Raw genomic sequence first — 144,179 nt, 5'->3', positions numbered from 1 at the left:
GGTGAGGACAGAATCAAATATTAAGTCTCTTGCCTAAAACACTTACGTAGAAAGTGGAGGAGCTGGGACTCAAACTGGGGACCTTTGGATCCAGAGGCCCAGGGTTTGCGACCACTATGCCCATACAGCCTCCCAGGGAGGATGCAGTGAAACTGGGGGTTCTGGGAATCCTCCCCAGGGTTTAGATTCTGTCTTTCAGATTTGGCCTCTGGCTTCTTGACTCTGATTTTTTTGTCTCTACTTTCCAAGTAGAGACCGTGCCAGTGAGCAGCCAGGCAGACTCAGGTCAGGGTAGTAAGCCCCTGGGTACGATGAGGGCAGCCACCTCCATCCCACCAAAACCAAATGTTACTGAACAAAGAGGTGGAACTATAGCCAGCCTGGATGGCCAGAGACTCCCTCAGGCCTGGCTTCACACTTCACGGCCAAAAAGATAAGCCCTCAGGCTCAGGAGGACAAATGTAAGCAGCTTACTGAGTTGCCCTGCTAAATAATAAGCACAGTGTGGGAGAAGAAACCAGAAGCATCTTATACATTCTCCATTGTCAGTAGGTGTGACCTGGTAAATATTTCCTGTTGATCAAAACAATGAAAATTAAACCTCAGATCATCCCTGCTAGGCTTGGAAACATGGTTATGTATGCATAAGAAATACTAAAAAAAACCCTTACAGGTTTAAAGAAGTTTCTCTCAACTCTCAGCTGAGTTCCTAAATAAAGAGGCAGATCGTTGGAAAGACCAAGGCGTGTCCTCTCCAGGTTGTGGTCTCACACTTTAATCTCCTCCTGCGCGGTAAATAATACCCCAGGTTTTTAGTATATTGTTTACATAGTTATAAAGGACATATTTTCCAGCACGTTAGATGCATCTTTAAATATATATTTATCATAATCTCAGAGCTGAGGAGTTAACTCCAGTTTGTGGAAAATGTCCCCCACATGACCTGTCTGGAAAATAAAGTTCGGAAAAGCCAAACCTTACTATCAAACCAACTACCTGCTCAAACTCACTTGAAGTCAAAAGTCTCATTTTGCCTTGTTAACTTGAACAAATGTGTCACTGCAAGCATTCGTGACAACTTTATTTGTTCTGTATTCTAATTCTAAAATGGATGGACAGATGGATATGTTGTTGTGACTATGTCACTTAGATGAATTAAGGTGCTATCTCCTTTATTACCTTTTTATTATGACAAAAAATACATTACATAAACTTTACCATTTTAACCACTTTTATATGTACAGTTCAGTAGTATTAACTACATTTTCATTGTTATTCAACAGATCTCCAGAAATTTTTATCTTTCACAATTGAAACTCTGTCCATTGAATATTTCCCCTCCCCACAGCCCCTGGCAACTGTAATTTTACTTTCTGTATCTATAAGTTTGGCGACTTCGGATGCTTCATGTAAGTGTATCATATAGTGTTTGACTCTTTGTGGCTGGCCTATTTCATTTAGTATCGTGCCTTCAAGTTTCATCTATGTAGTAGCCAAGGCTTTCTTCTTTGTTTAAGGCTGAATAATGTTCCATTGTATGTATTTTTCACATTTGCTTTATCTATCCATCCACTGATGAACATTTAAGTTGCTTCCCTCTCTTGGAAATTGTGACTAATGTCACAGTGAACATAGGTGTGCAAATATTTCTTCAGTATTTCTTCAGGATACTCTTTTTTGCATTGGTCTTGTGGGAATCCCACTCCCATCACCAATGCATTATTAAATTGTCTCTTTTAAGAGTACCCTGGAGTATTCTCTCCCCCAGGAAATACATCATAGTAAAATCCCAGATTGGTGAGAAAAACTCTTTTCTTTTGTAATGTGGAAAATGGGTGATTAGGAAATGCCAGCCACAAATAACCTGGCAAACCACAGGCAGACCCTGGACAGTCTGCACGGATTTCATATGGAAGCTGCATTTCAGGAAAGCTATTTCTTAGTGCTCTCCATGCCCCCGCACGGTTTCCACACCGCCCCCCCCCCAGACACATGCATCCCCTGGCTGAACGATATGTCAAAGATCTCATCACTTCACACAGCCCCTGGTGCCTAGCACAAACTCCACAGATGTTAGGTTTAATATTATCTGTTCTCTGAGAAGGCACTACCACACATACATTCTCATTCCACTCCCCCACCAAAAGAAAAAAAAAAGTAAGAAGACTAGCACATGATCAGGTAACAGGTGCAATGAAAAGTTAAGATAGACTGAACCAAGGGAAAGTCATGTGTTTTAACCCCCCAGCAGGGAAGGTGCCCATTCCCTGCTCCTTGCATGCCTTATTAATGATGATGACCATTTAATCACGTCCCCTGGTGGTGGGGGAAACATCTTGTTCCCATTCATTAGGTCACAATAACTTTTTTGTTCACCCAAAGTGCTTGGGATAAGGTTCAGCACATAATGTCACTAACAACACTGCTAATTGAAATCCCATCTGAAGCACTGCACCTACATAATGGGGACCAGCCCAGCAAGCCCATGCATTTCCTAAGGTCTTCTTCCCACTCCTGCCCTGAGCTCTGGTACCTAATTCACCACCAAGCCCATTTTCTAGGCTTACAAAGAGTACCAGCATCGGGTACTCTTAAACTACTCAGCAACTGACTGGCACAGTGACCCAAGATTTGTAGTGGAAAATCAAATGTTTGCTGAATGAATGCATAGAGGCATGCGTGAATGCATAAATGAGGGAGCAAATGAGTAAAGAATGTAAGGCCACAAAGGGTTTGATTCCTGGTGCCAAGCAAAGTCAGAATGTGAACAGTGTTCAAGTGCTTTAATCCTTCTTGTTAAGCGCAGCCACGACTTGGTCAACACTAATTAAGTCCTCAACAATAGCTAATGAACTGTTCGATAAAACTAACCAACCTTACACCCTGACCTCAGAAAAGGTCAAATGGTTCAATGACCCCACTCCACAGCAAAGTCCTTCCGGGGAGCTTCCCCTTACACGTCCTTGGTTTTGGCCCTGCCGCACAGCGCCCTCTGGACTTCAGGCGTGGCAACCGCTCGGGTCCACTGCTGTCTGGCCCTGGGGATAGACCTGCACACCCGTTTTCCCTAGTGAGTCTGACCTGCAGAACCTTCCCCGAGGGTCCCGTCGTTCTCCCAGCTTCCTCCTCTCTGCTCAAAGAAACACCCCATAATCCCACACTCCAACCCCCCGACACTGTGATCCACTCATTTTGACAATTAATCACATTCTTCAAAATAAAGAGGCACAGGGCTGACTGATGAGCAATAAACATGGCAATATTTTTATAAAGTGTATGGAACCACCATTTTCTTAGAGAGAAGGTTTTGTCTCTGCCACCTTTGTCACTGGGTGTAAAAGTGCATCATTTATTGCCTTTATCTTGGGCTACAACCTAAGTAAGCAAGTCGTTTTGCAGTCAACCAAATTTCGGCAGACTTTGAAACGTTGATTGTGTCTGGAGATTGCACCGGTTCAGTTATTTTTTAGCACTTTGGCCTGTCATGAAAACATTTTCTCAAATCCCAGTATTTCACCTCCACTCGCATAATAACTTCGAAATGTATTATTGCTGAGAAACTCCATTCTCTCTGCCAACAAGTCCCTGGAGGGAAGCTCTAGCAGAAGAAAAGAAGTTTTTACAGTCACTTCGTTAGAGAAAGTCACTTATCCACTGGACCTAATCAACTTTTCCAAGGCATGGCCCATAACTGACACCCAGAGTTACTCTCTTTGTACTTGCGCTTTTCTCTCCCTTCCCTTTAAAAAGGCAGGCAGAAGCCTGCGCTTTTTCTTCCAGCGCAAAACATAGCAGGCAAAAACGAGCGACTCCTATTGTAGGAGTGCTAATAGAGATTCTAGCCTGTAAGTAAAAAGACTTACCGGGGCCAGAGGACTAATTAGCAGGTCGGCCAGATAATGCACTAACGCAGGAGGAAATGTCTGTTTAAAAAACAGGCTGACTGTGTATTGTTGGCTACTGCTGACTTTATAGCCGCCCTCACCGCCCCGTGGAAGAGCACCAGCATCGGGGGGGAAATGGAGTTGGCCTCAGCTCCAGCCCCAATTAATGCCTCCTTTCCTCCTCCATGGATCAAGAGATATGTATTAAAGCGAAGACCTTTCAGAGGGCTGTATGGGGACACAGTGACCTCGTCCTTGACAGTTGGATGAACAGTTCCATAAGCATATCTGCCCCCTGGCCGCGTAGTCTAAGAGACACAGAAGGGGGTGGTCTCACCTTCTCAGAGGAAAGGGGCCTGGTGTCCACTTTCCCTCTGCGTTTACATCGCTTGTGTGCAAGGCTGAGCCCGTGGCAGGCATGCCAGCTCCCTGACATCCCTACGAACAGGAACTCACGTGAGCTGACGGGCTCACCCTCGGACTTTCAGTATCCTTAATGGGAATTCAGGGACATCCAGGATCTGCCAATCCTAAATTGGCAGAGAACTATTACCTATGACACAGATGGCAAACCCAAAAAAAAAGCCCGAGGGCCGAATCCGGCCCTCCACCTTGTTTATCCGGCCCAGCAGCTACTTTCTTCCCAGCGGCAGTGCCAAGCTCTTACTTACCTGTTAAGGAGTAGTTACATTTATACAGTCCTAAAATTACAGTCAGCCCATTGAAGACAACCCCGAGGCTGAGGTGGCCCCCAGTAAAAATGAGTCTGACACCCCTGATATGGAGTTGCTTTAGTGTTAGGCATTTCATCAAAACTTAAAACATCTGAGTACCCACACCACTGTTCCATGACAGCAGTTAGGAATTTACCTTGAGCCAGTAGATGATTGACATCAACAAACGGCGAATTAAGATGTCAGCAGGGCTGCTCGACTTCCTGAAGGCCCTCGGGGACAATCATTCCTTAGCTTTCCCAGTTTCTGGAGGCTGCCTGAATTCCTTGGCTTCTGGACACTTCCTCCATCTTCAAAGCCGGCAGCATAGCATCTTCCAACCCCTCTCTTACCTTGAACTTCAGCCTCCCTCTTCCACACTCAAAGAACCTTTGTGATTACCATGGGCCCATCGGGGTAATTGAGGATAATCTCCCTGTGGTAAGGTCAGCTGATGAGCAACCTTAATTCGCCATTGCCAGGTCACCGATAGCACTCACGGGTTCTTGGAATTAGGACACGGACATCTTTGAGGGGCCACTGGTCTGCCAACCCTGGTGTGTGTGCAACGGCCCCTTTCTTCGCTCTATTCCCTCCCGGTTGTGTTTCTTCCCGCGCTCGGCGACACTGATTGCGCTCACTTGGTGAGGGCAGTCGTCTACCCACCTGGCGGCCACATCGGCAGGTGCTGCTGACTTGTCCTTTCCTCCTCTTCGTCTTTAACAGAGATGCAGTTTATCATAGTTGTTTGCCTCTTTATTCTGCCATCCATTCCATAAATTTTATCCACTCAGCTGTTTCCTAGTCCCTTCCCGACTCCTAACCCTATGACTTCATTTATGGAACCCACGGAACACTGAACTAACTGAACCATGTACTTAGAAAGGGCCCTCAAAGCAGCGGTCCCCTTGCGCCTGCAACTGTGTTCCTCAGCTCAGTGGAGAAGGGCACCGTGCTCGGAAACGGCAGTGCCTTGGGACCTGCTACTGATTCTCCTCATCCGCAGAGTGAGTCTTTGCCCTCCCAGCACTAAGCCACTTCTTTTTCCAATGTGCCTCTCTCTACTCAACTGACTTTCCCCCAAAAGCCTGTCTTGGATGCATCAAATAGTAATACTTACCATTGCCAGCATTTTGTTGGCGCTTTAATCATCAAATGAATAGTATGGCTGCAAGGCCAGCTCTTGGGATTGCTGGTGGTTTTAGAGTTGTTTAATGGGCTGAAGTAATACAACCTTCATTGCATAGTATCTGAGGTTCACGTATCAGGGAGTCGTTCCTATAACTTGAGGCTTCCTTCAGATATTAAAATGAAAATTCCTATGAAGGGTTTATGCATTAAACATCATCTGTTGTTGGCATCTCTATGTGAATGAGTCCTGGTCTTTCCTCAGCCAAGTTTGAGTGGTATCGGATATAAAGAGCATGAATATGAAATAGAGACTCAGCAGCCTGACAGAGTCCACTTTCTCAAATGGCCATGTTTCCTTTCTGGTCAGTTAGAAGCACCAGCTGACTTAAGCCTGGCACCTTCCATAGAAAAAGGTGGTAGCTTCTCAAGACTTCCCTTCTCCACATGTCTTCAAAGTGCTTCAACCTCCCAAAGCTTTTCTGCAGAAATCCAGTAACTGGGATGTCTCAGGGACGTGATACATGGTGGAGCTGTCCACAGGGGTGCCACTGCGCACCAGCCGAGGGTGTCTTCCTGTCCAGGAAACTGGAAATGGCCGCCACCCCGAAGGATGGACGCTGGTGGGGACCAAGCACGGTATTGTGTGAAGAGCGGTGCTGCCACTCCTCTGTCTGGAAGAGAAAGAGGGAGTGGAGGGAGGTGAGAGGAGGAACAAGCAGTGAGTGTCACAGCTCTTCCTTCGTCTGTGACATGGACCATCCTCTAAGTACCAAACCCACAATGACCTGTTCCTTCAGACACACCTCCCTCAGTCCTCACAGCCACCATGTTTCAGGGGAGGGACTGAGGCTGAGGGAAGTGACGTAACTTGCCCAGACAGCGAGAGAGTAAGGGGCAGAGCTGGGAATCCTGACTCTTATGTCTGAGTCTCTCTCCCCTTGTGTAACATCAGCCCAGTCCCAGAACAGAAAGGAGACACTTCTGTGGGCCTGCCTATTGTCACCACTTCGTAACAAGCAAACATGAAGGAGGGGTGTCTTTGCAGCATGCCAAGCTCTCCGCTAAGCATGTTACCTGCGATATCATATTTAATATAATCACTCAATGAAATAGTATCACCCCCACATTGCCAATGAAGAACTTGACTCCCAGGGAAGTTAAACAAGAGTCTCAAGGTCACACTGCCATTTAAAAAGAGTTCTCAAATTCCAACCCAGGTCAGTCTAATTGCAAGTAGCTATACATTTAGATTGACTGGGATAAAGATAAAAGGAACACGCCCCATAGGTTTGATCTGGCCAGATTCACAGTAATGTAGCATGTAAAAGAAAAAGGAAAGCATTTTTAGAAAGGGACTTATAGCTGAAGACCCTGAGTCTAGAAGAAAATGCAGGCAAGAGACTCAAAAGGTCTGTGAGGTTAGGGATGAGCCAGTTGTTCAGAGCAATTCAATCTATTTAATTTTTAAAAAGAAAGAAAAAATAAAGGGCGGGGGTGCAGGGAGTTGGGATCTGGGTTTTTTTTTTTTTCCAAGAGCAAAATATCCATCCAGGGACTGCCCTCACCCCACACGACATCCATCATATGATGCTGCAGATTTTCTAAAACCATCAACTGTGCATGAGTGTGGAATTGTTCCCTCAAGGAAAATGGCCAGGACTCTGTTGCATGAGGCTCGTATAACTGTGCTGGACAGAGATGAGGAAAGACACTCTGGGGAAGGCTCTGCCTGGTGGGAGGCGAGACCAGATGACCTAAGAGTGCTGAGCCCTCCAGGCCTCCTGTCTCTACTCCAGCACACAGCAGCATGGAGGACAAGCCTCTCACACCCGCGGGTGCACGAGAAGGAGCCTGCGCAGCCAGGAGCCCTGGGGGCCGGGCATCTTTATAAGCGTCCCGGCATCTCACCAGCCCGGCAGGCCCGGCTGACGGAGGCCTGGCGAGGCAGCGCAGCCAAGCCCACCTGGCCACCATGACGCTCAGAGCCCCCCCTCGGCAGGCTGCCCAAGCTGATGGATTACATCCTGTCAGAATATCGATCCTGGTGAACTACGGGACCCTGGGCTGTGATTAAAAGAACCTGAGCATAAAGAAAAGTCCTGAACTATAGATGATACCATGCCCTTGAGAGACATTGCCAGAAAATCAACTCCAAACAGTTCTAATGGAATGCGACTGAGACTTCGAGCATCCAAGGGGCGGAGCAAGAGGAGGTGCTCCTACCAGAGCATGCCATCCTCAGCCAGGAGGTCCCAGCCCATGGTTCCACAAACACCGAGTCCTTGCGCCTCCGTGTGGCGAGCAGACAGTCTGCCAACCTCTCTGCACGGTGACCTTGGGCCGCCCCCTTTAGCAAGAACAGAACAGCCCCCCTGTAGCCAAGCATCAGAGACGGGCCAGTGGTCCCCAAGCACCTCTCTGCTCCTGGGTTCATGGCTCAGAAGAAAAGGCACCTGTGGTCCAGGTCTCCCCACATCCTTCCCCTGCTCCCAGGTCAAAGTCTCCAAGGAGTTACTGACCCCTTCCCCTTTCTGTGCTCTCTTTTCCTACCAAAGTCGTCTGCTAACCATGTTGGGTGACCTTGAGCCAGGCTGTCTGGGCTGTCTGAAGCGGGTGAAGGTGCTCCTGTCACCCAAGGTGCGCCTGAGGCCTGAGGCTGATCCGAGAGAAACGGGAGGGCCCCTCAATGACTTCCAGACAGAAAACAGGTAAACAGGAAAGCAGGTAACAGGGCGTGGCTCTTCACCAGGATCTGAAAATCTGAATAAGAGCCGAGTCAATAGTTCGTTGCACTCCGTGATGGTTTTCAAGGCGTGCTTCCACCGCGGGCAGACCCCTGTGTCGTTCACCTTTCTGTCCCCCACGTCAGGTGTTCCGCCCAACAACGGTCTGCTTCCACTGGCCGTGTGTTTCACCGTGGGCAAGTCCTTCCCCCTGACTCATTAATTTGTCCCATCAGCCAACACCCCCTGAGCACCCAGTGAGTGCCGGGCACTGTGCTGGGCCACGGGGATGCCTGGCATTAGAGCCCCTGCCCTGCAGAGCTCCCCTGCTGGGAGGAAGAACACAGCGTGATGGACACAATGACAAAAGAGCACCCCCCTCCCCAGACAAGGAGAGAGGTCAGTGGAGGAAGCTGCCTGGCGGTGGTGACTCAGAGCCCAGTCACGAGAGCCAGCTGTGATTCTCAACATCGGGGAGAGCCGAGAGCACAGAAATCCCAGCAGGGTTTGCAGCAGAGGAACCACAAAACGGCACCCACACTCGAGAGAGTCTTTCAGGCTGCAGCTGGGAAGGGGTGGAACCATGGCAGGGAGTGAGGGGGCCAGAGGCAGGGAAAGCAGGTAGGGGCAGGGGTGGGGCTGCACCCAGGTGGCTGTAGGAAGGTAGGGAAGGGATACAGATGGAGAGACAGAAAAATCAACAGCTCTCAGTGACCTACGGCCATGAGGGGTGAAGGGGAAGGAGGCGAGGACGACTTCCAGGGTCTGCCTTAGAAGCCTGGTAGAAGAAAATGGCGTTATTTGTGAGGTAGGAAATGAGGGAGCTGGGGGAGGGGGTCAAAGAAGGAAGAGTCTGCTTGGGGCACACACAGCACCCTCAGGAGGTCTGCATGGAAACCCGCAGCTGACCCCTGGCAGCCTCTGGCCCCAGAGCCCTGGGCAGGGGCTGGGAGCAGAGTGGGGGGTTTGGGAACCAACAGGGCAAGCTGAACTCTGGCCCGCAATGTTGGCCAGGGAAAGCACCAGGATTGTGTAAAACAACCACAACAATAGAATAAACAGGTATGGATACACCAACAGGTATGGATACACCAGCAGACACCAAAATTCAAGAAACTATAGAAAGAAAGAGAAGTCCACAAAGGAAACTTTTTAAAAGCCTGAGAAAGAGGAATCAGGAGAATTGAATGTCAGTTATATCTCGGTTTTTAAAATTTTAAGAAAATTTAAAAAACCAGGAGGAGACATGCCATGAAAACACAGGAGGGAGTGGAGGGTGGCTCAGGGACTAGTCTGATTTGCTCTTCACAGCAGCCTCATCGCTCCGATTTCACAGAGAGGAAAGCTGAGGTATAGAGAGTCAGGGAGGCTAAGCGAACTGTCCAAGATTCTTAATTTTGATCCAAGTCTCCAAGTGTCGGTGCAACTCATGCCCCCATACACCACCGCTGCGTCCCACAGAGCGGGCTCGTAGGTTCGTTCCTTCATTGACTCATTCACTGACTCATCCATAAAAACTGTAACTACTGCTGTGGTCAGATGAAGTCGCTGGAGGCGGAGGACGTGTCCCACACGAATATGTCTATTATGATGAAGGTTCTTCAGGGGTGGAGGCAAGACCAGCATTTCTTCAAATGCTTCAGGCCAGCTCCAGGCCCTGCCCTCCACAGCCCTGGAGGCTCCCTGGCAGGTCCACGCCGGCGGGAATCTGAGAAAAAGGAGTGGAAACCAGGTAGCATCTGAGACACGCAGACACGGAGTGCAGGCCTTGTTGTGTGGGCGGAGGGTTTCGGGCTGGGTGCTTTCCACAGTCCCAGGAACTGGAGCGGCTTCCCGGAGCTGCGGGGCAGACGGCGGCCAAGCCTGCGTCCTCCCTCCCGTGTGCGAGCCTGCAGCGCCACCTCGTGCACAGCACCGGCATTAACACATTCCAACAAGCGCAGGCGGCGGCCAGGGAGTCGCACTCCCTTGGTTGGTGGATGGCGTTTCTGCGGGAGAGACCCTGGAGCATTCTCAAGGCCTTATTCCCCTCAACTCTTCAGTCCCGTGTGGCCAGTTCAGATGATCTGAAAGGTTTTTCAGAGACGTCTTCAGTGGCCTGAGCACGCCCACCGGGAATGAGGTTGACAATGAGCAAAATAACGATTGCAAGAGCTATCAAAACCCGTGGAAGGATGAGACAGGTTGGCAGCCCTTGGAGAGAAACCTGCTGTTTCAGGAAGAGATAGGCAAAGAAGATACAGGGAGGAAAACATAAAGCTTGAAACTCAGCTGCTCTGAGCACACCATTAATTCTAGCCACACTGAGTAATAAATCCACTGAACAAAATTATTCTCCCATGGGAAGAGAGAGAGAAAGGAAAGGAAAGGAAAGGAAAAAAGATACATAATGTGCCCATAAGGGATTTTTTAAAAGGTAATAACAATATGAGAAAGGAAAGTGCAGGCACCTTTGTAGAAATGGGCAGGAGACCCCCTGGTTCAGGATTCACTCGATGTGGGAAATGATGGGATTTCCCTCTGCACCCCACTTAAGACTAAATCAGTCTTGAAATGTACCAGAGAAACCAACAAACAAAACATTCTCTCCATATTCTCTCTCGTGCAAAGTGTCCCAAAGAGGCGCCGCAGGATGGAATTGAGCCGAGTTCTGCGACGAGAAAGCGTATACGCTCTAAAGGAACACTCTCCATAGAAGCAATCAGTCCAAGGTGATTCATGCAGGCAGTCAGTCAGAGGTGTAAATCCCTCGGGGCGCAGGAGGTATGCGGCCGGCCTGGATGCCTATTTTCTGGGGCTATGAATGAATGGATTTCTCCCTCCTTCCCAGGCTCCAATGCTTTTAGCAATTGGCACTGTGGCAGGATTTATACCACGGTTCTTGTAAATTGTACCTTCTCTCTCTCCCTTTCAAAGGTTCCTTTCAATAAAATGCAGATGGAATTGTTCGAGAGCTGCTTTTCATTTGTTTATAGGTTACTTCTGCTGGGCTGCTTGTGCAGGTGCATGTCTCTAGGCCTCTTTGTTTTTTTTTTATTTTCTCTGCCTATTTGAGAAATGGAAACATATGGATTCCTTGTTTGGGCCCAGCAGGCCTTAGAGAATGGTCTCCCTGTTGCTTTCCTCACACATCTTCCTGCAGTCACGTGGCTCTGAATTAGCCTCTTAATCCCCGGTGGAAAAGCCATAATACGAGGAAATTCAATAAAATGCATATGCAGTCCAAATGCCAAAGCATTTACCAAAATAGACGGGCATGTGGTCATTTGTACAACTGTGAAGGGAGAGCCTCGGCTGGCCCTGGGGGTGAGAGACGGCATGGGCCAAGAAGCAGGCATTCAAAATGGCAGGCGTGAGCCTGGTGTTGGGCAAGCAAAGGTTCTTAAGTCGAGCTGGGGGGAAAAAATAACATTCAAGTACAAAGAAATTGGAGGCTTGAACTTGGATCTGAACCTCCAACATAAACGTTTCAAGGTTATAGAGCAGTTTGGTGCACATTCCGTGACTATTCTGTGCTTGGAAGATGAAGAGTCTGGAAACATATGAGGAATGTTCGCAGAAACTAATGGCAAAGCTGTGCTATAGGTAATACTCTACGTTGTCGTTTTCACAGTAAATAAATAATTCACTTACTGAAGGCTGTGTATGCTTTATTAAAATCCCTCCCTACAGTCTTTTAGGAGGAGGAAGTAAGTAAGTGTTTGCTCGGGAGACGGTCCACCATTCCCAGCGGAGTGCTTGTTCAGGCTCAGAGGAACACAGAGTGCCTGCAGCGCTCAAGATTTCAGAAAAAGCTGGTCCCTCGGGTGAAGATGATCGTTTTGCCGTCCTTCCACGCCAGTGTAAGGACAGCTAAGAAAGGAGGCACAGCGCCCAGACATCTGTCCCTGCTCACATGTGGACAAAAAGGCAAACGCATCCGGCCAGGTATCAGGCTTGTAATGTTGTGCGGTGGGGCGCCCTGACACCCTCTGCCCAGAGACAGACCAGAGTGGGGCCGGACTCCGCGTGCTTCCCTGGGCCTTTGGGGAGCCCGGCCCAAGGTGCAGTCTGGAGGAAGCCACACTATTGAGGCCTGACAACCAGAGCCCCTGACCATCTTCCCCACACGGTGGATGGGAAACCTGCTCTTCTGGATCAATAGATTCCCCTGGGGCAGCGCGGAGACTTTCAGAAGCCCTTCCCCTGGCGGGCCGCAGGATATGGAGACACGGCAGCTGGAGGAAGAGAGTGGCGATATGCTCCCCCTGCTGGAGAATCACTGTATGTAATGAATGATGTTAGCAGTGGAGCCTTTTGCTGGTGAACAGAGTGAAAGCAGAAAAGAGAACCGCTGGTAAGCGTCTGTCTGGAAAACTCTTACAATAACCCTTGTGACTGGAACTTGTTTTCCCCTTGCGGATTCCTGAGTCCAATCCTGTTCTAGCTTCTTTTCCAAAGAGAGTGAGACCAGGACTAGCAGAAGGATCCCTGACCCGGGGGTTCACGTGCCCCCCATGTAGTCCTAGCTCTGCCTGAAATACTAATCCACAGGCAGATTGTGGGACATATTAAGCCTCAGTTTCGAAACCTGCAAAACGAGAAATGTGGACAAGATGATTTCTAGCCATTTCTCTAGCTTTACCATTCTAAGACTCTACATTAACACACATTAGGTGTTAAACACTTAAGTAAAAACGTAACTCACCTTAAGTGTTAAACATTAACTAGGAAGATGTGCTGTCCACACCGCGTAAATACGATGCTCGTGGCTCAGGGGTTTCCCGACAGGGCGCGATCGGTCCCTCCAGCCTTGCATGGGCTCCTCTTTCGACCATCAGCCCTCCTTCAAGAGATGGCTGGCCAGAAAAAAAGGGCTGCCCCCTGGGTTTTCCTACGGAAGCACTTCCTCCCTTGGTTTCTTATCGCCAGTAGGAAGACACAATAAATACTAATTAAAATAACCTGATGCAGCATCTTGCCTTCTGACAAATAGCTGGTCCCCGATCTTTACATAAACAAATTAGAAAAACCATATGAGGATAAATGGACCTAGAGAGAGTAAAAGAGCAGGAGTTACATCATGCACTGAGTATATGCCACAAGTTATTCTGTGAGCCTGTGATTGCAGCTATTTCAAATGTAATTGCCTCAGTCACACACACCCCCTCCCTCACCCCCCCACCACCCATCCCCACCCCCCTACCCCCCACACTGGGCAGGGACTCTTAAGTTCTGCTTAGCTTCTAGTGCATGGCCAGTGCTCCATAAATGACAAATGCAATTATAATAATTCATAATTCATATATTAATAATAATGAAATCCCTTTCCCTCTGCTCAGTAATTGCCCACCAACACACCATGCATGCACACCACATGTGCACAGAAACAGGGGTGCCAGGCGCTGTGGAATTTCTCCACACTCCTGTAGACCTTGAAGAAGCGATCACAGCCACCTTAGTCTAACAAAAGGACTGGCTTAAGTGCCTCATTTTCTGTCTCCTTCCCATTTCAAATGTTGGGATTCGCCTTTGAGGGTCAGCCCTGAAAAAATGGATGCCACACTGACACCATCCACAGCTACACGGGGTCCTCAGGGCGCTTCCCAGAGGCCCAGCAGTCACAACGCCTGGCCTTACACCCCAAACCTGCAGAGAGCTCAGGCAGCTGGCTGTCCAGCCAGACCTGCTCAGGCCTCCTGGAGGAGCGCATGGCTGCTGAGGTGCACTCGGTTAGGCAAACCCTTCACCCACAGCGAACAGACTGTTCATTTAGGAGGCACTCATGAAAATCAAAAGCTCAAGCAGGTTGTTAGTATCCTGGCAAGTCTTCCCAGACGAGGGCCAATGCTGATCTCTTTATCTCATCTGTGTTTTCTCCTGTCCTGGCACGCTTTGATTTTCACAACGCAGGTAATGCTACGTTGGATCAGAACTCACGCAAGTTGTCTAATGAATGAATGTCCATTGCCAGTTTACTTAGTTTTTCAACGGGCCTTGCCTCCCCAGACATTCCAAGCGATTTCCAAAGCAAGATTAAAACGGAGTGTTTCCAACTCCCACCTACCCCACCCCCACCTCACCCCCACCTCACCCTACTTCCCCACCCCATCTGCCTGGGGGAGGGGTACGCGGAGGCCCAGACCTTCCTGGTCGGCAGGAAGCGCAGCGGCTGACGTCAGCAGACAGCCCTCTAATCCTTCTGGAGCCCAGAAATGACTGACCTTTTGTCATGCGTAAGATCCACTCCTACACCCGAACTCTGAGCAACCAGAGGAATCCTTTAAACTAATCCTCTTGCATCGTACACATTTCTTTCTCACATTGTTTTTTAGCTTTACTTTTTTTTTCAGGCTCCAAGTAAAACCGAGTAAAATATACATTCTAGTTTCACCTTCAGAGAATAAAGTATATATGAAACTAACCTCGGATTTAATTTTCTGGGCATCGATTGGATCAGATTCATCAAAATAAGGTTTAATTGGAGAGCTCTGTTAAGCCACTGGCACAGACCCACCCTGAATAGCTGCTGGTGATGAGACCACACTCCCGGTTTCCACCTTTGCTCGACTCCGCCTCACTTCTGTCCCCAGGACTCCTGGCGAAGTGCTGTGTGTGTGTTATTGTACACTTTATGCCTCCTGGGGGCTGAGAATCAAACCCTTTGAATATCAGAGGTTTTTCTCTTGTGCTTCTAGTTCAGAACCAGTGTCCAAAGTATCTGTCTCTGTGTTAACAGTCCCCTTCCAGATCACGAAAAATATTTTTGCCCTCAATTCAGGTCTTTGTTTTACTGAATTCAAGATTTCTCATTAAAGAAAACCATTGCTCACTTACCTGTAAATCCATCCATAAGAGAAGCCCAATATAGCAAACCCATCATCTTTCTCTATAAATCTATAGATCTATAAATCTATTCTTCCTCTCATTTTCTTTACTAATTCCAGGCTACAGCTATTCCCTCATCCAAGGATTGGCAAACTCTGTACAGGGCCAGGTAATAAATGTTTTAGGTCTTTGTGCCATACGGTCTTTGTCTCAACTACTCAGTTCTGCTCTTGTGATGTGAAAGCAGCCACAGACAATAAATAAACAAATTGGTATGTCAGTGTTCCAATAAAGCTTTATTTACAAAAACAGGTGGCTGCTCAGATTTGTCCTGAGGGTCATAATTTGTCAAACCTTTCAATCAGAAGCCTGGAAATTGTTATGTTTCCTTCTCTCTTTACCCCATAAATCCATATAGATAAGTCTGCCAACCTTACCTCCTAAGTATTGGTGAAATCTGTTCTTCTTCACCATCTTTCAGTTCTTACCCACTTTTTAAAAATTGAAACTGCAAATTATAGGACATGCAAAAAAGACAAGGGGCACACCAACTGATGATCAAAGAAAATGGCTCTTGCATCAAAAGACTGGAGAATAAATTTACGCTAACTGTATTTCATCAATCTAAGATACCACTGACTTTCAGATGTACATTATTTTAAGCATACCTCTAAGAAAGAAAAAACTACAGCCAAATCTATGATCAAAGCCTTTTTATCATATGGAATTTTTATTTTATACTTCCTGAAAAAATTACGTTAGACATAGAAGGCATTGATTGTTGTAGATCAGCCTTGTGTATACATTAAATATATATGTATATGCAAAAATACATTAATGTATTTCTATAAGCTCTTGCCATTCAGAAGCCAACTCACATCATGTTCCTTCCAGAGCCATGGAAGTCTGCGTTTTTCAGCTCAGCATCTCCTCCAGTGCTGCCAGGGTGATGGCAAGACGGCGCTTCTTACAAGAATGCTGCGAGATTGTTTCCCAAACTTCTGCTAGCTCCTGACATCCACTCAGCTGTCAGGTTTTGTTTTTTTGTTTTTTGTTTTTTTGCTGGATGCTGTTGCTTTCCGATCTTATTAGATGATGTCAAGGGAATGCTTGTCAACAACAGCCAGGACTTACATTTCTTCCTCAAAGAGTCCTTAAATGTTCTGTGGCTTCAAACACTGGGAGTCGGCGCTCGTCCAGTCACACTACCAGGAATGGCAAGCGAATGTGCTCACGCCAGCAATGATGGCTGCACCTTGAATTTTGCCTGGCAGACGATGGTTATAAAAACAATCCCGATGTCAGAGGCGTTGATGTAAAACACCGTGCATTTTAGCATCCGTGAAATATAGTGTATCTTTTAAGTTTCAACAAACGTTTGTGGAATGTCTATAACATTTTTTATGATCCCCCACTCCAACCAGTCTTTGATTAACTACCAGGCATTGTCAGCCTTACCATAATAAAAGCGCCTCTTCCGTGCGCACCCAACAGTGATTGGCAAGGGCGCCCTCTGTCGGAGGCCGGGTTTGGGCTTTAAATGCCTCTCTGCAGCTGACTGTGGCACCGGCAGTTAGACAGTTTTGCTGGCACTACCTTTGGCAATTAAAAAAAATAAACTAATCCCCCTCAAACTCCTCTCAACAGGCTTCATTTCTTACTCCCCTTCTGACTTAGCTTGGAAAGACTCAGCCACGATGGCAGGATGAACACGAAGATCCTTAGGCCAAAGTCTCCTAGTCCAAGGACTACACCTCAAATTAGTGAAGTCTTGTAGGACCTGCACAATACAAAAGGAAAGAGCTAAGTTTCACAGGAAAAGCCCTCTGACCCTGGGAGGTTGGAACATTCAAGATTCACCCGAGGAGGCAAAGCATTCAGGCTAACTCAGGACAGCTCCCCATCCAAAACCTGGGCTGGCTCCCACTGCCTCCTAGAATGAGTTGCTCGTTGATTACAGAAACAACACCATGTGCATTAGAGCCAGAAGGGACCTCAGAGAGCCAGCCCCCAACAGCTGCATCTGGGGGACTGGAAGGCAGTGAGGAAAGTGGATTTGCCTGTGGGACCAGCTTGGTCCGGGGCAGAGCACCGGATCCGGAATCCTCCATCCTACCCCCACACCTTGGGACCCTTGGTAGCAAAACCCTAAATCCTTCAGGCAGACACTACCCCACAATAATTTTTTTAATTATTAAAATAAAAATGCCACCCACCTCAAACTTTAGAATGGAAAATAATCTTTAATTCCTTTTGAAATGTGTATGAGCTTGGTGTTGTCAGAGATCTCATAAGACCTCTTCTTTCAAGGTGGATGGAATTCATTAAAGCCCTCGAAAAATACTATTGACTAATTTTCTTTGTTTCTAAACCACAGGAGCCAGCAGAAGTAAGGCCTACTTGAGCGTGGTTGGTAGGATAATACTATGGGTGTAATAATGTACAGTTTTCATTTGCACATTTCACCTAAAATGGCATGTGGTGTGTTTGAACGTGAGGTTGTCATGTTACAGAATCACATGCTTACGATCTTGTAATAAAAAGGGGCGTTGTTTGTGCCGGACCCAGCACATCGCTGAGGTTTTCAAAGGACAGGTGGCACAGCTCAGAGAATGAGCCTCGGACGGACGGAACCACAGAGCTTCCAATCCCGCCGCCCCCCCCCCACCAGCTCCTGCTGACACAGAGGAGTTAGGGGTGAACCGGGCTTCCTCTGTCGGCTGCACCTGCATAGTCCTGAGCCCCACGACTGGAGTGTGCCCAGGAGCTTGCAGGTAGGTGTGAGGTGACGGGGAGGGGAGAGGCAGGGAGCCAGAGGGAAGAGGTGGGGTCACCTTCCTCTGTCTTACTTTGGCTGTAAATTTTCTGGCCTATACAACCGTGAGAATTGATTTATTTTTCATTTAATACAGATTTATTCTGTGAAGCTCTGAACACTCAGTGACTCAGAATGGTGAATTTTCAGTGTAGCCAAGCAAGCGCTCAATAAATATTATTGGATATGAAATTTGTTAATCCGCACTTCCCCCCGTTTGGAGATAACCACGTTTTCTGCTGCCCCATTGGACAGATCTGCAACCTCTAGCATTTTAATGTTAATCCGAATTGATAAGTGATCGGGGCTCATAACCTATTTTCTTTCCAGACAAGACTGTCATTTTTTTAAAAAAATCACATTCTTAATATCGCCCAAAGAACAAGTCAGGAATCCCTGGGGAATCTAATCAGATCTATTATGCTAACTATGAAGACACTCCTGCCCCCAAGCGCTCAAGAAAAGATCTTAAGGAAGTAGAAATTAAATTGCCAAGTCTAATGGATTCCCTGTGTGACTAAACCAGTGCATTATTTCTCATGTTTGAGGAGATACACAGATTTCACGGACAGGCCCACTCCCAGCTTGGATACCCCTGCTTTAACAGCTGCTGCCTTGCCCCCGTGTCTAAGGTCAGGTTCATCAACAGTGGAGCCCAGCAGTTCTTACTCAAGGGGGCCGAAAGCATGAAAGGCTTTTCTGTAGACACTATTCTGAAGCTTCCAGGAGACTGCGCCCCCCTCCCACCCTGTCCCAGGGAAGATCCTGCCTCCTTTTCATGGTGGGAGGCGAGACGATCGCTGGGGCAGATGAAAGGACTTTCATCCGAGAGTCTGAATAGCACAGGACGTTCGGGTGACCCAGCTGTACCAAGTAGACCCTGCCCCCTCACGGCGTCCAGCCTTCACCTTTATTTTCAACAATTAGCTTCTTCTTAGTTCCCATTTCTTACACAAACTCCACAGAGAAAATTAAATTAACCATCCTAGATCCTTTTGGGGAAAGGGTGGCATAAACACATTCAACAAAGAATAACAACACACTTCTGACCATTCCTTTTTCTTTCTGCTCACGCTCTGACTGCAGCCTCAGCAGCAAACTCTAAATTAGCCCTCAAGGCTGTGGGCATGACGTATAGATTTTTACCCTCAATTCCACTTATTACACTTTATACAGTTTAAATTACATGTGTGTAAAAGTTACATTACACATAATCATGTTACATGTATTTTATGTGTTTAAAATTCTATGTATTATGTGTAATGTTATGTGTATTATATGTATTTAAAATTATATGTCATAATTCAATGTATGATTATATATGGTATATTTTAATGTATTATATATTATACTACTTATATACTGATATATAATATATAATTCCACATGCTATATTATATGGCACATATAAAATATATAATTCTAAATAATATGCACACATTCTTGTTTAGAAACCACCATCTAAAGTATAATAATAATGAAACAACTGCGGTCCTTCTACAGTCCCGCAGCGGCGTGCTTGTTCCCATATACATGTAATCTGAACACTGCAGTGTGGAGCTTCGTATTCTAATCTGGGCTACAAACATGACTTATCTATTTTCTGGCTCTATAGTGGATCTCCTTAACTGAGCTCAGACAGGGGCCATATCTTCTCTTTCCTTTTTATGAATCCCACACCTAGTGAACACTAAAAATAACATGAAGCCTGAAGTTTAAAGTTAGCTCCTCAGGAAGTCCTTTGCTCTGATCACTTTTACTGGGTTCTGACTATCTCCAGCTCCAACCTCAGTTTTAGTCCTGTTTGAATAAGAGCTCCACCGCCCACCCAAACAAAGTATATCTACCTAATAGACAGGCTTTGAAAGCACTGTGACTGCATCTCACGCTCCCGTTTCCCATCAAGTTGTCCTTTGAAATGGGTGAAGGAAAGAAAAAAGATGGTTCTGAGTTGAAAATGGGGTGTGCAGCCTCTTAGGAGGGCTCATTCCCCTTGTCCATGCGAGGGGTCCCCAGAAGGCAGGGGTCCTCGGAGGGCAGGAGGGAGCACTGGCCACACACACCTGGCAGGTGGTGGTGAACACGCCCTGACCTCAGCCCAGCGGCCTGAACAAGGAGAGGGCACCGGATGAAGAAGAGGAAGAGCAAGGAGAAGGGGAGCGAGAACTTCCACACTGTCACACATGCCTCCAAAGAGAGGGCGAGAGGGTAGCAGGAAGTGCGGGAAGAGCTCCAGACTTGGTGAAGCGGCCGGGCCCTAGTCTTCACACCACCCCGTGCGGGTGTTCTGTGTCTGCCTGTGCTCGTCCGCTCGGGCTGCCCTCACACAAGACCACAGGGTGACGTAAACCAGAGACATTTATTTTCTCACAGTTCTGGAGGCTGGAAGTCCAGGGTCAGGGAGCCAGCATGGCTGGTGGCTGGTGAGAACTCTCTTCCTGGACTGCAGATGGCTGCCTTCTCCTTGCGTCCTCCTGGGGCCTTTCCTTGGTGTGCGTGGGGGGGGGGGGGAAGAAAAGGCAAAGGAGGGAGGAACAGAGTGGGAAGCACTCCCTGGTGTTTATTCTTATAATGGCATGAATCCCATCTGACCAGGGCCCCACCTGATGGGCTCCTCTAACCTTGATTACCTCCCAAAGGCTCCATCTCCAAATACCATCACATTGAGGATTAGAGTCTCCACCTATGAATTTGGGAGAGGGGCACAGACATTCAGTCCATTACACAACTATACATCATAAAGCAACCAACCGCAAAGACTCAGCACCATTCAATGGCAAATGCTTGTTTCTCACACTCCTGTGAGGCTCACCTATTTCATCTGGACTTGCTTATGTATTTGGGGTCCACCTGGGGGTGGGCTGGTCTAGACTGGAACACCCAGGCGGCCCCGTGGCCCTGCCTCTCTCCTCTGGCAGGCTGGGCTGGGCTAGCCACGTGCTCACGGTGGTGGCAGAGGAGTGAGAAAGAAGGCCTTTTCCACCGTGTGGTTGTGTCACATTTGTTACCGCCACATTGGCCAAAGCCAGATGACATGTCTGAGCCCAGAGGCAGCTTGGAGAGCACCATGGAGTTCCACTCCTTGGTGGGGTGCGGCGAGGCGTGAGGACCTCGGGCCACCTTTTAATCCCCCACCACCCCTCCATAGTCGCTCAGATTACCTTACTTCTCTGTATGGGATTCCATTCCTTCTTTTCTTTATTTTTTTCTAATCTTCACCCAAAGATATGTTTATTGATTTTAGAGGAAGAGAGAGAAAGAGAAACATCAATGTGAGAGAAACATCAATCAGTTACTTTCAATATGAGCCCTGACTGGGGATCGAACCCACAACCTAGGTATGTGCTCTGACCAGGAATGGAACCCACAACCTTTTGGTGCATGGGACGACGCTCCAACCACCTGAGCCACCGGGCCAGGACTCCATTTCCTCGTCTGAGGCGCACAGGAAAATGTACGTACGGCCCTTTCCCACTTTGTTATTCTGTGAAGACTGTCTCAGCATAACACGCCAAGTATAATTCCATTCTGCTAAAGATGAAATAGTTAAATAGTATTTTAAGCAACATTTTGACATATTGGGGTGGGGTATGATTTTAGGGCTAGAGTACTCCAATCAAAACTTTCTGAAAGAGTGAGACAGAAAGCAGTACTGCTTGGGGTTCGCCCCTCTCCTCTGCAGCCCCGGGTGGAGCCTGCTCTCCAGAACGGGGGGCTGGTTTGGGCAAAGTGAAGTATCCGCTAGGGCCTGTTTTGGGGCAAACTCCAATTTGTGTGAGAAAGATAACACCACATCCCGAAAAGTGACAAGGTGCAGGGAAAGACAAAGACAAAAGAGCTATTGTACAGACACCCTGACAAATTAAAAAAAAAAAAAACAAACTAGATGGAGATTTAAACAGAAAATCTAGGACTAGGAGCTTGTGAGTTGTCAGGATAATTGAGAACAGGCAATTTCCTAAGTGATAATGAACTAATGTAGAAGAAATGTATTTTTTCAGCACTGGAAACAGGTTGTGCCAAAATATCAAATTTAGGGAGACCCCAGAGAGACAGTGTGACGTGTGTGTTCTGGGAGTAGGAACCGCACCAACCCTGCAAAGCCACGAGCTGAGGGCATCCATGCCTCCTGTTTCTGTGGTCCCCTCCCCCAGGGCAGCGAGAGACCGCAGCACTGTCCAGTGGTCATAACCAGCCTGCCCTAGCTGCCCAGAAGGGACCATGTGGCATGAAGCAGGCAAACCCTTGTCCACAAGCAGCTAAAGGTGTGGAGTTCTGTCGCTGGGGAAGTTGCACCTCACTGCTCCTCCCGGAGTCTCACGAGGCGTGACTCCCACCCAGGCAGCCAGGAGCCAACTCTATGACCTCAAGGAAAACCTGCCACTATTTCTCCATCTGTAGCCCAGAGCCATTCAAACTGTCCCGCTGAAGGCAGGCTGTTTGGGCCAGCAATCCCTGCCTAGACACATCTACCTTGAGTGCCCCCAGGGTCAGGTGCTATGCTAGCCACCAACTCACATCCCGTGAGCACCACTGGGTCCCCCGGACTCAACAAACCGGCCTGGGAGCACCCACAGGGCAGGAGCCAGGCCAAAAGGGAAAGGGGAACAAAGAAAGAATGTGATCAGGGTAGAGTACTGGGCTGTTCCGGAAGGATCTGGCACCCTGCTGAGTCCTGGTCCCCAAGGCCAGGGAGGGAGATCCTCACCCAGCCCCCCGCAGCCCCCTACACGCTCCATCAGGATGAGGCACATGGCCCTGGTCGGATGTGGAACTCCACACTCAGCCCACAGAGTGTCTTCGAGATGCCCGTGAGCAGGAGCTGTCACACTTGTCACCAACACTAAGGGATCCGGGGAAGCTCCTCCGGACCTGTGGAAACCGTGGCTACGTCAGCAAAGCGCTTGAAAGGAGGACAAGAGAGAGACTCGAGCGAGTCTAGGGCTGGGAGATAAAGCAACTGTTCGCCATAGAACCTTTCCCGCTGAATTAGGACACGGAGTTAAGCTTTCAGTACGTTATCAGCTGATACCCACTTTGATTGCACACCTATATTTCTGAGCAAGACAATGAGGAAGTGAAGGTTTTGTCAAAAAAAAGGCAAATAAAGCTGTATGATGCAATGTTCATTCTGTGCCATTTTTTGTCATCTAATTGATTAATAAACAGATTTTTTTTTCAAGATGGAATTTAGCCCTGGCTGGTGTGGCTCATTGAGTTGAGCACTGGCCTGAGAACTGAAGGGCCCCTGGTTCGATCCCAGGTCAGGGCACATGTCCTGGGTTGCGGGCCAGGTTCCCAGTTTGGGGTGTGTGAGAGGTAACCGATTGATCGATGTTTCTCTCACACAGTTTCTCTCCCTCTGATTCTCCCTCCCTTTCCCTCTCTCTAAAAAATAAAATGTTTAAAAAAAAAAGATGGAATTTAGAGAGCACCCTTCAGCCATATCAGTCACTCACCCTAACCTCTAGAAAACCACCCTAACCTATAGAAAAACACAAACACAGAAAGGAAACAAAACCGGACCAGGGAGATGCCCAGTGGCCCTGGCTCAGACTGTACTAGTGTCTGCCCCTCCTCCGCTCGCGCCCTCTCCCCTTATCGCCTCTGCCTCTCAGCTCTCGCTCCGTGTGTTCTGGCTGTAGATGGACATTGAATTGAACGTTACAAAATAGGCGACTTTTATACTAAAAGGAATTCAATAAAAGTGAAATACATAAAAGCTGGAGCTTATAGATTTTTATTATGATTCTTTTCAGCCAGCCTTTAAGAAATTCTCTGATGTTGGGAGAAGCACAGCCAATGCATCTGGCAGGAGGAGAGATGTCAGAAAGCAAAGCTGGTGTGTCTGTTTACACAAAGGCACACCAAAACCCTGCCTGCCCCGGGGAACCAGGTTCAAGTTCAACCCTCCTCATCCCCACCTGCTTTGGGACAACTTGCTTTCCCACTGTCTTCTTGATGATTTTAGGTCCCAAGGAGGTGGTCCACATAAACAGCATCTTCTATGAATCTTTCATGAAAGCACTTTTTTTCATAAACAGCGGTGATCTGATGTTCATAGAGATGGATGAGGGGCCCTGAGTATCAGACAGATGGCAATTGTGACAATAAATAATTGCAATGCATTTCACTCCCTGACCTCAACAGTCCCAGGGCCTCAAAGCACAGCAGACCCTCAGAGTTATTGAGAAGGAGGAGACCTTGGAAAAGGATGTCTCATTCATCCTCCCAACTTCTCACTCAGAGCTCAGACTAACCTAAACCCTCTCACCAGCAACAGGCCCCTGACGGCAGTGGGGCTGCTGTGTTCCCGCAAGAACTCGGGTGCAGCCCATGAGTTACTGGACATGCCTTCCCCGGAGGGAATTGAAGCTTACAGACGCCAAGGCAGTAAACACAATGCGCTCCTCCGGCACCCTCTACACCGGACGGAGGAGTGGAAGAGAAGCTGGTGGCCCAGGGCTGGCTGGGTGGTGCACAAGGCAGCAAGCAGTGCACACCACCCCAGAGGGAAAGGGCCAACCCGGGCACTCGGAGGAGCAGATGCCACAATGACACAGGCCCATCATACCATGCACAGCCCCAGCTGCCCTGTTCTTTCTTCAGATACACATTCTAAGTGACATGCTTCTTGGAACCCAAGCTTCTTAGGTGTTGGTTCCTCTGTCTGGGCTGTCACTACAATGTGCAGAAGAGACGCGGCGCGAGACAACAAAAGCCACTCCCCTCCGCTCCCCTCCGCGGCGCTGTGGCAGAGCAGGCCCGCGCAGCAGGGCGCAGTACTCACAGCGGTGGATGCACGCCGCCCACAGCGGGCTGCAGGTGCCAAGTCTGGCTGCTGGGGGAAAGGACGGAGTCAGGGAAGAGAGGACACAAGGCTTCGCTGTCAGTTTCCCTCGTCTCTCGGTTTTCCTCCCCCAAGAATCAGTCTGAGGTGAATGGCTGGCAAGCCAGTTGTAAAAACGCTATTTCATTTTTTCCTTATTTCGCAGGGTTCTGGGCTCCCTCCCTCTTCATGGGCTGCATAACCCTAAGTACTCCAGCCGAACCACTCAGGGGTCTCCCTGTGAGTGGTTTTCAGTCCTGGGATCTTTCCTGTCCCTCAGGGGACCTTCTCTCTTGAATCTTAATTCTCATTCCCTTTGAGAAAGACAACGTTGACTTTGGCTTCAAAAGCAGAAACTGCTCTGCACCCATAATATCCATAACAATTCCTGTTCCTAAGATCCAAATTAAAAAGAGAGACGTGTTTCCATTCCTTCGGGCCTTCTTTACAATGTCCAGAATGAGCAACCTGAATTAAAGGCGTTTTAAAATTTGACAAATCTATTAATGTACGTTTTCCAATTTTAAGAAATGTCCTTTTTGTGCTATCAGAAAATTGTCCTCGATTCAAGTGTCAGCAAGTAATAAAAATGAAGTACTTTTTATAAAGATCCTGTTTATGGCTCAATTATCTTGTCCTGAGTATCGATACGGTCAGAGATAAATGCAAGCAACACCGAGACAAGATAGAATCTATGGTGCAAAGTGGTCCGAACATACAGCTGTTCTCAAAGGCACACAGGCCTGCAGCTACTCTTCTCGCATCAGCTGCAGGAACCTTCTGCAGAGAAAACCGAGGATCCTAACACGGCGGCGCTCTGCCATCTGGTGGCCAAAAGTGAAATGACCCTGAACGCTCTGCTGAGAATGAAAATAGATGTCCTACAAAATCCCAGTAACCATGAGCAAAATGATTGTCTCACGCCCACTACCAATGGAGCAGTGAAAGTTAGGATCCTAAAATAATTTAATCATCATCATCATCCTCATCATCAAATTTAAAGACTCCTTCCGTGAGCCTCACAAGTATGAATAAACTAAAGGCTCTTAAATTGCTTGCATAGATGAGGCTGGTCAGCAAACAGATGCACAGGAAAGCAGCGATCAGTAAGTGAGCAAACCCCTGTGGTCGTATGTGTACACCGACCATCCACTCGTGCCATGCACATCTCTGTTGGTGGTCAACTGGATAAACTCATAGCTCCTTTTGGTGATGCAATTACAAGGTAGGAACGGGTCCCAGGATACTCTGAGAGCTTCTGTCAATGTATTTAAATGGTTTGGGTCGGCGCGATTATTCCCCAGTGGCTGGTCCATGAAATGCCAGTCCCAGGGACCACAGACAGCACCAGGCACGGAACTTGAAAGGCTGACACCACCTGCCCACACCCACCATTCCCTAGCTCACTTTTCACTCCTCCCTCCATCCGTGGGGATTCATGACGTCCTCTAGCGCAGGACGGCCTCAGAGCCGTGCAGCAGTAAAGTCCGCTCTGCTTAACTCCGGATCTCCTCAGTTCCTTGGACTTCTAAGTAGGGGTTTGTTTGGTTTTTAGTTAGTTTTGTTCTTGGGTCTTTTTTAAAAAAAAATGTTGTTATTTTCAACATAACCCAGAGAATTTGAGAAACACAAGTCACATGCGGTCTCAGCTCTGCTGCTCACTGAGCAATATTTTGGAAAATCCCCTAAGCTCTGTGTGCCTTATTTTCCTCAGATGTTAACCAAGAGCCAAAAAAGGGGGAGAGGAAAATATATTACTTCAGCCATCTCTCAGCTCTGCCACGGTCTTCCCAGGTGCCAGCAACTTTCAACAGTCCACGCTTCCCACAATCCAAGGCCCTGCATCTGCCATACCCCCTCAGAATAGCCGGCTGACAACATGCACTTGCTCCCTCCCCCTCCCTACACCCAACTAGGCTGTGAGGGAATCATAAAGGGTATTAATGTATAAAGAAAAAACAGAAGAGGAAACAGCCTGAGATATGCAAATTGAATTTTTTTAAAAATGCAAAATAGTTAGTGCAATAGCAACTGGCTTCACAGAATGGGTGATGTCATAACACGCAGTGGATTGTACTTCCCAAAGACGGCCACAGTACTGCCTCCCACCCTGCCCTCTTCTTCTTAATTTTATTAAATTTATTGAGGTGACGTAGGTTAATAAAATTATATAGGTTTCAAGTATACAATTTTATAACACACCATCTGTACATTGCATTGTATGTTCACCACCCAGAGTCAAGCCTCCTTCTGTCATCACATATCAGACCCCCTTTACCTGTTTACACCTCTCCTCCACCCCCCTTTCCCTCTGGCAACTATTATACCATTGTCCGTGTCTATGAGTTTTTGTTTGTCGCTTTCAGCTTACTTTCAGTGAAATTGTATGGTTCTTACCACTCTTCCATCAAGAAGTGTAGTCTAGCTCCCCTCCCTTTTAATCGGGATTGGTCTTAATGACTTTCTTACGACCAATGCATGTCATGAAGCTCTGTCGTGGTCCCTTGGAGAGCTCCCACTCAGGACGTTCCTTCTTGGATCCGAGCCGCCACGCTGTGGGGGAGCCTAAGCCATGTACAGTGTCTCTGTAGGCATTCTGCCCCGCATGCCCAGATGAGCCCAGCCTTTGAGTCATCGCCCCTAGGCAGCAGACAGGAGAGGAAAGAAACCTTAGACAGAGAAGGTTTTTATGGCCAGTCTGTCTAAAACAGCACTCTCGTTCTGCTTTGTTTTATTCATAGCCATAATGCAATTTATTCGTTTATTCTTCTGCCTTTCTAGAATATAATCTGCATAAGGTCAGGGGACTTTACCTTATTAACCATATATCCCCCTAAAGCCAAGACTTCTCTACCCAGAAAAGCTATCATTTAGAACTGAAGGGCAGATAAAGAGCTTCCCAGACAAGAAGAAACTAAAGGAGGTCATCATCACCAAGCCATTATTATATGAAATGTTAAAGGGACTTACTTAGGAAAAAGAAGATGAAAACTATGAACAATAAAATGGCAATACATACAAATCTATCAACAACTGAATCTAAAAACAGACTAAGCAAACAAGAAGAACAAAGACAGAATCATGGATATGGAGAGTGTTTTGATGGTTGCCAGATGGTAGGAAAGTGTGGGAGAATGGGTGTAGAGGTGAAGGAATTAAGAAGTACAAATAGGTAGTTACGGAATAGCCATGGGGATGTAAAGTACAGTACAGGGAATGGAGTAACCAAAGAACTTACGCGCATGACCCATGGACATGAACAATGGTGGGGGGATGGCTCAAGGAAGTGGGGGTGCTGGATGGAGAAGAGCAAAGGGAGAAAAATTGGGACAACTGTAATAGCATAATCAATAAAAAATATTTTTAAAAAAACTTATATCTCAAGATCTAGAACAATACCTGGCATGTAAAAGGCATTCAATAAATACTTGATGAGTAAGTAAATGAAAAGAGCAATAGGGCGGGGCGGGGCGGGGGGAGAAAACAGAAAAAATGCAATCAAGGCAACACCAGAATAAAACTTCAGTGAGGTATTAATTAGTACCCTCAGAGAACTTTCTAGTATCCACACAGAACTGGAGGCTGTTGGGGAGCAGGGCAGAAAAGACTAGGCAGAAAGTAGGAAAAGGGCTTTTGCAAAGTACCAACACGGTCAGTGAGATGAAATAATTCAATACAAGACTTATTTGATAAAGCTAACAAAATCTTCCAGAAAACTGAACCAAAAGAAAATGAGATGAAAAATGAAGACGGGGGGAAAGAGGCGCAATCCGGGAAGGCTCACATCCATTACAAGTCCCAGAAAATGAGAAAAGGGAAAATGGAACCTGGCTGGACCGCAAATGGAGACCCCGGGAAGCCGCGGGTTCGTGCAGCAGAAGGCCGCCCACCGACCGAGCGGACCGGGGGCGGGGGGGGTTGACACAGGACGGATGGGCTGTGTGATTTGTTTGAGCGTTTAGGAAAACTATCACAAAGGTTTTTTGAAAACTTTGTTGGGAAGGTCTGCTGTATTTAGAAAAAAATTTACTTGTGTGTAGTGGTAAATACATAGAAAACTACAAAAATAAAAAAAAATTAAGATAATTATTAGCTCCGGGAAAAACAAAACGTAGGATTTAACCAGGCAGCGAAGAGCCCCGACTGCCGAGCGAAGGCCCCGTGGTGACGTCAGCGTGCGGACACCAAGGGGAAGAGAGAGGCGGGCGGGAGCCCGGGCGAGCCGGAGCGAAGAGCTCTACCACCAGGACGCCGAGAGATCGTGTCCAGGAAGGATACCGAAGGCATACTCATGCGAGCCTACTGTTTAGAAATGTGGAGTCGATGAAGGAGGAAGCAATCATAAAATCCTAAATGGGGCCTCCGGGAAGTAGAATGGACAGTCGAGAGAAATGGAGCAGAAAAGTAATGTTTTCCTTTACGAGAGTTTTGGCACTCGTTAATTCTTCAACTAGGCACATGTATGACTTCGATTTTAAGAAATAATAATGCATTCAAAAGGAAATAGCCTGGAATGAGAAGGTGTGGCGGCGGTCTTCGACAGTGCGATCCTGGGCATCGTTTTGCCTGCCTTCTTTTTCACAGTTTTCCACATTTTCTGGAGTAAGAATGTGATAGGTTTGTAATGGAAGAGTTTCAATAAGCATTTTTAAAGAACATTCTTACAAACAGTTATGTCAAAGGGATGGTCCCAAAATGCTGAAAGCAATAAAAATTACCTGGGGAGTTACTTAAAAATGCAGAAGCCCAGGTCTCACCCTCGGATCCCGGGCCTTTCTAGAAGCTGTAACTGTCCACTCCAGAAATGCCCGGAGCTCCACCCCTTCTATAATTCCAACAATACCAAGCTGGGAATTTTTTTTAATTTCCTAAGTTATCCAATTCACAGCACATATAAAACAGCTGTGAAGTTTAAATAGTTACACCCTGCTAGGCTGAACTATTTTCTAACGTGTGCGTGAGTGTGTCCTGCACGGGCCTCCGCGTTGCCAGCGCCCTCAGCAGCCCCGTCGGAGCTGGGTGCCGAGATCTGCATCTAGGCGATGTGGGGATCCCCTGCTCCAGGATCCTCGTCCAGCACGGGGCTCTCCCAGGCCAATCCCGGGACCTCTCAGCTTGTGCTGAGTCCAGTCCCTCCTTCTACTTTGCCATCTTCCGGGCGAGAGAGACACGGGAGCTTTCCTAGAGAGCACGATTTGGTTGAAAGCAGCAGCAGCTAGTAAATTTACCTGAAGAAAGGTTCACAAGTGAACCCAGTTCCCCTCCGAGTGGGAGACCAGCTCCCGGGAATGTTCAAGCATCGCTCCTCACCCTCCCCCAGGGAACGGCAGAGAGGGCTTCCCACCGCCAGAAGGTGGCTGGACTTGAAGGTTCTTCATAGCCCTGCAGAGGCGGGTGCCTGGAGCAATTTTGTCCTCCTCCACCCTACCCTCACCCTAGCACCCCACCCCACCTCCAGGGACATTTTACAATATTCAGAGACATTTTTGTTTGTTATAACTGGGGACTAGGAGTGTTATGTCTTTGGCATTGAGTGGGGAGAAACCAGGAATGCTACTAAAAATCCTGCAATGCACAGCACAGCTTCCCCCCACTTGCACACACTCCAATAAAATATTATCTGACTCAAAATGTTCATGGTGCCCACACCATGAACTGCGTGCCAGAACCTGTGATCCAATCATTTGAATGGGATAAAAAGATTAGCTGTCCTCTTCTTTTACCATAATGAAGCTCTGTTATCTATAAATACTCAGCTTGCCAGAATGTGTTCCCGGCCTCGTGCAGAAGTCGGGACCATTTATAGACAGGTGCATTTGCAAGAACACCAGTCAACCCTTCCCAAACAAGATCAAAATACACAGTATCGCCACCTCTCCTTAGCAGGCACAGATGTAATGTTACAGAAGATGCGTTGCACAATATGCTTTTTTTGAAGACTTATTTCCCAGTGGAAGCTGGAAAAAAATGAAATCTATACACAAAGCTAGAAAAATAATTTGACGAGTGATGTCCAATGCTAAAAATAAAGTAAGAGGAGTTAGTTTCCTAGTACTAAAGAAAATATAAGATGCTGTGAAGGAAGTTCAAGGTATCAGCATGACATTTTTGGAATAAGGGATGTTCTGTACGAGTGTGACATCACATTAGAAATAAAAGACCTGGCGATGTGTTAGGATGAGGTGTTTTGTTAGGTTTTATTCCTGGGCAGATATGGTAAGACCGACAGCTCAGAAGATGGCTACCATTGAAAAGACAGTTCGTTATTCATAGTTCTCTGGGGGAAGGAGCATGCCATGCCACACCGGGCCACACGGGGAAGCAACAGGGTCACTTAGGTGTCGGAAGGGGGCATGGGCAAGAGTCATTATTTCCATTTGTGTGGTAAGGAATGGGCGAGGCAGGGTAAGCAGGCTAAGCAGGTTTGGGATTGGCTAGCTTGAATAGTTTCGGCAGACTCTGGGGATAGGGGGTGTCCCTAGTTGCCTTGTACTTGGTCGCAGGGTGATCCGGGAAAGTGGATAGTGGTCCAGGGTGTGAGAGCCCAATCGAGGAGAGGGTATGGTGTGGGGCTCTGGATGGGTTGGTTTGCATTTGAAAAACACACTAGACAATGAGCCATTTACTATTTCCAGGAATTGACTAACCATGGAAGGGACAATCCCTTCAGCAAGGCCCCCGATGAGAAAACATCAGAATCCTGAAAATAAAAGGTGTGATGAATACACAAAGTGAGTGTCAGATGAGTGACAAAACATGTGAAATAGTAAACTCATTCCCGCTGAGTGTGCAGGGGCCCATGAAAAAATGAGACCGGTACACGTCCAAGAAAAGCAAATGGAGCCTGGCAGAGTGGTGCTGCGTTCACGTGGCTGGGTCTGATTGTGGACAGACAAAACCAGACAGACACCCGAGCCCGTCAGTGGATGAGCGGATGAACAGAATGCGGCGCATCCACACAATGGAACACCATTCATCAATGGAAAGGAATGGAGACCCAATGCACGCCACGCTGCACATGAACCTCGAAAACAGCACATTGCATGAAAAGGGCCAGACAAAATGGTCACATATGTGTGTGATTCCATTTGTAGATCATGTCTAGACTCGAGGATCTATAGAAACAGAAGGGAAATTGATGGCTACCAGGGGCTGAGGGGAAGGGGAAATGGGGAGTGATGGCTGATGGGTACAAAGTTTCTTTTGGGGGCGATGAAAATGTCCTAAAAGTAGAGAGTGGTGTTGGGTGGACAAGTCTATGAATGCACTAGAAAAATTGAACTGTGCATTATAAAGGGTAAACTTTGTGGTATTAAAATATATCTCAATGAATCTGTTATAAAAATAATAATAATTATTATTATTATATAATACATAATATATTATTATTATTATTACAACACCCAGGCCGTGCAAGGGTCCCAAAGACAGAGAGTGATGAGTTCATAGAGAGATTGGACAAGAAGGCAGGGCTCAGGGCTGGCAGTCAGCCAAGGGGAAGGGAAGGGAAGGGAAGGGTGAGGCCTGCCCCCAGAGTACCTTCCACACTGTCTGGCTTGGGTAGTTGTATTCCACCCTAAGCTACATATTACTTTGAGAGTCAAAGGCTTTGATAGTCAAGAGCCTCCTATCAACATACAAATACTCCTGGGAGAGTTATAAAGAACAGCAGTCTCCTGAAGGCAGAAGAAAGTTGCAGAAGCTGCTGACCACCTGTGTCCAAATGTGTTAGCTCAGGTACGTGCAAAAACTGTTGTGAGCCTCAGCTCAGCCCTACGTGTGGGCACACTCGTGTGTGTGTGTGTGTGTGTGTGTGTGTGTGTGTGCATAGGGGGAAGGGTGTGGGCTGTGCCTGACTGCAAACAGGCTGACCACAGGTGAGAGCAGGTGAAGGGAGAAGGATGTCCTAACCTGGGGCTGAGGGAGGAGAGCTTTTCAGCGAGACCCGGGAGGTGGAGGTAGACAGTGCCAGAGACAAGCTTGCACAGCCCATGCTGACATCCCAAGCCTCTCTTCATCCCACAGCACTGCCTGAGGCAGACACCCACGCCAGGATGGAACTCAGGTACAGAGTATAAAAGGCGTCAAGCAGGCTCACTGTAGAGCAGGACAAGTTGTGAAAGAACTCAGCAGGCACAGCATCACAAGCCAGGAGGTGTTCCAGGGCCCAGGCAGCCTCATACCTGGGAAGAGGAGGGCTCTGAGGACCAAGCAGGGGCGGTGAGCAGCAAGGTGAGTACAGCGGGCTTCAGTCTCCCCCGTCTTGGGCAGCTGCCTGTGGTACTTCCATTACCTGCACAAACTGAACGCAGGTAATGGAAGTACCGTGGCCAGCCCTCGCCTGCCTCAGTAGGAGGATTTGCACTAAGCAATCTGTTATGAGCAGTGATTGCCAGTCCTGCCCCATGTCAACAAACATTCCTGAGGGTTGTAGGGGAGGAAAAACAATTTAACCTCTACCTTTCTAGGTTCTTAGTTGACACCCACCCCTTCCCTATAATAAAAAGCAGATTCCAAGAGAAAAACCAACAGAAGTTTAATAACCTGTAGACCTCCTAGATACATTGTTGAGACCCAAGAAAACTGAGTAACTCCCCAGAGGGCCCAAGCCATCCCCTTAAATATCACCTCCAGCTAAAGATAAAAGAAGATGTTGGAGTATGGGTGGGGGCGGTTGTGGGGGATCAGCAAGAAAAGCACTGTAAACAAGGGTGGTGCTTGTTACATAGATTTAGGTCTGTGCCTTCTCCGTTGTTAAGAGTTTCTAGACATCTGGTCACCCTCCTCTTCCTGGTAGAAAGGGTTAGACACCCTGCCCTGTAAGTGCAGTTTTCCCTTATAAGTGTAAATTTTTCTTACAAGAGAATAACTTCCAATCAGTTTTCAGAGCTTTTCCTATGTCTGCTGTTTCTTAAAATAATAAGCCTAAAATAATCCTTACGCCAAAGAGACATATTTTAGGGTAGCAAATTCTGTTCTTCTTCAGGGTCTACCTGCCACAGGCACTGAGCACATGGAGAGATTGAGATGTGGTCCTTGAACGGAGCAGGGAGATGGTTCCGTCCTCATTTGGAAAGAAAGCAGAGGGATCTCCTCCTCTGATCCCTGCCACAGAGCGACATTCTCCTTTTAGACTTAGTGAGGCAGCGTTAATTCAGAGACCCAGGTGAGGGACTGAGCATAGTGTCACCACCACCTATTTTGTGAGCAGATGTTATCCTACAGGCCTGGAGAAATGGCACACAAGAAGGGAAAGGAAGGCACATCTGGAGAAACAGCTGTTTGTAAAAACAGGAAAGTCACTCTGTATCTGTGGCTCTCAACCTCAAGCAAGCCCACGAGGAATGCTTGCCGGCCCCATCCCCAGCGCCTCTCCTTCTGTGAGTCTGGGGTGAAGCCGAAGTGTCTGCATTTCTAACAAGTCCCCCGTGACACTGATGCAGAGGCTGCCAATCCCGCAGCTGGATTTTAAGAGCCACCGTACTATTTATTGTACGCTGATCTTATATCCTGCAACCTTGCTGAACTTACTAATTTTAACAGCTTTTTTATAGGTTTCGCTGGTTTTCTAGATAATCACGTTGTGAAAACAGTTTTACTTCTGAAAATAAAAAGAGCTGTCGTCCTAGATAAACTATCTCACCTGTTTTCGCAGCTCACCTGAGTGGATGGGTGACAGAAGGCACACACAGAGGGCTGAGAGGAAGGGCCCAGGATCAAAGAGGCTGGCTGGGGGGAAACACAGGGAGAGATTCCATTGACAAACACAAACGGTCGAGTTATAATAGCAGCTAATAGCAGGTACCATTGATTTATTATGCACTTCCTATGTGCTAAGCACACTCTAAATGCTTTATGATTATCTCACTTAAACCATGCATCAACCCATTTGAAGGGGTGCTTTTTGTATCCCTTACTTTTATATATAGGGAGGATAAGTAACGAGGTGGTGCCAAGATTCAAGTTCAGTTCAAGTTCCCACACCCTTAACCACTGTGCCCCACTGCTGGCAAAGGAAACCAAAGCAACTCCAGGAACATAGAAGCTATAACCTTCTTTCCCTCGTGAATCTTCCTGCCGGGTCCTCAGGTAAGCATCTCAACTTTGCAAGCCAGTCTTCTGTGGAGAAGCAGATAAAAAGGAAATCATTTTGCTAGGGCTACCAAAATGAAGTGCCACGAACCCAGATGCTTAAACAACCGAGAAGTGTGTTGTTTCCTAGTTCTGGAGAATAGAAGTCCAAGGTCAGCGTGTTGTCAGGGTTTGTTTCTTTTGTCAGCCATTAGAAAAAGTCTGTTCCAAGCCCCTTGCCTAGTGTCTGGTTGTTTACTGGAAATCTTTGGCATTCCTTTGGCAAATAGACACATCATTTGATCTCTGTCTTCATGTTCATGTGACATTCTCACAATGTGCCTATCCGTCTCCAAATTTCCCCTTTTTACAGAGAAGTAGTCATATTGGATAGGAGCCTGCCTACTCCAGTCATACTGACTTAGGAGCTTTGTCTTAACTAATTCCACCTGCACTGACTTTAATTTCAAATAAAGCCACATTCCAACATACTCAGGGTTAGGGCTTCAACATTTGAATTTGATAGGGGGGGCCCAATTCAAGCCATAAGAGGAAGCACAAATCTTTCTGGAAACAAATCCAAATCTCTAGGTCCTAAAGACATCAAACATACTTCCTTGGGCAGGGCCAACCTGCCATACTGCATACACTAAATAAGAAGCTCCCCTTTATCCAGGACTTTAGAAACTATCACCTATGATATATTGGGTTGCTGAAAAAGTCTGTATAGTTTTTTTCTGTGAAATAAAGACACATTTTTCATTTTCATCGATAATTATTGATATGGATATTTTGAGTATGTTGGCTATACTCATACCATGTGACATAATGTTGATTGTTTGCAATTAATGTCTCAATTTGAGCACTACCAACTTCAACTGGTCTACACGACCATGGAGCATCGTCCAGCAAGAAATCTCCAGCACAAAACTTCACAAACCATTTTTGACATGTTTGATCAGTCACAGCAGCTTCTCCATACACTGCACAAATTGGGGTTTATTTTTACATTTCATTTGCAGTTTTACCTTTCTTGAAATAATAAGCCACAATATGCCAAAATTGTTCTGTATTTACTTCTATCTTCAATATTAAAATAACTACACAAAAACTCACCAATTTTGATAAGCTTTTTTTTAATGCACTCTGATGTGACAGCTGTAACAATACAATCTAACAAAATTGTTTCAAATGAAGTTAAAGACAACTAAGCGCTACTGGAATTATCTTATGGAAAAAAAACAAATGAACTTTTTGGCCAAACCAATAGAACAACAAGAAAAAAAAGTAAGAGTATGTTAAGTGAATTTTATAATGAGAAGTCTTTTTTTCCTAACACTTCCAACTTTAATGTTTCTTTTTCAGATATATGTACCATCCAACTATAAGGTAGGAATACAGCAATTCAGGTGAAAATGATCTTTTGATACCTGCCACTTGCCAGGATGTAAATCTCTTCTCTTTGAACAGCATTCAAATAAAAGCTGCTTTCATTATTGGAGAGCAAGGAATTAGAGACGATGGATGTGAAGATTTCTCAGAACAAAGGTTGAAGAAGTAAAACAAAGAGAGCTGATGTTCTGTATCAAACTGCCTGAGAAAGACATAGCAACCTACGGATTCAATTATTTGAGATTTTCTCCCTTCCTTCCACCACTCTGTGCAGGATGCGCCCAATGGAGAAAAACACAATATCTGAAATCCATGAGACGTTCCTGTGACCAGGGATGGAGGGACCACCTTCCTTTGGGCACAGAATGCAGTACCTTAATTAATTGCGGAGACAACAGTGAGGACGTTCTTGAGAACACCAATTCACATCCAAGGCAAAATTCAATTTGGTGTAATGTATATCATCCTTGTTTAGAGAGGGGAAGGCAAAGAGACTTGGACCCCCGCCTTTGCTGTGAATACCTCATTCATCCTTTTCTTTATGCACTGTTTATTGGACTCTTAGGATGTGCCAGGCATTGTGAAAGCAGTGAATGAGAAAGTCAGATTTAACCAGCTCCTCTTCTTCTGGAGCTCTGCGACCTTCAACAAGTACTTTTCTTCATGCATTAGTTTCTCAGCCGGGATAAAAATAGAAAATTGAATTTCCCTAAGGGATTCAATTCAATTCCAACAAACATCTACCCGGCCCTTCGTTCAGTGCCAGACAGTGTGCTCAGGGACAGCCATCTAGTGAACAAGACAGGGGGGTGGGAGCTGTGATGAGTTAGACGAGCGCCCAGCCTCAGAGAACTGGAAGTAGGGCAGGGAGGTCGCACTTTTAGGTGACTGAGAGATCCATGCGCAACAGAGAGGCACAGGCACAGAGCAAAGAAGGGGCTTCGTCCAGTCCAAGCGCTGAGGGAAAGCAGGACAAGTACCCAGGAAAGTGATCGCACCCTTTGTGCTGGGCCTTGGAGGAAGGGACGCCTCCTCGGGTAAAGAACCAAGGAGGGGCAGTCCCGTGCCAAGTGGGAGAGAAAGGCCCACAGCAAACACTGCGCTCCTCAGCAGCGCAGCGTCTGTACCCCAGGCCTTTCGTCTGTGCTCAGGAACTCGGGCCTGCAGCGCAGAGGCAGTCGGAAACAGCTGGGCTCCAGGGGCCCCAGAGCAGTCCAGATGAGGCAGTACTTGGAAATTAAAGTAGTGACATGGGGCAGGGGTGGTGAGAAAGAGCATGTCACCTCAAGGGGACAGCTACTGCTCAGCTCGGCCCAGTTGTGGCCTCGCAGGAAAGCTGGAGCAGCCAGATTCGGGGATTTTTTCAGCGAGGCTACAATATACACACATTAATGGGAAGCTGAATTGGCTGCACGGAAATGTGTCGCTGTGGTACGTGAATCATTGAGCTGAAGGCAATCTAGACTCAGCAGACTCAAGAAAAACTTTTCTCTCTCCCTTAGTTGCCTAAAAGAATTTAGAAGGGCTGGGCAGAAAGAGATCTACCACCAAGGAAAGCTGATTATCTGAAAAACTTACCTGCACGGCCGGGCAAACCTCTAGTTACCGAACCTCTGCTGTCACTGTCCTGTGGCTCCCTCTCCGCTTTGCAGGCCCAGACCCCATGTCCTTCCTCAGCTCGGGACGGCATTTAAGTCTCCACTGCCCGACTGCCCTTGAGTGCTGTATCTTTGGGGCTCCTGTTCATATGAAATTAAGTTCATTTTTCCTCTGTTAATCTAGCCTATATCAATTTAATTGAGACCTGTCCCCCTACCAAAAAAAAAAAAAAATCCTAGAAGGGGAGAAGAGAACATTTTTCCACCCCTATAACCTATACACGCTTACATTTTATACTTTTTTTCTCAGTGTTAAATGTCATTAACACATTGTGCCGGGCAAACAAAACACATCTGTGCCCGTGGACCAACGTCAGACAGACCCACAGGCCACCCCCGTGTGCGTCAAAAGGAAACTGAGGCTGCAAGAGGAAGGTAACTCAAAGGGGCCACAACTAGCACGTGTGGGTACTGGGGTTCCACTCTTGGGCTGTTTGCCCCCAAAGTCAGGCTTGTGGAAGGGCAGGGTGAAGAAAGGGAAATCACTCCAGTTGTGGAGCCGGGAGTCGTGGAGGAAAGAGGCAAGAAGCTGTGAGGGCACAAGCAGGGCAAAGAGTTGGCAATCTTGGGATCAGAAAATCTAGCAGAAGAATAGTTTGAGATGATTAAGAAATACACGCATGCACTCACATGTGAACGGGGGCCAGAGGAAGTGGCAAGGGTAAAAATACTACATCTTTGCTATTGAAAGAGACCAAGGACCCAAAAAGGAATCCTTGGAATCATCACAACAGAGGACACTAAATTCTAGCAGGTCACTACTCAATAGCGGCTACAAATACTAAAATGAAAATTGACTACCAGTTAAAGAAAAACACCAACCTGACTGAAATAAACCTAAAAAAAACAAAAAAGAACTGAATTCTGGACTTTCCACACCCAGCCTGTCCTTCAAATCATAATTTGTTCCCATTAATAATTAAAACAACCTCCAGGCATATTAAAGAGCCTGGGAGTGTAGCTCGGCCCTGTGGGGTCCCGCAGGTGAACGTTTGCACAGGTCAGAGTAAAGGGCATCCCCAGCAGCCTCCCCTGTTCTCCAGAGAGAACCCAGGGCCCTGCAAAGGTGAACAACAAGCCCACGCCCACTTTCACCATCTCTGTGTGTGCACGTATGAACACGTACATGCGTGTGTGATCTGTTAGGTGTACAATGCAAGGTGGGGGGAAAGTGGGGAGGACAGAAACTTACTGAGAGAAAGTAAAATAGATATTTCGATCTAATGTAATCTTTCAATTACTTTCCTTTTTGCTAAAGCCATTCCCATTGGACGACTGAATGACACAGCTATTCTTGGATTACACCATAAAATAATTTTTTGAATGAAAATGTGTATTCTTTTCAAGAATAGGGGGGGAAAGCCACCTATTTAGATGCTGGGCATAAAGCCATTAAGGCTGAAGACACAGCAGGATGTGCCACACTGGGCAGGAATGGAAGCCTGTCTTTGTCAAGCCTTCCCCACGGTTCTTCACTGGGCACCCTCCCCTCAGCGATTCGGTGCAAATGAGGCTCTGAAAGGTTCTCAGGGGAAGGTTCACAAAAGCCACAGAGCTCATCTCTTCACTCAGCCTGATACACACCGGGTAGTAAGGAGCTTCCTCGGATGGATTCATGGGAAATAAAAGGGAAAATAACTTCGTCTTCAGTATTTGTGAAAGGCGAGGGCTAAAAATCTTCCAGGGCGCCCCAGGCGACAACCCAGCTTCCCTCTACAGGTGTCCTCCTCTTCCATAAATGGTCGCTTCAGAGCCTGCTCTGTATGAAGTTAAAAAGCAGCAACCCTTCGTTTGAGGCAGTTCTCTGGAGGGAAGAAGGAGGAGGGGTGAGAAGGAATGGAGCTTTGGACCCAGGGGACAAAATGAAGCAAGGCTGGCTGGTGACCCACCGCTCTGAGCTTTCCCCACCTGGGGCAGGCTCACCGTGTCCAGGGGGTGTTCTTCCCTCCCACCTTCAAGAAGACTATTTTTCTACTTGACACCTACTTTTAAAGCTCCGCCCCCACAACATGCTCCATGCTCAAGTCCAAAAGTTCATTCAGTTCACTTTCCGAATGCCTCTGTGGCACATCTGCTTGAGCACCTGTGTCAGGTGCGGGCACCCAGGCTGTGAACCCGCCCAAACTTACTAAGTATTGGGTTGGCCAAAAAGTTCATTTAGTTTTATCCTTATGATGGCTGTAGTAGCACTTAGTTGTCTTTAACTTCATTCGAAACAATTTTGTTAGATTGTGTATGACAGCTATCAGTGTGCATTTTTAAAAAACTTATCAGCCCCGGCTGGTGTGGCTTAGTGGATTGAGCACCAGCCTGTGAATCAAAGGGTTGCCAGCTCGATTCCCAGTCAAGGCACATGCCTGGGTTGCAGGCCAGGTCCCCAGCATGGGGTGAGTGAGAGGTAACCACACACTAATGCTTCTCTCTCTCCCTTTCTCCTTCCCTTCCTCTCTCTAAAAATAAAGAAATTTTTTTAAAAACTTATCAAAATTGGTGAATTTTTGTGTAGCCATTTTAATATTGAAGATGGAAGAAAATATGCAATATTTTCAGCATATTATGGTTTATTATTTCAAGAAAGGTAAAAATGCAACTGAAATTTAAAAAAAAGATTTGTGCAGTATATAGAGACGGTGCCATGACTGATCAAATGTGTCAAAAGTGATTTGCGAAGTTTCTTGGTACTGTAGATATTTTGGCCAAATAATTCTTTGCTGTGGGGCTCTTATGCATTCAAAGTTGTTTAGCAGTGCCCCTGGCCTCTATCCACTAGAAGTCAATAGCAGGAGATAGCTGGCATACTGAAAATACCCAAATCAATAAAGTTATTGGTAAAAATGAAAAATGTGTCTTTCATTTTGCAGAAAAAAACATAACAGACATTTTGGCCAATCCAATACTAGGGGTAAGAAAGGCTTGTGCAGTGGGTGGGGCAGGGGAAGGACAAACACCGACTTCCGGACAGAGAGGGATGGGATGTCCAGGGGTGGGGAACTGGGTCCTCCCAGCACTGCCGGCCCCACAGGCCATGAAGGAGCCGGGGCGTGTGCACAGACTCGATCTGCCTGCACTCATGAGGGGCTCAATCTTCCTCACTTTGCTTTTCCTCTTTCCTTTCTGCCCAGTGGCTTGTATGTGTGTGTATGTGTGTGTGAGAGAGAGAGACCCCAAAAAAGTCCTGTCGGGAAGCAAGGGAAGGGCAGAACAAGGCGTTTCTTTGTAACCAAGAAGAGAGCATACATGGATAAGCATAAATGAAATGGGAATTTGTATCCTTCAAACATGCATTTCTAAATTACATTATAAAGAAATGAGTAGGAGATGCAGTGCAAACGTTCACATTTCATTTTCAGCCTCGAGCTCCCTGGGCATGAACAAGCCTGGGTCAGCTCTCTCCTTGGTGCTTGTTCCTCACGCCTGCACTCCCTCTCTGCTTTTTTATTACATGTCTATTTATTTTCTTCAGGAAAATCGTCTTTCTTTTCACAGCAAACTATCCATGTTTCCTTCTCCCTCAGGTCTGCTAATTCTTTTTTCAAATATTAGAAAAGATCTTTATCAGAAAAGTTGATTAGATTTGTTTATCAAATGAAAAAATATCTATTTTCCAAGTGTAAAACAAAGCATCATATGAGAACTGTTATTTGGGAAAAAATAGAAGTCTCCAATCTGGATCTGTGTAGCATATCTTCTACTGCTGTTTACTTCGAAGAGAGATACAAACTCGGCCGTGACTAACTGAAAATTGTTCTGGGAAAATATTTTCCGGTTCTGAAAGGATTTTGACACACAGCATTTTAAAGGTAAAGTTGAACCACATTGTAGGTCTAACCCAGTTACACATCCACAATTTGATAAGACTAAATTTAATACTAGAGGACTGAGGAAAGTGCCATTACTTTCCTGCTTAGTTACAATGAAAAGTCTACTCAAACTGCACACTTCAAATGGTGAATCTCAGGCCGTGTAAATTATGTCTCAGTGTAACAAACTGAGTATTTGTATTCCCCCAAAGTTCTCATGTTGAAATCCTACCCCTCAATGTGGTCTCTTTTTTTTAAAGACTTTATTTATTTTTTTAGAGAGAGAGGAAGGGAGGGAGGAAAATAAACATCAATGTGTGAGAGAAGCATCCATGAGTTGCCTTTCACACACCCCCAAACAGGGACCTGGCCTGCAACTCAGGCATGTGCCCTAACTGGGAATTGAACCAGCAACCTTTCTGTTTGTGGGATGACGCCCAACCCACTGAGCCTCACCAGTCAGGCCTCAATGTGGTCTTTTGGAGGTAATATGATTACATGAGGCCACGAGGGTGGTGTCCTCATGAATGGGATTAGTGCCCTAATGGAGTAAAGAGAGAACTTGCTCCCCATCTCAGCTCTCTGCCATGTGAGGATACAGGGAGAAGGAGCTGGTCTGCAAGAAGGCCTTCGCCAGAACTCAGAACTTGACCTTGCTAGTAGTGCCCTGATCTCTGACTTCCCGCCTCCAGGGCTGTGAGAAAATTTCACGTTTATAAGCCATCCAGTGTATAGTGCTTTGCTGAATGACTAAAACATTCAATAAAGCTGTTACAAATTCTACTTGCATCATTTATTCATGACTATTTTCAAAACACTAATCCATAATTTATAGGTGGCAGAGCTTACTGAGGTTCCATGAAGCTAAATGACAGAGCTGGCTCATCCAGAGGAGGGGCAAAAACCAGCCACGGCGAAAAGCTCAGACTTGCTCTTCTTGGCTCTGTCCCCTAGTCCACAAGACTTGGGGTATCAAAGGGCCCCATCCTTTCCCGGGGTTTGCAGCTCTCCTAGATGGGAGGATAATTAAACCAAGGCCACAGAAGTTTATAGAAAAAGAGCCAGAAACTAAAGTCCATGGTCTCAACTGATTCTTTCTCCATGGTAAGTTAACCATTAACCTGCGGCCAAACAAGGACTTTGTCTTTTTATCCGATGCTTCCCTCTTCTGCTGGGACACAACTGCTTCTCCCACCGGCCCCCTCCCAATCTGCCCTGTTAACTCTATCAGACGGCAGCCTCCCTGGGGCAATCCAATCAACCCCAGCGGCCCGTGCTGGGAGAGAAAAAGCGACGCGGCCTGGGCAGGTACAGCACAGAAGCCTCCGGTGCACCGTCCACCGCACTGCCACCGCCGTGTGGGCCGTGCCCAGTGAGTGCAGCCCCGGCAGCACAGGATCCGCTAAAGCCACAGGAAACTGTCTAAGAGGCTTCTCAAACTTGAACTCTCACCAGATCTGCTGATTAAAGGGCAGATTCTGATCTTTCGGTCTGGGATGGGCTCTCAGGAAATCATGATGCTGCTGGTGCAGGGAACACACTTTAAGGAGCAAGGCTCTAGAACAGCGCTGTTCAATAGAAATGTTGAGATTCGCACATACCTACTTTTACGTTTGCTGGCAGCTACATTTAAACTGATGGGCACAGATACTACACTTGATCTTCACCAAAAGGCCGAGAAGCGATACCAGTAACTGCATTTAAAAAGTCAAAAGACACTGATAAAATGAATGTTGAGAATACATTTGTATTTAACCCAGTCATGCAAAATATCATCATTTCAATAGGTAACTAATATAGGGATTTACTTATGAGGTGTTTTACATTCCTTCTTTCATACTAGGTACTCGAAATCTGGTGTGTCCTTTACGCTCACGCGCATCCCAATCCCGACCAGCCACATTTCAGCGCTCAGCAGCCCCATGTGACCGGCGGCTGGCGTCCGGGACAGCACAGGCCTCATAAGTAAGTGGCTTTCTAACGCCTGGCCGGACTCATCGCCAGCAGCCAACACCACGGAGAGTTACTCTCCTCATCCCACTGTGCTTTCTTAGTGAGAGGTCTACTGGAGGTCATGGGCACATGAAATGGGGACAAGAAACGTCTTGAATTTGAAGGTCTACTTATCTGAAACAGGGAGGGCCATGATTCCAAGAGGCGAAGAAGGGCCTTTGCGATCGGGAGCCTTCTAACAGAGAATCCGGCAGGCACGCAGGGAAGAGAGGGGATCACGCCAGGTCCCGTGGGGAAGGGCAGGGCAACGAAGAGGACTTGGAACTTCCCCACTGCTCGCTGTCCCTCACGCCTTGTCCCGCACCTCCGTCCCCCAGCTGGTGCTGCTTGGGTCTGTGCCCCACACCCTTAGGCCACAGCCAAACCCACCAATCCTGTGGCTTGAATTTAGAATAAAAAGTGAAGTCAAAGATGAAAAGAAGGAAATTAAAGAAAAAATAAAATAAAGAAAAAAAATGAAAGTGAGGCATGTGGGAAATAAAAGAGTCCCCGCCTCACCCCGCAAAGAAAACCTCTTCTAAACACTTAACCTCTATTTTCTTTCTCACTTCCTCACTCTTGGTTCCACACCAGGCGACACACAGGATGAACACAGGAGATTTACGTTTCCTGCCTCATCCGAGAGACAGGAGGGGGCTCGGAGCCGCAGCAGGAGCCCCGCCAAACCGGCAGGATTGGGCGGCTCCTGACTCTTCTACAGGACTCAGCAGGACCGGGCTTCAAACTGTCTTCAAGGCAGAAATTCTTTCAGAAACCAGCACAACCAACCCGCCCTTGAAATCTTCCAGACAGAGTTCTCTACTTCAAGAAGACATCCTTTTCCACTTTTAAGAAATATTACAAAGTTGAAATTATTTCTATGAAGTTGAAATTTACCTCCATTTAATGGTCATCTACCAATCCAAGTCCTATCTTTCAGAACGACATGAAACCCATGTCATCCCCAATCTTTAAATAACTGAAAAGGGCTGTTCTGGCCTGACTCATCCTGTTTAAATCTGCCAACTCCTTTACATCAATTTGAGACCAATATAGATACTGTTAGAATTGTCCAGAAAGAAGATTACTTAAACAAACTGTAGTACCTTCATGCAATGAGTTATTATGTAGCCATTAAAAAAAATGATGTAGAGCTCCAGTTGGTGTGGCTCAGTGGATTGAGTGCCAGCCTACAAACTAAAAGGTTGTAGGTTCAATCCCCAGTCAGGGCAACTACCCGGGTTGCAGGCCAGGTCCCTAGTTGTGTGGTGTGTGTGAGGCAACCACTGGGTGTATCTCTCACACAACAATATTTCCTCCCCCTCTTCTTCCCTCCCTTCTCCTCTCTCTAAAAATAAATAAATAAAATCTTCTAAAAATCATTTCAAAAATATATCTTCTAAAAAATGATGTAGATGTAGATTTTTTGACATTAAAAGATTTTCACCATGTGTTAAATGAATAAATGGCAGGCTAGAAAAAACCTGTATAGTACAGTCCCATTTTTAAAAAATATAGAAGTATAGATATACAATGAAAAAAGTTTTGAATGCACATTAAAATGTCACAGAGGCTATTTATGGATGAAAGCATTACAAATATGTTAGTCTTTTGGCTTAACTGCATTTTCTAATTCTTATTTTATAAGGACATGTTGTGCCTGTATAATACAGTTAAATAATGATTTACATAAATAAATTATAACCAATCTTCATAGCAGATAAAGTCTAATGACAAATCATTAGTTCTTCATTTATTCATTCATTTGATGAATGAGTACTTACTATATGCCAGGCACTGGTCTAGGTGCTGGGGTACAGTAGTGAGTAGGCAATGGCCCTATAGCATCTCCTCAGAAGCTCATGTTCTGAGACAATCACAGGGCCTATGTGGAGACAAACCCAGCTTGCCAGAATGCCACGGTGGAGTCATTCCCCTACACCATGGTGGACTTAAAGAGTCTATTGGGAAAGATTACAAAGGAGAGAGAGGAATAGCATGCAGAAGTCAGTAAAAAATAGCCAAACAGGCTCTCTGATTAGGAAGCTGAACCACTGATTTAGCAAGGGTAGAAAGTCACGCAGGCAGTATCGGTTCACTGAGGTGGGATCTATCATAGACAAGTAGCTAGTGAAAAGCCCATTGAAGCCCTGGCTGGCGTAGCTCAGTGGATAGAGCGCGGGCTGGGAACCAAAGTGTCCCAGGTTCGATTCCCAGCCAGGGTACATGCCTGGGTTACAGGCCATAACCCCCAGCAACCGCACATTGATGTTTCTTTCTCTCTCTCTCTCTCTCTCCCTCCCTTCCCTCTCTAAAAATAAATAAATAAAATCTTTAAAAAAAAAAAAGATCCTCCTTATTTAAAAAAAAAAAAAGCCCATTGGACACAACCTACAGGAGAGCCCAGAGCATCCCCAGAGCACAAATATGGAAATACCACTTTATTTTTTATTTTAATCATTGTTCAAGTACAGTTTTCTCCCTTTTACTCCCATTCCAGCCCACCCACCCAACCCTCCCCACTTCCCTCCCATTACCACCCTCCCCCTAGTTTTTGTCCATGTGTCCTTTAAATTTGTTCCTGTAAACCCTTCCCATTCTCCCCTGAAATTCCCTCTTCTCTCCCCTCTGGGCACTGTCAGTCTGTCCTCTATTTCAGTGTCTTTGGTTATATTTTGCTTGTTTCTTTGTTTTGTTGTTTAGGTTCCTGTTAAAGGTGAGATCATATGGTATCTGTCTTTCACTGCCTGGCTTACTTCACTTAGCATAATGCTTTCCAGCTCCATCTATGCTGTTGCAAAGAGTAGGAGCTCCTTTCTTTCTGCTGCATAGAATTCCATTGTGTAAATGTACCATAGTTTTTTGATCCATTCATTTACTGATGGGCACCTAGGTTGCTTCCAGCACCTAGCTATTGTAAATTGTGCTGTTATGAACACTGGGGTGCAAAGGCTCTTTTGTATTGGTGTTTCAGTGTTCTTAGGATATAGTCCCAGCAGTGGAATTGCAAGGTCACAAGGTAGATCCATTTTTAGTTTTCTGAGGAAATTCCATACTGCTTTCCATAGTGGTTGTGCCAGTCTGCAGTCCCACCAACAGTGCACTAGGGTCCCCTTTTCTCCACAACCTCTCCAACACTTGTTGTTTGTTGTTTTGTTTATGATGGCCATTCTGACTGGTGTAAAGTGGTATCTCACTGTGGTTTTAATTTGCATCTCTCTGATAGCTAGCAATATTGAACATTGTTTCATGTGTCTTTGGATCTTCTGTATGTCCTCCTTGGAGAAGTGTCTGTTCAAGTCCTTTGCCCATTTTTTAATTGGGTTGCTTGTCTTCTTAGAGTGGAGTCATGTAAGTTCTTTATATATTTTGGAGATTAAACCCTTGTCTGAGGGACAAATACTACTTTAGATCAGTAAAAACAAAAGCAGAAGAACTTCAGTGTTTCAGAACAAAGAATGTTCAAAAGCCAACAAACAAAATAACCAAATACTCTGAAAAAACTATTATTTTGTGTGAATATGCATTTGAATATTTGCTAGAAGATGGAGGTGTAGGTAAATGCAGTACATGAATCCTCCCATAACCTACTCAAAATTACAGCTAAACTACATAACAACCAACATTCAGAACTGCCTGAATTCTAACTCAACACAATTCTTACAACTAAGGATACAAAGAAGCCACATCCAGACTGTTAGGAGGGGCAAAGATGTGGAAGGGGCTGGTCCCTCCCCCACATATGGTAGTTGAAAATCAAGAGGCATATCTAGCTGAAGAGATCCCCCACAGAGGAGTGAGGGGTCCCAGCCCCTCACCAGCCCCATCCCCCAGTCAGGATTCCAGTGCCAGGAAGAGAAGTCCCCTTGACTTCTGGCTATAAAAACCAGCAGGGATTGAAGCTAAGGGACATGGAGGGCTTCTGGAGTCCCAGGCATTTTTCTTATAGGGCCTAGGCACGGACTTACTTGGACTTACTCCCTCTGAGCCCCAGGATTGGGGCAGAAGCTCAAATGGCACCAGGGACATACAGGGGAGAACTAAAGTGTCTGGTGTCAGGGTGAGAGCAGGAGGGGCAGCTTTCTCCCACACAGAAGTGCTGGCAGAGGCTATTGTCCCTTTTCTGAGCGCTCCCTCAACAGAGCCAGCAGGTAGGCACCGTATCTGAGTGTCCATCATCCCTGCTAACACCATTGGCCCCACTCTGGTAATTCCCTGAGACCCTGTTCCACCCAACGTGTGGGCTTACTCAAGCTTTTTTGCATACAAGTGGCCTGTCTTAGCCCATTCTTCAGACTTTCCTATAGTCTCTCAAACAAGCAGCATCTGGCCTTGGCATACCCCATACCTCTCACCAAGTGGCCCCAGGTGTGGTACTAGCAGCAGCTGGCCTTGGTTTGCAGTTTGGCCTCTCCTGAGCACATCCAAGCCCAGCACAAATAGCAACCATTTGCAAATCGCTTTGTAGCTCATGCTGGGTGACCCCAGACAGAACACAGGCAGCAGCTGACCTTGACCTGAACTTCATAGGAGGCCCCAGAACCAGCTCACAAGGTGGGCAACTTCAGACCACATCAGAGTATTGCACAGCCACCTCCACAAACAACACACTCAAGGGGTGAACTCAGTGGGCACCAGAATCCCACTGAAGTAAGTCCTGCTCCATAGGGTGGGCTCCTGCACAGCTGATCCTCCACAGTGGTCAAAGCCAATCTGTGCAGCCAACTGGCTTAGGGTAAATCCCTCCTTTTGATGTGCCAATAGGAATCAAGCCTCAGCTAACAACAGGTGGGTGTACACAGCCCACATAGTTAGGGGGTGCGCCTGGAGAGCCCAGATTGAGTGATTGGGGAGGCTGTGCCACTGGCCCCTAGAGAACAGCTTCTACATATGCCACTCTACCAAACTCAGGAAACATAGCTCTACCTAATGCATAGGAACAAACACAGGGAGGCTGCCAAAGTGAGGAGACAAAGAAACATGGCCCAAAGGAAAGATCAGAACAACACTCCAGAAAAAGAACTCAACAAAATGGAGACAAGCAATCAACTAGATGCAGAGTTCAAAACACTAGTTATAAGGATGCTCAATGAACTTAGGGGGAGAGTAGGGGGACTTAGTGAGAACTTCAACAAAGAGATAGAAAACATAAAAACAGAACTAGAAAATATAAAAAAGAACCAGTCAGAAATGAAACATACATTACAGAGAATCAACAGTGGAGTAGATAAAGCAGAGGACCAAATCATAGATTTGAAAGTTAAGGAAGCAAAAAACACCCTATCAGAACAGTAGAAAAAAAATACAGCAAAGTGAGGATAGAATTAGGAGCCACTAGGACAACTTCAAGCATACCAACATTTGCATCATAAGGCTGCCAGAAGAAAAGAGAGAGCAAGGAACTGAAAACCTATGTGAAAAAAATAATGATGGAAAATTTTCCTAACATGGTGAAGGAACTAAACATACAAGTCCAGGAAGCACAAAGATTCCCAAACAAGATGAACCTAAGGAGGCCCATACCAAAAACACATCATAATTAAAACACCAAAGTTAGAGACAATGAAAGAATCTTAAAAGCAACAAGAAAAAAGCAGTTAGTTACCTACAAAGGAGTTCCCATAAGACTGTCGGCTGATTTCTCAACAGAAACTTTGTAGACCAGAAGGGCGTGGCAGAAAATATTCAAGTGATGAAAAGCAAGGACCTACAACCAATATTACCCAGCAAAGCTATCATTTAGAATAGGACATATGAAGAGCTTCCCATTTAAGAAAAAAACCACCACCAAACCAGTTTTGCATAAAATGTTAGAGTCTTCTTTAAAAAGAAAAAAAAGATTAAAAAATGAATAATAAAATGGCAATTAATACGTATCTATCAACAACTAAATCTAAAAATCAAGAACAATGACCTAGCAGAACAGAAAAGACTCATGGATACAGAGAACATTTTGACAGTTGCCAGATGGGAGGGGCTTCGGGGATGGGTGAAAAAGGTGAAGAGATTTAAAAGTACAAATTGATAGTTACAGAATACTCATGGCAATGTATAGTACAGCATAGGGAATATGGTCAGTAATATTGTAATATCTACACATGGTGTCAGATGGTATTAGATTCATCAGGATGATCACTTAGTAATTTATATAATGTCTAATCACTGTTTAGTACACCTGAAACATATAATATTGTAGGTCAACTGTAATTGAAAAAAATTTTTTTAAGTTAAAAGAGTTTCTGTCATAGTATGATGCTCTTTAATTACTGTGCTCAAAAGATTTGGGTAGAGTTTGGATCTTCCTAATCCTTCAGACCCTACAAAGCTAGAATTTGGTGGAATGAGGAACAAAAAGTAAGATTTAAAAAATAGGGTGAGAAGATCCAAAACAGTTTTTTGCTTATAGTCTATACTTCATAGTAAAGACACTATTTTCAAAACAAAAATAAAAGTTATGATTTTATATCTGGAAGAAATCTTGGAGGTTACATAGCATGAATATTTTTGAAACATGTTTAATTTGTAGCTCCAGAACTTACTGTTCAAACAAAAGCCGAAAGGGAAGGGGAAATCTGGACCCCGACAGTCTACCCCACTCCCTCTTAGCATCCCACCCCACTGGTCGGAGGGACCTGGAGAACGCTCACATGAAGGTTAGAAACCACTCATCCAGCCTAATTCTCTCAGTTTACAGATAAGGAAACTAAGGTCCAGAAGGGTGAGGTTATTTTGTCAAGGTTAAACTTCTCTTTCAGTTTAAAGAAACAGTTTGCTCTCCTAAGCATTTCTTCACAGTATGGTAAGTGCTCCTAGTCAATTACCCATTTCTAAATTGCTACACACGTTTTGGTTTGCAAAAAAAATATTGCACAAGGAAGAAATTGTTCCAAAACAAAACTGAGGCTTTTAGAATTCCACTGATCTGAGGCTAAATTTATGCTTTTAAAAACCATATTTCTTTTCTTATTAGATTAGTTCTTAGGCATCAAAGAATAGCTTCCATTCTTAGTAACTTAAGCATTATTTTATCAGAAATTTAGGAATATGTGACTTTAATGTTTCACTGTATTTTCTAGCAAGGTTTTTATTTAGTCTTAGACCCAAAATACTTCCCAAAGGACAGCATATCCAATTTAGCAATTTATGTCAACAAGAAAATATAACTAATTAATATGAATCAGATTTATGGCCAACTATTCAGGAATAAATTTATTTTGTCAAGTAGCCTGTTAATTAAACAGGAGTATGATAAGAGAAACAAATGATGATAACACAAATAAATTAGATCCCGAAGTTCATTATTTCAGAGAGAAATGTAGCCACAAACGGAAGAACATGATGCACTTTTAATGCCAAAATTCAAATGCAATTTTGGCACTGCTATTCCATCAGTACATAAAAAGTAAGTAAAACAAAAAAAGGCACTGCACGGGATACACATTCTTGGTGATTAATATTCTGCACGTATTTGGAGGGAGACAGGACATGGATAAGTGAAATGCTGGCAATCCAGCATATGTTGTGACAAATGAGTATTAGAGGCAAGATCACCAGTTGTGAATATTAAGACATATGTGAAGGTTGCTTGTCTTCTCCCTACCCCAAGAAATCAGATGTAATGTTTGGCTTCTCCTAGCATCACAAGGGACAACAATTTTTGGAGGTCCTGCTACATGTATTGGGTCATCATCTTAAGAAGGATTTTCAAAAGGCAAGTGCTTCCCCTAACGTGGCTTGGCCTTCCTGAGGAGGCACAGGACATAGATAAATAAAAGCCAGGGAAGAACATGCTGCATCAAATTAGTGCCATAGGCGATGAGAGCTGCTGAGGACAAGTGGCGGAGGATTTCTCTGGAGAGGGAAGTTTTCTTGAAGGTAGGCTGGCTTCCAAGTAGGCTTGAAAGAAGGTAGTCCTCTCAGCACACGCTGTCTCAGGTCCAGACTGGACCACGGGGGTACACACAGAAATGTGTGCAGTGCAGGCAAGTTCGGCTGGAAGAGAGGGGCTGCGAAGGAAGATCATGATCTCACAATGACATTCACTTCAAACTGGTTATAGGAGACATTATAAGGAGCCTTGAAAACCAAACTATGTTGGGACCTTCCAGTGGAGGAATGGAAGGAGACTGAATGAAGGCAATTCAGATCCAAAACCATAAATTGCTCTTGGCCAGTGTTGGGGTGCCGCGGGGAGATTTGTCCCGCAACAGAAAAGGCAAAGGGTTGATCTGAGGGAGGGGAGGTTAGAAGCCGGGACACTAGTTAGGAAACCCCTACGCTAGTTCAGTCTCCCAGTCATGAAAGGCTGGGAGACTGGGAGAAGGGGAGATAACTGAAGATTCCAGTGTGGCTGGAGCCTTTATCTTTGCAGAGTGAATGAGGGAGCAAATAAACAAGGGCCAAAACTCCGAGTGGGAACTGTTAGACGTGTCGGCTTAGATGAGTTAAATGCACAGCCCTGGTGGAGGATGGAGGTGGAGGTACCCGGGAAGCAGCGGCAGGCGGGGGACCAGAGTCTGAGAGCAATCAGAACCGCAGACGCAGGTATGATGTTGATCTCCAGGGCGGCGCACGTTTAAGTCTTGGCAGGCAGCTCAACGACCCTCTCTCCCGAGCCCAGGTAGAGAAAGAAGAGCAGAGGGGCCTGAAGAATGTGTTGGAGACATGTTCAAATTTAGGGAGAGGAGGAGTTGCAACAAAGAACCGAGAAAAGACGTTATCTGAGAAATAAGTGGAGAAACAGAATGATGGAATGCCCTCCCTGCTGACTGATTCAAAGGTTAAAGAGAATGACAGCCAAGTTCACTGCTGGCCCTGGGGGGAACAGCTTCAGGAAAGCAAGGTGAAAGCTACACTGCAATGGGTTAAAGAGTAATAGTGGGAAGAATCAAGTATAATGTTTGGCAGTAAAAAGAAACGACAGCAAATTAAAGGGGGAAAACATAGAGGAAAGATTTTATTCTTAAAGAATTATCCATGGGCCCTGAGTGGCGTGGCTCAGTGGGTTGGGCATTGTCAGGCAAACCAAAAGGTCACTGGTTCGATTTTCGTTCAGGTCACACGCGTGGGTTGCAGGTTTGGTTCCCAGTTGGGGCGGTACAAGAGGCGAAAGTTTGATGCTTCTCTCACTCTCTTCCCCTATCTTTAAAAATAAATAGGTAAAAATCTTCCAAAAAAAAAAGAATTATGGTACGGAGGGTAAGTACTGTGGGGTTCCATATTTAGCCTCTATGGATTGTGGAGGTAATACATGGTCTGGCTCTTTTATCTTTTATTTTTATTTTTGACAATATTTTGAAAACATGTATTCAATAGAGGTCTCATCGTCCAAGTATATAAAGAACTCTTGCAAATGAAAAAGAGGAGACAATCTGAACTTTTAAAAATGGGGGAAAAATCTTAAAAGAAACTTTCTCAATGAAGATATATGAATAGCCACAAGTAAGCACATTTAAAGATGTCCAAACACATGTGTCATTAAATGCAAATAAAAGTCCCAAGAAGCTACTACACACCAGCTAAATTGGCTAAAATAAAAAACAGATGGGCAGGTACATGTGCCGTGGGGTGTAGAGCCATCCCTCATCTCACACACTGCCAGTGCGACGGTCTGGCTCTTCGAGTTTGACTACTTTTTAGTTTAGCAGCTGACATGCACACCTTTTAACAACAGGCCCTCCCCTAATACTTTATACTTATAATTTATTGTCTTAAATACTTTTTAACCCAAAGTATATTCTCCAGGATACAAGAATATATTTTGTTCCATGAAGTGTACTTTCCAGCTATCAAAGATGAAATGTAGAATTTTAGAATGTTATAAAGCAAAAGGCAAACATTTCAGTTAATGGGATTTCGGTAACTGAACACAACCTAGAATATTTTGGAACTTGATTGGGTAAAAGGAACCCTGTCGATTGGTTACCTATGTCCTCTTGTATAATATGACAAAAATCAGCGCTCCCTAACCTAATCAGACTCCCTGTATCACCAGAAACTTCTTGCCCAAGCTCCTTGCCTGTCTCCATCCTTCTCCACTGCTGACCTCTGTTCATTTTTTCCTCCACTTTCCCCTGGACGTTTATTTTGGGAACTGGCCTATGTTGTTCGTATCTTCAGTCTTTCCCTCTACTCATCAGATGAGCAGAACTACGATTGATCAAGTGGTTAGTACGTGCTAGGGACCACTCCAAGTGCTTTACACGGCCGTGTCACGGAAACCTCCCAGGGCGCTTTATGACTGAGGTGAGCAACATGAAGCAGGGAGAGCTTGACTGGCTTACCCCACCCTGCTCAGAGCTCGTGAGTAACTGAGTCATGATGAGGACCAAGGGAATCTTGCTCCCAAGTCCACAGCCTTCGCCAGTTGCTACACTGCCTTTCACCAGTTCCTCTAAGTTTCTTCAAATCTACATTCCTTCTTTAAAATAAAAAAAGATTTTATTTATTTCTTTTCAGAGGGAGGGAAAGAGGGAAACATCAATGAGTGGTTGCCTCTTGCGTGCCCCCTACTGGGTCCACAACCCAGGCAACGTGGCCTGACTGGGAATCAAACCGGTGACCCTTTGGTTTGCAGGCCAGCACTCAGTCCACTGAGCCACAACAGCCAGGGCTGCATTCCTTCTACTTAAGAACTTCTTCAGAGTACTAACTTCATTCAGTAATATTTACAGTGTGATTATGGCCAAGCACGCTGTGCTAGGGGCTGAGGTTTCAGGGTCTAACCATAGGGACACCGGAATGTGTCCAAGTGAGGCGAACAAGCCGTTAGAATGGAGTGTGAGGGACAAGAGCACAGCCACAGGTCCTCACTGGGTCAGGGTCAGCGTCAAGGGGAGTTGACTTTCCTCAGTACCATCCATCCTGTTTACCAGCTGGGGACTCTGGGGAAATTACGTGAGCTTTTTCTAGGCCTGTAAATAAAACAGGTGACCTACAGCAGTTCTCCAAACCCGTGCTTGTCTTTCTTCCTTGACCACTTACAGGGGCCTTCAACAGCCCACAAACTCTCTGCCCCTGACTTCCATGTCCTTCTGTGCAGCCAGGCCCTCTCTTCTGAGCCCTCACAACCACAGCCGGTTGGCCATCTCACCTGGACACCCCTATTTCCAGCTCAAACTTTGTGTATTTAAAACACAGTAGCTCTCAAACTTTGAGAACTGAGCGGTGCTGCTGATGTCTGCCACTGGCATCAGCATTCTTCCAGAAATCCAGGGCGGACACTCTTGATTCGAGCCCCTGCCGCCTGCCACGCTCAGTCTGTTTCCAAGTCTTTGCGAACTCCTCCTTCCTTTACGTTTTTTACTGCCGCTAGTTTTTACTTCCTAACTAGCCTATCGTATAGCCTACTCCTAGCTCACCTCACTGGGTACGTCTCAGAATGTTAATTCTTTTAGAGAAGCAAAGTACAATTTTAGAATGTATCTTAAACATCACTTGATTAATGACCAAGGAAAACAAGTCCAAATGCCCTACAAAAAAAATATATACATACATATATATGTGTGTGTATATATATAAAGAACCTCTACAAATGGATTGTGTGATTAGATTACTAATTTTTCTCTGCGAATTGTGTCCTAGCTTCTGTGTGTAACACAAAACCCCTCAGCAACAAAAGACAGCACAGGAAATGAAAAGTTTGATCTACATATTTAAAAAAAGTAAAATTCAATTCCAAGGAGACACAAGGCAGGCACTTGGCAATGTCTTAAGCAGGGGTGTCCAACCTGCAGCCTGCGTGCGGTCCAGAACAGCTATGAATGCGGCCCGGTACAAAATTGTAAATTTACTTAAAACCTTTTTTTTGCTCATCAGTTTTTGTTAGTTTGTGTATTTCATGTGTGGCCCAAGACAACTCTTCTTCCAGTGCGGCCCAGAGACGCCGAAGGTTGGACGCCCTTGCAAGGTAGAATGTTCAAGGGTTTTATTTTTGTTTTTTAATTTTGGTTATACAGCACAAAACGGTTCTTGTACTTGTGAAGCTATGGAGAGAAGGGGTTTTTTGATTAAATGAATAGAAATTAGCTTGTAAAATCTCCATTATAGCATATAACAATTTCAAATCCAACTTCTGGTTTGATTTCAAGGTTGGCTACCACATCAAAGTCACCTTGGATGAAATTTAATTGATACACAGGTATTGTAAGTATTAATCATTGTCAGTCTAACCATAAAGAACCATAAATATGCATATATTTCCCTAGAGTTCTTGATAAAATATAAGATATAAAGAAAAATTACTCTAAATACCTACCCTCGATTAGAAGCTTCCATCAATATCCAGGCAAAGGAAATTATACCAAACACAAGGATACTTCACAGCAAGATTTATTAATACATCCAAAAGAAAGAAAGAAAAATCATTTTGTCACACTATATACAGATAATACATACAGTGTTTTATACACATATTACATCAGTTTTTACACAAGAAAAATATACATAAAAATGTAAACTTTTGTATACAAAAACCCTTAAACAAATTAAACAAGGACCAGATAACAAAAGGAGACCAATCCATTATTATTTCATCAAATTTTTAAAACAGTAATACAGTACATTCATTGAGATATATATGGAAAATGTGAGCCATCTCTTCTTGTTTAAAGGGAAATTACAAACCAAAAGCCCATTTCCCCAGCAACACTACCCCCAGCGCCGCAGATACACCTTTTCTTCAGGACTGGGAGGCTCCCACCGAGACCTGCCAGTCTCATCTCACTCCCGCAGGCTGCGCAGACCCAGTGGCTCCTAGCTTTTGTGCACATAACTAAGCTTCCGGCCACCATTACCACATACACAGAGAAGACTCTCAGTTTGTAAGTTCCCTTTAAGCAACTTTTGTTTGTAAATATTTGTAATGCATGGACTGTTAAACATACTTGTGTGCCAAGGTAAATGAGAACACTGAGAAAGATGGGCTTTGAGAACTGCTAGTCCTTGCTACCGTGCAGTTACTTTGTTGAGATTTCGAAACTGTGCAACCTGTCATTTACTGGTTTCAAATAAGCTACCTCACCTTTGATTTCCCACTGCAACTTGGTTTCAACTTACACTTCAGTACTCTAGTTAGTACCATACAATTGCCAAGAGGCTTTTTGTTAAAGGCTGCTTCTGATATCAAGTTCCAGCTAAGCTACTCTGAAATCACTCACACCGACCTCTATTTTAGTCTTCAGGGGTACTCTGATGCCACTGTTTTTTGTAATGTCTTATATTTGGGATTGTCCATCTGTAACATTGCTCTCTGTAACATCTTACAATGCAATCTGCTGACAACTCATCACAAAATAAAATATTTACCAGTTCTTACTATTCTTTCATTCAGTGTGTGTGTCGAATTGACATATAATGAAAAATACTTGAAGCTGTGGGGAGTAAGAATTTAATCTACGTCACGTGCATGCACACGTGCAGTTCCTTTTTAAAAAAAATGTCTGGGAAGACCTGTAATTAAACAAATGCAAAACATGTTTAAGGCAGCTTCATGAGTGTGCTGCCTTCTCTTAAAGTTGAATTTTGAACAAGGCAGAATGACAATTAGGTGATATATTCCCTGCAGCAAGAGAGTAGTTAACTTCCCCCAGGCAAAATGATCTGGATGATCATTATTTATTAATGAAAGGAGAGGCAAACTGGCGAGTTCGGTTGATCTAGGAGATGGTGGATGACAGATACTAATGGAAATATTAGGGCTGCTTTATACCCGAAATAAACAGGCTGGTTTGTGGGGCACCGCTAGCTCAGGGAAAGGGAAAACGCACAGGGCTCCTCACGGGAGTCTCTGGCTCTCTCCTCCCATGGGGAAGGTGGCATTTTAAAAATGACAGCCTCTATTTCAATGAAAAAAATAACAAAAAAAAAGGAAAAGATAAATAAATAGTGTGGATGTCTTTAGATGACACTTTTAAATGTTCTTTAAATAATTTTTGATAATGTATTTTAAATCATTACATACAACTGCCATTGCAGTAATAATATTCCAGTAGGGGCAGCATTTTGCTAAATGTAAAAGATTGCCATTTAAAACTCATACATATACATGTGTATGTACAGTATATCAACACCCTTTATATACATATATATCTAGAGAGCAACATTTCATTGCCTTGGAATATCTATGTATCCACTCCCACAATACATACTAAAGACATACTGTGTGAGTATACAGGAAAGTATATGTACACATGCTCCAACATGTATAAATACACTTTTGTCTGTGTGTGCATAAGAGCTTTAAAGGCACAATAGATAGGGATGCAAGTTTTCTAGAGAGCTGCAGCAAAGTTAAAACGTCACAAACGTGAGACAAGTCAAAAGGAAATATAGTGGAATTTGTTGCTCAAGAATTCACTAAAGCAGTTTCATCATGAGTAAAATGAGTTATAAAATTCAAGAGGCTTACGTGTCACTTTGTATGCTTTCCATTAAAACAAAATGGTAAATTTGTGATTAAATCAAAGTAAGATAAACTTTTAAATGACAACAAGAGAAATAAACCTAATAATAGTATCAATCATAAAATCAAATTTTTTCAATTTAAGTAAAATGACTCAAAATTATCTAGGTAAAAATCTTCAAATGAGTTTTGTTTAAATGTTGATTTTTGGTTGGTTGTTTTTGAGATAAAGATGAATGCCTGATTCTCAAAATTACTATAGAAAATATTATCAACACTTATATTTTCTGGGATATTTTAGAAATAAAGATCTTTAAAAGAAACAACTGAGAAATTAATGAAATACACTTAACACAAATCCTTCTGGCTAAAATGGACACAATAAAGGAGAAAAAACACAATGATGTTTTAAATGTTGACAGATTGACCTTGAAGGTGGTGAAAATGAATAGTAGAACTGACAAGTAAGAATAGTTCTAACAGAAATTCAGTTATAATCACCATGAACAAGACTATAATCCAAAGGATTTCCTCCATCTTAGCACGCCATGAAGATGGGCTCTTGACTGTCACCTCCTCCTGCTTACAGAATCATCCAGAATTTTCCACAGATGTATAATCTTGCTTAACAAAGGCTGTTTCTCTATTATACACACACATTTTTAGGGAAATATATGTATATAGCTTTATCTATACACACACATATACATACGTGTATATATAGATGTATACAAATGTATAAATAAACATAATACTTCTCAATCTTTCCATTGACAAGGCAAGTTCACATTCAGCAAAGTGCCACCACATCCCATATACACATCTCTATACAGATATACACAAAGGGTCTAATTTCACCCTTCAATTAGGGGGAATTTATTCTGCAAATCCCATTAATCAGTAACTGAAGGGAGAAATGGCACCAATACAAACTCCCTTCTTTCATTTGCATGCATATATACAAGAAATATGCAGATCTTTAAAAATCCATAAAATAAGAGTGAATGGAATTGGGAGATGCTACAAAAAATACAACTGTAAAAAAAAACATATAAAGCTGTCCTAGGTCTTGACTATATATAAGATGGATGAGGCTTTGAAGGTAACTACAAACTCAGGTGTATTATCAGAAGTTGTTTTGACATAGTTCAAAGGACATGATTCTTTCATATTAAAAATAAACATGACCGGAGCATTTAATAACAACTCTAGTTTTAATTATTTTAGACCACCAGATATTTCAGTAATGAATGTACAGCAAAATGGCACACCTCAAAATACAGCAATATTTAATTCCATACGAATCAAGTCAAGGGCAGCGTATTTTTTCCTATAGCCAAAATGTGGGGGGAGGAGGGCACACTAACTTCACAAATAATAGCACAACTGAGTAACTTTTGTCCATTTTTGGAAATAACTGAAATCCTGTTTTGAGATATGCACGATGAAATGATCCCACCAACTCCTGAAACAAAGCAGCCCCTTCAAAAAAATAGGCATTCTTTACAAAAGGCCTGTAATTTTCTAAACTTCACCAAGAAAAGATAAAAGATAATCAGCAATATTTTCTAACTTAGAGTATGAAGAAATCTATCGATGTAAAAAAAAAAGATTTAACTGATTTCTGGTCCCATCTCCCCAATAGATAAACACAGTTCTTATTTTTATGCTCAAAAGTGAGAGGCTGGTCTTAGAGCCTGCTGTTTCTCATGTCATTTTAAAAACACAGCATAATATAAGTTAATCAAAATGCTAGACTAAAATGCACATGATATCAGAGCTAGCCTTTTCACATAAGAAAGCATGAAGAATTTGGTGTGTCTGTACAACAGAGACACTGAGAAGGTAACTCCAATACCCTCAACGAAGTCAGTCGTATTTCTCCGATACATTCCGTAACTTTTCTCTACTTTTACCAAAGCACACACTCATCTCTCACACACGTGCACCCAATGTATATTTCTGCATGTGTGTAAAAGCACAAACATATACATGCACACAAGAAATTTAATTCTATTTTTAAGTCACAGTGGGAATTCCTTAGTGAGGAGGGATAAAAAGATTCCTGAATAAGACACTGAGAACATCTAGACTTATTATTTCTCTATTTTACTTCCCAACTTACAGAATCAACTGTAAATTAATGAATGAATCCATAGGAAATAAAAGAGGTCGTAAAAACTTAGTTTACAAATGCCGGCTACAGTAGTTGGGAATTGTACTTGATCTATGTATTTCTATTTACCCTGTAACTAAGCATCTAGCCATCTTAAGTGTAAACCACAGATCACTTACTAAAGAAACATGATTGATTCTCAACAGTTCTATGAGCAGTAATACATGGTCTAAAGGTGTTCTACATTTGGAGGCCCCAGGATATCCTTTTATTTTATATCTGCAAGGTAGCAAAGGATAGCTATACACCTTGACACGGCAGAGATCCAGTGTAAAAAGGTGCTTCACTAGTTTGTTTTGTCAAAAAAAAAAAAAGCTCATATATAATTTTTTAGCTATTAAACACATAGGCAACGTAACTCATTACACTCAATACAGCTTTAGTATAAAACTTATAATTTATGAGGTGATGTTAATAGCATAAATTAATATACCTTTTCTCTTAAAATCTACAATAAGTTTTCTGAAAGCTCATTGGGGAAGGAGATTTTTAAATAAAAGTTTTAAAGCTGTGCATGATGGGAAGGATTCTGAATGCTGAAGCTGAGATGAGAGGCTGAAGGAGAAAGGAAAAAAGTCCTATGCAAGACACTGTGGGCTATGAAACCAAATGTTTTCTCTTTCTTGCGCTCTCTTCAATGATGAGTCACCTTTAGTTTCTTGAAAACTATTTTCTTATTTTAAAATCTGCCCTAATTTCCACAAGGAATCCCTGAGACATACTCAACACTGTACAGTGAAAAGAACTATCACTGTTGAGAGGAACTGATTCAGCCCTTCCAGGCAGATGAACACACCGTCCCCACCTCCCCGCTGGAGCCCACTGGACCTTAGTGAGGCAGGTGGAGCCACGTCAGGGCACATCAGTCCAATCCCCAAGCAAAAGCAACGGCGTGGCTTTTAGCTGCACTGGAGCCTTCTGCACTGCAGGTTGAAAATTTTTCCAAGGGGAACTTTGGGTGCATACAGAGCTTACTTCAGTGGTCCCCAGCTTAAAAACAACAAATAAAACAAAAAACGAGTGAAAGAAGAGGATTCTGTTACTCTCAGGCCAGGATCAGTACAGACTGTGGATCTTGTGTGCGGGCACTCTTCAGGGCTGGGCTGGGCTGGGCTGGGCATGCAAGCAGGAGAGGGAAACAAAGGGAAGGAAAGCCGGGCTGCCCTGCAGAGCTCACTAAGAAAGAGTTAGACAGGTTTTCTTATTAGATTGTTTTGCAGACTAAACTTTACATCACCAAAAACTCTGCCATTGAAAGGAACCAAACATTCCCAAGATCTAGAACCTAAGGTAAAGAAAGCCATACCAAATTTGCGCTCTCTCTGAGGCCATATTTCCTTTTATTAGCTCTGTGTCACAGTGCAGAGAGAGGAAAGCTAACAAACAGTAAGAGCTGGAGTAAAAAGAGAATTTCTGTTATTTGGAAATAAGGCTCTCTAAATTTCACCCACAATTTTTGCATTAATGAGACATAATTATTCATTTATGTTTTGTTCTCTTTCCTAACTCACTGGTCAGGGGGGAATGAGTATGTTCTTTACTGGTATTTTACTACAAATCTTTTGAAAGACAGCATTTAAAATCTTACTTTCATCTACTAAACATGGATTTTGGATCTCTCCAGAACATACTGGAAATCTTATAACATTCAAGATACTAAGAGGTCATTAAATTGTTTTACCTTTCTATAGAATGCCAGTGAAGATTCAATTCTTTTCAATGCATTGAGAGAGGGAAAAAATACCAAAGTACTATCATATACATATATTCCCGTCCCTCACCCCTACCCCCTGGAAATATATTTGTCAGAAAAAAAGTCTGGGAGTGATGTAAATGTTGGTGATGAAAGAGATACAAATGAAGACTGTTTGGTAAGACTACTATTTTCTTTCTAGGAATACTTTGAATTGCCTCAATAAAATAGAGAGGTCTGTTGACCATTTAGAAGAAATTAATATTAGATTATTGTATATATACCAGATTACAAACAGAATTTAATTGAATATTAAAAGAAGGCTAAAAAGAAAAAGGATGAAAATGGAAACACCTAAAAATTTTTTTTATGAATTTTAAACCTATTAAATAATTAGTTTAGTGTTATTAATAGCCTCATCTTTTTACAATACCAATCCACAACAAACCTTTTGAACTAACTTGGAGAAAAGGCAGCTGCCTCACACAAACACTGCTGAGGAAGCCTACCAACCATTGCCGGCACTCCCGCGACCCAAACCCACAAGGGGGGCTGCCGGCGGGTGTCCATGAGCTGCCAGCACAGGACTTCCCTACATGCACGCAAATTCCAGTGCCTGCGGATGAAAACTGAACGGTGCAGGTCGGCAGAACTAGGAATTCTTTCACACAAGAAGAACACCGTGTTGACAGGGTGTATCACAGACACTGTCCCTTTCCAAATCAAAGAACTGTCTTTGCTCCTCTCGGCTGTGATCATGTGTTGAGAACGGTCAAGAAAAGCTTTAGTGTCAGTCACAGAAAACGATGCTTCCTAACTTGCGGCTGAGGGACTGGGCTTATTTAAGAAGTAATTCTTATAAATAATTATTTGGCAAAGATAAAGTATTAGCTTTCTCTAGCCTGAAGCCACTCAAGACATTAACTACAGTTTTAAGAAAAAAATATTTCCAGCTTTATCTCCATACCTACTATTTGCTTCTCCTTAACTTATCTCTTCACGGAGGGACACTAGACAGGCCACGCTGCCTGCCAACATGGAATTGCTCAGGAGGGAGTGTGTAAAGCAGTCACACCTCACACGGTAGCTCACTGGAGAACACAATCCTCTGCCGTGTAAGCTATGTGATGATAATTAGAAAATCTTTTCATTGCATAGTCTGTTACTTGGTGAGTAAAGTGTAATTGCTATTAACTATTGTGAATTGTTTACTAGCTACATAACCTAACCAGATGTGCAAATTGCTAAGCCATTTTTAACAGAGGAAGAAAACAATGTCTTAAGTACTTTAATTAAAATAATATTAACAATTATGTAAAGAGAATAAAGAAGAGAAAAACACATCTTTTCTTCGGATGCTATAGATCACAGCCAATGAGTATCATACATTAGAATGGAATTCAGATTTTCAGAACACAGAATGTATCCATTAACTGCAGCAACTCTGTAAATTCAATCACATTAACAATCTAACTGGCCTTTATAAATGGTCCCAAAGAACTGCAGAAAGAATGAACCTTTTTTACCACTACTTCTCATGAGTTTAACACTAGAATAAAAGGTAGCTCCCACTTAAATTAGGACCTTATATAAAATGTTTTTGACTCCAGTATTGCCTTATTATAGCATAAGTGCTATTTTAAAAGATACTAGTTTTCATATTTCTGGGGTAAAAGACACTTCATTCCTTTCTCTACATATTAAGCAAACCTATTACTAATAGACCAGAATTGCTCCCTTAGCTACGAGAAAAACATAATGTGTATCTCTGGGTTCACAGGGGTTCTCTCTTCTGAAAAGGGACTCAAGAAACAGCAAGCGCAAAATAAATTGCAAGCTCGGGTATTAGTTTGGAAGTAGATGAAATGAGAGGGGGACAAATTTTTTTTAACTAATTCCTCAAGCCTACATTGGTACTGTCTACGGGATGCCCTTTCTTCGGCTATCACCTGGGGCATCTACACAAAAATGAATGTACTCAAAGTTTTTGGTGCGAAGCTATAACTGGCAACATTCCTGATCACTTCTTGCCTCCTTACCAGAAAGCAGAAAAGGGCTTTTAAATGCACAAAAAACAGAAAATTGCAAACAATAAAATGTGCAACTTACTGCAAACTCAGCTTTGATAACTGAAGAATTTTAAGCAGCTCCCGCAAGGGACAAATAGCCAGAGAAGCTGAAAATGACTACCGTGACTTTCCCTTTGCTGTCAAAGAAAGGCTGATAAGAGAGTCAGTGCGCTGCTCTGCTAAAATCTCTAATGAGTACATGATGGAGATGAAATCGTATTGCTGGGAATGGAGAGCTATTATAATGGGGTGTGAAAAGAGTTTAGCGAACTGACACCTTTGAGCAGAAGTAACTACTCAATCATTTTGTTACAGTACATTAAAATAAAAAAGCTTACTAACATAGGTTTCACAGGTGAGAAATGTTCAGTTGATCTGTTCTCACCATTCAGAATAGAAATTTATGGTGATACCAAATATAATTTTGCTTTGTGACATAATTTATAATTTAGAAATTTCTCAATCTGCAAAAAAGGCAAAGCTATTAAAAATAAATCTTCCAATCAATTATCATGATTTAAAAAAAAACTAAATATATTACAAACATATTTTTGGCCCACGAAAAGAAACTTCAATAAATACAAAATAGGGCATATAATGGTTTCATACAGTCATGTGACCTTTCCCCTCCAAAATCTCAGTCACGTAATATCTGCACAATGCCTGCTGATCACCATCATTCCTTTAAAAAGCAGAGAAAGAAAAGCTTTCAAAAGAAGGGACTGGTTAAAAGTAGCATGGCATAAAGAGAATACATATAGGAAGTAGGAAAATACATCCAAATCTTTACTTATTGAAAAGGAATTAAGATCAAATATTCCCTGACAAATGAAACATTATATCACATCATTAATAGATACGTTCTCTCTACCTCATCTTTTAAAATATATATGTAAATTAGACTAGACTCAGGTATTTATACCCAATGGTTATCTCAGGGGACAGTGAACTGTCTCAGCAAAAGCAGGAGACAGACGCCTTTAAAATCTAGTTCCGCCCTTCTGGGGGAGGGGGGAGGACCGGGGAGAAGGCAGGTAAAAAGGAAACTCACATACTCGTTTGGTAGCCACCAATTTACTAAACTACCCAATATGAATTTTAAGCCTAAAATCTTGGTACTTTAAGACAACTTCCCAAAACTTAATACTTAACCACTTGAACTATTTTAAAAGTACCAAAGGATGGATAAAATTTATGTCTCATTCCCATAATCTGTTTTGAAAAAACTTTAAAATGTGTATCCTTCAGATAGTACATATCACTTCACAACTGGTACACTGATTCTACAAGTGTCTGCAACATTTTACAAATCTTACCAAAGAAGCACTACTGTAAACATGAAAAATCCAAAAGCAAAAGACGGATCAAAAAGTTCACAGATGCCATCTTTCCAAATCTATCTGACCTATCCTGCTTTTCACACAGAAATATTTTCTCTAATTACACCTTGTGAATGTATTCCAAGACAGAGGGACTTAGGAACAAATGCATGTCTAAAAGGCAATATAACCAGCAGACCTCAGTATGTCAGCAACCCCACAGTCATTCCAGGCAAGCTTTTCACGACATCCCCACGGCACTGCCGTGAATTCACCTCTTTTGTGTTCCTGGCTAACTCAGCAGAAAAGGGTTGCGCTACTCCCGTGACCAGACCACCACCCTCCCTATTCAGGAAACTTAGTTAACTCAGTGGGTGAGAATGACCAACCTTATTAGGGCTGTGAGATGTGGGAAAGAAGAAAGAGCCTTATATACTCACTCATTCGGAAAAAAAAAGAAAACAATGGGACAGCTGTTTCCTGCCCTGCACAAAACACACGTGTGGGTGCACACATACACATAGGCAGTCAAAAGACCAATTTTTTCTTTTTAATTAAACATGATCACAATTAGGAATGGAATCCTGGCCTCACGTGGTATTTAGCAGTTGGTGCTAAGTCAGAGCCTTGATCTGCCTCTACACACCACTGGCTACGTCTTACACACAGGGACTCGGTGACTAGGATCATTCTGTCTGGAACCACCTATGTAAAGACCCGGTGAGAGAATGGAAAGCATTGATCTGAATACTAGGAAATAGTAAAGGGCACTGGTAATCTGAGGTATCTTCCACTTCTAGGACTTGCTGCTGAAAGTCAATTCTACGCAGTCACTGTGCTGAGCCACTGAGGAAACCATGGGGGAGTGAACCTGCCAGGAGGGAATGAGCACCAGTGCGCGGAGCACATGTGAACACTGAAGCGAGGTCCACTGCAGGGCAACTTGTTTAACTGGAGAAGGGGGTCCCCTCAAGTCCCCATCTGTTATTTTTAAAATCTTCTTTAGGAAAAGGGGAAGGGGCAATAAGGAGGAAACAAAGATAGAAAACACCAGGTTCCCCTCTTGCCTGCAAACACACAGACACGCTCAGTTAGGGGAGGTAAAGGGAGAGGACGCATTATTGGTACTTGTAGCTGTGGCACCTGTTACTGTGAAGCCTGTAGGAGGGGCTATAGAACTGTGGCTGGGCTGCAGGTCCTTGGGAATGCCACTGTGAGAACTCAGCTGGTGGCCGAAGGCTGCGCTGAACTGAGGGAGTTGCTGCTTGGGAGAGGTGGAGGCCATGAGTTCCGCAGAAGGCCCCATGCCACTGAAGCTGGTCTGCGGCAACCCCGGAAGCACGCTGGAGCTGCTGGGGGTCACGGTGGCGAAGGCAGGCTGTGTGGTCTCTGAGTTCGAAGTGGTGGGTGGCGTGGATAGGGAAGTGGAAAGAAGATGTCCATCTGCGTCCAGAAGGTTGCTAAATGGAGAGGGATCTCCAAGGTTGACAGGGAGATTGCCCCAGTGAGTTCTGGGGTTGACAACTCCTCCAAGTGGCACCTCAAGTTGGGGTGGGAGCAAGTGCTGTGCCATGATGGGCATCTCTGCTGAAAAGGTAGCTGCCATATTATCACCAGAGTAAGATGTCGTGTGGGGAGAGGTGATATGGTCACTGTAGGGAGACGGCACGTGCTCACTATCATAATGGCTTCCATGGGGCGAGGAGTGTGAATGATCACTGCTGTATTGCTGTCGTGAGGTGATTAGGTCATCTGCCTTGCTCAGCAGCTGGGCAGGATGTGGCCTCTGGGAGGCATGGCTGCCATCATGAAGTCCATGAAACTGTCCTGGGAAGGCTCTCTCCCCAAGTGCACTCTGGCTGATCAGAGTGGCAGAAGTAAGGCCGACGTTGGCTGGGGCAGAGAACTGCCCCTGGATCTGCCCTGCCAGGGGTGTAGGTGGGTTAGACAAGGTAGCAGAACGGAGCAGGTTCTCATCCAGCTCTAGACTAGAAAAATTATCATGGACTATGCGCCCATTTAACAGCTCCCCTAGGTCCGTGTTGACTTCTCGGCTCAGGGACTGAATTCCTGAAGCTCCAGTACCTGTGGAGAACACCCCCATTCCTCTGTCGGACAGCTCCTGGACTGGCACACCATCTGACTGGGTAAGTACCCCAATGGTACTCAGGCACTCGAGAGAAGTTACAGCCTGCAAGGCCCGTTCAAGTTCCTCAGCCTCTTCGGTCGTTGGGAGGAGGTCTCCATTCTTTCCTGAGTAAATGAAAGCCACCAAGAATCAGCAGAGCCTTTACATGTCCCACACTACAAACACACACATCTGAATCACCCTCGACAGCACTCTGTGAGAGAGAGGCCCTGCAGAGAAGAGGAGTTCACAAGGACGGGACTGGAAGGAGAAAGTGAAACATGAGCCCGCAGGACAGGTCTGAAATGTCAAGTTGTGCTGGAGCTTGTACCACACCTTCAGTTTATTTATAAATAAGCTCTCTTATCACAGTGTTAGGAAGAGCTGGCTTTGAGTGGTATGCAGATAATGTATTACAGAATTGTACACCTGAAACCTGTACAACTTTATTAACCCATGTCGCCCCAATAAATTCAAATTTTTTAAAAAGTGTTTCATTCTTGGGAATTCTAAGTACTACTAATTTCAAACTCACAGTGGCTACTTGAATGTACATGTTTTTACCTAAAAGTTTTATTAAAGCCATTAAAATAAAAACCACCCTATCAGCTCAGACCTGAGACAGAGGCTGCGTAGGGGGAGCGGACAGAGCTCTCCCGCCCTCTGACTCTCCGGCCGGGGGCAGCTGTGAAGGCCAGGGCGCAGACACCCACAGGCGCACTGGAGCATAGCACCGGGCACTCAGCTCACTTCACAGGTCGTCTCCCATGTGCTTCTGTGCTGCTTTCTAGTACGTCCCTCCCATTCTTCATTTCTCTCACATTTCTAACTAATCTTTAGAAAATGGAAGCCCCTGGGCCCACACTGATTTCACTTCCAATATTAAAAAAATCTACTGAAACTTGATTAATCAGCACAAAATATAAGGAACATTCTGAGGATATAAAAGAGTTCCCATGAAAGCACCAGAGAATTGGTGGGATTGAGCTGATTTGGAAAAGTACACTTGAACTGAAGTACAAGGTAGGGAATTAAAATCAGGACAAGTTCTAAAAATGCTTCAATAAGCCCAAGTTGTAATGTCTTTGCTTTACTCAAAAATAAACTCAAGTAAAATGACTCATTTTAAAAGAATGAAGTTATAAACCTAGCTATAAAATTGTACAATCCTTACCTTCTGAAAGGGTAAATTAGCCCAGGCAGTATCATATTTTTTTGTCTACAGTAAAAGACATTACCCATGAGGAGGGATTTTCAAACACATCTCAGAACTATTTTGCGCCCTGATGGGCGTGGCTCAGTGGGTTGGGCACTGTCGTGCAAAGCCAGAAGTTGTGGTTTGCTTCCCAGTCAGGACACATGCTGGGGTTTCAGGCCCAGTCCCCAGGTGGGGGCGTCTGAGAGGCAACTGATCAATGTGTCTCTCACACAACCACGTTTCTCTCCCTCTCTTTCTCCCTCCAATCCTCACCATCTAAAAATAAATAAATCTTTAAAAAAATAATTTTCCTTTTTAAGAACTCATTTTAAAACCCCATTTACTTGAATGACAATATGTACCATACCTTCAAAAAAATCAAAATCCTGTAAGTCATCAGGCAGCCGTGGCAGGACGTCTGAAAAGTCCTCCTGGTTCAATTCCAAGTCGTGTGGAATGTCAGTGATCTCATTGGCAATGTCATCCGGCAACTCATCAGCACTCAGCTCTGGCGTGGACGGGCTCCTGGGGGAAGATGACATGGTTGGCCCCGGCACTCCCTTTTTACCTTCGCACCAATGTCACCGAGACAAGCTCCTCCAACAAGAAAATGGAAAACCCTAACTCAAAATATCTCCTTTCCTACTTCAAGAGAAGGCAATTTGAAAGCAACATGACAGACCTCACCATACGCCATCACAATTCTACGACTTTTATCCAGGTACTGACACAACCACTTCAAGATACTATTTTTAACTCCAAATCAGTATAATGAATTACAGTTTGGTGTATCAAGTGTGTCTTCACAGTTTGGCAGCCTGATATACCAAATGGCGTATCTGCAGCCTAGTTCTGACACTAGACAGTAAACGAAACTAGGCGCCCCGAGGACAATCGGAACACGTAAGGGGGACGTGAACTCGGGCGCCATCACTGACCGGATCTGGGAGGCCTCCACTGGCAGTGAGACGCTGGTGGGCATGCTGAGGTTCCCTTGGGGGACTGCAGGGGGAATGGGTTTTTGGGGTCGACGAGGTCCACGCCTTCGCTTCTTCTTGTGTTTTTTGGTAAGTGCAGGAGGCTTGGTTTTTTTCCTGGGTTTCCTCTGCTGCTGGTGCTGAACTTTGCGGGAGCTATCTCCTCTCAAGAAATTATCCTTTGAAATGAATAAATGGGTATTTTTAAACTGAGATTGGGAAAAACCTGACAACTACCTAAAAAAATACTTATGGCTCTTAATATTTTATATAATGCCTAAAACACACTGTATGCGTAAAACTATGTATAACAATAATAAATGAATAGAAACTCATTTTTATTTAATTCAAATCAATTCAATATATACATATGGTTTATCCCACATTTAAAGACATTGTGATGAGTGCTGTAGTATAAAACAATTTTTTAAATTTAATTTGCACTCAAAGAATTTACTTTCCTATGGGAAAAACATAAATATAAGTATAATTAAGTATAGGACAGAGAAAGTTGTGCAGTAGTGATATAAGCACCTTCTATGGCTACACAAAAGAAAACACACTTATTTTTAGTTTTGTTCAATTAAAGGACAAGTAAAATTTTACATCATTGGGGTCAAGGGGAAGCCCAGTCTAGGCTAAAGAAAATGGCATAAACCAGACAAAAAGAACAGCAAATAAATGGGTTTGACTACTACTTGGGGCATACTGGAGGATGAAATATAAACTTAAGCTGTTAAAGAAGTTTGGTACCAGATCATGTATGACTTTGACTACCCCATTAAAGATGTTAAACTTGTTTTATAGGCCATGGAGAATGGTATTTGGTGAGAGGAGTAGCATGACTTGACAAATGTTTTAATAGGATTAATACCCTTGTAAGCAGTGTGAAGGGATAGCTAAGTGAATGAGGCAACAGTTCCCAATCAACAGGCTAGCTCGACAGTCCATACAGGGTAAAGAGCTAAAGGCAGAATGAGTGGGAATGGAAACGCAAGGGCCTGACAAGACAGAGTTCTCATGATCCGACAGCTTCTTGGCTATGGTGAGGATGGAGGGAAAATAAAGCTCTGAAATGTCTCCAGGGTGACTGTGAGATAATGATACCATCAGCTGGGACAGAGAACACAGAACAGTACAGATTCAGAGGAAAAGTGAAGGAGTTCAGTTTGGCTCACACACAGTTTGAGGTCTGAGATGTCCAGGAGGTAGAAGCAAGCTGTATTTGGTGCCCAGAAATAAAGAAACGGATATGTAGACCAGGAAATCATGACAATAAGTCCTTCAAGTAACTGACATGGGTCAGGGAGACCAGATAAAAAGAGGAGACAATGAAGATACAACTTATAAAATTGCTGCAATTAACTTCTGGTCAAGATGGAAGGTAGGTATACACACTTTGTCTCCTCATGCAATCACAAAAAGCAATTACAACTAAATCTCAAAACAAATTAACACCCAGAACTGTCAGAGAACTGTACAGGAGCCCGACACCCAGGATTTAAAGAAGCCACATTCACCCAGATGGGTAGGATGGGGAAGACGTGGAGACTCGGCAGAGAGGCAAGGGGACACAGTGTGGCGCAGCGAGGCAGCAGCGGCAGATCTGGCACAAGCAGTCCTACACTCCCGTATGGTGGATAATGATCAGGAGGGATACTGCGGGAGTGAGCAATCCTACCCCCAGGCCAGACTGCACAGCCCAGGACCTTGATCCAGGGTCCTAGCATCAGAAAGATAAACCACATTAACTTCTGCCTGTAAAAACCAGTGGGGGTTGGGTGGGAAGAAAGTGCGGGATTTTCAGAAAACTACATTTAAAGGAGTTAAGTTTGGTCTTAAAACATACACCCACCCACACACACTGGGATTCAGCACCAGGGCAACAGCTCGAAGGGTGCCAGTAGCTAACGGGGAGTGGGTGAAGTGACTGGAAATGGGGTCAGTGCCGGGCAAACCCGCAGAAGCTAGACAGCTGTACAGTCCCCTCCCCAAACCCTCCCCCAACAGAGAGGCACATGCGGTGAAGCGTGTTGCCCCGCCCTGACGATTACCTAAGGCTCTGCCCCACACAATTTACAGGTGCCTTGTGCACAGACTCAAAGAAGTTCTACTGAATACACAGAAACAAGCACAGGGAGGCTGCCAGACTGGGAAGACAAAGAAACATGGCCCAATGAAAGAACAGAACAAAACCCCAGAAAAAGAACTAAACAAAGCAGAGATAGCCAACTTACCAAATGCAGAGTTCAAAAACAATGGTGATCAGAATGCTCAAAGAACTCACTGAGTATGGTAACAACGTAAAGGAAGAAATGAACGTTATACTAAGTGAAATAAAGAAAAATCTACAGGGAACCAACAGTGAAGAGAAGGAAGCTAGGATTCGAATCAACGATTTAGAACAGGGGTGTCAAACTCATTTTCACCAGGGGCCACATCAGCCTTGAGGTTGCCTTCAAAGGGGCAAAATAATGTTAGGACTGTGTAGATGTAACTACTCCTTAACTGTTAAAGAACTGAAATTATATTCGGCCCTTAGAAGGCAACCATGATGCTGATGTGGCCCCTGGTGAAAATGAGTTTGACACCCCCGATTTAGAACATAAGGAAGAAATAAACATTCAACCAGAACATAAAGAAAAAAGAATTTTAAAAAACAAGGACACTATAAGAAGGATCCAGGACATCTCCAAACATGCCAACATCCAAATCATAGGGATTCCATAGAAGGAAAAGAGGAAGATTAAGACATTGAAAACTTATCTGAATAAATAATGAAAAAAAAAAAGCTCCCCCAATTTGGCAAAGGAAATAGACATACAAGTCCAGGAAGCAGAGAGTCCCAAACAAGCTGGATCCAAAGAGGACCACACCAAGACACACAATTAAAATGCCAAAAGTTAAAGAGAAAGAGAGAATCTTAAAAACAGCAAGGAAAAAGCACAGAGTAACCTACAAAGGAGTTACTATAAGCCTATCAGCTGATTTCTCAAAAGAAACTCTGCAGGCAAGAAGGGACTGGCAAGAAGTATTCAAAGTGATGAAAAGCAAGGACCTACAATCTAGATTACTCTATCCAGCAAAGCTACCATTTAGAATGGAAGGACAGATAAAGTGCTTCCCAGGCAAGGCAAAGCTGAAGTAGTTCATCATCACCAAGCCATTATTACACGAAATGTTAAAGGAACTTATGTCAGAAAAAGATCAAAACTATGAACATTAAAAAGGCAACAAATTCATAACTATGAACTGAAAAAAAAAACAAAACAACCAAAACAGGAACAGAATCATAGATATGGAAATCATTGCAGGGGGTATTATTAGCTAGAAGGAGGAAGAGGAGAATGGGAGAAAAGGTGCAGGGATTAAAAAGCATAATGGTAGGTACAAAATAGACAGGGGGATGTTAAGAACAGTATAGGGTATGGAGAAGCCAAAGAACTTACACACATGACCTGTGGACATGAACTAAGGTAGGGGTTGCTGGAGGGAAGGTGGATACCAGGCAGAGGGAGGCAAAAGGGAAAAATTTGGACAACTGTAATAATATAATTAATAAAGTGTACTTTAAATAAAACTGCTACAATTAAGTGAGTAGGCAAAGAAAGAAGAATCAGAAGCTAACATGTGAATACCATATTTCATCAATTTCATGACACACAGTTTAATATTTTTGCACTGGGGAGCATTTTACATAATCCCGTCTCACAACTGACAGTCATTACAGCTGGCACGGCCTGCACACACACTCAAAGCTGGTCACAGCTCTCGGTGCTGTCACTGTTCGAATGAACGTATGTGCACTGTTCATTTTATATGTACAGGAAAAACTGTTGTGCAGGCAGGAAAATACAAAGAGCAGCAGGGTACAAAATTGTTATTGGTAAAGCAAACATTCAGTATTGAAGAAATGACCACAGATCCATTTTTTTTTCAAAGCAAAAATCTAATGAGAAAGAAAAATAACCACAGAGGAGACAAAGCTGTGTTATAGTGGATGTACGTAGAAAACACAGGTCAAGTAATTCAGCTGGAAGCAGAGATGATATAGAAGATAAAATCAATGTCTAAGTCTAAAGAAGTAAGTATAAGACAAAAATTGTAACTGATAAGAAATATACTGTGCAGCACTTTTTCTTTCTGGGTGGTATATAAAACAAGAGTTGTTTTTATTGTACATCTTTGATTTGGTAAAGTCAGCAATAACATAATTAAGTACCTAAAAAGAGAGCAGACAATAGTATCTAATGACCAATAACTATTACTAGCATCAAATAAATTCAAAATAAGAATAAAATTAAAGCATAAATTCAGGAAATCTAAGAGAAGTTTAATCCCAGACAAATAATTTAATTCAAACACAATTATAGGCTTATGTCAAAATGCACAAATTCATAAAACAACAAAAAAAGGAGCTGTTTCCCAGCCTCTGTAGTTCTTTTTAGCACAAAACGTAAGGTCTTCTTTCATCATGTCCCTTATTTAATTCAACAAATAGTGACTGAGCAGCTGGTAGTACCCACCAGAGTGGTAGGCATCAGTTCTATGCTTTCCCTCCAGTGCCAATGTGGATCTTGGATAGGAGGAAGCCTACCTCTAAGTTACCGAGTATTACTTGGTTCTGGTTCTAGGCTTGGGTCTTATTCTTCCAAGCTAATGCCTCACAGCCCAGCACCATTTCTGGTCATGTGCCAGGTACTCCACAGACAACTGCCCATAACTGAGGCCCTGCCTCGCTCTTGTTCGTCCATCACTCAGCTCCTCCAGAGAGCCAGAGCTCCTGTATCTTAGAGGCTTTCCTAATGCCGACTGTTCATTTACCTACACTATTACGAATACTATTCACACCCAACTTTCTCACTACCTCATTCCACTTATATGCCAGGGCAATAATGCACTAACTTACCATCTCGTGTGGTCTCATACAACACATGCTGTCTTGCCAGTCTGGACTTCCTGCAGTTTAAGTCTCTCCTATGAGTGCTGTCCTACCTAGTGACCAAGTCCAGTTCCATCTAAAGCTTGACCCCTCAAAGCTACGTGCCAAACCATTAATTTATTCAACATCTACTAAATGAGCATCTTTGTTCTAAGCACTGGGGACACAGCAATGACCAAGAAATGCTCCTGCCTTTGTAATGCTCTAGTAGAGAGATACAGACAATAAACACACTAATTAATAATTAATGTTAAGTAGATTTTTTAAATGTTAGAAAAAAACAAGGTAGAGTATGAGAATAAAACATGACAGAATAGAGGGGGGGTGAACAACTTCTTTGATGAAGTGACAACTGATGAGAAACCTGAATGAGGTGAAAAAGTGACGCACGTATAAATCTGGCAGAGCGTTCTAGGAAAGGAAAAAACAAGTGCAAAGCCCCTGGGGTGGGAACATACTTAGAGTGTTCAAGAAACAGCAAGAAAGCAATGTTGCTGGAACTCGGGAAGTAAAGAGAGGGTGTTAGGTGAAGCCAGGCAGGTTGTAAGAGCTAGTGGCTCACAGGACACGGTAGGAACTTTAGATATGAGTCTCCGTGTGATGGAGAGCCACTGGACGATTTTGATCAGGGCACTTAAGTGAGCAGGTCTATATTCTGCTCTAAAGGCTACGTAATATGTAATTCCATTATAAGATCTTCTGGAAAAATGTAAAATTACAGGAACAGAAATCGATCAGTGGAGACAGAGAAAAGGTTTGACTACAAAGGGGTAGAGGAAGAATTTTGAGGGATGATGGAACTGTTCTGTATCTCGATATGGAGGTGGTTATATGACAGTACGCACTGTCAGAACTCAAAACTGTACATCAGAAAGAATGAATTTTAATGTGTGTAAATTCAAAGATAGTGGAATACACATACAATCCTCTGTGGCTGGTATGTGAACAATGTACCTGGATGTGGTGTGGGGATGGGGGTGGGCCAGGCAAGAAGAAGGGAGACCAATCAGGAGACTATTACAATACAGACAAAGACGATGGTAGCCAAGGTTACGATAGTAGCAGTAAAGTTGATAAAGTGTGTTTGGACTCAAGACATACAGTTTGAAATTAGAGTCAAGAGATTTGCAGTTTTGGCTGCCTAGTGTAAGTCTCTCAAAGTGGAGGAATAATGGGGTACAAGTGTTTGCTGAATACTTATATAATTTATAACCTAAAAACAGCTCAAACTAGTGCCAGATTTTGTAACTGCATTCAGAGAAAACACCATTTTCAAAACTTGGTAAATACCTTTTAAAACTCTGATTAATATTTTATTTCTAGTATATAAAATGTATTATAAAATGTATATTATTTTATTATACTAATTCAGCCTTATGTTTGCCTACCTGAATTTGCCTAAGCAAGAATATTTAATCAACTGGAAAAAAATTAGCTGCTTACAATTTCTTTATAAAAATTCACATAATAATTTTTGTTACTATGTGAATTCAACAAACGCTCACCTTACTGAGTCAACAAGGCACATGCTGAAGGCTCCTTAGTTGACAATATTTTCTTAGTCTTATTAGAAGCATGCCAAACAGCCTAACTTAAAAATCAAAACACACAGCCAGGATGAGTGACCTCAATGGCTTGAAAGCCACAGTGCCCACGTTACCAAGGGGCATCAGTAAAGACCCACAAAAGTGGTTCAAGAACCTAGGAATCATTCCTTAATCACGATAAAGCCTGAATGAGCTAACAAAAATGTCTACATTTTAAATGTTTTCAAATTAAAATGGGAAAATAATCATTCAACATTTGTGTATGTAGTTTAGTATACAAATTTCAAAATATACAGCCCAGCCCTGGCTGGGGTAGCTCAGTAGTAGATTGAGCGCGGGCTGTGAACCAAAGCATCACAGGTTCGATTCCCAGTTAGGGTACATGCCTGGGTTGCAGGCCACGGCCCCCAGCAACCTCACACTAATGTTTCTCTCTCTCTCTCTCCCTCCCTTCCCTCTCTAAAAATAAAATAAATAAAATCTTAAAAAATATATATATACAGCCCATGAAGAAAATTTAAATACAGAAGAGGTCCTTGGCAGAGAAGAAGCCCGTGAATGAAGCACATGGAAACGGAGGTCCAGAAAGCATGTCTTCTGAGCCCTTGTTAAACGTTTAGCCGGCGGCAATGCGAGGATCACAACCTTAGATGGTAAGACCTACCTGGCCCTTCAGTTACCCTGATGCACCTTGAAAACGTAACAGGTTTACAGTGGGTGAGAAACGCCTTACTCGGCTTTTCAGTACACACACCTCGCACAATACCTTGCAAATAGCAGAGGAACTCCTTGAGTGTCCGATGGGTGAAAACAATAAAAATGCCACTTTTTTAAAGTGATTACATAAATTAGATAGTTCACTAATTCAGACTTGTCTCTCCACTAAATTTTCCTGAATTAATTAGGGCCTATGATACTAACATTAGCAAAAGCAATGATTAAGTTCAGCAGAATTACAGAAAGGTTTGGCTTTTGGCCAAAACTCTATCAACTATCCAAGGCATTCCCAGAACTGTATATAATACAACAAAAACCTAAAGAAACAAGGCAAAAAGGAGTTTGGGAAATCTTCTATGGTTAAGAATATGTAACAAAAAGAGAGGTATAGAATAGGGATAGATAATAAACAAAATAACCATATTTAACTATTAAGACTGTTTTTGTTGTTTATAAATGAGGGTATGAAATTGATTCAATGGGTCATGACCAACATTTTATTTTTAGTAAAATAGAACAAACTAGAAAATATTGGGTACTAAAAGCATTGTTTCATAAAACTTGTTTCAGTGATTTATATACATCCATAGTTTGTACTAAGTCACAAATTAATTGTGACTATGGACAGCTATCCGAAGTTTGCACCTCTGCTGCAGAAAACCTGAACTTACCATTTTTTTGGCATGTTCTTCACACAGAGGTGTCTGGTGCGTGATGTCAAAAACAGGCACAGAGCACTGCTGCCCATCTGCAAACTTGGCCGTGCAACTTGAGAAGAGCTGCTGAGAGCGGTTCAAGAGGATATCTGGGGTTTTTTTTAAGTTAAGAATACAACACACTGAAACTCTATTTGATTTTTAGACAGGTAAAGTTTTCTTCTTTGCTTACTTGTGTTTGGTAAGTATAAATTCTATGATCTATAAAAGCTAAAGAACCAACCCAGCTACTGATAAGGGAAAATGATGACAGTTTCATAGTCATTATTTATCGGAGTCTATTTTGCAACTATGTCCCTAAACACAGGTCTCCTTCAAGGTCATTCTGATTTCTGTTACTTGTAGAAGCAGGGTCATTTCCTTCTTAACACACTAACTCTTACAAGTTCTAATATAATGTTTTTAAAAAAGAAACTTTCTTTTAAGGAAAACTCCTGCATATGATACTCATCAAGAACAAAAACAGCCCTGGCTGGTGCGGCTCAGCTGGTTGAAGCATTGTTGCATACACTGAAAGGTCGAGGGTTGGATTCCCAGTCAAGGCACATACCTGGGTTCAGTCCCCACTGGGGACATGCAGAGAGGCGGCAACCCACTGATATTTCTCTCTCACATTGAGGTTTTTCTCTCTCTCTCATTCTCTCACCCTACCCCTTCCCTCTCTGTCTAAAATCAAAAATGTATCCTTAGGCGAGGATTAAAAAAAAAAAGAAGAAAAAAACCTGAAACTAACACAAAATAGTATTTAATGTAAACTGTAGTTGAAAAAAAATAAAGATTACAATTAATTAATTGGCATAAAAAAAGAATAAAAATATAAAGATATAATTCTAAAAAACTAGTCTACCCAAATTTGGATTTTTCATTGTGCATTTCCAACACCAAACTCAAACCTAACAAAAATCTACTTTTAAATCAAAACTATACCATTAAAATTAGAACAGCAGCTTTACATCATCAACATTTTAAGCATCCATACTTTTAGTCAATAACTACATCTCCCCAAAATTCACTTTATTATCTATTAAGGAAGTATCTTCCTGTTTTTCCTTTCATGTTTTTATCATTACGACTCTTAATAAAGCCTTTACGACACAGAAACTGCTGCTGGAAAAGTTGTGAAAATACAACTTCAAGAATAGAAAGGAGGGCAAAAGTCAGATAGCACAGTAAGTAATTGTTACTATGTAAATGTTTTAAGTGCTACTCAATTTTAAATGTTTAATACAAGTGAGAATAGTTAAGATTTCACAACCAGCTTGAAGCCCTTAATGTAAGTTTTCCTCAAGTATTCAACTTTCCGTCTGAAGATACTTTCTTTCCTGGTCAGTAATGTTTATCTTTTCTTCATTTCAAATCAGCGCTGTACACAATACAGACAGCAAATTATTCCCACAGTAAAAGGCACACTTTAAAGCTACATAACTTTCTTGGAAGACGGGAAAAGTTACTGAATAGTATGATTTGATTTTTCCATTGATTGGCATTATAGTTGCTTCTTACAAACTACCTAGAACCACTGGAACTACTGAAATTCTGTCACGAAATTGAATTAAGTGACAGCCCTGGAAGACCCTGCTAGTCACTGTCAATTTTGCTTACTGTGAACTGCAGTGACATAAGCAGAAAAAATTATTCAGGGGACATTATGGAAATTAGAAGTCATATAAAAATTAAAGTCATTCACTTGGCTTAAGAATGAAATACACAGCCCTGAATGAGCCAGGGCTCTCGAATGCACACTCAGTTCGGTTCACAGGATACGTTGGAAACAATGTCTGGTGAATGGAAGGGCTCTGTTAGCACACGGTTCACCCTTCGCCGTTCCACTGCAGGCTGCTGGCTCCACCTCCCTCAGCTTGGTCCGGCTTACGCTAAGAAAAGAAAAATAATTAATTTTTAAAAAACGCTTAAAGAATCCAGGGGAGTTTTCAACACTAAGTTGCTACAACGTAACACCAACATGTTACCTCTCTATATTCATTAAATAAAATGTAGATATGGGTTATAATGACCAGTTCCACAGTTTCCCCAAACTGCTGTCAAAAAAAAATAATTATTATCTGTTTCAACTAGCCTCTTTAAAAAAATTAAAGTGATAATCTGATTCCTTTTGCATCACAAGGAGACACAGAAAAGTGACGAGGAACAGAGACTAGCTGTGTAACCCTGGCAGGTTACTTAGCATTGCTTAAGTCTCACTGGAATTAAGCATTGCTTAATTCCTCACCTGTACAGTAGAGATAAGAGATAAGGAAAGATAACACATTTAAAACACTTAAATACACAGCATAGATAATAGTTTCCTAGGGACCTAGTTTCTCTGAGAAAGGTAGGTCTCTGCATAAGTAAGCCAAGACCTAAAGGATGCTCTAGGACACTGCCTCCCGTACAGAGGACTGGGAGCTCTAGGAGTAAGGGAGAATATGGCAGGCGCAGTCCTCACGCAGGTATTCAGATTCACATGCATAGTTTTAAACAGCTCTAAACACGACAACAAGCAGAAGACTCTTAAAGGCATAGTATCTTTTTGAGATAAGCAACTGAAAAATAAGGTTTTTTATAGCAAATATAATGAAAACCAAAACACACAAAATAAAATGAAATTACAAAAAAATATACAGGTATGTAAGAAATATAATCAATAGCTACAACGCAAAGGTTATTTTTTAGTTTTCTCTTTTAACCCTTTTTCCCCTTCAAGTAACTCATGATCTCTACAGGAAAATTAAAATTCATAGACTATAAATTTTCTTAACTTTAATTAATAATCCCACTATTTAGAGATAACCACTGCTAACATTTAGATGTACAAACTCCTAAAATGTTATACACTGTTATTCAAGCTTATCTGAAAATAAGTAAAAAGTGTGAATAATAAACTCAATACAAAAGCATTCTAAATTTTGAAAATTATTTCCCTAGTTAAATAAGATGTTTTAGAAATGTTTAATTCAATTAAGCTAGTACTTTAAAAAAGGTACATAATCTAAGTAATTATGATTTAAGTTTTCACCACCTAGATAAACTTCTAAAGTAGTAACATACCATATTTTCTTCATTGAAATATCACATAACTAACTCTACATTTCCAATATATGGATTTTCATTCAATAAAGTATTATGCAAACATCATAAATCATGTTTTTAAAACAATCTTTAAGAACATGGGGGAATGGCTATATATTTTTAAGGGGAAAAAAGCTAAATACATAACTCTTAAAACCAGTACAGATCAATTTTGCTTAATTACAAATATAAGAGTGAAAAAGTATAAAGACTGACATTCGTATTATGAAACTATTAAAAGTCATGTTTTAGAATAATGGAAAAAGATCATAATTCAGTGTTAAATGGAAAAAAGCAGAAAACAAAAAAGTAGTGCAGGATTTCAGTTTTGCTTTTTAATGCAAGCACATGGCTCACCGCTGATTTCACACACACACATACCCACACACAAAGAAAAAGTCTAGAAGGAAACAGAATCAAAATGTTCACAATATTCTCTCTGATTTGTGAATGGTGATACTACTTATAGAGATTTTCCCCTTCTTTTTCCTTTATTTTTCAAATTTTTCATAATAAGCTAAGTATCTATACTATAAATAGAGGGATTTCCCCCCAAAGAGATACAATGTTATAAAACATTTTGAACTGATAATATGGGATAATGTAGATATTAACAGAAAATACATTTCAAAAAGAGCTTTAAGGAAGTAAAACAATGTAAAATGCTGCTTTTGCAGTAAAAAAAAAACCCTATAAATATTACTTTTAAATAAAACAAAATTTCTAGGCATTATATATATTTTTAAAGACAGGTAACATTCTCAAATTCTTTATTGAATAAATTTTAATCGAGTTTATCTGAGTGACAAAATCAAAATAGAATGCATAAATATCTCAGACTTAAATGTCCGCCACCCATTGTGCCTCAACTACCCTCTCAAAAAGTACAGAAAACAGACAGACAGGTGCCCGTGGAACAGGTGGCTGCGTGCGGCTCTGACCTGGTCCGGCTGCACGCCGCTCTCTGCAGTTCCTGCAGTAACTGCCCAGTACACTCCGGTTCTCTGCTGGCCGCCTGCAGCAAGGCTTTCCTAAATGTGTGCCGGCATTTCTTTTGACGCGATTCTGCCCGCTCCAAGCGGCAGAGGTGCTTATATTTCTGCTGAAAGTAAGTGCAAAGTTGGGTCACCCTGGAGCTCCTACTCTCCGTATCTTCATCATCTGACCTGGAAGGTGCAAAGAGAGAAGTGAAAAACTGATTACCCGTTAGGCTCATTTTAGAAAGGGGAAGCACGGGGAGGAAGGTGGCTGGATGCACAGGGTTAAAACTTGTGGCATGTGAGCACATCCTCAACGAAATTAGAGGAAGAGAATTCCAGCAGCGCTGAAAATAAGCACAGTATTTCAACAAAAAGGCAAGGAGGTAGAGGCAACCCAATGCTTTAAGAAGCTTAACCTTCTTAGCAAATCATAATTCCACAATGCATCAATGTCTTCTAAGTTTTAAATAATTAGGAATTCTTGGGAAGAATATATATTTTTTACCTTTACTTACTAAAAAGTCTGAGTAAATGACATGGCAGTTATGAGGAAACACTCAGCATATCTCATAAAAGATAGGGCATGCCAGAAACAGAGCAGTGAACCCTAGCAGTGCATTATCAAAGAGCTGCCATTTTACACGTGCTGGTTTTTTACTATGTTGTTCTTGCTAAACACAATTTTGATAGTAGCGATCACAATCATTCTATGTTATGTTTTTAATTAAAGGAGATACATCCTAAACAACATTTCATATACCATGGTTTCTCCTGTCACTATGCTGATGTCAACTGATGGGTGGCCCTGCAGGGGTGCTGCACAGAAAGGATGCGCAGGGCACAGGAGGGCTCAGAAAGGAGGAGTGCTGGGGTCAGTTAGGGAGCCCACTGCCAGGGGGGCTAGAACGGTCACTTTCGTATTATCTTCCTATTTACTGTTGGGAATAGTGCACACTAGACACGAAAACCGACCGTGTTACTTTACCTTCTTTCTCTTCTATTGTAACATAAATAAACAGCACCCATGTGACACTATAAACTAAGCATTATCTTACTAATCATCTATAAATCATGGCTTGGTTTCTCTTATGTGGCATCCCTCCTTGCTCCTTCAGAATAGTTGATTAATAGGCTGCCAACCTCTGTTTAGTATATGTCCTAAGGAACATGTTCTCCTCGGTATATGTTCTCTGCAGATATACCAATTGAAGATTTTACTTCAATCTTTTCATATATGCAACACTCAATAGTTACTGTCTGTCTATTATGCTAAATACTATAGAGGAGAAATGAAACATTTCAAGGAGTCTGCAAAGTAACTTAGACAACACAAATGCATCCCAAACATTAAACAATTCAAGACAGACCCAGTAACTAAAACGGTGGGGCAGTCAGACCAATGATTCAAACATCCAACTCAAATTCACAAAGTCTGGGAGCTCTTTAAAATGTCAGATTCCCACGACTTACCTCAGATATAAACCAGACTTCCCATGGGATGGGGCCCAGGAACCTGTATTCTGAACTGTTCCCCCCAAACCCCACGGCAGGTCTTTATTTGCGAGCTCTAGTAGAGCCATAAGCATTATGAATATCTTAAACACAAAGTAGACACCAATAAGTAACATAAGAGAGGCACAGATAAAGTGTTACTGAAGTTCACCTGAAAGGCTTCTGGATGAAAGACAGAACTAAAGTTGTGAAGAAAGGGTAGAATTTGAAGAAAAGACACAAAGGGTACCTCACAGCGATGAAACAACGTAAGCCAAGACACTGAGATAGATAGGGTGGGGGCAGCAAGCTCTGTGTAGCTCAGTTTGGCTAAGGAATAGGGTGTGTATGGGAGTGTAGTAGGTAAGGTAAACTCAGTAACTTTGAATCTGCATAACTAGGAGAATGTAAGTGCCACTGACAGAAAAAAGAAACAGAGGAGAAACCAGTAAGTCTTAAAAGAAAGTAAAGCTAGGGTAGGTAATCACTTGCCAAAATTGTTATTTGAAAAGACTCTATTACTGCATAGAGGAATGGCCTAGATCAGTGGTTCTCAAGTTAACTATGGAAAGATGCACCTGGATACTATACCACCACACACGTTTTCAAAGCTTATTCAAATTTTTTAGTTATCTTGTTGTGGGCCAGTAACAGGCAGTTCGCAGACCAGCAAGGTCCACAGACCATCCCTGGCATGATGGGAAGGCCTAGACAATCTCCTAGAGGCTTCCCACTTCTAAGATGCTATGACGTTAACATTACAGACCTGGTTTTGCTAAGGAGGGGTAGCAAGCTGGGAAGAGAAAGGCCAGTTACCAGCAGCGACAGGCCTGGCACCTACTGTATTCTCAAGGTGTGCTAGTTTCCTTCCTTCTATGAAATGAGAGATACAGCTAGTGGCTTGCCTATTCCTGAGGTTAAGGAAATGAAAAAACACGACATATGTAAAATCACAATGTAAGTACAGGTATTACCATTATTAAAATGCTAACAATAACTCCAAATATAGAGCCATAAATTCCAAACCTGATTTCCTGAGACTTCAGGCTTGTCTGTAATCTTAAGGCATGACACAAAATTCCCCAAATAAATTTCATTTTACTTTACCCTTTTAAAACAACAAGAGCAAAAAGGTAACACCTCTGATAAAAATATGGGAGTCAGAAAGAGGCACGGATATCGAGGAAAAGAATAAGTTTAATTATGCTGAATATAGTGTATGGCAGAATAGTTGATGATAAATATCTGATAGACAGTTCCAACTCAAAAAAGAAAGGTCAGACATGAGAAACAGATTTTTGAGTTATTCACATACTGATAACAGTTGAAACAAAAAGCAATGAAAGGCTAATGACAATGTGGCAACTTTGATACTCTACGGAACCCAAAGCAACTACACACAGGTTAAGATATACTTATGGATGTATTTTTGGTCTTAAAGGAAGCAGAGGAAATCTCTTCCCAAACTCCTTAGTCAAAAAACAAACAGCCCTGGCCCCATGACTCAGTTGGTTGGAGCGCCTTCCTATAAACTGAAAGTTTGTGGGTTCGATTCCTGGCCAGGGCACATGCCTAGGTTGCGGTTCCATCTCTGGTCAGAGGGTGTACAGGAGGCAACCGATCTCTCACATTGCCATTTCTCTCCCTCTCTCTAAAATCAACAGGCATATCCTCAGATGAGTATAAAAAAAATCAGGCAAACAAACAAATATTTTTCTAAAAAATCAGAACTGAAACAGAAGTGGGAAGCAGGGAACAAAAGAGGATAATGGGCTCCCTTCACAGAACTTATCCCTACAAGATGAACCCAAGATTCTAAAATGAGTCCAGGACCTACTGGTTATCAAAGTTATCACGCACAGGAGAGGCTAGGCCACTTTTCGTGAAAGGAAGGAAAAAAAATGACAGATACAGACTTAGGGAGCTGCCATTCCCTGTTTGGGCATGCCACTCTCCCAGAACCCCCATCAGTTCACCTACCCAAAAGCTCTGTGAACCCCGTGCCACTGGGATTTTATAGAAGCTTCCTCTGGCAGGTATGATCTAGTATTAACTCCCTTTCCAGCCCTTCTCCTGTCTCTGGGGGGATGAGGTTCAGCTAAAAATTCCTAGCCCCTAATAAGGGCTTGGTCTTTCTGGTGACCGGCACCCATTCAGAAGCCACCAGGAGCCCACCTGGAGTCACCTCATAGGAACGGAAGATGCTCCCAGTGTTCTTATCATTTAGAAAATTATAAGGGTTTTAGGAGTTGGGGACAGAGACCAACACATACTTTCCTTTATCTCACAATGAACCTTAATAATGTATAGCTGTAATCACTTTTAAAAAGGAAGATACCAAATCAATAACCTAATATTCCACATTAAGAAATGAGAAGAACAGAAAACTAAACACAAAACAAGCAGAAGAAAGAAAACAATGAAGACTAGAAGAAAAATAAATTAAAAAAATAGGAAAAGTATGAGAGAAAAATCAATCAAACCAGAAGTTGGTTCTTTGAAATGATCAACAAAATTAACAAGCTTTAAAGCTCAATTAACCAAAAAGAAAGAGAAGACTCAAGTAATCAAAATTAGAAATGAAAAGAGAATATTACAATCTATCTTAAAAGAAAAAAAATTTTATAAGGTACTATTACAAAAAAGTATGCCAATTAAATTAGATAACAAGGAAATGGACACTTTTCTAGAAACACACAAGCTTTGAGCCTCACTAGAGAACAAAAATCTGAGTAAACTGACTATCAAAATTACAACTCAACTACCAATCAAATATCATTCAGAACCACCTAAAGTCTAGCTGAATGGAAGTCCTACAACTAAGGGTATAAAAAGCCACATCAAGACTGGCAGAGGGGACGAAGACGCTGCAAACTGGTCCCACCCACATGTGGCAGTAAGATTTGGGAAGGTTATTTCAGCTGTGGAGGTCCCCCTTTCAGGAGTGGGGGGTCCCAACCCCACACCAGGCTCCCCAGCCCAGCCAGGGGTCCAGTGCCAGGAAAAGAGGCCCCTATAACTTCTGGCTGTACAACCCAGCGGGGATTGTGGATGAGTGAGACGGAGGGCTGCTGATGTCCCAGGCAGTTCCTCTTAAAAGGTCCATGCACAAATGTATTCGGATTCACTCCCTCTGAGCTCCAGCATTGGGGCAGCAGTTTGAAAGGCACAAGGGACACACAGGCAGGAACTTACCTCATTTTGCCATATATAATGTGCCCTTTTTGCCCACATTTTTGAGAGAAAAGTAAGGATAGGCATTATACATGAATATAATGATCACATGACATGGGTATAATGATCCCATGTATAAAGCGCTCAGAAACATGGGTGTACATTATACACGGCAAATACAGAAGTTGTCTGGCATTACGGCAAGAGCTGGGGGGTGGGGCAGCATTCTACCAGACAAAACTGCTGGCAGAGGCCATTGTTCCTTTTCCGATCACCCCCCAGACCAGCAGGTGGATGCCACGTCTGAGTCTCCATCAACCTAGCTATCACTGTTCATGCACCTCCACCCTCTGCCTTCTATGATGATTCCCTGAGCTCTCACCCCACCCAACTTTTGGGCCCACCCAAGTTGCCATGGCTTTTCCATACTAATGGCTCATACTTTAGACTTTACTAAAATCTCTCAAACAAGTAGCATCTAGCCTCATACCTCTTACTATGTGGCCCAAGGCATGGCACTGGCACTAGAAGTAGCTGGCCATGGCTCACAGCTTAGCCTGTCCAGGCACCTCCAGGCCCAGCACAAGTAGGAGCCATCAGTAGATCACTTTGTAGCTCTGCTCCGGTGGCCCTGGACGGCACACAAGTGGCAGTTGTCCTTGGCCTGCACTTCCCAGGAAGCCCCAGAGCCAGCACACAAGGTAGATAGCTTCAGACCACATGAAAGCATTACCCAACCACCTCCATAAGCAACACACTCAAGGAGTGAACTCAGCGGGCACTGCAGCCCCACTGAAGTAAGTCCATGGACTGGGCTCCTGCACAGCTGATCCATCATGGTGGCTAAAGCCAGTCCATGCAGCTGATCAGCCTGGGATAAATCTCGACCATTGATGTGACAATAGCAACCAAGGCTCGACTACAAGAGGAGGGTATACATGGTCCACATGAGAGAAGAGGAGATGCAATTGAGGTGCCCAGCTCAGGTGAACAGGGAGGCTGTGCCATTGCACCCTACAGTACACCAACAACATTAGACCATGCTACCCAGCCCAGGAGATGTATCAGCTCTCCCTAATACATAGAAACTAACACACGGAGGCTGCCAAAATGAGGAGACAAAGAAACGTGTCTCAAATGAAAGAATAGAACAAAACTCCCAAAAAAGAACTTAACAAAATGGAGACAAGCTATCTACTACATGCAGAGTTCAAAACGCTGGTTATGCCCTGGCCAGTGCAGCTCAGTTGGCTGGACCGTTGTCCCATACACCAAAAGGTCATGGGTTTGATTCCCAGTCAGGTTACATGCTTAGGTGGAAAAATTGGTCCCTATCCAGGGTGTGTATGGGAGGGAACTGATCAATGTGTCTCTCTCACATCCATGTTTCTCTCCTCTCCCTCTCTCTCCTTCCCTTCCCCTCTCTCTAAAAAAGAGAATGATGAATGAATAAATAATAAATTAAGTGCTGTGGCTGCATTTCCAGTGGTGTATTCTCTTTAAAAAAATAAAAACTTGTTATAAGGATGCTCAATGAGCGCTGGTTAGTGTGGCTCAGTGGACTGAGTACTGGCCTATAAACCAAAAGGTCACCAGTTTAATTCTCTGTCATGGCACATGCCTGGTTGCAGGCCAGGTGCCTGGTCGGGGGCAAGCAAGAGGCAACCAATCAATATTTCTCACACATAGATGTTTCTCTCCCTCTGTTTCTCCTACTCTTACTCCTCTCTAAAAACCTTAAAGAATAAAAAAAGGATGCTCAATGAACTGAGAACTCCAACAGCATTAAAAAAATGAAAATCATAAAAAAGAACCAGTCAGAAAAGAAGGATACACTAGCTGAAATGAATAATTTACAGGGACTCAACAGTAGAGTAGATGAAGCCGACAATAAATCAGCAATTTGGAACATAAGGAAGCAAAAAACACTGTATCAGAACAGCTGAAAGAAAAAATAACCCCAAAAAATGAGGATAGTTTAAGGAGGCTCCAGAATAACCTCAAGTGCACCAACATTTGCATCATGTGGGGGCCCGAAGGAGAAGAAAAAGAGCAAGTAATTGAAAACCTATGTAAAATAATGATGGAAAACTTCAAGAAACTAGACCATCTTTTTATACCATACACAAGAATAAACTCAAAATGGACTAAAGACTTAAATATTAGACCTGAAACCATAAAAATTCTAGAAGAAAACACAGGTGGTAAAATCTTGAACATTTCTCACAGCAATATGTTTTCTGACATATTGCCTCAAGTAAGGAAAACAAAAGAAAAAAAAAAAACAAATGGAACTACATCAAAATAAAAAGTTTTTGCAAAGCAAAGGAAACCATCAATAAAATGAAAAGACAACCCACTGAATGGGAGAACATATTCACTGATACATCTGATAAGCAATTAATATCCAAAATTTACAAGAAACTTATAAAACAACACACACACACACACACACACCACAATCCAATTAATAACGGGCAAAAGATCTGAATAGATACCTTCTGAAGAGGACATACAGATGGCCAATAGACATATGAAAAATGCTCAACACCACCAATAATCAGAAAAATGCAAATTAAAATTACAATGAGGTATCACCTCACACCTGTCAAATACAGATTGGTGTAGCCACTGTGGAAAGCAGTATATGGAGGTACTTCAAAAAATTAAAAATGAGCCCTGGCTGGTGTGGCTCAGTGGACTGAGTACTGGCCTGTGAACCAAAAGGCTGCTGGTTCAATTCCTGGTCAGGGCACATGCCTGGGTTGCAGGCCAGGTCCCTAGATGGGGGTGTGGGAAAGGCAACCAGTCAATATATCTCTCATACATCATGTATCCCTCCCTTTCTCTCTACCTCCCTTCCCCTCTTTCTAAAAAATAAGTAAATAAAATCTTTTATAAAAATTAAAAATGGGACTGCCTTATTACCCAGTGATTCCACTGCAGGAGATTTAAACCCAAAATACTAATTCAAAAGAATACACAAACCCCTATGTTCATTACAGCATTATTTACAATAGCCAAGATTTAGAAGCAGCCCAAGTGCCACTCAGTAGATGAGTGGATAAAAGAAGAAAAAAGAAAGAATTTTTACCCTTTGCAATAGCCTGGATGAACCTGGAGAACATTATGCTAAGTGAAATAAGCCAGTCAGAGAAAGACAAATACCATATGATTTCACTCATATGTGGAATATAATTAACAAAATGAACTAACAGCAAAACAGAGACAGGCTCATAGAGAGCAGGCTGATAGCTGAGAGTGGGGGTGGAGCCGGGTGGAGGGGATGGCAGGATTGAGCAAAAAAGCAAAAAGAGAGAGAAACTCATGGACAGGAACAACAATGTGGTGATTAGCAGGGGGAGGAGGGTAAGGAGAAGTGGAAGATACAGGTGGGATAAATGGTGAAGGATGTAGTGAACACACAATACAATGTACAGATGATGTGTTGTAGAATTGTGTACCTGAAACCTATATAATTTTGTTACCAAGTGTCACCTACTTACATTCAATAAAAGGGAAAAAACTTATCAGGCATATAAAGAACAGGAAAATAGAACCCATAAGGACCCAGAAATGATACAGATAATAGAATTAGTAAACCAGACATCAAAAAAATTATTACAAGTAGCCCTGGCTGGTGTGGCTCAGTAGATTGAGTGCCGGCCTGCAAACCGAAGGGTCACTGGTTTGATTCCCAGTCAGTGCACATGCCTGGGTTGCGGCCCAGGTCCCCAGTGGGAGGTGCATGAGAAGTAGCCACACATTGATGTTTCTCTTCCCCTTCTTTCCCCTATTTCTAAAAATAAATAAATAAAATCATTAAAAAATTATTAAAAGTATATCCCATATATTCAAGAAGATAGAGTAAACCATGATCACATAAAGGAGAGGCAAACAATCTTCTAGAGATGAAAACCAACCACAATGTCTAATATAAAAAAAATACACTGGATGGGATTAATGGCTGATTAAGTGCTACAAATAAAAGATTAATGAACCTGAAGACAGTAATAGAAACTTTCCCAAGTGAAACAGAGAGGAAAAAATAGACTAACAAAAAATGAACAGGACATCTCTAAGTTATGGGATAATTTCATGCAGCCTAAAATATATGTAACTTGAGTTTCTCAAATAGAAGGGGAAAGAAGAAAAACTGAAGAAAATTCGGCCAAACGTTTTCCTAATTTGATGAGACATAAATCTACAACTATAGAGAGCTAACTGAATTCCAAGCACAAGAAACATTAAAAAACACCAAAAACTACATCAAACTGTTTTAAACTATTGATAAACAGAAAAATCTTAAAAGTCAGAGAAGAAAAAAACCAAACAAAACAAAAAGTTCGCTGAACCAAGGATGTGGATGACAATGATACGAATAACTGCTGACTTCTCACTGGAAACAATGCAAGACATGTAAGCAACATCTTAAGTATTGAAAGAAAAACTGTCCACCTAGGATTTTATGCATTAACAAATTGAATCTCAGTGTCAGCCAAGATAAGAATATAGAGTGTCCCACGCCTGTAGCATAAGTGTTCAGCAAGAATATGTTGAGTGAATAAATAAATAAATAGAGAAGAATGAAGGGGAAAAGAGTAAAGTGACAGGTAGGCAAGAAGTAAGAGTAATTGCTTATAAAAAGGAAAAAAATAGTCTGAGGGAAAAGAAAAACCAGGAAAGCAGAGTCTCATGGTAAGTCAAAGAGGAAGCAATGAGTGAATCAGTTCCCTAAGCCTAGCAAAAGTGGCTAAGAAAATAAAATGCCACAAAGACAAAGAAAAATAATGATGGTCACAGTCTAAAACAACAAAAGAAATATTCTGAAAACTCTGTAAGAACAAAAGGCAGAAATGGATATAGAATGCTCCTAATGAAGAGCAGAAATTCCTAATACTGATGTTTAGGTCACCTTGAGAATTAGAACAGGAATCATAACTATCACTTATCAATCATTCCCATGTACCAGGTACTGTGCTGAACATTTACTTATGTTACCTCATTTACAGCAATTTGTAAAATTTATCCAAAATATCCCAAGTAAGTGGATATGAATTATAAACTTTTAGAAGCATGACTGGTAGATCTATAAATAAGAAAGTTTACACTCACTCAATTGTACTTCTATCTGAAGGAAAGAATATGCTAATGGTAATGAAACAGTCTTGAATGACATATAAAATGGAACATCAAGCCCTGGCTCGTGTGGGTGTGGCTCAGTTGGTTGGAGCTTGGTCCTGTAAACCAAAAGGTCACTGGTTCAATTCCGGGGGTAGGGGGGAGGGTGGGGGGGGGGTGGAGGGTGTGTGTGTGTGTGTGTGTGTGTGTGTGTGTCTCCCCTTCTCTTTCTCTCTCCTCTTGAATGAGAATAAAAAAATAAAATGTAACATCAAGAGCAAAGAAAATACAGCATTCTGCAATACTATCTGGAAGCTAGGGAGGGCAAGGACAACTAAGTGGGAGATAAACCCCAGGAGTGGAAAGGAATATTACAGGCTATTATAAGTTAATGACACTGGCCATTAATAAATCTAACTAATTCTCTTTGCTCTAATTCCATGCCCAAGTAAGCTTCTGATTACATTTTGCTTCCCATGTAGTTTTGCTTAGTGAACACCTGAACTAATGATTATCTGTCTCACTGTAAGCTGTACGTCTCACTGTACGCTGGAATTCTGGTTTACACATTAATGTCTAGTGAATCAGTTCCCTAAGCCTAATCTACCTCAGGGTGTTCTAACAACGCATTTTTAAGTCTATATGTATGTTCACAGAATGATACTGCAATATTCTACAGGTTGACATGACACAGATAACTGGCCTCCTCCTCTCTATCTTGCTGATCATCTATTCAAAACACAATACTCTTTAAAGGTCTGGCTGGTGTGGGTCGGTTCGGTTCCCAGACAGCGCACATGCCTGGGTTGTGGGCCATGTCCCCAGTAGGGGTCGCATTAGAGGCAACCATACATTGATGTTTCCCTCTCTCTCTCCCTTCCCCTCCCTCTAAAAATAAATAAATAGAATCTTTTAAAAAATAATTAGCTGACAAACCACAATATTCTTTAAAAAAACAATTGGCTAAGTTTGTGGGTTATCTTTTGGCCCCATAAATAAGGATGCATCTCAGCACAGTCACACTGCACCAAGTGAATTCCTGTGGCTCTAAGTCCTCTGAGGAGTGGGGGGGAAGGCTGGCTTTCTCACAGCTTTCTAATAAGGCAGACACCAAGAACTTTTATGAAATTACACTGAAAAACATGTTAGCACATTAGAAATATTTAGCACATTAAAATATTTACGAATAGATCAATCTCACAGAAGATACAGACGAAATAAAAGAACACTATTTAGGGAAACTATGGGGATATGGCCAAAAAAGGTAAGGAGAAGTCAGAGAGTGGGACTTCCAAGTAGCCTTGGGACCACAGCAAGTTCCTTAACTTACCTTATCCAGGCCCTGATTTCCTCTTCTGTAAAATGAGGAAATGGGCTCAGATAATCAATAAGGTCCCTTTCAATTCAAAAGTCTATTCCAATGATTTCCTTCAGTGATAAATGGAAAGGTTCAGAAACAAATTAGCCAAGAAAACCTAAGAGTAACTTTCCTCAAACAATATAGTAAGTACATTTCTTTCCAAGTGGAGTCTATTTGATCTCCTTTACAGTAATACTGGATCCAATAAATGTTTTCCAAGAATTGCATGTCTAGGGAAGATCGATCTACTACAGTGTTAACTTAAGAATAAAAACAAAAAGGAGGACTCACGTGTGTCTTTCATGTCTGAGGGTTTCTCGGATGGACCATGCAACCTGGTATGGTGAGGCCTCCTCTGAGTCCTCCAGTTCCTCTCCGCTCTCTTCAGACCAGTCCAGCCCTGGCACAGATGAGAGAGTATTGCAAGTAAGAAAAAAAAGCCCCTTTTCACATTAAATAAAAAGCAACCTGAAATATGTAGCCCAACACCTACAGCAAGTACTATCATAATATGAATAAATGCCTCTTGATGAGTTTCATCCCTGTCTGACAAAGATGTTAATAATGATTATGACATGTGCTCAGGTCCAAAATAATGATGTAACAAAAAGTCTACAGGCCAAGGATGAACTATTGTTTCTGTTTTGTTTTTTTAATTTTATTTTTCAATTACAGTTTACATTCAATATTATTTTGTACTAGCTTCAGGTGTACAGCATAGAGGTAGATGATCATATAAGGGGGGACCCAAAGAGACCCACAATTTATTTATAAAAAATTGTGTATTTATTCTTACATGTTTAAGTTTCAGTCACCTTCAAAGTACTCTCCAATTCATGCAATATACCTACTGAGACACTTTTTCCACTGCTGAAAACACTTTTTGAACTCATTGATTTTGATGCGTTTTAGTGCTTCTGCCATTCTTGTTTCACCTCTTCCACACTGGCAAAACATTTCCCTTTGGGGACTTTTTTCACCCGGGGAAACAAACAAAAATAATGTCACATGGGATGAGATTGGGTGAAAAGGGAGGGTGGGACATGGGGGTCATGCCATTTTGGGTCAAAAACTGCTGAACACTCAGTGCAGTGTGGACAGGTGCACTTATAAATCACCCATCATGAACTGGACAAATGCTTTAAATTCCCTGAAGTCGAATAAAGCCTCTCACACCAACATCAGCTGGTACTCTGACACAGATGGGTTTCTAGAACACTCAGCTAGTGGGGGAAGCCTGTACTATTGGGCTGGCCAAAGAGTTTACTTGGTTTTCTCCCTAAGATGGCTCTAGTAGTGTTTAGTTGTCTTTAACTTCATTCAAAACAATTTTGTTAGAATGTATTGTGACAGCTGTCATATCAGTGTGCATTAAAAAAAAATAAAAACTGGTGAATTTTTGTGTAGCCATTTTAGTATTTAAGACGGAAGAAAATACGCAACATTTTCGCCATATTATGCTTTACTATTTCAAAAAAGGTAAAAACTCAACTGAAGCACAAAAAAAGATTTGTGCAATGTATGGACAAAGTGCTGAGACTGATCAAATGTGTTGAAAGTGGTTTGCAAAGTTTCATGCTGGAGATTTCTCACTGGACGATGCTCCAAGGTTGGGTAGAGCAGTTGAAGTTGATAGCAATGAAACTGAGACATTAATTAAGAATATTCAGTGTCGCAGGTTCGATTCCCAGTCAGGGTACATGCCTGGGTTGCAGGCCATGACCCCCAGCAACCGCACATTGATGTGTGTGTGTCTCTCTCTCTTTCTCCCTCCCTTCCCTCTCTAAAAATAAATAAATAAATAAAATCTTTTTTTAAAAAAAAACACCTTTTAAAAAAAGAATATTCAAACAGTATACCAACTCAAAAGATAGCTGGCATACTCAAAATATCCAAATCAATAAAGTTATTGGTGAAAATGAAAAATGTGTCTTATTTTAGGGAAACAACTAGAAAGACTTTCTAGTCAACCCTATACAAGGGTCTCGCCCTCCAGAAAATAATTCTGATTTTTGTGGGGGGAGTCCCCCCTCATATACTTTTACAAAGTGTTTCTCTCGATATTTCCAGTACCCACCTGGCACCATACATAATTATTACAAGTATTACCAACTATATTTCTTATGCTGTACCCTACATCCCCGTGACTATTCTGTAACCATCACTTTGTACTTCTTAATCCCTCACCCAGTCCCCCAGCCACCCTCCCCTCTGGCCACCATCAGTCTGTTCTCTGTGTCTACGAGTCTATTCTCTGTGTCTACGAGTCTGTTTCAATTTTGTTTGTTCTTTTGTTCTTTAAAGTCCACATATAAGGGAAATCATATGGCATTTGTCTTTCTCTGTCTGGCTTATTTCATTTAGCAAAATATCCTCTAGGTCCATCTATGCTGCTGCAAATGGTTTATAGAAGGAAGAACTTCTTTTATCAGACACTTCACAAACTGAAGAGAAACAAGGCAAACAAAGAAAGTTCACAAATCCAAAAAAAAAAAAAAAAAGGTAGACTTTCTTAAGTACCAAAACATCATACATTAAAATGTCAGAAAAACATAAAGCATATTCCAGATGGTGAGAAAAGAAGTTCAGGCAAGAAGAAAGTCTAAAGGTACCGGTGGAGTCACTCTATGCTTCAACAAAGAAGTGCCCTAGAATAAACGATCAAAGACAAAGCCACCCAATCCCTTCTTCCCAGCACCTCTGGAGGAAGGGACTCCAGCCACTAGGCAGGGCCATTCCCTGGCTCTTGCCCACTATAGGCAGAGGGAGGGGCAGAATAGTAACATCCTATTTCTCATGTGGCTTGGGGTTTCTTTTAATTCTTTTAAGCAATAGCTGCCCCCATGTTGTATTCCATTTTGAAAAGCAAATTCATAGGGAAAAGTAGTGAAATGTAGTATGAACAATGCTTACTTATTTTGTTAAGTGCTATTATTTTTTAATTTTTTTATTTTAATTGTTCAAGTACAGTTTTCTGCCTTTTCCCCATCCCACCCCCCACCTCCCTCCCATTTCCACCTCTCCTTTGTTATTGTCCACGTGTCCTTTATACGTGTTCTAAATGCTATTATTTTTAAAGATTGAATAACTGTTAGCTTCCAACAGAAAGGTTTCACTTGTTTAAAAGTGTCATATCTGGAAGAGGTCTTGATAAACACTGACACGTGGAACCTAAAATACGGCAGTGTGTGGGACTGCATTACTGTAATATACTCATACCACTCTGAAACCTGAACTAGGCACCTTGATAAGCAGTGTTGTAGTGTTCTAATCTTCCTTCCTGAGACGTTCAAAAGTCATTAGATGAAGCTATATTAAAAGGGACTTCCACAGACTTCTTCCATAACTTAAATGACTTTACATGTGCCAAATGGGAAATTAAGAAAAAGTTAACTGAAACTCAAACTTAAAATGCTTAAAATTAAAGAACACATTGCCACTGACATAAAGAAACTTTACATCTAGTACCAAGGTGGCTATCCAAAATGTCAGGTCACCTTAAAAAGTAAGTTACTTAATAAGTAGAAGAAGATGTTGAAATAAAGCACAAACTGACAGTAAACAGAGGGGAAGCGGAAGCGGGGGATGGGGGTGGAGCGGGGAAAGAAGGAAAAGGGTCATAAAGGAACATGTATAAAGGACCATGACAAAGCCAAAGTAAGGAAGGATGGAGGGTGGGAGGTGGGGGTGGGTGGGACACGGGAAGGTGGTGGGGGGAAAATGGAGACAATTGTATTCGAACAACAATAAAAAATGATAAAGAAAAAAGTTACTGTCTCTCAACTACAATAATTAGTAATTTGTTGCTTAAAACAGGTAAAAAAAGTAATCACAACAGCATCAGCTTCAGATGTTGAAAAGTGAGGTCTTTCAAACACAAAGTGGCACTTAGGCACCTTTAAAAAACTAGAACATAAGTTATCCGTTGAAGTTATAATTTCTTTTTTTTAAATCATTGTTCAAGTACAATTTTCTCCCTTTTACTCCCAATCCAGCCCACTGAAGTTATAATTTCTACTAAGATACCTATACTTGCTCTGAAAAAGTCATTATCTAAATCATTAAGAACTAAAATGGAAGTGTTTCTCCTACTGTAAAATTAATTGTCCAATAAAGCAAACCTTTGATCTTGGCTTCTTATCACTAGTTTTAATGTAACTAACTGAGATAACCAGCCCAGGCAGGAGTGCAAAAGCCAATTACGAGACTCCATTTCTCTTTAAGTATTTTTTGTGGACATGAATGCAGACCATGCCTTGGTCGTACAGTGCATTACAATTTGTAGTTTCTCCAAAATAATCTTTTGCTTTGAAAACTCAGGCCCCTAATATGTTTGAGTTAAAAAAAGACAAGGCTTTTTCTGTTCAAAATGAAGATTCAAAAGCAAAAAAAATTATCAGCAACCAGAAGTAAAAGTAAAAATTTAGTAGATAATATAGGTAAGTGATATAATAAGAGGCAAACATTTGGGGGCAAAAAGGTAGATCACTGCCTCAAAACTAATACCTAATGAGTTCCAAATAGATGACCAAAATATAAATAATAAAAGAATTAAAAGAATTTGTAGGTGAGGACTGCCGGCCAAGATGGAGGCACAGGTGGACGCACCATACCTCCACGCACAACCAACAGAATAACACCCAGAGGCAGAATAACACCCAGAACTGACAGAGAATTTATCTGAATGGAAGTCGCGCAGCTAAGAAGTTGAAGTAGACCCGTTCATCGAGACCAGTAGGAGGGGCAGAGAGGAGCAGCCAGGTGCGGGTCGAGGCGGGGGTCAAGGCAAGGAGAGCAGAGAGAGTTGGGTGCATAAGGCATCTAGGGCACGCAAAATCGCAGCAGGTGGACCCTGAGTATGCAAGTGGCAGCTGGCAGACCCAGTGAGGTGGCGATTGTGGAGCAGGGCAGAGCGTGCAACCCAGGATCCCAGGGAAGGGACTGAGGTCCCATGGAGAACAGAGCTACCGCCATTGTTACCTCCTGCCCCCGCCCTCACACACATCACAAACTAGTGACTGGGGTGCCCAGCCCCAGTGAATACCTAAGGCTCTGCCCCTCACTGTAACAGGAGCGACCAGACCCCCCCCCAAAAAAGGGAGAGACATGTCTCAAACAGAAGAACAGATCAATGCCCCAGGACTCATCATTTTAAGTGACTGAGAGATAGCCAATCTATCAGATGCACAGTTCAAAACACTGGTGATCAGGAAGGTCACGGAACTGGTTGATTTTGGGTGCAAATTACATGAAAAAATGCAGGTTACCATAAAAGAGATGAAGGAAAATGCACGGAGAACCAATAGTGATGGGAAGGAAACTGGGACTCAAAACAATAGAGTCGATCAGAAGGAAGAAAAAAACAACCAAACAGGTAAGAATGAAGAAATAAGAATTCAAAAAAATGAGGAGAAGCTTAGGAACCTCCAGGACATCTTTAAACGTTCCAACGTCCGAACTATAGAGGTACCAGAAGGGGAAGAGGAAAAGCAACAGATTGAGCACGTATTTGAACAAATAATAAAGGAGAACTTCCCCATTCTGGCAAAGGAAATAGACTTCCAGGAAATCCAGGAAGCTCAGAGAGTCCCAAAGAAGTTGGACCCAAGAAAGAACACACCAAGGCACATCATAATTACTTTAGCCAAGGTAAAAATGAAGGAGAAAATCCTAGAAGCAGCAAGAGATAAGGGGACAGTAACCTACAAAGGAGTTCCCATCAGACTGTCAGCTGATTTCTCAAAAGAGACCTTATAGGCAAGAAAGGGCTGGAAAGAAGTATTCCAAGTCATGAAAGACAAGGACCTATATCCCAGATTACTCTATCCAGCAATGGATAGAGTAATGGAAGGGCAGATGAAGTGCTTCTCAGATAAGGTCAAGTTAAAGGAGTTCAGCATCACCAAGCCCTTATTTTATGAAATGTTAAAGGGATTTATCTAAGAAAAGAAGATAAGAAAAAAACATGTATAGTAAAAGGACAGCAAACTCACAATTATTAACAACCACACCTAAAGCAAAACCAAAAGAAACTAAGCAAACAACTAGAACAGGAACAGAACCACAGAAATGGAGATCACATGGAGGGTTAGCAACAGGGGAGTGGGAGGAGGAAAGAGGGGGAAAGGTACAGAGAATAAGTAGCATAGATTGTAGGTTGAAAATACATAGGGGGAGGGTAAGAATAGTATGGAAAATGTAGAAGCTAAAGAACTTATAAATATGACACATGGACATGACTAAAGTGGGGGATGTGGGTAGGAGAGGGTGTACAGGGTGGAGGGGAGTGAAGGGGGAAATGGGACAACTGTAATAGCATAATCAATAAAATATATTAAAAAAAAAAAAAAAACCTCAAACCCCCCCAAAAAAAAAGAATTTGTAGGTGAAATACTCTTGGGATGAAGAGAGTTCAAAGATGGGGGAAAAAACTGATTTAAAAAGAAGAAATCCTTAAAAAAGAATATATTAAAAATTATAACTTCTAAAATCCCAAAATTATTATAATAGATATTTAAATGCAAACAACAAATGAGAGGGAAAAGTATATAACAAACATGAAGTATGTATAAAAAGTTCTTCCTAACCAATAAAAAAGAGAAATACATCATTTAAAATCAAAAATTGAAAAGGTGTAATAATACAACTGTCCAAAGAAAATATGAACAAATATTCAAAATTATATTATTAATCCCCAATAGCAGTTCTCACTCAAAGCACAGTCCACAGACCCCCGAGGTCCCTTTCCCTCTTCTGACATCTGTGCAGATGATAGAGACCACCATGATGGGTCAACTGCCAGCGATGGAGCATGAATTAAGGCAATGGCACTACCTGTACTAGTTAAGTTTCACACCAGAACTTGCAGTCTAATAACAACAGTTTTAAGAATGTCCTTGTCACAGCACTTGTTTATTAAAAGATCACTTATTAAGTCTTGATTCTTGAGTATATTTTCATAATATTCTGTGTGACTAAATGTGAAGCATAATAAAGCACCTCTGTTGCATACAACAAATTATGGTGGTTGTCTTAAGGAAAAGTATTTGCATGACTGTTCTAATTGTGATCTAAATTTGCTTTTGTTTTTTCATCATTCAACACCATTTTTATGTAGAAGAACGACTGACAAATTATAGTTATTAAGACTTAAGTATCTGGCAGTCATTTTTTTAAAAACGAAGACAATGAAACCACCACTTCAAGAAAAACAATGGAGAGCATTTGTTGTCATATAAAATTCAAATTTTTACCTGCAAGCTCGATTTTGAACATTTGAATTCTTCACTGAAATTATGACAATTTTCTAATAGACTTTTCTGATGAGATTGGTGATGATATTAACAAATGTAATTGTAAACTTTTATATAATGAAATATATCAACATTTGGAACATCTATATAACTAGGTAAATCAGTATTTTCCAAGTGATCAACACATGCTGCTACAAAATCTTGAATGGGTAAAAGATCTATTCAAAGTACAAGGTAAATCAATGGATCTTAACATAACATATATAAAATTCCTTAATATGTTTGCAGATTCCACATTGTAACCATTCTTTAAAGAAACTACCACTAGTCAGAAGCATATACTATGTTCATAGACAGGAAAAATTAATATCATTAAAATGTCCATACCACCCAAAGCAATCTGTAGATTCAAAGCAATTTTTATCAAGATACCAACTGGAACAAACTGGAACAAATATTCCAATAATTTATATAAAACCACAAAAGACCCTGAATAGACACAGCAATCTTGAGAAAGAAGAATGAAGCTGGAGGAATTAAGCTGCCTGATATCAAGCTATGCTACAAAGCCACAGTAATCAAAACAGCTTGGTACTGGCACAAAAACAGACATACAAATCATGGAATAGAATAGAGAACCCAGAAATAAACCTACACCTTTATAGTCAATTAATATTTGATAAAGGAGTCAAAAAACATACAACAGGGTAAAGATAGTCAATTCAACAAGTGGTGTTGGGCAAGTTAAGACACATACATGCAAAAATTGAAACTAGACCACCTTCTTAAACAATACACAAGAATAAACTCAAAATGGATTAAAGACAAATAGACTTGAAACCATAAAAATGCTGGAAGAAAATATAGGCAGTAAAGTCTTGAACATGTCTCTTAACAATATTTTTTCTGATATATTGCCTCTAGCAAGGGAAACAAAAGAAAAAAAATACATAAATGGGACTACAAACTAAAAACCTTCTGCACAGCAAAGGAACCATCAACAAAATGAAAAGACAACCCATTGAATGGGAGAACATATTCACTGATACAAGTAATAATGAGTTAATTTCCAAAATTTATAAGGAACTCATAAAACTCAACACCAAAAAAACCAAACAATCCAAGTAAAAAATGGGCAAAAGACATGAGTAGATACTTCTCCACGAGGATATACTAATGGCCAATAGACATATGAAAAGATGCTCAATGTCACTAATCATCAGAGAAATGCAAATTAAAACCACAATGAGGTGTCACCACACACCTGTCAGAATGGCTACCATCAATAAATCAACAAACAAGTGTTGGTGAGGATGTGGAAAAAAGGGAACCCTAGTGCATTATTGGTAGGAATGCAGACTGGTGCAGCCACTGTGGAAAGCAGTATGAAGTTACCTCAAAAAATTAAAAACAGAACTGTCTTATGACCCAGCAATTGCCCTTCTGGGAATATACCCAAAGAAACCCAAAACACTAATTCAGAAGAATATATTCACCCCTACGTTCACAGCAGCATTATTTACAATAGCCAAGATTTAGAAGCAGCCAACCGTCCACCAATAGATGAGTGGATAAAAAAAGCTGTGGTACATGTACACAATGGAATACTACTCAGCCATTAGAAAAGAAGAAAATCTTACCTTTTGCAACAGCATGGATGGATCTGGACAGTATTTTGCTAAGTGCAATAAGCCAGTCAGAGAAAGACAAGTACTATATGATTCCACTATATTACATAGAATCTAATGAACAAACTAAAATACAAAGTGGAGACAGACTCATAAATACAGAGAACGAAAGACTGAGATTTGTCAGAGAGTAGGGGGTTGGAAGCTGGGTGAGAAGGGTGAAGGGATTAAGCAGAGAAAAACAAATAGAAAGATTCATGGACAGACAATGGGTGTGATGGCTGCCAGAGGCGATGGGGGAGGAGAGGAGGTAGGAGAGGGCAAAGGGGGATAAATGGTGAAGGAAGGAGTCTTGACTTGGGGTGGTAAGTGTACAATACAGTGTACAGATGATGTGCTGTAAATTATGTACCTGAAACCTATATAATTCTGTTAACCAATGTCACCCCAATAAATTCAATAAAAGACAAAAGAAACTACCACTTGTCAAATTTTGGTGTAGAATCAAGTAAGAATATCCACAATTATTTAGGAGGAAAAAAGCAATGAAAGTGTTCCTCCCTTTGCCAGCTGCAAATGTCTAAGGCAGTATTTTCATCTGGTAACCAAAACCACGGGATACGACCAATCGAACACAAAAGCAAATATAAGAATCCACCTGTCTTCCAGTAAATCAGATATTATGATTTTCAAAACAATGTAAAAACAATGCTGCTCTTCACATAATTGTTTTGGAAAACAATTATTTTTTGTAAAAAGAACATGTTAACATGTGGTGAGTTTGTTTTTAAATGAATTATCATTTTAAACATTTCTCGGTTTTAACTTCCAATTCAGTAAATATCAATAGATATGACTCATATCCACAAAGCTCTATGGTATACTCAGTAATTTTTAGAGTGTAAATAAAAGGATTCTAAGGCCAAAAAATTCAAGAAATGCTGATCTAAAGTATGCAAATTAAAGCAAAATTTCTATCAAATTTGCAAAGGTAAAATAATAAAAATAATGGTAATAATAATATCTAATATCCACAACTATAAAGATGTAGAGAAGCTGTCATTCTCATACGCTTCCAAAGGTTAAACTGACAAAATAATTCTGAAAGAAAATTTGGCATCACATATTAAAAACCTTTTTTAAAAAATGTGAAAGCTTGGAATCAGTAATTCTGCTTCTAGGAATCTATTTGAAGGAAAAATTAAAGATATGACAGTGGTTATTTTACTTCAAGTAGTTACTTGAAGGCTATACAGCTACAACACTTGATAATGATATAAACTGGAAATGACTTAAATTAGAAAAGGCACTCAGCTGTGACGAATTATGTTTGTACTAATTCATATATTATTATTACCAAATATTTTAAAACAGGTTACAAAACTATGTTTAGCAGAAACCCAATTTTACATACCTGAAAAAATATACCAAGGTATTAACAAATAAGCATGAATAAGGTTTGGGGTGTTTATTAATTAACAAGTCATACATGGTTTGGTAATAGGTGAAAATATATAAAGCTATATAAGAGGTACCACTCCCATCTCCATAAAAACAAACCCTGTCCACTTCCGTCCTCCTGTGATAGCCAACGCTAACAGCTTGGTAGTATATATCCATTCTCACTTCACCTATGCTCATACTACAGGTAAACATCTATCTATATACTCAATCAACAGATATATTGATGTCCCTCATTTATTTGCTTTATTTGTTTTTCATTTTTTTTTAAATATGTTTATTGGTTTTAGGAGCAGGGGAGAGAGAGAAAAACACCAATTTGAGAGAGAAACACTGACTGGCCTCCTCCCACACGTGCCTCAACTAGGGAGTGAATCTGCAACCTAGGTATGTGCCCTGACCAGGAATAGAACCCCCAACCCTCCAGTGTACATGATGACATCCCTTCCGAAAGGTTGCAGGTTTGATCCTTGGTGGGGGCATGTATGGAAAGCAACCAATCAATGTTTCTCTCTCACATCGATGTCTGTCTGTCTGTCTGTCTTGTCTCTTTCTCTCCCTCCCTTCCTCTCTCTCTCAAATTAATAAATATATTTTTTTTAAAGAAAAGCCAGGCTTGTGCAAAACGGCACATTTTGTTTTATTACACATATATGATACGGTAAAATAGATAACTCACCTAAGTGGGGAAACAGATCAGTGTCCAACTGATGTTTTTGGGTGCACAGTTTCACCAGTCTCTGCAGTCGACTTATACAAGAGAAGTGTGGAGACAAGGCTGTGGCTTTCATAAGGACCCGGTCAGTCCTGGGTGGGTCCGCAACAGGAGCCCTACTTGATGGCAGGAGGGGCAGAGGCCTCTTGTGAGACAACTGCCTCGCTTGTGCTATAGTGTGTGTGGTGGGGGCCACTCCCTGCAGTGGTAGGCTGGTGTTCTGAGGTTGAGGTGACTTGCAGACTAAACCCTGCGGTGGCGCTGGAGGTTTTACAGAAGTGGATAAAGGTGACAGGTGGGAGTGCTGCTGTGGAGGCTGCTGCTGTGAAGGTGCAGGAGGGGGACTAAAGTGCTCTTGTCGAACTTTTAAAATCTCTGTCTCTCTCTGGCGCTGCCGATTCTGGGCCAGCTTGCTCTGCAACTTCTTTCTCACAGTTGCCCCTTTCTTCAGGTCATCATCTTCCTCGTTGAAAGCAAACGGGTCTTCCAACTCAGTTTCCAGGTAGTGGAGAGGGACTCTTGCCCCTGGTGGAGAGAGGGACATTCCATCCAGTCCATTGGGCACCTTCAAGGCCAATGTGGGCACCGTCAGGCTAAAGGCCATGGTATCCATCTGGTGCCTGACCTTTACCTCATCTATAGGATCATTCTTTTTCTTCCTCTCTTTTTTCGGGATAAAGCCAAGTACCTGCAAGTGGCTGTTGCAGTACCTTTAAAAACACAAACGTAAATGGGAAAATGTTCATGATACATATTATGGAAAGTAGAATATAAAACTACATTTTGTAATATGTGAATCCTAATGTGTTAAAAATGCATGACTAGAGTAACTCTTGACATTCATGAATTCCATATACGTAACTTCCACACTCTGAAGCAATCCTCAAAGTCTGCAATTCTGCTGAAGCAAGTATGTGAGCCATACGTGTGCAGAGGCGGTCAGACAGCAGGCTATCAAATAGAGAGCAGCCAGTGCCTGCATCTCAGACCGCTTTGCTACTCTGGATTCATACCAAACAAAGTTATTCAGCAAGAATCACTTAAAATTCTCATATGGAGAAAAAACATTTATGTTCCAATGCCATTCAAGTACTTAGGGATTCATAAAGATCTTATGACATCACCCTTAGGAATGTCAAGTGCCCACTGTATGTTCTACACACACAGAGAACAGACTCATAAAGCTGTGGCCCGCAAGAGAAAGGGCTTCGGCGATACCTATACTAAGAAGCTTACCAATACACAGTAAACAGTTTTTATTGCTGTTTTCCACACACTTTTAAATTCACAAAAGGATAGTTTTTTAGTGGAGAAAAATGAAAAAAAAATTTTTTAATTCAGATGGAGACTTTCCTCCCCATTCACATGCAGGCAGCAGGACCAGTAAATGAGGCTGCCGTGTGCTTCACTGGGCGGCACAGCAGTGGCTGGCGCACATCCAGACGCCTGGCCTCACTCTGCACTTGCTCCAGCCACGCCGGCAGCACTGGCACAGCAGAGCTCAACTCCGAAAAACCCAGCTGCCTCTGCTAGAATATCATCCACTACTAGAACTAGAGCCACTTACTTGGTTGTGAACAGCATTTAGAATAAGTATGCAAATATTAATTTCTAGCCTAAGAGTTACTACACAGGAGAGTAACTGCTAATGGGTTCTTTTGGGGGGATGAAAACGTAAACTTAGACTGTGGTGATAGTTGCACAACCTTGTCAATATAATAAAAAATACTGAACTGTGTATTTTAAATGGGTGAATTGTATGGGATGTGAATTATATCTTAATTAAACTGTTTTAAAAAATAAACATACAGATAATAAGAAATTTCTTCGTAAATATATACATACTACTAAAAATACACAAAGTTATTTTATATAAAATAACCTACTTAATATAACCACTTATCTCAGAAACCAAGGTTACAGTAATGAGCCTTCGCTTAGAAAATGGACTTTACTTTTTAATTATACCAGTACTTCTACTGAATACAGCACTATTCTATTTCAAAAAGCTGGAACCCCATAAGTTAGCATTTATAGTACATACCAGAGAAGTTAGGCACCAGCCATCAAGAAGCTTCCTCTAGCTGACCAACAACCTGATAATTTTGTGAATTAAAAGTCCTTGGAAATTTTTTTTCTAAAACAATACATAAACCATCTCAAATTCTTAAGTGTCCAAGGAGTAACTGCACCAACAATAATAAAAGCAATTTTCGAAAGATTATTAATCTTAGCCCTGGCTGGTATAGCTCAGTGGATTGAGTGCAGGATTTGAACCAAAAGGTCGCTGGTTCAATCCCCAGTGAGGGCAAATGCCTGGGTTGTGGGCCAGGTCCCCAGTGGGAGCCACATGAGAGAAACACACATTGATGTTTCACTCCCTCTCTTCCTCTCTCCCTTCCCCTTTCTCTAAAAATAACTAAGTAAAAATTTTAAAATAAAAATAAAAACTAAAAAAAAAATGTTAATCTTTTCTGTAGTAAGTCATGTAGTATCGTACAATTATCAATATTTATACATAGGTTAAGACATATTACATAAATTCGACCTGGATTTCTTTAAGTAACATAAGACTACTACTTGCTGCTAAAGTCTACTTTAATATATTTCAAACAATCCTACAAACAAAAATATTAATACCAAATATACATATGTATATTTTAATACCATTTGCATTCATATGTTCTTGGGCTAATTTTGAAAAAAAAATGTATATTAGCAGTTATCAAGTATAGCTTTTCTTGACATAGCAACACAAAAATCCTTTCCCTTATCTTGTTCCAAAAAGGAAATTACTTAGTATATATAAGTGAAAATATATGCTTCACAAAATTAATATTTTGGACAAATTCAGAGTGACTCTCACTTTACTTTTTGCTGTTAAGATATAAGTTAATACTTGCTTCAGCTGAACTGAAAAAAAAATCCAAGGTTGACAATTCCACCTGCGATAAACTAAATTAAAGACAAAATTATCAAGATGTGTTTATAACGGAGCTTGAAATAAAAATTTAATCCAAGTTCTTCCATTCTTTAAATTTAAAAAGGACCTGAGTAAGAAATTAACATTTTCAGTCTACTAAAGTCAACTGGACAGATATGTTTACCCTAACACAGTGGTTCCTTTCTCACCTGAGATTAAAGTTTTATTCCTTAGCTCACTAAGCAGCTGTTTCTGACTTTCGGGTATTGTAATTTGAAGCCCTAAATGCTCTTTAGAAATTCTAACAGAGTATTCCCAAATCACATTATACTATACTAATTTTTGTGGGATCTCTAGCAACACAAATTATTTATTTCACCCTAAAAGTGTAAAAATTGCTCAGTGTGACATATAAAATACATGATTCCTTTTCAACCACTTCATGCAGGTGACATTTGCATATGTATAGGCACAAGGATGAGGCAGTCTGAGGTGGAAGTAAAAAGTTCATCCTTGTGCCTATACATAAACAATATATATGTGTGTATATATATTCTGAGAGGTACAAAGTTCGGTTTTCTACCTAAAGCTAACAAGTATTTGAAACGGTCATATGCAACAAGCATGCTTCCCTCTGTAATAGCCTACAGTGATCGACATGGTTTCTGGAGAACTAATGAAAGAGATGTGGAACAGGGGTCATCTGTGACATTCAGTGTGAATCCTCCCACACATGAGAGACGAACAAGCAGCATACGACTTCTTCAAAAACACCTCATTTTGTTTTTTCAAAAATTCAGCAAAGCATAAATTCATAATTGTAGTGATAAAACCTGCCATTACTATGAAAATACAGTTTCTAACTCATAGCAAACCTACTCTATATGGGACTCTTTTTAACCAAAAAAGGCAAAATTATAAAACAAGGCTGAATAGTGCTTAGAAGTCTCAGAGAAAATAAATCTGAGTGATTCAACTAGCATTCTTCTGAATAATTATTTTTTAATAAGGACATTGCTACCTTTCAAGTACAGATTTAAAAATTTCAAAATTATCATTAATTACAATACCTAAGTAGTTCCTACAATTTTTCTCATTTAGGCAGATGACAAAACTAAGCAGACAAGTCAGAAACACTTTATAAAGCTGCAAACTAAACACATCAGTGCCAAGATGTCAAGCAACAACTCTGAGGGAAAAAATTTCTTTAAATAATCCTAAAATGTCTATTAAATCAATAAAAAAATATAACACTCAAACATACTTTTCAAATAATTCCCCAAATTTCCTACTCCATTTTGTTAAACCGCTTTCTCTCATCTTTAGAAGCATCTTCAAAGTTTTCTTAGATTACCCCCAGAGAGCATCATTTAAATTCACCACATCAAAAGAAAAATTCTAAGGCTACTAACTAAATGAAAGATAGAATCCCACTATTAGCTCTTACCTACGATCCTCTGATTTGGGGATGGGGTTGGTGCAGCGTTGGCTGTTATACTTGGCCACATATTCACATTGCTTGAAGGGGGCAGTCTTGTCCTCCAGAACGTGTCTGATACAGAAAGCGTAGCCGTTGAGTCGCCGCTGCTTGCACAGTTTGGGGCTATACGAGCACAAGGGCTTATTGTCAACCTCAGAGAAGTGTATATGTTTCCCTTCATACATCACGTGACTCTATTCCTTGTGAACATCAGCTAAAAGACCACCACAAAAAAAGAAACCCAAATGATAAATCAGAGAGTGTAAGGCAGATTTAAGTTAAGAATTTCACTGAGGGGTTTCTAGCCCCACAGCCATACCTGATTTTAAATCTTCTGCACCATAGCAATGTTAAGAGAACCCCAAGGATACCACACTTTGGAATGCTGCAGAATCAAGATGATGCAGATTGTCTACAAAAATATCAAAAGGCCTAGTTAACAAAATGAAATAAACAAAGCTTACTCACCTTGAAAGTAAAGTACTAGGATACCACCCTTCTAATTGGATGGATTCTTCATTGTAATCCAACATCCCAATACTGAATTCAAATAATAAGAGGCATAAAATATTAAATAACCTTACCCCTCCAAATTGAACTAAGTAACTTCTCCTTTTGAAGTTAAGTTTTGAAAATACCTAAAAAAAAGGGAGTCTTCCACCAAACAAATGTAAGGTGGCAGGTCTTTTCATTTCATTACTGGCACTGACAGGCTATACCTATTTTCAGAACCCAAATCTCTTTACAATGCCAACAGATCTCAAACTTCCTTCAGAAAGTCTACATTTTTTGTTATGTTGGCAAATATTTGGCAATTTGTAACAAATGTTTCTATGAAATACAAAAATGAGCCAATTGCTGTTTTTCAAAAAGAAATTTTCCCTTCAATCTCCCTCTCTCCTATCCCATCCAAACTAGAAACTTCTAGAGCCCAAACACTCGTCACCCCACCATAATTCCATCACCGAGCTAGGGCTCTGCAACACAGGGCACTCCCAATTACACCGCCAGGGGTGTCCGACCTTTTGGGCGCCTCTGGGCCGCACTAGAAGAAGAGGTGTCTTGAGCCACACATTAAAGACACAAACACCAAAGAAAACTGATGAGCAAAAAAAGGTAAATTGTAAATTTAAGTAAATTTACAATTTTATGTTGGACCGCATTCATAGTCATCCTGGGCCACATGTAGCCCGTGGGCCGCAGGTTGGACACCCCTGTTTTGAAATACAATAATAATCATGGTTTATGAGTCTTTAAAGGTTTAGTAAGAAAATGGAAGAAACGACACAATACTCATTACCTCTCTAAACACAAAAGTCCCATCACTAGCATTTATATATTATAACACCAGATAGTCCACAATGAAATTGAATCAACTCATTTGTCCACTCAGGACTGTAGTGGGCTGATGTGGCCTAACACTATCCACACTCCAAAAGTCACCCAATGTCTAATGGAACAGCTGAGATACCAGCTACAGAAAAACTCAAGGAGTACTCTCTCCTTTACAAAACTGACTATGAAATCCCTTAATACCAGTGAATGACAAGATACATCAGCGCTGGAGGAGTCAGGAGATAGGTTTGCTCAAGTCCAAAATCTGGACCTAGTCACCCTGAACAAGTCATTTAACCCCAGTTTTCTCATCTGTAAAAGATGGATAATGACAGTAGCTATGTTATTGCCAGGCTGCTCCAAGGATCAAATGGTACACAGCATAAATATACTTAGTACCATGCATCGTTAAGCACTGAGCAAGTGAAAATTATAATTTATGTTAATTCTTATTGTTACTACACTCTACCTGCCAGTGATACAAGATACATAATCTGTATTACCCTTGAGAAGGATTTTACTTACTGTAATTGGAAAACAAAAACTCTGAAATAGTATCGTGGTTAATAAAAATCACATTTAGGGGCAGGGGGCAAAGGGGGAAAACTTGGGACAATAGTAAAAGCAAAACAATTAAAAAATTAATTAAAAAACAATCACATTCATTACTGAGTAAACTTAATCATACCAACGTAAAACAAAAATAATAGCTTTCCCCATTCACTTTATTAGGGTGCAAGAAAAAGTTGGGACTAAAATTTTGGATCTGGCTGCCCTGAAGGTCTGGATCTACTTCAAAACCCATGCAGTTTCCCTTTTACACTCTTTGGCCTCTTCATCCACCTGGCACACATAAATCCTTCATGGATTAAATAAATCTATAACTCCAAGGGAAAAACCACACTGGATATCAGAGAAAAAAGTAATTTTCAGAATCAGTTTGCCACTAGGAAAAAAAAACAGCCCATGAATCCACATGTATGATATTCTATAAATCGAGAAAGACATCTGAGGGCAGGCATGGAGGGGTGTGAAGGGCAGTGTTTACTTTTTACTTGGACGTATTCCAGAGTATACAATCGTATCTGTCGATTGTTTTCCCTTTCTTTTCAGACTTACACATTTTCCCCCTCATTTGAATTGGCCAAAACTACTGGAACAATGTTAATAATAGTGACCATTCTTATTCCTATCCTAGCTTTAAATGAGACTGCTTTGAGTCAATGGTAGGAAAACTGCTGACTTTTATCATAATGTATTTCCTGTTATGTTAAGAAGTATTAAGTAATTCCTATTTTACTAAGAGTTGTTCTTTAGAAGCAACTCAGAATGAATGATTAACTTTATCAAATTATCTTTTACCTTCTGAGGAGATGATCACATTTCTCTTTTAAAATATGGTGTTCAGTACTTCCTGACCCTGAACTCTTCTTACAGTTCTGGGATGAAAGCAACTTGGTCACTATATATTATTCTTCTGATGTGCTGCTGAGCTATACCTGCTAATTTTTAAGATATTTGTTATTTTGAGAATGGGCTCATTTCCTGTTGCTGTGCTTTGCCAGAATTGGGTATCAATATATCTCAAAACATAATTTAGAAAGTTTTTCTTTTTCTATGTTCTTGAACAAGTTACAAAGCACTGCAGTTACAATGATCCTTAGAATAGTCCTAGTAGTGCTTTTATGTAGTGAATCTGGTTTTCAACTTTATCTGCATACAATTTAGCAATGTGACCTCTTACATTTAATGCCCTAAATACATGCGATTTATTCTCATATTCTGTGTATCCATTCACACACTTATGTGGTGTTTGTGCTTTCCCCCTCTGTTCATGGCAGGTTCAGTAGGGGTTTCTCTGTTTCATGTATTTTTTACCAATATCTTCTTAAAAAAAAAAGAAACCAAAATCTCTTGGATTTATTAGTATCTCCATGTATGTTTTCTAATTCATTAATTTCTTTTATCTTTGATAATTCTTTCTGCTTTCTATCCATTTTTTTTTTTGTAACTTCTTGGGCTGACTTCTTCCATTTTCATTTTTCCTTACTTAGTAATTTATGAATTTTCCTGAGTACTGCCTTTAGCCATATTCCATAGGTATGAGTACCCAGAATTTTGATTATCAGTATTTCCTAGTTTATTTGGATTTGATATTTTAATTTTTCCTTTGACACAAGAGTTATTTAATTTTTTCAGATGGCAGAATTTTATGCCTTCCTTTGTTTTAGTTCCAGGTAAGAATAAGGAGCATAATCTGCATATATTTCTGCTTTCTGGATTTGACTGAGATTTTCTTTAAATTTCAGGTATTATTATCAGGGGCCTACTAGGTATTCTTGAAAAAAGTGTACTCATTGTTTCCAAAGCATGTTGTTTGTTATACCGTATGTCAGGGGATTAACGCCCACTGTGTTATTACGTGTTTTGTCTGCTTGCTCTATCAAGAACTGAAGGATAGTGCTATGAGAGATGTTTACGACAGCCACGATCTAGAAACAACCCAAGTGCCTATCAACAGATGAGTAGATAAAAAAAAGTGCTCGTACATTCACACAGCGGAACACTATGCAGCCATTAAAAAAGAAGGAACTCTTACCTTTTATAACAGCATGGATGGACCTGGAGATTATTATCCTAAGTGAAATAAGCCAGCCAGAGAAAGACAAATATCATATGATCTCACTTATACATGGAATCTAATGAGTAAAATAACTGATGAACAAAACAGAAACAGAGGACATATGAACAGTTTGACAGGTGGTAGGCGAGTGGACTAGATGAAAGGTGAAGGGATTAGCCAAAGAACATATATGCATAACTCACAGACACAAACAACAGTGTGGCAATGGCCTGAGGGAAGGGAGAGTGGGGTGCAGGAAATGCAGACATCCGTATTAGTGTCAACAGTGTAAATCAAGGGGAAAAAAATAAGGCAAATTAAAAAAGTGCTGAAAGAGACGAGTCAAAATCCCTACTATAATCTGATTTGTCTGTTTCTCCTTATATTTTTTGTTTTATAAATTTTAAAGCTGTATTCCTTGATATATGAGATTCATAACCACTAGACTATCATCCTTTATCATTAGGAAATGCAACCTAAGTGGTGATTTTTGTCTTGAATTCAACCTTCTTTGACACAAATATTTAGATTCCCATTTTGTTTGTTTGAATTTGCCAGTTTAGTCTTTGCCCATCCTTTTACTCCCAAGTTTTCTGAGGCAATGTTTTAAATCACGGGTAAGAAAACTCTTGCTTGCAGGGCAAATTTGGCCCACTGTTTTTGTAAATAAACTTTTATTGGAACACTACCCTGGCTAATTCATTTACATGTTGTCTATGGCTGCTTTCATGCGGTAACGCTAGAGCTGAATAGTTGTGACAGAGATTGTATGAATGCAAAACCTAAAATATTATCTGCTGGTCCCCTTTCAGATGCCATCTGTTAACTGGCTGACTTTTTTGCTCTGAGTATCATTTTCTTTCAATAAATGGGTTTAACCAATTTATCCTTTGATATTTATTTACATGGAAAATATTTCATCTTAATGTTATTGTCTTTTTTTCACACTGCTTTTAGCTTTCAATTCTATCTTTTTATCACAAATTTCATTATTCAGGCTGTTTCTTGGAAGATTTAATCTGTGCCCTTTAGATAACATTTCTTTACTGCACACTAAGAAAACTGGTATACTTTGCATTGTCATGACTGATCTCATGTTATGAATAATGAGAAAAATTTCCATTTTTTAAACTACCCATCCCAAAGGCAGCATTTTTTCCTTATATCATTTCTAGATTGCCATAGTTTATAACATTTTAATGCTGGTTCTACATTTACATTTATTCAATGCTAAGCACTAATTCTTTTTTTTTTAAGATTTTATTTATTTATTTTTAGAGAGAGGGGAAAGGAGGGAGAAAGAGAGGGAGAAAAACATCAATGTGTGGTTGCCTCTTGTACACCCTCAACTGGGGACCAGGCCGCAACCCAGGCATGTGCCCTGACTGGGAATCGAACCAGTGACTCTTTGTTTCCCAAGCCAGTGTTCAATCCACTGAGCCACACCAGCCAGGGCCTAATCACTAATTCTTTTAATTTACCTTTCAATTCATCTCTATCCCCCTTTCCATTCATCTCTCCACCTCCCCACCCAAGCAATGGTTACAGAATCCAAGCTATGGTTTTTCTCTTTGGAAATACATGTCAGTTGACAATATACTTAAACTATTGCTTGCTCGGACATAAAATTCTTGGGTCATATTTTTTTGGTCGACTAACTCTGTGTATTTTTTCCATGTCTTCTAGAATGAAAAAGCTGAGGCCAGCCTCTATATTTTATAGGGGGCTTGATCCCCCCCCCCTTTTTGACCTAACAATAAGTCTTTATATTTAAGGGCTAGAAACTATAATTTCAAGTCTTCTGTTACTGTGGGAGACTCAATGTTTTGAAAATTCTTTTCTGCTTCATTTATCCTGTTGTCTTCTTCAGGGGTATCAATTATTGGTAAACTAGATTTATTGTATTCCATATCTCTCTCTCTCATCTTAATTTTTACTTTTTCCATTTTGGATTGCTTACATTTCTCAAGCTTACCTCCAATATTCCCAGCTCTAGTGTGTATCTGCTGCTTTGAAAGTGACCTTCATTTCTATTATGACTACATTTTTCTCTCTTATTTTGTACCCAAGTTCCATCAGTTCAGTTTTATCTCTTTCTGTTGTCTTATTTACACACTCTTCCCTTGAGGTTTGACTCAATGCTGGACTAGTCTCTCCAACTCACAGGGGCCCATATGACATAGATTTTAGGGCAAGATAATACAGGCTTTGTTTCTCTTCAGTTCACTAAGATCAGCATCTGTAAGGCTGTCTACTGCTCATTTCTCCTCTAAACTTGCTGCAAAAATAGTATGACTGACTGTATAGTTTGTGATTCAACCACAACTCTCCTGCCACTCTGGGAGTCCAGTGAAGATACCACTTAGCCACTCCCAGTATTAAGTTACTAGTTTTGTCCCCATGGTGGGCCATCCACCTACTTGGGGAAAAGCTGCCCCTCTCACTTTGCCTGAGTTTTAGAGAAAAAAAAATCATCCTGTCCAGGCATCCTCTCTTGCCCTGGTTCAATTTTTACTATATTTAACAGCATTAATTCACATATTCTGATTACAAGGCTTTATTAGTTAACAAGATTGAGTTTCTTTTCTGTTTCTCATTCTTATTATTTTTAGTTAGTTTAGAGAGAACAGAGATGTCACTGTTCTGCTATCATTAACCAGAAATATCTTTCAAAATTCTGTACAGAAAAATTACAGGGGTGGGCAAAAGTAGGTCAACAGTTGTATGGAAAATAATTAACAAATAATACAAGAATAATCTCTGGTTCACAACTGTAAACCTACTTTTGTCCAATCCATATACTAAAATAAAATCATAAAACAAATTTACTACATAATTTTTATAACAAATTGCTTTTGTAATAATTTTCTAGTTTTTATTTGAAAGAGTCAACATGCTATTAAAGAAATTACTAAACTTGATTCAATTCACTCTCTCTGTTATTGGCATGACTCTAACTTTAATGGCAAGTATTGACTTATTAAACACTTATGAAAAATCCATCTTCCCTGAAGCTATGGAGGATATAATAGTAAGAGGCATAATTTTTGACTTTAGAAGATTATAATCTGTGAGACAAGATTCGTCCAAAAGAAAGGAAGTGAATAACTGGAGGACCTCACCCACCACTCTGAGCACACCAGGTCCCTTTGGTGCCACCAAACCTAAGATCAGGCTGCCGCCTCTGTCCAGAGTGAGGGATGTCCTCCCTCCTCTGGCCAGCCCTCGTCTGACTCCAGAGCGCAGTTCAGCCGCCATCTTGGGCGGCTTCCCAAAGGCTGAGTTAGTTACATGTTCTGGTGAGGAACTTCATGCATTTCCCTGTTTGGGCACTCACTGCATTCTATTTAATTGCCCATTCTTCTTTTGTCTTCCCTCTTAGAAAATAAGGTCCCAGAGGGATGACAGTTTTCTGTTCATCTTTGAATACCAAGCCCTAGCAGTTAATAGGCACTTGATAAGTATACACCACCTTCCTAAATAGCTTCTGTGACAGCAACTCTTAATTCCAAGTTGTTTGCCCAAAACAAAGGTTACTAGATTCACCCACTGATTTTTCAGTAACTTCTAACAATCACTAAATTGGTACTTTAGATAGTCTATACAATAATATCTAATTTCCACAGTCATACACCAAGAGAAAAATCAGAATATAGCTTTAAAAGTTTTGAATATTCTAGCATATCTCATTAAGTAACATCAAACATTTCATTAAATAGATGTCATATAATTTGCTATCCAATGTCTATTTTACAAATCATGTTTTAAAAATACAAGAATGCATTAAAATCTGCCTAGTCAACTTTCTTCTAACTCTAAGAATTCATTAATCTAGCCAATTGCCCTCATTCAGCATTTGCCACAGGTGGGAAAGCTCTTTTTAATGACCTTTATGCCATTACAAAAAGACATTTAATTTCAACATTTTATAAACAACTTTTCTTCAATCTTAATTTTTTTTACAACTGTGATTAATTTTTCCTCCTTTTTTAAAATTTTTAATGTTTTAAAGTCCTGCTAAAAGCCAGCTTTGTATCATTCTTTGATTCTTCCTTTTGACCAATTGACTGGTTTTGCCATTTTCAAATCCCTCTTTTAAAAGCTCAACTTAATCTTTATACTTACATTTTCAATTCCCTGAAAAATTCAGACTCACTTTATATACACCATAAAAGGCAAGAATGTTTGGGGGAAATGGCCCTCTGCTTTGAAATATAACTTTCTTCTGAGTAATATGTTAAATCAAAATCATTCTGTCTAATATGTTAAATCAAAATCATTTTGTCTATAGCTCAGTTGGTTGGACATCATCCTGCAAAGTGAAAGGTTGTTGGGTTTGAGTTCTGGTCAAGACACATGCCTGGGTTGGGACCCAGTCCCTGCTCAGAGCATATTTCTCTCTCCCTTCCCCTTTCTAAGAATAAAATCTTTTCTTAAAAAAAATCACTGTCAACCTGGCTGGTGTAGCTCAGTGGATTGAGCACAGGCCTTTGAATCAAAGGGTCAATTGTTCAATTCCCAGTCAGGGCACATGCCTGGGTTGCAGGCCAGGTCCCTGGTAGGGGGCGCACAAGAGGCAACTGCACATTGATGTTTCTCTCCTCTTTCTCCCTTCCCCCCTCTAAAAATATGTAAATAAAGTATTCTAAAAAATAACTTTGTCTGTAAACTTCTGTCTGTAAACAACTAGTCCTTTAGAGGTCCTAATTAAAATAGAGGTATTTTAATAGGTTTTTGTTTTTTAATTAAAGAAGAAATCATGACAAAAGCACTAAGGCAGATTCCAGGGAAAAGACCCTACATTTTTTTCATTCTTTATATCTGGCCTCCCACAGAACTTTATACCCACTATACCCACTCTACCAAAGCAGAACTTCTTTATACCCACTCTACATGCTTTCTCATTTTAAGATATAAAGAAGAAGCTGAATATATAAATGTAAAGTCCACACGCTCTTAATCAAATGTCTTACAGACCTAATATTTAAATACTATCGCATGTCTAATCCATAATAAAAAAGCTACACCTAAACTCTATCTTTTAACATATGATGAAAACCACTTACAAGAGGAAGGAAAAAAATTCTTAACTAGACTCAATTCATTAACAACTATAGCAGGTATTATCTTCGAAGTTATGGAAATACCTTGCTTAGAATATAAACGGATCTGTGCTCCCTTACATAGGAGAATGCAGGTAATTAAGCACTTCAACAGCAGATCGTACACCCTTACGTAGTTATTTATTACCAGAAAGCAGAAAGAACTATTACTGAGACCAGTCTCACAGAAAGACTATCTGCACAGTGAACATATCCATATACCGGAATTCAAGAGTAGAAAATATGGCTAGGTGTGAAATCTGTTTTAAATTATTATATGCTGAATTTAATTGGAAAATAAAACAATTCCTTTATATTGTTTCTTTCATCTTATAAATACAGAGGAATGAAGCATTAACAGGGAGAAAAATGAGGACAATAAGGTTTGACAAAAGCAACCTACAGCCTTCTCAGTCTTCCAACAGCAACCACAAACCATTTGACAAAAACATGAACATTACTCTCTTAGGGACTGCTGCTCTATCACCTCCACGTGGAAATCTATGTTCTTACTGTTCTTTTGAGTCTCATGTTACAGAAGCATGTTCATTTCACTGCCACAGTATTTTTCCCTAATTGCCATCTGTAACTTTATATTCTACCCCCTTTTAAGAGCCTAGAACTACAATATACCTTACAATTTTTAATACAGCATAAACCTAAATTCTCAGAATATTAGTTTTCTAACATAATTAATACAGGTGAGTATACTTATCTCATACTTTAAAGTCTTTAAAGTCTTTAAAGTATACTTATCACATACTTTAAAGTCTTTGAAAAAAGCTCCCCATTTTAAGTTTTTTATTTTAATTCAACTGCATACAGCAAAAAGTGAAATACTAAACAGATGAGTATATTATTTTTTTAAAAACTAACATCCCACATATCAACGTGAAAAGTAATAACACTAGAAATAATGAAAATCAATTGACGTGATTTGAAAAGATCAGTGAAAAAAACTGCCTATCACCCAGAAATACAATTTTCAGTATAAAATTCAAACTAAAATATTTAAAAATAAATCAAATAAATGCTTACTGAATGTCTACTATGTGCCATTTATTATTGGAAAAATAAATATGTGTTATGAGTTTAAATGTAAATAGCCTTTACAGTAGTTGAGTTCCTTACCTGGTTTATCAGAAAGGTAAAGGGGAGTTTATGCAGAAGTTGAGAACACACTGGCACTAGTGAGCATCAGAGCCGGCGCTCAAATCTGGTTCTCCCAATGCTAGGTCTATGACCTTGGGCAAGTTATTTAGGTTTCAGGTTTCTCATAGGTAAGGAGAGAATTATAATAGTATGTACCAAGTTGAGTCGTTCAGAATTAAATTAGGTATTTCATGAACCATGCTTAGCATGGTACTCAGCACATAGTAATCACTTAATATTAACTACTATTAGAAACTGTAGTAGTAGTTTATAAGGATTATTATCATTTTAATCTAGAGTCTGGAGAGCTAAAATGCACTTCCAGCTGCTAGCGGTTTTCTGAATGGTACAGTTTAATTCTCCGTCAAGTCAGGCCTTCCCAACTTCTTGGAGCTGTGCTAACAGAATCCACTCAGAATTCGTCCCTATAATCCATATTAAAAGTCTAATACTAAAAATACTGTCTACATCCTATATAGCATCTATATACCGATGCTCTTGTGTCGGAAAATGCTAGCAGAATGAGCAGTGACTGACTTCGTTACAGCATTTATTAGCTCCAGTTAATCATCCTTTGCAATAAATGCTTTCTGGGTTCCTGCCCATGCCACAGTGGCTCTCAATTGTTACGGAAAGCTACATTGCAGGACAAGAAGAAAAAAGTTATAGCTACAGTCCTCAGAGTTCTTTTGTTCTAAGAATCTGAAGCCAATGGCCTCTGTTGCTGAAACTCTACATACATGGTTTTATCCTTATCTTACTTGACCTCTCTGTAGCATTTGACCACTTTCTCTTGAAAACCTCTTTCCAGCTGCTCAGTCACTGGCTTTGGTTCTCTTGCCCCCACACTCAAGTGCTACGTTCCCTGGATTCTCTTCATCTTATTTTACAGGGATGCTAGGTGAAATACTTAACATGGGCCACCAAGATAGGCCAGGGGCAGACTTTGGCAAACTTTGCTCATCTAAAGGGGGCTGACTCAAACCAGTTCCAATAAGCTAGTGCGATTAAAAAAAAAAAAAAAAGCAGACTCAAGGTTTCTGCTTTTTCAAAAGAAGATAAAAATCCAAATAATCTCACAAAATATTCTGATCTTTTCCATGTCAGCAGTTCATGTAAGTTGTTAAAATATAAGATGTAGCCCTGCCTGGTACAGCTCAGTGGGCTGAGTGCCACCTGTGAACCAAGGGGTTGCCAGTTCGATTCCCAGTCAGGTCACACGCCTGGGTTGTGGGCTGGGTCCCTGGTTGAGGGTGTGCAAGAGGCAACCACACATTGATTTTTCTCTCCCTCCCTTACTCTCTCTCTAAAAATAAATAAATAGAATCTTTAAAAGAAACAAGATGTATGACCTTGAGAAGTTTATTTTATACATCTGTACCCTCATCTTTGAGATGGCAGTGATAAAGTCACACACAAAAATTGTGGGTCACACAAGACATTTCTATGGGTTATTTTAATTTGAAATGATTCTGTCTACTCTATATCTACCCCAGGACTAGATTATTACCCAAGTTTCAAACCAAATGTACAAAATTATGAATGAGTGCATTTTTCTGGAAAAGGGTCCATAAAATTCATCCAATTCTCAAAAAGAGGCTAAGAACCACTAACTAAGCCAAGTTCTTCTGCAACTTCAGCTGTCGTCTATCCAAGGACAATTCCCAAATCTACACCTGGTCAACTCAGGCAGCTACTTTACCTGCGGGACCAGCCTCCCCACTTCACTTCACCTCCTCTGCCACTGCCGCTGTCTTAATCCAAACCTTCAATCTCTTCTCTGTAGCTCTCTCACTAGTCTAATTCCAGTCTTTCCCTCCTTTATTCAACTCTTTGTATAAGTCAAGTCCTTGAAAACGCAAATAATTTATTTGGCCAAAGGCCTTCAGGGTCTGCTTGCAAATGTAAAAGGAATGCAAACTCTTTAGCCTAACACATAAACTCCTTAGGACCTGGCCAGGCTGACCTCTCCCTCCCCCACTATTTATTCCTATTCCTACAACTCCTACAATTTGCAACACAGAATACTCTTGTATTTCAGGTCCCACCTTCAGAAATGCCTTTCTAAAACTCTTCCCATTTGCTTAGGGCGGAAACACCCCTGGAAAGGCCTCACTTTACGGCCTGCCCCAGGGCAGCCAAAATAAATAGCTTTCCAGCCTCTGGGCAAATCTATCCCTTATCATTCACGATTGTAAATGTCAGCGTTTTTCCCTTCTCCACTAGACTACAAACTCCTCAAGGGCAGTGAATGTGTCTCTGTATTACAGGGCCCACAGTTAAATGAATGAAACAGCATCAGCTTCAGCAACTCCTACCTTCACCTACCTGGGATAAGCATTCTAAAGTTTTAAAGGAAAAGCTAGAGGTAAAGTAAACCTACCTTCTTTGACCACTAATGTACTTAACACTCCTTTACATTTGCCAGCTCACAGAACTCAACAACAGAGACCAGACTAACATCAAGCTGCTGAAAGTTTCTATGAATATACTGCCGCTTTTTTACTGGTACGAAAATATTTATTTGCCCCACGAAGGTAATTTTTAACATTCTATCTACTCACTACTCACTAGTATTATTAGCAAACACTGAATCAAGAACTCATTCACACTGAAAAATTCACACGGAGAATATCGAAAATCTTTACAGAAAAATAATATCTAAATGTCATGCACCAGGTACCATGCGAAAGGCTTTCTGTGCAATTTCTCATTCACTCAGCACACTCAACACAGCAACCCTATGAGGAAGGTATGTTGATCACCTTCTTTCACAGATGAAGAAACAGAGTAAGATAAAGTAATTTGCCCAAACCCCATAGGTAGGATTCAAGGCCAGATTGCTTCCAGAGCCCAAGCTTTAAACAACAAAAAAACTACACAACATTGTTAAATGGAAAATCCTAGGATTAAGTTTATGTGGTACGCACACACAATCACACAAAAAAGAGAAAGAAAACAACAAAACATTAACACTGGTTATGTTATCTCCTGGGATAAACAGGTCTGAGTGGAATGGATATAAGAAAGTATTACTTTTAGTCAGAAAACAAGCAAACAATGATAAGAAATGGTATTTAGATGGTGTTAATAGATAAGGTGGGCTAGGGGAATTAATATTTAAGGAACATCAACTAAGAGCAAAGCACAGGGGCCATCTCACCTAATCCTTACATCAAAAAGGGCTATTTCCATTTTACAGGCAAAGAAATCAAAGATGAAGTAACCCATCCAGCAGAAGAGCTGGGATAAGAACCCAAAGGCCAGGCAGGCCAAACATGTCTGACTATAGGATATCACAGTAACAAATAAAATTTAACTGAAAAGCTGTCTTAAAAAGAGTGTGAACCAAGCAGCCTGCCATCTTAAGTGCAAGGAGGGAAGAGAGAAAGAGAGGCTCCAGGTTTTAAGTCTAAGCTTGAGTGGAGAGCATTTTTGCAAGTGCCTCAAAATAGTCACAAGTATTGTCTAAAATCAGCATTACTAAAGTCAGGGCCCTGGGACAGAGTTACATTAGCATAAATTCGGTGGGCTTGGATGTGACTCCAACGTACATGCAGTGGAGTATCTGCTCTGGAGAAAACTTGCTGCCTCCAACTCACTCTCACCTACCCACCCACTGCTTACGAGTTCCCAAGTGTGTGTGAGGAGACACGGGGGTATGTGTCCACAGAATACTGCTAACTGCACTCAGAAATAAATGACCTCTCATTATCCGTACCTATTGTTCCAAACCTGTACAGTGAGAGCTGCTAACCCTGGGGGAACACCTCAGGTAAGAATGAATGGATCAGCATTTTTTTTTTGAAGTGACTTGTTTAATTTTGGGTGCTCTCACTTAGAAATTTTTAAATCCATCTAAACCAAAATTTCACTTCTCTAAAAATAGCAGTGACAAGATTTGCTGAGAAAAATAGTTGGGGTGGGGTATACAAATTTCCTTCTATGATCTTTCAGAGGAAAAACTGATAATTTCAGACTTATAAATCAGAATAAATATCTACTTTTGAAACTAAATATTTAAGAATCAAAAAACACCTTACCTTGCCAATTTAAAATTAATTCCGTATTTACCCTGTAGTCTTTTATTAGTTTCAAATAAATAAAAAACAAACCCCACCATCCCTTCAGGAATAAGTAGCTCTTGAGGCAGTTAGGATTAGGAAATTAATACAAAACTTTGGGGATTTGTACACTTACAGTTTCTGAAGCTTAGGAATGTGAAATTAAAGCTGTACCTTTAAAATACCAAATTATGAGTCAAAGAGATTTTTTTAACCTTAAAATGTCCTAAGAAAAGAGATTCATCAAATGATTTCTTCCAACCAATATGCTCTAAAAATGACAAACCACAATGGAAGTAACATCTTTGGATACACAAGTACATAAAAACGTCCAAGTCAATAAGCAATTTCAATTAATCAATAAAGTTAAACAACCATTAAGTGTAATTTGCATTTTTGTCTGAAACCCATATGATCTCAAATATCATGCTTTTCTTAAAAACAATGCTAAATGGCTGGACATCTATCACTGGGGGGAAAAAAAAGTTTTACTTTAGGAAGACCACAGGAAAAGACACACAGTAAGAATCTCGGAAGGAGTCTCACTCCCCTGCCTGACAGAAGTCAGCACTGACCAGGTCATGGGCTACCCACGCTCTGCAAGTGCCCGCCTTGGACGGGGTAACAGTGCTCTGCGGGCAGAGTGGGGAACACCTCTGCCAGCCAACTCCAGCCTGTCACCAGGCAGGACACACACACATACACACACGACATCCTCTCCTAGGTCCACTATAAAGGGAAAGGAGGGAAGAGAACGAAAAAGAACCTTTCCAAACTTGCCCACACCGGAGGCTGGTAGTGGGGGGCAGGGTACATTAACATTCCAACTTCCATACCAAAGAACAACCAGGAGGTTAAGTGTAGCCACAGGAAACATCCCATCGCTGAAAACCAGGGCATCTAGAATTGAAATTTTAAGTTTTCAACTAAAAAAAAAAAACTTTTAAACCTCATGGCACCAAAATATTGCTAAAATTGAACCCATTTAAACATAGAAAAGAAAACCATACACGATGTTAGCTAGGTTCAGTTCCCTGAGGGCTCTTCACACACCCTTCTGAGTTGCAGCAGTAACCCATTTCCTTAAAATCCCCATTTTTCTACTGCTGGGGTCGAATATAGGGTATTACATAAATGCAAATAGTTACTATCAGAATACATCCACCACGGATCTTTAAACCGTGTTTCAGGAGCTGCCCTGCCCACCTCCTCTGCCTCCTAATTTGTAATGCTTCCAAGCGTGCTGACAACCGGGGTCTCCCCCCCTTGGGCTCTGTTCACGTGCTGGTTTCGTCGGACAGTGACCCAACAGGACGGGAAACTCCGGCGTGTGGGGGCCGCTCCAGAAACCCGGCCCTCGCTCACTGACAGTCCTCACCGCTCCCGGTTCCCTCCCGCAAGGGGCTGTCCGGGAAACGCGGCTGAAACCCGAAGGAGTCGCGATGAAAGGGCGGGGGTGGGTGGGGTGCCTAGATCTGAAAAGAACACCCCCCCGGGTCCGGGGTAAGGGCTAAAAAGGCGACCAGGAAAGCCAGCACCGACAGAAGGAAATACCACCTGAATTTACCTCCTCCCTTCCCACCGCAAAAAGCCCAGTCACAAACTAATACGCTAAGAAAAATCCCTGGAAAACTTTTCCACACGGGAAGAGCAGGCCCTCTCCCCAGCCCGGGGGCGCCTGGGGAATGGGCTGAGTTCGCAGCCCGGGAAGGGCTCGCCGGGGAGTGGGGTGGGGCGCGGGCGAGGGGTGCAGGGGCGGAGTACCTTCAACGGACAGGAACTGGCAAAGAGTTTCAAAATAGCCGAGTGCTCTCCCCCACGCCCTCGGGGGTCGCGAGCGCTAGGACCAGGGCTCCCCGAAAGGAGGACAGCCCCCCCATTCGGGCCTAAAAGGAAACTTTCCGGGCCGCGGCTGCACCTGACTCCTCACCGCCCCGCCACCCCACCCCACGCCCGCCTGGCCGCCTGCCCCGCCCCGGCCAGGCCGCCCAGAGCGCGGAGGAGGGGGATAAATAAATTTAACTATTACCGGAATGGGGGAGGGGCGTCTGAGGGAGACCCGGGGAAGGGGAGGGTGGGCGCTCGGGGGTGGGCACCGGTTCCGCACTCCTAGGCCCCGACGCCCCTGTCCCGGAAACCCGGGCCTGCCGCCGGTCGGGAGGACCTCCGGCCAGCGCAAGACTCGACCCCGTGGCGCCGCCGTCCCGCCCGGGGGGCCTCGGGGTCCCGCGGGGGCGCGGGGAGGCCCCGGCGAGGGGGTAGGGTGCGGTCGCCGCGGGGCCCGCCGCCCGAGGCCTAGCCGGCACCCCCACCCCGCCCCACACCCCCACCCCGGCCCGGGTAGGCCGCGCCGCTCGCCCCGCTCCGGCCCCGGCTGGACCCCGGTGCGCCCGCCCGCCGTCGCTGCCTGCGGGCGCCCCAGAGGCCCCGAGGTTCCCAGCCCCCGCCACCCCGGCGCCGACCCCTCTCACCCCTCCATCCTGTGTCCGGGGCCTGGCGCAGGCCGGCGAATCCCCGGTCTCACGTAAGCGCGCTCGCCGCCCGCCCTGCCTGCGCGGCCCAGCCCGCCGCCTTACGGGAGCCCGGGGATGTGGGCCGGGCCTGGGGCCGCCTCTGCTTACCTTTCAGCTGCTTTTTTTTTTTTTCTCCTTCCCCCCTTTTCCCTCGGCTGGGCTGACAGATCTGAGAGGCGCTGGCAATGGACTAGGAAGCTCGACTGTCGCTGCTACTGCTCCCCACTAGGCTCCGGCGAGAGCCTTTCCCTGTCAAGCAAGAGGGGTGAGGATCATATTTTTATTTTGGAAAGTAAAAAGTGCTCCCAGGGTCGGTGATTATTAAGGGGAAATCCCTGAATATACTCTCCAGCCAAGGAGGCAGGGCTGTGGGGCTGCACAAGAAGAGGCAGCAGCCTCCTACAGCACCACTACAGGCACTGCGAGGACATAACACCAGAGAGCCGCTCCTCTGCCCTCCGAAACGACAACTTTCCTACCATCTTGGAGGCAGAGGAAAGGGGGGCCGGGGGGAAAAGTGCACCCGCTCCCGATAAAGTACAAATTTCTACTTCTCATCTCTGGAAAAAAGTCCACGCCGGCCGTCTACACCAGCGCCTGGGGGGACAAGCGGGGAAGAAACTGGGGGTGCTTGAGAAACGTTTTCATTTGCACCAGGGGGAAATATGTTTCTGCATCTTCTGATGGAAAGAAATCTTACAAGACCCAGGTTTTCCGGTGATTATTGTTTTCTATTTTCTGTTTTTCCCGTGGTAGTGACGGTGGTATTTTAATTTTTTTTTTCAGGGTCATAACGATTTTTCTCCATTACAGATCTAAGTTCTGTGTCTGGTGGTCAGTTTATAAATTTGTACTTCAAGAGACTTCAGAGCCACTTTGTCTATTTATCTATTTATTTATTTGTATGTTTTGTATATATAGATATTTTTCTTATATATAAAATTTTGTGTTATATATTCCCCTCACAACTGAGATTGCTGCAAGACAATTGTAAAGGATGTCTTTTGTCTCCTTTTCTCAAAGCAATGTAAATAAAACCTATTGACTGCCCAGAAAGGCATGATATAGCTGTTTATTTTTCACAGTGCAAATAAAGGCAGAGGTCACTGAGGGGTTAAATACAACTTAAGTACAATTGACCACGTTTCTGGAAATAATCCTAATTCTGTTATGGTCTGCCCATGAAGAAAGGTTACTGTAAAGCTGGAAATATATTTTAAGGGCAGCTTTAGATTTTAAGTAAAATTGTCTATTGGCAATTCATTATATGCAGGCATTTTACTTTTTTAATTTATTTAAATTTTTTAAGGTTTAAATCTTTGGTACATTACACAGGTTGCTGTCTACTTCCTGTTGTGTCACAGAATGGAGAGATGTCTGTTTGTTCAAGTTGAAATGTCTGTTCAGAACTTCCAGTGTGCTGCCAGCCTGTGTAAATTACTTTTAATATATTGCAATAGATGTCATCAATCCTTTTTATTTAGCCAACCTTAGCAGATAAATAGAATCCAAGTTACCGGATGCTGAGGGAGCACAGAGTTGAGAGAGAGAAAGGTGCTGCCCACTAAAACAGTTCCCATAGAACTCTTACTGGACGAGAGTGAATTCCAGAGAGATTTTCCTATTTTTGTGAGAAAGAGAAGAATATTAGAAAATAACCAGAGGATCTTTTTTTTTCTACAGAGAATGCTGAATCTTATACTTAGTTTATTTTTCTGACACACGTTGACTAATCTAGTGGGAATTAATTTATAATATTACCGCCTTGAACATCTTTCATTTAAAATTTATTACAAGGCATTTAAAAATAACTGATTCTACTTCAAAATGTTTATTTTTTGACCTTACAGATTTGGAATATTAACGTAAGTTCAGATAATGCATAAGTGAGTTTAGACAATGCATGTATCATTTTACATGTTTCGTGCTGACCCGGTCTTTATCACCTAAATTTGAATACAGTACTCGAATCGTTGAGGTTTTCTTTTGCGATTGTTTTTCTTTCTCTGGTAGAAGAATGTGAAGTAATTAAAATTAATTAATTTCCATCATCTTGGAAACTTGGGTTGGGAAGTTATGTTCTGTTGACATTTTTTAAGAACAGTTGTAGATCAAACACATTGGTCATAACAAGGAAATTACTGCTCTTCATGGAGAACTCTAGTGGACTTGAAAAGCGTGTTTCTCAACAACGTGTTCCTTGTGTGTGACATGATTGACGGTTTGAATTTTTTAAGAAACTAAGATGTGTTTGCTTTAAGCCGACTGCATCCTTTTATGCAGCCTCTCTGGTGACCAATAAACTTGTTTGCATGCTGTGTATCTGGGATAGGGACATGGTGGATAATCTTAGCATTTCAGTGTCTTTCTCTGTATAAGCCTTGACTTGGGAAACTATAGCCCAGCCAAGAAAGAAATCCCACCTTATTTGCAATATTGGTGAATTTGATTGGTCAACATTTTATTTCAGTTGATGATTGAACTTATTTCAATTGCTTTGTCTTTTTAATTCCTAGAAGCTGCAGGTGCTAACAAAACTACTGACATAATTAAGCGTAAATAACCCTATGTTTGACCAATAAAATTCCAAGTACTCAAACTTGGCTAACATTATTGAGCACCTAATGCATCTTTGTAACCTCTCTGGATACTTTTATGCATGTGCTCTCATTTAATTACCCCAAGAGCTCTAAAAACTATTGTTTTTCTTTCCTTTCTCTCCTCCTTTCTCTTTCTTGATCCTTTTGAATACAGTTGGGATAACTGTCTTCACTTTCAAAGAGTGTAGACCTACTTGGCCCTAAAGCTTTCGAGTAAGATTCCAAATCCCCCTCATGCTGTCTATTCCACGGTGCCTTCCATAGCTCTGTGCTGTATATCTGGAAATGCTGAGTTCCTGCCATATATTCTTTGCTAAAAACAGACTTTGAGTACCCAGCAGTGGGAGACTTCTTCATTCATTAGTGTCGGCCAGTGGCTTACTTCACCTTTGTGAAGCCTAGTACCTAAGTCTATACAGTGTTTTCAGGAATGCAAAAAATAATAATATATTTTTCAGCTGAAATGCATTGCCTTTATTGGCAAATATTTGCAGACAGAATCTCTGAGTGTTTAAATAGACACTGACAGCAGACATGGTTATACAAATTTGGTGGGATTTTTATTGGAGGGAAGGAGAGGACTCGGGTTGTAAATACAAACCTTCTCTCGTCATACAAATGTCTTTTCTACCATTTGTGAAGGCAGACTCTAAAGTCATACCAAGAGTCCCTAGCTAATGTAAAAGCTCCCAAGGAGGTGAAAAAGTAGAAGTGAAGTATGTACAGAGGCTAAAGTTTTTAAAACCCCACTATTCTGATGGCTATAGAAACAATTTTTTTTTTTTTTCACTCTAAGCATTTCTGTTTTGGAAACACTTGTTGGTAATGTTTCTAACCTAAAACAAAGATTTTGGTTTTATTGTGGTTACTGTGCCCTGCAAGGAAATGTTTCTGAGACAAGCGTTGTATTTGACAGATACCCACTTCATAGCTTCTGATTATTCGTGTGAAATTTGTGTAATATACATTCGGTTATAGTCAAAACACATGATCAAGTAATCTCCCAAGTTCTAACACCTACTCTGGGGCACTGAGACCTAGGAACTACTTTTACCACCTGATGCCAAGTCAGAAACCAAGAAAGAAAGTGTTTTGTTTTTTTTTTTTAAATCACACACAAGCCAAAAAGACACCCTCTGGGAACCAGATGGTTGCTTGCACCAGCAGGGGCAACACGTGTCCCTGGTATCATTTCACTGCCCTCTGGTCACAGGGCAGGCAGAGAATGTGATGTCGCAGCCTAGGCTATAAGCATTCTTGGGCCATTCTCCTTACTCGTATCCTTAGGCTAAGGAAAACAACTTTCCAACTGAAGTCATGTTCTAAGTAATGATTAGTGAAAAGGAATACCCTAATGCAGTATTAAAGATTGGATTTGGATAGAATTCTAAGTGATAGCTTTTTCTGTAATTTATAATGAAAAAACCTGTGTCCCAGAAGGGGTGATTAGGTAAAACATTGTAAGAAGAGAAATCCATAGAGTCCTCAGAATAATAGAGTTCAACGCAAAGGTGACACTGTTCATTTCTGTCACATTCCTGGTTAAGCAAGCTTTTGTGGGCCCTCTGGGAACTTAACCACTATTTCCATGGGAAAATAAATTCCAGGTTCCAAACAACTGATTTACAATAATGTCTGGAACCCAGCCCATTTGCAAGTTTGGACTTCCTGTACTATAACGTCTTTGCCATATATTTGTTACTGACTTCAAGAATTGAATAGTAAGGCTGGGAAAAGGTGGGAAAATCCTCTCATTCAATTAAAATAAGGAGTAACTATTAACACAATTCAAACATTTGAAGGTTTTATTTATTTTTAGAGAGAGGGAGAGAAACATCGATCAGCTGCCCCTTGCGCACTCCCAAATTGGAACTTGGCCTGCATCCCAGCCATGTGCCCTGACCGGGAATTGAACCAGTGTCCTTTTGGTCCACAGGCTGATGCTCAGTTCACTGAGCCACACCAGCCAGGGCTCAGTTTTATTTAAATTCAAGTAAGAAAGCTTATCAGATATAAAAATGGCAAGGCTATAGTTATAGTACACCAGGAAGGAAAAAAAGACTGCAGTCAGTAACTAATAATTGTATAATTTGCCTTAATTGTATATATTGGTGTTTCTATTTTATGCATATCTGGGTGCTCTATTATGTTAGAGTATATATTTGCATTTTGTTCTATTCTTAAGGAAAACCAGAAAGAAATGAGGGGACCAAAGTAGATAAGACTCTATTACAATTTACCCAACCTTGTCCATTAGCCTGATGCTGTTTTTCCCGACTGAGCAAGCCAGGACATCTTTGTCTTGATGCCCCTATTCTCCGCTCTGCCAGTTAAAGCCCACCCTGCTTGGATGCCCTGCTCAAAGTCTTGTCCCAGAAGCCTTCTGGTGCCAACCTGATTCTACATTGACCTTATTCTTTAAGACCTCATATTGTTTTCTTGGTTTTGTGGAAATGGGGGGTGGTTTCTTACCGGTGTTCCTCTTATGCAAGGGGTGCTGTGTGGTTAAGAGCTCAATCTCTAGTCAAGGCCATCTGGCTTAAAAAACTAGGCTCTACCACTTTTTGGTGACCCCTGGGCAAGCTGCTTAACTTCTTAGCTTCCTCGTTTGAAAAAAACAGGGATAATAATAATACCCACCTCACTGTGTTGTTGCGAGGATTAAACGGCATAGTGCACATATGGCACGAGGCAGGGTCTTTAGCACATACGTGCTGTGTTAAGCTCAGCTGCTTTATTTGGATGCTTGCCAATAAACACCTTACAGGCAGTACAGCTCAAGGTCAGGGAGTATTGTTTTGTTTGTTTTGTTTTTAAACAGAACCAAGACAGTAGACTTAGCAATAGTCACAAGTTGAATTCAACACACACAAAAAATGAAAGAGGACTATATAGCATACCAGATGTCTTCATTAAAACAGAAACAGTCCACTGATTTTTTTCCCCAGATATTTTTGAATACCCAGATAGTTGAAAGTCTGCAGCAAAGAACCTTAAATTTAGCTGAGCTTTTGGTGTCCTTCAGACTCAATCACAATCTTAAAAAAATAGAAAGTGGAGGTACAGGAAGAGCATTTACAGAATATATAACAGGAGAATATTATGACCAGTTCAGGCCTCTTTCATTAGCCATTCTAAAGAAAGAAATGCATTTAAGTTTCACTCTGAGGTATTGAAGAAGAAAGGCTTCTCTGACAATGAGGCATAAAAAGAAAGGCTTCTCTGACAATGAGGCATAAAAAGGATCATGAAATATCCCCAAATAGAGTCATCCCACAAAGGGAGTAGTAGATGTTCGATGTGTAATATTTCCAACAAACATTGTAGCACTGTGACATTATATAAAACACAGGGCAGGCACTAATGCATTGTTTCAAAATGCACAAACAATGTCAGGCAGTAGGCAAAGCATCGGGTTTAGGTCAGGAAACCATGTGTGAAACCCAGGGCTTGTATTTATTAACTAGCTGTACAACCTGAGGCAAGTTCCCTGGCCTCACACCTCAGTACCTTCATTCTGAACACAATTGCTTGAATAAGATGATTTATAGGACCATATATAGTATAATATCTGACATATAACAGCCACTCCATAACCGTCTATTTCTCTTTCCTCTTCATTGAATTCATAGAAAGTGCCTAGAATCAAAGTTGGACTTTAATTAGAAAACTGAAAAGGAACCTTGCTCTAGAATCAATGTCTAAAGTATTGAAGAATAAATGTCAAATTAATTAGAATTCTACTTACACATCTACTGTTTTCTTGCATGATTTATGTGAGATTTCTCTTGTTGATTAAATTTATTAATACTCTTGAGTACATGAAAGTTTAACTTTTAAAAATACAATTGAACTGTATATTTTCACAGTAAGAACAGGCTCAGCCAACACAGAATCACAAGCATTTAGTCACGCAGTTATGTGCCAGATTGTTTGGCATTTCCCTAGCACTTGGCTGTAACAATGATTTACAGGAGTCTTCTCATTTAGGGTGCTAGGTGATAAAGTGGCAAAAGACCTCACCTGAACTCGGGCACAGTGTGTTTGAAACAGGGAACCTAAGAAATCATTTTAGCAGCTTATGACCTACTAAAAAGAATAGAATGATATAAAACAGAAAATATCCAAAGTCATTGTGATTGAAGTATTATTTCACGAAGAATTCTCTCTAGTTCGATATGTGTATGTGTATATTTTTTATTGTGGATTGGGACAAAAACTTGGGAGGGCAATGCTACGTAAGGCTGAAATTGGTAGTGTCCTGTAGTGGTCAAGGAGCAAACAAGACAGACAGTCCCTGTCCTCATGGGGTTTCCAGTACAGATGTAAGACAAAGATCTGAACTGGCCTGGCTGGAGACTGTTAAAAATGGTGAGGGCTGAGAGGAACTGAGACCACTAGGCTTAAAAATATTCTTTGTTTTCCAACCGCTGGCCAAGCTAAACATGTCTGGCAAATTTCCTGGCGGATGAGAACATGTGACACCGGACAGATTATCTCATCAAAAGCCGGCTTGCCCATGCATTTTAATTTTGATTGATTGATTGATTTTAGAGATACAGAGGAAGGGAGAAAGAGAGAGAAACATCAATTTGTTGTTCCACTTCTTTATGCATTCATTGGTTGACTCTTGTATGCACCCCAACCAGAGATCAAACCTGCAAGCCTTGCATATCAGGACAATGCTCTAACCACCTAAGCTGCTGGCCAGCACCACTTGTCCATCCAATTTAGCTTGACATTCCTCAGAGACATGAAGAAGCCATTGTGTGGTCAGAAGAATGACAGAAAACCTAGGAAATGCTAGGAATTCTCTTCTTGGAATAATAAAATGAACAGGTTGTGATTAAAGTCAATAAAGGAAGTAGATTGGCTGAACATTAATGAAATTAACCTGTCAGTCAAAGATAACTTGAATCTCAAGTGAGGTATTTAAGACTAAAAGGAAGTACTTTTTCACACGGCAAGTTCTAACCACACAGAATTGAATTCAAAACACAAAATTATGTTGCAAAGGTTAACTTTGCTAACAGTTGAAAAAGGAGACAGCCCAAAGTGTTTGGCCACCTCTCTGTTAAAGTATTTCTTGAGTGCTCCCTGGACACAGTACTGAGTTAGGCTTTGTGGGGTGGGGAAGTAAAAGAAAATATAATACACAGCTGTGCACAGGGAGCTTACCATCTAGTTGTAAAGATAACATCCAAGAAGCCCTTAGATAGCAAGCAAGGGAACATAGCAAGGAGCAGAAAGGGCAGAGTGAGGAGGGAAGATTGCTGGAGTTCCAGGCCTGGACTCAGTAACTCACTGACTGTGTGTTGTTCTCTGAACTCTGAGTCTCCTTCACTTGTAAAAGCCAATGACAGTACTCATGTAGATTCAGGGAAATGCATGAAAAAATCTAGCACAGTCCTGGCACATAGAAGACATCAGTGTTTGTTGAATCTAAATGGGGAGAGTTTTTATTGACCGGGGTAGAGGGTATAACAAGGTAAAGCAGGAGTGAGCATGTCTTCCCTACCATACAACAGGAGTTGTGTGCTGAGAAAAGGTAGAAAATGAGGAAGTAGGGTAGGGCCCAATTAAGAGTACTTTGAAAGCCAAGCCAAGAAGTTCAAACAGGTATAACAAGCAATAAAGAGCTATTTATGCTTAAGCAAAAACGGATCTTCAGCTATTTAATTATTCAAAAAGGATGTTGTACCATTTAATTATTCCCCCAGTTTTGTAGAAATGATCAACTATACTACCTGGTCTTCAAGGTAACTTGGTAGCTGATAATTGACTAACATTGTTCCTTGAGTTTTGCTGTCACTGTAGATGGTTCTAGAACATAAGAACAAAAGATCTGCAACAATAGCCTTCATAGTACGCATTGCCTTTAAATTATGGGGGGGATCAATATTGATTGACTGGTAAGAACTAATTAAGTGTTTATATATAGTCATCAATTATTTCAGTTTTCCCAGAGGTTACTGCCATGATGTTTTATATATTTAAATGTTTTAAATGAATAAACAAGAACAATCAAGTAATTTAATACCAACAGAATTTATACTTCGAATGGGGAAAGTCCGGACCATCTTGAGTTTGTGGTGAGATACACAGATGCTTCCTGTTGCTCTGTCCAGGGCGATGTTAACATTAACCTCAGAGGAGGCCGTTAGCCAGCCTCATGCTGGGGCGCAAGCACTGTGCTTCTCTGTGGAGGAAGGAGAGAAGAATTGTGTTACCTGGACATGTGAGCAGCAAAGTCAAGTGCTCCATACAGCAATCACTGATACTGTGATACATTATCATTCACCCCCTGCAGTGTGTGTCTATCCCTCTGAAATGAAGCTAAGAAAAAAATGAGTCACAGCTCCTGTAAATACTCCACGCAGCCACTGGTACTTTTCTTTTCCCTATTGGGAGGGAGTTTCTGTCTTGTGGGAATCAAACTATTCGAACAGTGTGTTACCGAGTTCTTGTTTGCTTCTGTCTTGACTTCAGAAAACTTCTGAAATATTTATTCTTTCAAGCTGTTGAGAAAGGTTTTGTGTATTTATAGTTTTACATGCCGACTCCTTAATTTGGAATAAAAGTAAAAAGCAAACATCAAAGCAAGAACCACAAAAAGCCTCCACAATGTACTGAGTTGTCCAAATTTTCATTTGTATATTGCATCCATCAGTAGTATTTGTTTTCATTAGCTTATACTATTGCATCAAAAGCATTACCAGTTTGAAGCCTACTGAGACTTCCAAAACACTCCAACTCTCCCAAAATTAAGCCACCTTAAAGGTAAATAAAATTGAAATCATTAAAAGATAAACAGTAAGCAGCATAACTGTTACAACTGTTACTATTTCATCTAAGAATCTTAAAGCACATTACATTTTTCTTCTTACCTAACAATTGGAAAAACAAGTTTTAACAAGTGAATTGCTTAAGATTACACAGACTAGCCCAATTTTATTTATTTAAAAAAGTTTTTATTTATAGATGTTTAGAGAGAGAGAGAAAAGAAGGGAGAGAGGGGGAGGAAGGAACATGGATTCGTTGCTCCACCCATCTGTGCATTCATTGGTTGCTTCCAGGATGTGCCCTGATGGGGGATGGACCTGCAACCCTGGTGTACGGGGATGATGCTCTAACCAACTTCTAGACTGGCCCATATTTAGAGAAGTAACTTTAGATGTGTCTTGTTGTAATTTTTGTTATTATTAAACTATAGACTCAGATTTCACTAGTTTACTTCTAATGTCCTTTTTCTGCTTCAGACTTTGTCTTTCATGGCCTTGACCCTTTTGGAGAGTACTGGTCAGTTATTTTATAGAATGCCTCTCAGTTTGGATTTGGCAATGTGTTCTCATGATTAGATGAGATTGTATTTTTGGCAAGAAAATATCAGATGTGAGCGCCCTGTCGGGTAGGACGTGATGTTGTATGTGTCAGGACGAGTTGAGTAGTTTTCTGTGGCTGCCATGACAAACCACGACAGCCCTGGCACCAGAAATGCCCGCTTACTGGCTCACAGTTTCTGGAGGTGAGGAGTCCAGGCAAACCAGCTGGGCTCTCTGCTCAGAGTCACAAAGCTGAAATCAAGGTGTCGCCTGGGCTACATCTCATCGGTCCTCCTCCCCCCAGCTCAGCTCACTCAGGTTGTTGGCAGAATTCAGTTTCTTGGTTTCAGGGTGTATGCTTTTCTTGTTGGCTGAAAGCTGGGGACCACTCTCTATTCCTGGAGGCCACTCTCAAGGACCTGCCGTGGCCCCTCCATGTACAAGGGGAGCAGGAGAATTTCCCTCTGGTTTAATCCCTCTCATGTCTTTAATCTCTGACTTGACCCAGATTTTAAAAGGCTCATGAGATTAGGTCAGACCCAAATCAATGATCTCTTAAAGTCAGCTGTGTCCCCTAATGTAACCTAATGAGAAGGTTGAGGTCCATCATACTCAGTGGATGGATGGCTGTGTAACGCGTACTCATACACAACCAAAGGTGAGGAGGAAGCGGGGAGGGAGCAGTTATCATAGAATTCTGCCTACCACACTTGTGATATCAGCCTTGATTCCTTGATTATGCTGGTGTCTTTTGGGTTTACCCACTATAAAGTTATATTTTTCCATATATAATTTTAAAATATATTGGGAGAGATACTTTGAACTATGCAAATATTCCTTTTTTTAAACACACTTTTTACAAAGATTTTATTTACTCACTTTTAGAGAGAGGGAAGAGAGGAACAAAGGGAGAGGAACATCAGTGTGCAAGAGATACATAATCAGTTGCCTTTCATATATCCCCAAATGGTGACCTGCCAGGCATGTGCCCTAACAGGGAATCGAACCAGTGACCTTTCCATTCACAGGCCAGTGCTCAATCCACTGAGCCACATCAGCCAGGGTGCAAATATTCTATTTCTCCTCAAATTTTCCTATACTAATTTTAACATTCATCAGTGGGACTGCCCATTCTCCATTTATTTATTATTGATTTTGATGCTTTTTAGTGCTTCTGTCATTTTTTGTTTCACCTCTTCCACATTGGCAAAACATTTCCCTTTAAGAACATTTTTCATCTGAGGAAACAAAAAAAAGGTGTTCTGGGTGAGACTGGCTAAATAGGGAGGGTAGGGCAGGTGTGCTGGTAAGTCACCCATCATGAAATGTGCAAATGCCTTGAAAGTCTTCAAAAAAAGTCACTGAGGCTGAATGCAGCCTCTCACAACAACACCGACGGGCACACTGATACAGATGTGTACCTAGAACGCTCACCTAGCTGGGGAAGCCTGTACTACAAGAGGCCCACCCTCCAAAAGATAATTCCAGGTTTTTGGAGGGTCCCCTTGTATTTATTTGGGGAATTATAATTCAGTAGTATCATTATTTTGTTCAAATTGTTCCAGTTTTGGCTACTGGAGCCCCTTTTAGGTTAGCTTCTGTGCCCTTTCAACATGCCCCATCCTTTCTGAGTACTTCTTTGCCTCCTGATATCATAGGGCACTCTAGATTCATTTGCACTTTTTCCTGCCCCAACCCCAAAATAAATCCCTTTCCCAAGGATAACTCCAGCTTTAATCCAAGAGAACTAGAAGTAAATTTCAGTTTGTAATGGCTACAAATTAGTGTCTCTATAGGATAGGTACATTAATGAATGTATGAGTTTCCACTTGCTGTCCTAACAAAGTACCACAGATTTAGTGGTTTAAAACAACACAGATTTATCTTACAGTTCTGCAGATACAAAGTCTGAAAAGGGTTTTTCTGGGCTAAAATTGAGCTATTGGCAGGGCTGCTTTCCTACTGGAGGCCGCAGGGGATGGTCTGTTTCCTGGTCTTTTCCAGCTTTTGGAAGCTACCTGCCTTTTGGACTCTTGGTCCCTTCCCACGGTCTTTAAAGAAAGAAGCATAGTGTCACCTAATCTTTTCTGACTCTTGTCCTGCCTCGCTCCTATTAGGATGCTTCTGATTACACTGTGCCTCACAGATAATCCAGAATAATCTCCCTATCTCAAGATCATTAACTTAATTGTATCTACAAAATCCTTTTGCCACAGTAAAGTAACATATTCACAGGTTCAGGGGATTAGGACATGGACATATTTGGGGGACATTATTCTACCCACCACGTGAACATATTTGGACTAATAAGATGAACAATCCACATAAATCAGACCAAAGGATAATATTCTTTTAGTAACAGGTCCCTTTTTACTTTTTCTTCTTAGTAAGTCACTTTTTAAAAAAAATTTGTCTAAATCCTTGGTAAGTGTCATCGACCCTCCACTGGTGGCACACTGATTGCGATCTGCCCTCCAGCCGCAGTGAAAGGTCCGTCTGTCCTTCTCCTTCATTTGTCACCAACAGCACAGATTTCACAGGATCACACCCAATGGTCAAAGCACTGGTTATGCTTTCTCATGATGCATTACTCTGCTGTCCAAACAGCTCAGTTTGTACAGCCTGTGTGCACACTGCTGGTTGGGAGTTACCCTGCCAGAGCTAAATGAAAAAAATTAAACCGTCTTTCTCTTGGCTATAATTGTGCACTTACTTTTTATTCATTTATTTGCTGAGCAAATGTTTATTGAATATCTGACTGTGCAAGTCACTGCAATAGATATTGGTGATGACTAATAAAATGTCGTTAGTCATGACTCAAAATATGGGGATATTGCTTTTAGTAGCTTACCTTCAGGGGGTAAGTCAAATATGTAATACATACTTACTTTCTGTCTGGGAGATTGTTTCTAAAACCAAAATTGGCCCATTCTTATTACTTTTAACTAGAAATAAAATTTTGATGTAAAGTGTTATATATATAAAGCTATTTAATGCTTTCTATTCTAGTACTGACCTATAGATTGGTTATAGATTAGGTGCATAGTAGATATCACTTGCCCAGTGCTTCACACATACTAAATTATTTAGTCACCACTATGAGGCAGGTGTCATTGTCCTCATCATCCCCATTTCAACAGGTAACAAACAGACATGACATAGCTGGTAAGTGGTAGAGCCAGCGTGTAATCTGGGGAACTGATTCCAGAGTTTTCTCACAAATCAGTGTGTATAATACCACATAGTGTTGACACTCAGCAAATAGTGCTGGATATAACAATTATTCCAAATCGTGTTTGTAACTTGACTATTTTTCCCAATTTCAGGATATAGCTGAAAAACTATGGCATCAATGGATTGATTCATACAGGGAGCAGAAATGTCAGAAACAGCCTAAATGCCACACAGACTTAGTAAATCAAAGTCCCATTGAACCCGCACATAGTAACTAAAGCCCCAAGACATTGCAGGCTAAGTTCACCACTGCTGTTGAAATCATAAATCCTGTCTTTAATTTGATGGCACAATTCAGAGGAATGTAGCTCCCAGCACAGTTATTTATTTATTGTTAATAGTCCCCCAAGTGTATATATATAAGTAAAATATATACTTAAAATATATAGTATATATTTTAAAGAGAGAGGAAGGAGGGGAGAGAGAAACATCAAATTGTTGCCTCCTGGATACACTCCAACCCGGATCGAACCCACAACCTAGATATGTGCTCTGACTAGGGATTGAACTGATAACCTTTTGGTATACAGGCCAATGTTCCATCCAAGTCACTTGGCCAGGGCCCAGCACAATTGTACAGAACAAGGTTGAACTGTTATCGGTATCTGTTTTGCCACTGGCAGTTACCGTCATTGAGGAAGACTGCTATCAATGCAGGAATGTGCTGTGATTTTTATCAGGGGTGTCCAACCATTTGGCATCTCTGGGCCACACTGGAAGAAGAGCTGTCCTGGGCAACACATTAAATAGACAAACACTAACAAAAACTGATCAGCAAAAAAAAGGTTTTAAGTAAATTTACCATTTTTTGTTGGGCCACATGCAGCCCATGGGCTGTGGGTTGGACACAAATATTTTTAATGTTTATGTCCTGTCAAAATTCATGTTGAAATGCTAATTCCAATGTGGTGGTGTTAGGAGGCGGGGCCTTTGGGAGGTGCTTAAGTCATGAGGGTGGAGCTCTCATGAATGGGATTAGTGGTTTTTTGTTTTGTTTTGTTTTGTTTTGATGTTTTACTTATTTTTAGAGAAGGGGAAGGAAGAAAGAGAGGGAGAGAAACACTGATATGTGAGAAAAGCAGATCAGTTGCCTCTCGCACACCCGCAGCTGGGGGCTGGGCTGGAACTCAGGCCTGTGCCCTGACTGGGAATCAGGAATCCAGTGACTCTTAGGTTTGCAGGATGGTGCTCAGTCCACTGAGCCACACCAGCCAGGGCGGATTAGTGCTTTTTTATGAAAGAGATCCTACAGAAGAAACCCTTCACCAGAACAGCACTATGCTGGCACCACAGTCTTGAACTTCCAGCCTTCAGAAGTGTGAAAAATAAATTTCTGCTGTTTATAAATCACCAGTCTGTGGCATTTTGTTAAAGCAACCCAAACAGACTAAAACAGTATTATTTTTCCAGTTCTTACAAAAACTCTGGAAGGAAACTCTTAGCTAAATAAATTTAGGCTACCCAGTGACAGACTCTTAAAAACATATTTTATTCATAACTAATCACAAAATGTTTTTTACATTTGCTGTATTTCTACATTTGAGTACTTACATGTTTCATTCATAGAAATGTGTAACTTTTTCTATTCCAGGACACCCAGGTCTAAGTTATTTTCATGTTGAAGTTTTTAGATATTTCCCAACCCTGTTTAAAAAGTATGTAAATCTATCCCTGGCTGCTTTGGCTCAGTGGATTGAGTGCTGGCCTGTGAACCAAGGGTTTGATGGTTCGATTCCTGATCTGGGCACATGCCTGGGTTGCAGGCCAGGTCCCCAGTTGGGTGCACTCAAGAGGCAATCATACACTAATGTTTCTCTCCCTCTCTTTCTCCTTCTCATCCCCTCTCTCTAAAAATAAATAAATAAAATCTTTTTTAAAAGTATGTAAATCTACATAAGTTTTAGAAGGGAAAAATGAATTCAATTTATATAGCTATTTGTACAAGTCTGAAATATGGATATACTCCACAAGAGGGAACATTATTCAAGATAATTGAAAGTTGGGGAATAAAAGAGAAGATGAAATGTATGTGATGTGATTTATATCATCTAATAAAATACACATAACCTAAAGTATATTAAAATAACTATATTATAATTTGAAAGTAAGTTTTGTCAGCATACATATGACTACATGTGACTGATTCCCATTGAATTGTTAGTCATTTGTAAGTGGTTTTCATAAATAAGGTTGTTTATCAAGAACTTTAAAGAAAAGGGAGATGGTGTCCTGCAGAACCAGTAAGTTGTACAGGGCTGGACAGCAGTAGGTTCACAGTTGTGAGGACACAAAACACAGTTAGAAACACAGAGTTAATAAAGCCATTGTGATCATCATAAGCTGCGTGTCTTTTTCCATGCAAATAACTATAAACCTACTTTTGCCAACCCCTGTATAGCATTAGGAAAGGGGTTCTCATCAATAAATGGGTTATTTTCCTGTATTTCTGGGTTTTCCAAATGCATAGCGGCAGTTACTCAACATTCGACAAACTAGATAACCTTCAACTCTTTGCTCTGGATGATTTGGTTATTAACTTGCCCAAGATCAAAATTGAAGACCGTTAAACTATATGATGAACATAGTTCTAAAGATACAGGTACTTATTATTTAGGGTTTAAAGACAAAGTGCTAAAAATTATTATTTTTTTTTTTAGAGAGGACATTAGTCTTAGCTTTGTAAAATTAATGAGTGGCCTCGAAAACTTGGTTTGTTAATTTATTAATAAAACATTTATTCTAGTGAGCCTACCTGTTAGTGTCCTAGGACTTATACGGATGGTCTCTGTGTTGAAGAATTACTGTCTCTGCTAGAGCTTCCAATGCAGTAAGGCACAGATGCACTTCATGACCAAATCTCAGTTTTCTATTAGGCCTGTAGTTCTCTCACCCTGGTCCCTGGATGGGTATCCCTCCGTTATAAGTGTTCTTAATGATACATATGAGCAATGAGTATACATTCATATTTGTGCCTGTAAAGCCATTGGTGATAGATTAAGTGTACAGTACTTAATATCTGCAGTTTGAAGATTAAAAACAAAAACAAAAACCAAAGCTCCAGTTATCAAAATCAATCACTGAACTACCATGACCCAGGCCCCTGGTTCAGGGCCTTTTGTTTCCAGTTTACCTGTCTCTGCTCCTTCCAATCAAGTAACAGAAATGCCACGAGGAAGGGACCCTTGGATAATTATAATACTTCATCCAGTAAAGGACCAAGATGGCTTTCTAGTAGTTTTGCTAGTGAGATTTTAAATATATGAAGAGGACAGCTTGTTGCCTCTGATAAAATGCTACCTCCACATAACACATGATAAATTTGCAGGAGAAACTTTTCCTATTCCAACAAATAGGTACTGCTTCTGACTCCATAATCTCATTTCAAGGAATTTGTCTTTATAGATATATTTAAAAAGGTATGCAAGTATTTATGTGCAAGGATATTTATTACTGCATTATCTGTAAAAGTGAAACAACAACAACAACAACAAACAACCCTAGAGAAAGCCCTAGATAGCCCATCGGTGGGAAGCAGTATAACATTCTGGTTGAGAATTGCCTGGATTCAAATCCCATCTCCACAGCTGTGTGATTATGGACAAATTATCTCACTGTGCTTTCAGTTTATCCATCTGTAAAGTGGGGCTAATAGCAGGGTCTCCTTCACTGGCTTGTGATAATATTTAGAACAGTGCCTAATCCACAGTATACGCTCCATACATTTTAGTTAGTACTTTTAAGGGGGATTGGGATACATTTTGGTGGAGGCGCACGAAGGAATAGGCAGCAACTATTTTAAGGAGAGCTCTAGGTCCTCTGCCTAACTGGCAGGTAGCCTTTGCTACTTCAGTTTGTCTCCCTGCAACGGCCAGGAAAAAAACCAGCTAGAGAGGGACTGAATTAAAATTTGGTGTATATGACTATCTACTGAAGAACGAAGAGCAAGATTTTTGAGTTCTGGTGAAAAAAACATTTGGGGGTTTTGGGGAAGGAAGGTGACAGGCTTTGGAACATGGACTCTGTGAGGAGAGAGGAGTAGCCGACACTTTTGATGTATTAGTTTGGTGGGTGGGTTCAGGGGAGAAAAGGGACCAGGGGAAAAATTATGGGCCCTATAGGAAATTGAAATCTGGCTTTTTTGGGGGTCACTAAATGCACACTTGTGCCTTACTACACCAGAAACCCGAGCAGAGAGCGTCACTTCTCAAGCGTTCACTGTGTGCAACCACCCTGAGTCAGAGGGTGAGTCAGCCCTGCTCTCTGGGAGGGAGATGCTCACAGGGGAAACGGAATGACCTCTTCCTGGGCAGCAGGGCCAGTTCAGGAAAATTCCTTGCCCAGTGCCCTGATCAGTAGCTTGGTGCCTGGGAAAATTAACTGCTATTCCCAGGGGCGAGCATTTGGTTGACTTGCTGTACTCAGCCCTGAGGATCAGACTTAATTCGAGTTAACGTAAGAATGTTCAAATGTAAGAGCATGTGGGTGCTGCCCAGGGAGTAAAACAGAGCAGGCACAGTCCCTGCCTGGTGGCTTCAATTATAAAGCATTAGGAATAATAACAGGTTGCTGTATTAAAAGCATAAAAGCTCTTAACAGTCTGTTTGGTGTCTCACTTACCAGAAAGTTTTCTGCCCCCCATAGGGTGTTTTTCATTTTGCTTCTGAAAAATTGCTTTTTTTTTTTTTGCACGGGAACTTAATGAATTAAACCATAAGACATGAATAGAACCAATTCCAATAAAAAAGATCACAGTGAAATAAGATGTAGACTCACAGGATTCAAATATATTATTAGAAATGATTATGTGCCCTGGCTGGTGTGGCTCAGTGGATTGAATGCCAGCCTGAGAATCAAAGGGTCCCTGTTTTGATTCCCAGTCAGTGCACATGCCTGGGTTGAGGGCCAGGTCCCCAGTAGGGGGACGCTCGAGAGGCAACCACACACTGATGTTTATCTCCCTCTTTCTCTCTCGCTTCCCCTCTGTCTAAAAATAAATAAATAAAATCTTTTTAAAAATTTTAAAAAAGAAATGATTAGGTATCTCTTTTCTGGCAATTAATGGATTTCTACAGGGTACGATACTTTTTTAAAATCACTCCTTTTCAAGTTATTTGTCCTCATATTCCATATCTGGATGAGAATCATTCCAGTTTTACCAGAGGGCAATGTACTTTACATACCCAGTCACAGTGAAGAAAAGGTGCAGAATGCATAAGATGACAAGGACAAATTTGAACCTGTTGAAAATGCGCCTTGTATGTAAGTGGGAATGATGTGAAAGGAAAATAATGGGTAAGAACTTTAGAGGCCAACCACTAGGAATACAAAGTGGAGGGAGCAAGGAACACATCCCCTCTCTTACGGAGCAAAAGATTTGAAGGGAGATGGACACGCACAGGTGGCTAGTGAAGTGCAGGATAAACAAGGAGAGGTCATATGCCAGAGTGTGGACACACAGAGGAGTTCCGGCATAGTGATCCTGCTTTCCAAGGGAATGCTATACTGCCCAGGGATACACATCATTCCCTCCAGGTTCGCAAGTACAAAACAAGTCCCAGTCCATGAAGGGGTGTGGCTGTTTAGTTCTTGCTACTAAGCAAACAGTAAATATCTATGCTCTATGGGAATTGTAGTTTGGGTTTTGGGAACTACAGGGAGGTATATATTCCACTATTTAACTTTATACCTTCAGTGCTACAACTCAGATAAAAACCAGGTTGCTTCCAGTCTTTAAAAAAGAAAAAAAAAACAGGCAAAAAAAGTTGGCCTTTATTTTTGGCAGGGGAAATTGAAATTAATGAAATTTAATCATGCTTTACAGCTCCTTTTAGACTTGGAGTGTTATCCCAGGATTTCCCAGCAGCAAAACAGACGCTTCTGT

At 41.8% G+C, this 144,179-nt stretch overlaps 1 protein-coding gene across 1 annotated transcript; it reads right to left on the bottom strand.

Moving 5' to 3' along the window:
• Positions 1–56,137: 56,137 nt before the first annotated feature.
• Positions 56,138–125,236, bottom strand: INO80D (INO80 complex subunit D). The gene is made up of 11 exons (XM_045851360.1): positions 125,101–125,236; positions 108,673–108,765; positions 108,321–108,567; positions 103,915–104,660; positions 93,185–93,293; positions 81,709–81,933; positions 79,463–79,572; positions 77,654–77,787; positions 69,738–69,955; positions 69,167–69,324; positions 56,138–67,726 (listed from the first exon to the last, which is right to left on the bottom strand). Exons 3-11 carry the CDS (start codon positions 108,536–108,538, stop codon positions 66,561–66,563), a joined length of 3,084 nt encoding a protein of 1,027 aa, XP_045707316.1. The 5' UTR covers positions 108,539–108,567; positions 108,673–108,765; positions 125,101–125,236; the 3' UTR covers positions 56,138–66,560.
• Between the last annotated feature and the right edge of the window lie 18,943 nt (positions 125,237–144,179).

The sequence above is a fragment of the Phyllostomus hastatus genome, unplaced genomic scaffold, assembly GCF_019186645.2.
Source record: "Phyllostomus hastatus isolate PE091 unplaced genomic scaffold, TTU_PhHast_1.1 phas_contig_137, whole genome shotgun sequence".
Lineage (NCBI taxonomy): Eukaryota > Metazoa > Chordata > Mammalia > Chiroptera > Phyllostomidae > Phyllostomus > Phyllostomus hastatus.
This window is presented reverse-complemented; position numbering and strand designations above follow the sequence as displayed.

What these genes read in the sequence shown, in the direction of transcription:
- INO80D (XM_045851360.1), bottom strand. Translation starts at nt 108,538, where the DNA reads ATGTATGAAGGGAAACATATACACTTCTCTGAGGTTGACAATAAGCCC. An exon ending in GCGGCGTGCAGCCGGACCAG is followed by an intron (nt 79,573 to 81,708) that starts GTCAGAGCCGCA and finishes TTCTTTTCTTAG; the next exon opens with CGTAAGCCGGACCAAGCTGA. An exon ending in AAGAACATGCCAAAAAAATG is followed by an intron (nt 69,956 to 77,653) that starts GTAAGTTCAGGT and finishes TTCATTTCAAAG; the next exon opens with GATAATTTCTTGAGAGGAGA.